Below are 123792 nucleotides of genomic sequence, written 5' to 3' on the forward strand. Positions count from 1 at the left end.
TATTTTGTAGTTTTCCTTGTAAAGGTCTTTCACCTCCTTGATTAGGTATACTTCTAAGTATTTTGTTTATTTATTTATTTTGCAGCCATTGTAAAGAGGGTTGAGTTCTTGATTTGGTCCTCAGCTTGGTATCTGTTGGTGTATAGCAGAGCTACTGATTTGTGTACATTAATCTTGTATCCTGAAACTTTGCTGAATTCATTTATCAGTTCTAGGAGCTTTCTGGAGGAGTCTTTAGGGTTTTCTCGGTATACAATCATATCATCAGCTAACAGTGACAGTTCAACTCTCTCTTTATTACTCTGGATGCCTTTTATTTCTTTCTGTTGTCTGATTGCTCCAGCTAGGACTTTCAGAACTATGTTGAATAGAAGTGGTGAGAGTGGGCTTCCTTGTCTTGTTCCAGTTCTCTCATGGAATACTTTCAACTTTTCCCTGTTCAGTATTATGTTGGCTGTGGATTTGTCATAGATGGCTTTTATTACATTGAGGTATGCCTCTTGTATGCCGATTTTGCTGAGGGTTTTAATCACAAAGATGTGCTGGATTTTGTCAGATGCTTTTTCTGAATCTATTGAGATGATTGTGTGATTTTTGTTTTTAATTCTGTTTATGTAGTGTATCACATTTATTGATTTGCCTATGTTAAAACATCCCCCTGCATCTTTGGAATGAAACACACTTGATCATGGTGGATTATTTTTTTGACATGTTGCTGGATTTGGTTAGCTACTATTTTCTTTCTTTCTTTCTTTCTTTCTTTCTTTCTTTCTTTCCTTCTTTCTTTCTCTTTCTTTCTTTATTTCTCCTTCTTTCCTTCCTTCCTTCCTTCCTTCTTTTTTCTGAGATAGAGTTTCGCTTATGTCATCCAGGTTGGAGTGCAATGGCACAATCTTGGCTCACTGCAACCTCCTCTTCCTGAGTTCACGTGATTCTACTGCTTCAGCCTCCTGAGTAGCAGCTGGGATTACAGCCACCTGCCACCACGCCTGGCTAATTTTTATATTTTCAGTAGAGATAGGGTTTCTCCATGTTGGCCATTCTGGTCTCAAACTCTGACCTCAGGCTATCTGCCTGCCTTGGCCTCCCAAAGTGCTGAAATTATAGGCATGAGACACCGCACGCAGCTGGTTAACTAGTATTTTCTTAAGAAATTTTGCCTGGCGGACAAAGACTCCATCTCAAAAAAAAAAAAAAAAAAAAAAAAGAAATTTTGCATCTATGCTCATCAGAGATAATGGTCTGTAGTTTTCTTTTCTTTTTTTTTTGTTATGTCCTTTCCTGGTTTTGGTATTAGGGTGATACTGGCTTCATGGAGTGATTTAGGGAGGAGTTTCTCTTTATCTTGTGGAACAGTGTCAATAGGATTGGTACCAATTCTTTTTTGAATGTCTGATAGAATTCAGCTGTGAATCTGTCTGTTCCTGGACTTTTTTTGTTGGTAATTTTTAAAATTACCATTTCAATCTCGCTGCTTATTATTGGTCTCTTCAGGGTTTCTGATTCTTCTTGATTTAAGCTTGGAGGGTTGTATATTTCAGGAAATTTGTCCATCTCCTGTAGGTATTCTACTTTGTGCACATAAATGTTTGCATAGTAGTCTTGAATGATCTTTTGTATTTCTGTGGTGTCAGTTGTAATATCTCTCATTTTTGTTTTTAATTGAGCTTATTTGGATCTTCTCTCTTTTCTTGGTTAATCTTGCTAATGGTCAATCAATTTTATTTATCTTTTAAAAATACCAGCTTTTTGTTTCATTTATCTTTTGAATTTTTTTGTTTCAATTTATTTTAGTTCTGCTCTGATCTTCATTATTTCTTTCAGCATCATCCTGATTCCAAAGCCTGGCAGAGATACAACCAAAAAAGAGAATTTTAGACCAATATCCTTGATGAACATTGACGCAAAAATCCTCAATAAAATACTGGCAAACCGAATCCAGCAGCACATCAAAAAGCTTATCCACCATGATCAAGTGGGCTTCATCCCTGGGATGCAAGGCTAGTTCAACATACGAAAATCAATAAATGTAATCTAACATATAAACAGAACCAAAGACAAAAACTACATGATTATCTCAATAGATGCAGAAAAGGCCTTTGAGAAAATTCAACAACACTTCATGCTAAAAACTCTCAATAAATTAGGTATTGATGGGATGTATCTCAAAATAATAAGAGCTATCTATGACAAACCCACAGCCAATATCATACTGAGTGGGCAAAAACTGGAAGCATTCCCTTTGAAAACTGGCACAAGACAGGGATGCCCTCTCTCACCATTCCTATTCAACATAGTGTTGGAAGTTCCAGCCAGGGCAATCAAGCAGGAGAAGGAAATAAAGGATATTCAATTAGGAAAAGAGGAAGTCAAATTGTCCCTGTTTGCAGATGACATGATTGTATATCTAGAAAACCCCATCATCTCCGCCGAAAATCTCCTTAAGCTGATAAGCAACTTCAGCAAAGTCTCAGGATACAAAATCAATGTACAAAAATCACAAGCATTCTTATACACCAATAAAAGACAAACAGAGAGCCAAATCATGAGTGAACTCCCATTCACAATTGCTTCAAAGAGAATAAAATACCTAGGAATCCAACTTACAAGGGATGTGAAGGACCTCTTCAAGGAGAACTACAAACCACAGCTCAATGAAATAAAAGAGGATACAAACAAATGGAAGAACGGTCCACGCTCATGGGTAGGAAGAATCAATATCGTGAAAATGGCCATACTGCCCAAGGTAATTTATAGATTCAATGCCATCCCCATCAAACTACCAATGACTTTCTTCACCGAATTGGAAAAAACTACTTTAAAGTTCATGCGGAACCAAAAAAGAGCCCACATGGCCAAGTCAATCCTAAGCCAAAAGAACAAAGCTGGAGGCATCATGCTACCTGACTTCAAACTATACTACAAGGCTACAGTAACCAAAACAGCATGGTACTGGTACCAAAACAGAGATATAGATCAATGGAACAGAACAGAGCCCTCAGAAATAACGCCACATATCTACAACTATCTGATCTTTGACAAACCTGACAAAAACAAGCAATGGCGAAAGGATTCCCTATTTAATAAATGGTGCTGGGAAAACCCGCTAGCCATATGTAGAAAGCTGAAACTGGATCCCTTCCTTACACCTTATACAAAAATTAATTCAAGATGGATTAAAGAACATGCAGTTTTGTTACTTAGGTATACATGTGCCATGGTGGTTTGCTGCACCCATCAACCCATCATCTACATTAGATATTTCTCCTAATGTTATCCCTCCCTTAGCCCCCCACTCCCCACAGGCCCCAATGTGTGATCATCCCCTCCCTGTGTCCATGTGCTCTAATTGTTCAACTCCCACTTATGAGTGAGAACATGAGGTGTTTGGTTTTCTGATCTGGTGATAATTTGCTGGGAATGATGGTTTCCAACTTCATCCATGTCCCTGCAAAGGACATGAACTCCTTCTTTTTATGGCTGCATAGTATTCCATGGTGTATATGAGCCACATTTTCTTTTTTTTTTTTTTTTAATAAGCAGAAGAAACTTTATTCAAGTGCCTTACTGCAAAAATGGCTGCAGCCAAATGATACCATGTTAGGTTTTCTTGTAGAAATATGAAGACTTTTGTGTTCCTTTCTTCAGAACGGCAGAAATATGCATCAAGGAAACCAAACCATCGTTGCTGAATTCATTCTTCTGGGATTTTTCAACCAGGATGAGCATCAAAACCTCCTCTTTGTGCTTTTCCTGGGTATGTACCTGGTCACTGTGGTTGGGAATGGGCTCATCATTCTGGCTATCAGCTTGCATACATACCTTCACACCCCCATGTATCTCTTCCTTGCCAATCTATCCTTTGCTGATATTTCCTCCATTTCCAACTCAGTCCCCAAAATGCTGGTGAATATTCAAACCAAGAGTCAATCCATCTCTTATGAGAGCTGCATCACACAGATGTACTTTTCTATTGTGTTTGTCGTCATTGAAAATTTGCTCTTGGGGACCATGGCCTACGACCGCTTTGTGGCGATCTGCCACCCTCTGAACTACACAACTCTCATGCGGCCCAGTTTCTGCATTTTGCTCACAGTCATCTCGTGGCTCCTCAGTAATCTTATTGCTCTGACACACACCCTTCTGCTCATTCAATTGCTCTTCTGTGACCATAACACTCTCCCACACTTCTTCTGTGACTTGGCTCCTCTGCTCAAACTGTCCTGTTCAGACACAATGATCAATGAGCTTGTGTTGTTTATTGTGGGTTTATCAGTTATCATTTTCCCCTTCACACTCATCTTCTTCTCCTATGTCTACATCATCAGCGCTGTCCTGAGAATATCATCCACACAGGGAAAGTGGAAAGCCTTCTCCACTTGTGATGAGCCACATTTTCTTAATCAAGACTATCATTGATGGACATTTGGGTTGTTCCAAGTCTTTGCTATTGTGTATTGTGCCACAATAAAGATACGTGTGCATGTGTCTTTATCATAGAATGATTTGTAATCCTTTGGGTATATGTTCAGTAATAGGATTTCTGAGTTAAATGGTATTTCTAGTTCTAGATCCTTGAGGAATTCCCACACTATCTTCCACAATGGTTGAACTAATTTACACCCCCACCAACACTGTAAAAGTGTTCCTATTTTTCCACAACCTCTCCAACGTCCATTGTTTCCTGACTTTTAATGATCGCCATTCTAACTGGCGTGAGATGGTATCTCAATGTAGTTTTGATTTGCATGACCAGTGATGATGAGCATTTTTTCATGTCTGTTGGCTGCATAAATGTCTTCTTTTGAGAAGTGTCTGTTCATATCCTTTGCCCATTTTTTGATGGGGTTGATTTTTTCTTGTAAATTTGTTTAAGTTCTTTGTAGATTCTGGATATTAGCCCTTTGTCAGATGGCTAGATTGGAAAAATTTTCTCCCATTCTGTAGGATGCCTGTTCACTCTGATGATAGTCTCCTTTGCTGTGCAGAAGCTGTTTCATTTCATTAGATCCAATCTGTCAATTTTGGCTTTTGTTGCCATTGCTTTTGGTGTTTTAGACATGAAGTCTTTGCCCTTGCCTATGTCCTGAGTGGTATTGCTCAGGTTTTCTTCTAGGATTTTTATGGTCCTAGGTCTTACGTTTAAGTCTTTAATCCATCTTGGTTAATTTTTGTACAAGGTGTATGGAAAGGGTCAAGTTTCACTTTTCTGCATATGGCTAGCCAGTTTTCCCAACACCATTTATTAAATAGGGAATCTTTTCCCCATTGCTTGTGTGTGTCAGGTTTTTCAAAGATAAGTTAGTGGTAGATGTGTGGTGTTTTTTCTGAAGCCTCTGTTCTGTTCCATTGGTCTATGTATCTGTTTTGGTACAAATACCATGTTGTTTTGGTTACTGTAGCCTTCTAGTAAAGTTTGAAGCCAGGTAGCATGACTCCAGATTTGTTCTTCTTCCCCCAAATTGTCCTGGCTATGTGGGCTCTTTTTTGGTTCCACATGAAGTTTAAAGTAGTTTTTCGCAATTCTGTGAAGAAAGTCAGTGGTAGCTCGATGGAGATAGCATTGAATCTATAAATTACTTTGGGTAGTAATGCAGTTTTCATGATATTGATTCTTCTTATCCATGAGCATGAAATATTTTTCCATTTGTGGCCTATCTTATTTCTTTGAGCAGTGGTTTGTAGTTCTCCTTGAAGAGGTTCTTCACATCCCTTGTAAGTTGGATTCGTAGGTATTTTATTCTCTTTGTAGCAATTGTGAATGGGAGTTCACTCATAATTTGGTTCTCTGTTATTGGTGTATAGAAATGCTTGTGATTTTTGCACATTGATTTTGTATCCTGAGAATTTGCTGAAGTTGCTTATCAGCTTTAGAAGATTTTGGGCTGAGATGATGGGGTTTTCTAAATATACAATCATGTCATCTGCAAACAGAGACAATTTGACTTCCTCTTTTCCTATTTGAATACGTTTATTGCTTTCTCTTGCCTGATTGCCCTGGCCAGGACTTCCAATACTATGTTGAATAGGAGTGGTGAGAGACGGCATCCTTGTCTTGTGCTGGTTTTCAAAGGGAATGCTTCCAGTTTTTGCCCGTTCAGTGTGATATTGGCTGTGGGTTTGTCATAAATAGCTCTTATTATGTTGAGATATGTTCCATCGATACCTAGTTTATTGAGCGCTTGTAGCATGAAAGGCTGTTGAATTTTGTCAAAGTCCTTTTCTGCATCTATTGAAATAATCATGTGGTTTTTGTCGTTGGTTCTGTTTATGTGATGGATTCCATTTATTGATTTGTTTATGTTGAACCAGCCTTAGATCCCAGGGATGAAGCCAACTTGATCGTGTTGGATAAGATTTTCGATGTGCTGCTGGATTCGGTTTGCCAGTATTTTATTGAGGATTTTTGCATCGATGTTCATCAGGGATCTTGTCCTAAAATTCTCTTTTTTTATTGTGTCTCTGCCAGGCATTGGTATCACATGATGATAGCCTCTTAAATGAGTTGGGGGGATTCCCTCTTTTTCTATTGATTGGAATAGCTTCAGAAGGAATGATACCAGCTCCTCTTTGTACCTCTGGTAGAATTCAGCTGTGAATATCTCTGGTCTTGGACCTTTTTTTTTTGGTTGGTAGGCTATTAATTATAGCCTCAATTTCAGAACATGTTATTGATCTATTCAGAGATTTAACTTCTTTCTAGTTTAGTCTTGGGATGGTGTATGTGTCCAGGAACTTATCTATTTCTTCTAGATTTTCTAGTTTATTTGTGCAGAGGTGTTTATAGTATTCTCTGATGGTAGTTTGCATTTCTGTGGGATCAGTGGTGATATCCCCTTTATCATTTTTTATTGCATCTATTTGATTCTTTTGTCTTTTCTTCTTTATTAGTCTTGCTAGCGTTCTATCTATTTTGTTGATCTTTAAAAAAAACAGCTCCTGGATTCATTGATTTTTTGAAGCTTTTTTTATGTGTGTGTGTGTCTCTATCTTCTTCAGTTCTGCTCTGATCTTAGTTATTTCTTGTCTTCTGCTAGCTTTTGAATTTGTTTGCTCTTGCTTCTCTAGTTCTTTTAATTGTGATGTTAGGGTGTCGATTCTAGATATCTCCTGTTTTCTCTTGTGGGCATGTAGTGCTATAAATTCCCCTCTACACACTGCTTCAAATATGTCCCAGAGATTCTGGTATGTCATGTCTTTGTTCTCATTGATTTCAAAGAACATGTTTATTTCTGCCTTCGTTTTGTTATTTGCTCATTAGTCATTCAGGAGCAGGTTGTTCAGTTTCCATGTAGTTGTGCAGTTTTGAGTGAGATTCTTTTTTTTTTTTTTTTTGAGAGGGAGTCTCGCTCTGTCGCCCAGGCTGGAGTGCAGTGACGCAATCTCGGCTCACTGCAAGCTCCGCCTCCTGGGTTCATGCCATTCTCCTGCCTCAGCCTCTCCGAGTAGCTGGGACTACAGGCGCCCACCACCACGCCCAGCTAATTTTTTTGTATTTTTAGTAGAGACAGGGTTTCACTGTGGTCTCGATCTCCTGACCTCGTGATCCGCCCGCCTCGGCCTCCCAAAGTGCTGGGATTACAAGCGTGAGCCACCACGCCCAGCCTTGAGATTCTTAATCCTGAGTTCTAATTTGATTGCACTGTGGTCTGAGAGACAGTTTGTTGTAATTTCTGTTCATTTACATTTACTGAGGAGTGTTTTACTTCCAATTATGTGGTCAATTTTAGAATAAGTGTGATGTGGTGCTGAGAAGAATGTATATTCTGTTGATTTGGGGTGGAGAGTTCTGTAAATGTCTATTTAGTCTGCTTGGTTCAGAGCTGAGTTCAATTCCTGGATATCCTTGTTAACTTTCTGTCTCATTGATCTGTCCAATGTTGACAGTGGGGTGTTAACGTCTCCCATTATTATTGTGTGAGAGTCTAAGTCTCTTTGTAGGTCTCGAAGAACTTGCTTTATAAATCTGGGTGCTCCTGTATTGGGTGCATATATATTTAGGATAGTTAGCTCTTGTTGTTGAATTGATCCCTTTATCATTATGTAAGGGCCTTCTTTATCTCTTTTGATATTTGTGGGTTTAAAGGCTGTTATATCAAAGACCAGGATTGCAACCCCTGCTTCATTTTGCTTTCCATTTGCTTTGTAGATCTTCCTCCATCCCTTTATTTTGAGCCTATGTGTATCTTTGCACATGAGATCAGTCTCCTTAATACAGCACACCAATGGGTCTTGACTCTTTATTCAATTTGCCAGTCTGCGTCTTTTAGTTGTGGTATTTAGCCCATTTATATTTAAGGTTAATATTGTTATGTGTGAATTTGATCCTGTCATTATGGTGCTAGCTGGTTATTTTGCCTGCTAATTGATGCAGTTTCTTCATGGCATTGGTGGTCTTTACAATTTGGCATGTTTTTGCAGTTGCTGGTACTGGTTGTTCCTATCAGTGTTTAATGCTTCCTTCAGGAGCTCTTGTAAGGCAGGCCTGGTGGCAACAAAATCTCTCAGCATTTGCTTGCCTGGAAAGGATTTTATTTGTCCTTCACTTATGAAGGTTTGGCTGGATACAAAATTCTGTGTTGAAAATTCTTTTCTTTAAGAAAGTTGACTATTGGCCCCCACTCTTTTCTGGTTTGTAGTGTTTCTGCAGACAGATCTGCTGTTAATCTGATGGGCTTCCCTTTGTGGGTAACAGGACCTTTCTCTCTGGCTGCCCTTAATATTTTTTCCTTCATTTCAACCTTGGTGGATCTGACAATTATGTGTCTTGGGGTTGCTCTTCTCGAGGAATATCTTTGTGGTATTCTTTGTATTTTCTGAATTTCAGTGTTGGCCTGCCTTGCTACGTTGGAGAAGTTCTCCCAGATAATATCCTGAAGAATGTTTTCTAACTTGGTTCTATTCTCCCTGTCCCTTTCAGGCACACGAATCAGATGTAGATTTGGTCTTTTCACATAGTCCCATATTTCTTGGAGGCTTTGTTTGTTTCTTTTGCCTCATTTTTCTCTAATCTTGTCTTCTCAGTTTATTTCATTAATTTGATCTTCAGTCACTGATATCCTTTCTTCCACTTGATTGAATCGGCTATTGAAGCTTGTGTATGCTTCACGAAGTTCTCATACTGTGGTTTTCAGCTCCATCAGGTCATTTAAGCTCTTCTCTACACTGGTTGTTCTAGTTAGCTGTTCGTCTAACCTTTTTTGAAGGTTTTTAGCTTCCTTGCGATGGGTTAGAACATGCTCCTTTAGCTCATAGAGGTTTGTTAATACCGACCTTCTGAAGCCTACTTCTGTCAATTCATCAAACTCATTCTTCTTCCAGTTTTGTTCCCTTGCTGGTGAGAAGTTGTGTTGCTTTGGAGGAGAAGAGGCATTCTGGTTTTTGTTATTTTCAGCCTTTCTACTCTGGTTTCTCCCTATCTTTGTGGTTTTATTTAGCTTTGGTCTTTGATGCTTTTGACCTATGGATGGGGTTTTGGTGTGGATGTCCTTTTTGTTGATGTTGATGCTATTCCTTTCTGTTTGTTAGTTTTCCTTCTAACAGACAGGCCCCTCAGCTACAGGCCTGTTGGAGTTTGCTGAAGGTCCACTCCAGACCCTGTTTGCCTGGATATCACCAACGGAGGCTGCAGAACAGCAAATATTGCTGCCTGATCCTTCCTCTGGAAGCTTCATCCCAGAGAGGCACTCGCCTGTATGAGCTGTCTGTCAGCCCCTACTGGGAGGTGTCTCCCAGTCAGGCTACATGGGGGTCAGGGACCCACTTAAGGAGGCAGTCTGTCCATTATCAGAGCTCAAATGCCATACTGGGAGAACCAATGCTCTCTTCAGAGCTGTCAGGCAGGGATGTTTAAGTCTGGAGAAGCTGTTGCCTTTTGTTCAGATATGCCCTGCCCCCAGAGAAGGAATCCAGAGAGGTAATAGGCCTTGCTCAGCTGTGGTGGGCTCTGCCCAGTTCGAGCTTCCCTGCCACTTTGTGTACACTGTAAGCATAGAACCACCTACTCAAGCCTCAGCAATGGTGGATGCCCCTCCCCCTGCCAAGCTCCCGTGTCCCAGTGAGCAAGGTTCCGTGGGTGTGGGACCCACTGAACCAGGTAGAGGAGGGCATCTCCTGGTCTGCCGGTTGTGAAGACCATAGGAAAAGTGCAGTACTTGGGCAGGAGTGTACCGCTACTCCAGGTACAGTCACTCATGGCTTCCCTTGGCTAGGAAAGGGAAATCCCAATTCTTTGAACTTCCTGGGTGAGGTGATCCCCTGCCCTGCATTGGCTTGCCCTCTGTGGGCTGAACCCACTGTCCAACCAGTCCCAGTGAGATGAACCAGATACCCACATTGGAAATTCAGAAATTTCCTGTCTTCTGCTTTGATCTTGCTGGGAGCTGTAGACCAGAGCTGTTTCTATTTGGCCATCTTGCAAGTGACTATGTTTTCAATTTATATAAGCAGAAATCTGAAGAACAGGCACAGGAATGGATATTAAGGGTGTGGAAAAATGGTGGAAGGAAAATAAAGATGGATCAGGCTGAATTTATTGAAATATGGATCAAAAGATATCCCATTGTGAGCGTGCTGGAAATGTCTGATCTCCCTTGATTTAATGTAGAGGGATGGATCCAAAGGCTTAGGGAGATTGGAATGCTACAGTGGATTAGTCACTTTAGACCTACTCATCCTGGGTGGGGGTGGGGGGAAGGTCCAAAAGACAAAGCCTTGACCAACACTTTGCAAAATAGATTTGTGAGGGCAGCACCTGCATCCTTCAAAAGCTCTGTGATTGCTCTTCTCTGTATGTCAGACCTTACAGTGGGAACTGTAGTCACTCAACCACAAAATTTAAGTGCAATGGGAGTAATTGTATCCCGGGGAGGCAGAGGTAAAGTGGCAGCACTCAACTGTCAAAGGCTACGTGGGCATAATTACCATAATGGACAGCAGAGGCAAAACAGCAATCAGAATAGTCTGACATGTGTAGAGCTTTGGCACTGGCTAAATAATCACTGTGTTCCTACAATGAAATTAATAGGAAGCCTACTGCATTCTTAATTTGTATAAGCAGAAATCTTCCAGGTCAATTGGACAAAAGACTAATTTGAATTACAAAAATAGAGAATCATGGCCCCTCAGTGAATTTCCAGACTTGAACCAGTTTACAGACCCAGAACTCCTTGAATGAAGAGAAGGTGTCCCCTTGAGGTAGGGTCCCACTGCTCTACTGACAATGTATACTGTTAATCTTTCTTCCATTTTCACCAAGGAGAGCTTCAGCCTTTTACCAGAGTAACTGTGTATTGGGGACAGGAGAAAAATCAGATTTTTCAGGAACTACTGGACACTGGCTCTGAACTGATGTTGATTCCACGGGACCCAAAGTGTCATTTTGGTTCTCCAGTTAAAGTTGAGGCTTATGAAGGTCAGGTAATTAAATGGAATTATAGCTCAGGTTTGATTTACGGTGGGTCCAGTGGGTCTCTGTAATCATCCTGTGGTCATTTCTCCAGTGCCAGAATGGATAAATGTCATAGACATAGACTTAGCAGGTGGCAGAATCCCCACATTGGCTCCCTGACTGGTAGGGTGAGGGCTATTATGGTGGGAAAGGCCAAATGAAAGCTATTAGAGCTGCCTCTACCTAGAAAAATAGTAAGTCACAAACAATATTGCATCCCTGGAGGGGTTGCAGGGCTTAGTGCCACCATCAAGGACTTGGAAGATGCAGGGGTGGTGATTTCCATCACATTCCCATTCAGCTCTCCTGTTCGGCCTGTGCAGAAGACAGCCAGATCTTGGATAATGACAGTGGTATAAACTGAATGTTTGGGTCATCAAGTCTCCATGTGACCTGAACTGCTTATCATTGAACTGGGTGCTTTCTGACCCATCTATCCATACAGTGGGGCATGCACAGCAGCATCCTATCATCAAATGGAAGTGTTATATAGGTGATCGGGCTTAAGCAGGCCCTGAGGGCACAGGTAAGTTACATGAGGAAGTCTCACATATCCGTGGTCTCCCCTCCTGCCATCCTGTCTTCTCTCCGCCCGCCTGCACCAATGGCCTCATGGGGAGTTCCCTATGATTACTTGACAGAGGAAGAGAAGGATAGGGCCTGTCTCACAGATAGTTCTGCATGATTCGCAGGCACCATCTGAAAGTGAACACCTGCAGCACTACAGCCCTTTTCTAGGATATCCCAGGAGAGGTGAAAGGAAGTCTTCCCAGTGAGAAGAATCTCAAACAGTACACCTAGTTGTGCACTTTGCTTGGAAGGAGATGTGGTCAGATGTGCAATTATTTATTGATTCATGGGCTGTAGCCAATGATCTGTCTGGGTGGTCATGGATTTGGAAGAAGCATGATTGGAAAATTAGTGACAAAGAAATTTGGGGAAGAAATGTAGATGGACCTCTCTGAGCGGTCAAAAACTGTGAATATATTTGTATCCCTTGTGAGTGCTCGCCAAAGTTACCTCAGCAGAGGAGGATATCAATAATCAAGTGGATAGAATGACTTGTTCTGTGGACACCACTCAGCCTCTTTCCCCAGCCACTCCTGTCATTGCCCAGTGGTCACGGTGGCAGGGATGGAGGTTACACATGGGCTCAGCAACATGGACTCCCACTCACCAACTCTGACCTGGCTATGGCCACCACTAAATGCCTAATTTTCAAGCAGCAGATACCAACATTGAGCACTCAACATGGCACAATTCCCTGGTGTGATCAGCCACCTACTTGGTGGCAGGTTGATTATATTAGATCTCTTCCATCATGGAAAGAGCAGTGGTCTGTCCTCACTGGAATAGACAATTACTCTGGGTATGGGTTGGCCCATCCTGCACTCAATGCTTCTGCTAAGACTACCATCCATGGACTCACAAAATGCCTTATCCACTGTCATGGTGTTCCACACAGCATTGCCTCTGACCAAGGCACTCACTTTACAGCTAAAGAAGTGCAGAAATGTGCTCATTCTCATGGAATTTACCGGTCTTACCATGTTTCCTATCATCCTTAAACAGCCAGACTGGTAGAATGGTGGAATGACCTTTTCAAATGACAGTTACAATCACAACTAGGTGACAATACTTTGCAGGACTGGGGCAAAATTTTCCAAAAGGCTATGCATGCCCTGAATCAGTATCCAATATATGGTACTGTTTCTCCTATTACCGGGATTCATGGGTCCAGGAATCAAAGGGTGGAATTGGAAGTGGCACTACTCACCATCACCCCCAGTGACCCACTAGCAAAATTTTTGCTTCCTGTTCGCACACTAGGTTCTGCTGACCCAGAGGTCTTAGTCCCAGAGGAGAAATGCTGCCATAAAGAGACACAACAAAGATTCCATTAAGCTGGAGATTAAGATTACCACCTGGCCACTTTGGGCTCTTTCCACCTCTAGGTCAACAGGGTAAGAAAAGAGTTAGTGATGGCTGGGATGATTTGCCTGGACTATCAGATGAAATCAATCTACTACTCCACAATAGAGGTAAGAAAAAATATGCATGGAAGATCCCCTGGGGTGTCTCTTAGTAGTTCCATGCCCTGTGATTAAAGTCAATGGGAAACTACAACAACCCAAGGCAGGCAAGACTACAGATGGCTCAGATCCTTCAGGAATGAAAGTTTTGGTCATTCCACCAGGTAAAAAACCACAATTAACTGAGATGCTTGCTGAAGGCAAGGAAAATACAGAATGGGTAGTAGAAAGTAGTTATCAATACCAGCTATGACCATGTGACCAGTGGCAGAAATGAAGACTGTAATTTTCATGAGTATTTCCTCCTCATTTTGTTAAGAACATGCTTGTGCATGTATACACTTGTACTTAGAAAATATCTTCACTTTATTTCCTTTTTCTTATCATGTGACATAAGACTTATCATGTGACATAAGACTTCATATCAGCACTTAAGTGTTGTTAACTTTATGTAATAGCGTTTAGGTTAAGTGCGCTTCTGGTTGTACAAAGGATAAGTGTATTACGTTAGGTGTATTTTTTATTATTGTCTTTATCTGAAGATTATGTGTGATTTCAGGAGATGAGTATTGGTTGAAGTTGACCGGGGTGGACTTGTGATGGTTAATACTGAGTGTCAGCTTGATCGAATTGAAAGATGCAAAGTATTTTTCCTCTGTGTGTTTGTGAGGGTGTTGCCAAAGAAAATTAACATTTGAGTCAGTGGACTTGGAGAGGCATAACCATCCTGAATCTCGGTGGGCACCAGCTAATCAGCTACCACTGTGGCCAGGATGAAGCAGGCAGAAGAAACTGGAATGGGCAGACTTGCTGAGTATTCGGGCCTTCATCTTTCTCCTGTGCTGGATGCTTCCTGCCCTTGAACATCAGACTCCAAGTTTTTCAGATTTTGGACTCTTGAACTTACAGCAGTGATTTTCCAGGGGCTCTTGGGCCTTTGGCCGCAAACTAAAGTTTGCACTGTCAGCTTCCCTACTTTTAAGGTTTTGGGACTCGGACTGGCTTTCTTGCTCCTCAGCTTGCAGACAGCCTGTGGTGGGACTTTGCCTTGTGATCGTGTGAGTTAATAATCCTTAATAAACTCCCTTTCATGTATACATCTATTCTAGTAGTTCTGTCCCTCTAGATAATGCTCACTAATACTCCCACTTTTTTATTAAGCTAATTTGTTTCTTCCTTGTTAATTTAAGATCCTTATAGATTCTGGATATTAGACTTTTGTCATATAATGTTTGTAAAATATGGAGTAACCTCCAATTCTGTAGGTTATCTGCTTACTCTGCTGATAGTTCCTTTTGTTGTGCAGAAGATCCTTAGCTTACTTCGGTGCCATTTGTCAATTTTTGGTTTTGTTGCAATTGCTTTTAGCATGTTTGTCATGAAATCTTTGCCAGGGTATATGTCCAGAATGCTCTGTTTTATGTTTTGTTCAAGGGCCTTTTTAGTTTTAGGTTTTATATTAAAGTCTTTAATCCATCCTGAGTTATTTTTTCTTTATGGTGTAAGGAAGACATCCAGTTTGATCTGCATATCGCTAACCAGTAATCTCAACACCATTTATTGAATAGGAATTCCTTTTCACCTTACTTGTATTTGTCAACCTGATCAAAGATAAGATAGTCATAAGTGTGTGGCTTTATTTCTCAGATCTCAATTATGTTCCCTTGGTCTTTGTGTTATTTTTGTTCCAGTTCCATGCTCTTTTGATTGCTGTATTCTTATAGTATGATTTAAAGTTGGATTATGTGATGCCCTCAGCCTTGTGGGGTTTTTTGTTTTGTTTTGTTTTGTTTTGTTTTTACTTGGGTCACAATCGCTTTGGCTATTTGGGCTCTTTTTGGTTCCATGTGAATTTGAAAAATTTTCTTTAATTAAAAAATGCAACTGATAGCTTCATGGAAATAACATGAAATCTGTAAATTGTTTTGGGCAATATAGCCATTTTAACAATATTGATTCGGGGCTGGAGCCAAGATGGCCGAATAGGAACAGCTCCTGTCTACAGCTCCCAGCCTGAGCGACACAGAAGATGGGTGATTTCTGCATTTCCATTTGAGGTACCAGGTTCATCTCATGAGGGAGTGCCAAACAGTGGGTGCAGGACAATTGGTGCAGCGCACTGTGCACGAGCCGAAGCAGGGCGAGGCATTGTCTCATTCGGGAAGCACAAGGGGTCAGGAAGTTCCCTTTCCTAGTCAAAGAAAGGGGTAACAGACAGCACCTGGAAAATCGGGTCAGTCCCACCCAAATACTGTGCTTTTCCAATGGGCCTGGAAAATGGCACACCAGGAGATTGTGTCCCACACCTGGCTCGGAGGGCCCTATGCCCACGGAGTCTCGCTGATTACTAGCACAGCAGTCTGAGATCAAACTGCAAGGCAGCAGTGAGGCTCGGGGAGGGGCGTCCGCCATTGCCCAGGCTTGCTTAGGTAAACAAAGCAGCCAGGAAGCTCAAACTGGGTGGAGCCCACCACAGCTCAAGGAGGCCTGCCTGCCTCTGTAGGCTCCACCTCTGGGGGCAGGGCACAGAAAAACAAAAACTCAGCAGGAACCTCTGCAGACTTAAATGTCCCTGTCTGACTGACAGCTTTGGAGAGAGTAGTGGTTCTCCCAGCACACAGCTGGAGATCTGACAACAGACAGACTGCCTCCTAAAGTGAGTCCCTGACCTCCGAGCAGCCTAACTGGGAGGCACTCCCCAGTAGGGACAGACTGACATCTCACTCGGCCAGGTACTCCTCTGAGACAAAACTTCCAGAGGAACTATCAGACAGCTGAATTTGTGGTCTCACAAAAATCCGCTGCTCTGCAGCCACCACTGCTGACACCCAGCCAAACAGGGTCTGGAGTGGACCTCTAGCAAACTCCAACAGACCTGCAGCTGAGTGTCCTGTCTGATAGAAGGAAAACTAACAAACAGAAAGGACATCCACACCAAAAACCCATCACTACATCACCATCATCAAAGACCAAAAGTAGATAAAACCACAAAGATGGGGAAAAAACAGAGCAGAAAAACTGGAAACTCTAAAAATCAGAGCATCTCTCCTCGTTGAAAGCAATGCAGTTCCTCACCAGGAATGGAACAAAGCTGGACAGAGAATGACTTTGATGAGTTGAGAGAAGACGGCTTCAGACGATCAAACTACTCTGAGCTACGAGAGGAAATTCAAAACAATAGCAAAGAAGTGAAAAACTTTGAAAAAAAATTAGATGAATGGATACGTAGAATAACCAATGGAGAGAAGGGGTTAAAGGAGCTGATGGAGCTGAAAGCCAAGTATCAGAACTACACAAAGATTGCAGAAGCCCCGGTAGCTGACGCGATCCACTGGAAGAAAGGGTATCAACGATGGAAGATGAAATGCATGAAGTGAAGTGAGAACGGAACATTAGAGAAAAAAGAATAAAAAGAAACGAACAAAGCCTCAAAGAAATTTGGGACTATGTGAAAACACCAAACCTACGTCTGATTGGTGTACCTGAAAATGATGGGGAGAATGGAACCAAGTTGGAAAACACTCTGCAAGATATTATCCAGGAGAACTTCCCCAATCTAGCAAGGAAGAGCAACATTCAGATTCAGGAAATACAGAGAACGCCACAAAGATACTCCTTGAGAAGAGCAACTCCAAGACACATAATTGTCAGATTCACCAAAGTTGAAATGAAAGAAAAAATGTTAAGGGCGGAGAGAGAGAAAGGTCGGGTTACCCACAAAGGGAAGCCCATCAGACTAACAGCTGATCTCTCAGCAGAAACTCTACAAGCCAGAAGAGAGTGGGGGCCGATATTCAACATTCTTAAAGAAAAGAATTTTCAACCCAGGATTTCATATCCAGCCAAACTAAGCTTCATAAGTGAAGGAGAAATAAAATACTTTACAGACAAGCAAATGCTGAGTGATTTTGTCACCACTAGGCCTGCCCTAAAAGAGCTCCTGAAGAAAGCACTAAACATGGAAAGGAACAACCGGTACGAGCCACTGCAAAAACATGCTAAATTGTAAAGACCATCGAGGCTAGGAAGAAACTGGACCAACTGACGAGCAAAATAACCAACTAACATCATAATGACAGGATCAAATTCACACATAGCAATATTAACGTTAAATGTAAATGGGATAAATGCTCCAATTAAAAGACACAGACTGGCAAACTGGATAAGAAGTCAAGACCCATCGGTGTGCTGTATTCAGGAAACCCATCTCACATGCAGAGACACACATAGGCTCAAAATAAAGGGATGGAGGAAGATCTATCAAGCAAATGGGAAACAAAAAAAGGCAGGGGTTGCAATCCTAGTCTCTGATAAAATAGACTTTAAACCAACAAAGATCAAAAGAGACAAAGAAGGCCATTACATAATGGTAAAGGGATCAATTCAACAAGAAGAGCTAACTATCCTAAATATATATGCACCCAACACAGGAGCACCCAGATTCATAAAGCAAGTCCTGAGTGACCTACAAAGGGACTTAAACTCCCACACAATAATAATGGGAATTTTAACACCCCACTCTAAACATTAGACAGATCAATGAGACAGAAAGTTAACAAGGATATCCAGGAATTGAACTCAGCTCTGCACAAAGTGGACCTAATAGACATCAACAGAACTCTTCAGCCCAAATCAACAGAATATACATTTTTTTCAGCACCATACCACACCTATTCCAAAACTGACCACATAGTTGGAAGTAAAGTTCTCCTCAGCAAATGTAAAAGAACAGAAATTAAAACAAACTGCCTCTCAGACCACAGTGCAATCAAACTAGAACTCAGGATTAAGAAACTCACTCAAAACCGCTCTACTACATGGAAACTGAACAACCTGCTCCTGAATGACTACTGGGTACATAATGAAATGAAGGCAGAAATAAAGATGTTCTTTGAAACCAATGAGAACAAAGACACAACATACCAGAATCTCTGGGACACATTCAAAGCAGCGTGTACAGGAAAATTTATAGCACTAAATGCCCACAAGAGAAAGCAGGAAAGATCTAAAATTGACACCCTAACATCACAATTAAAAGAACTAGAAAAGCAAGAGCAAACACATTCAACAGCTAGCAGAAGGCAAGTAATAACTAAAATCAGAGCAGAACTGAAGGAAATAGAGACACAAAAAACCCTTCAAAAAATTAATGAATCCAGGAGCTGGTTTTTTGAAAAGATCAACAAAATTGATTGACTGCTAGCAAGACTAATAAAGAAGAAAAGAGAGAAGAATCAAATAGATGCAATAAAAAATGAAAAAGGGGATATCACCACCGATCCCACAGAAATACACTCTACCATCAGAGAATACTACAAACACCTCTATGCAAATAAACTAGAAAATCTAGAAGAAATGGATAAATTCCTCGACAAATACACCCTCCCAAGACTAAACCAGGAAGAAGTTGAATCTCTGAATAGACCAATAACAGGCTCTGAAATTGTGGCAATAATCAATAGCTTACCAACCAAAAAGAGTCCAGGACCTGATGGATTCACAGCCGAATTCTACCACAGGTACAAGGAGGAACTGGTACCATTCCTTCTGGAACTATTCCAATCGAAAGAAAAAGAGGGAATCCTCCCTAACACATTTTATGAGGCCAGCATCGTCCTGATACCAAAACCTGGCAGAGACATAACCAAAAAAGAGAATTTCAGACCAATATCCTTGATGAACATTGATGCAAAAATCCTCAATAAAATACTGGCAAACCGAATCTAGCAACACATCAAAAAGCTTAGACGCCATGATCAAGTGGGCTTCATCCCTGGGATGCAAGGCTGGTCCAACATATGCAAATCAATAAATGTAATCCAGCATATAAACAGAACCACAGACAAAAACCACATGATTATCTCAATAGATGCAGAAAAGGCCTTTGACAAAATTCAACAACTTGTCATGCTAAAAACTCTCAATAAATTAGGTATTGATGGGACGTATCTCCAAATACTAAGAGCTATCTATGACAAACCCACAGCCAACATCATACTGAATGGGCAAAAACTGGAAGCATTCCCTTTGAAAACTGGCACAAGACAGGGATGCCCTCTCTCACCACTCGTATTCAACATAGTGCTGGAAGTTCTGGCCAGGGCAATCAGGCAGGAGAAGGAAATAAAGGGTATTCAATTAGGAAAAGAGGAAATCAAATTGTCCCTGTTTGCAGATGACATGATTGTATATCTAGAAAACCCCATTGTCTCAGCCCAAAATCTCCTGAAGCTGATTAGCAACTTTAGTGAAGTCTCAGGATTCAAAATCAATGTACAAAAATCACAAGCATTCTTGTACACCAATCACAGACAAACAGAGAGCCAAATCATGAGTGAACTCCCATTCACAATTGCTTCAAAGAGAATAAAATACCTAGGAATCCAACTTACAAGGGACGTGAAGGACCTCTTCAAGGAGAACTACAAACCACTGCTCAATGAAATAAAAGAGGATACAAACAAATGGAAGAACATTCCATGCTCATGGGTTGGAAGAATCAATATCTTGAAAATGGCCATACTGCCCAAGGTAATTTAGAGATTCAATGCCATCCCCATCAAGCTACCAATGACTTTCTTCACAGAATTGGAAAAAACTACTTTAAAGTTCATATGGAACCAAAAAAGAGCCCGCATCGCCAAGTCAATCCTAAGCCAAAAGAACAAAGCTGGAGGCATCACGCTACCTGACTTCAAACTACACTACAAGGCTACAGTAACCAAAACAACATCGTACTGGTACCACAGCTGAGATATAGATCAATTGAACAGAACAGAGCCCTCAGAAATAATGCCACATATCTACAACTATCTCATCTTTGACAAACCTGACTAAAACAAGCAATGGGGAAAGGATTCCCTATTTAATAAATGGTGCTGGGAAAACTGGCTAGCCATATGTAGAAAGCTGAAACTGGATCCCTTCCTTACACCTTATACAAAAATTAATTCAAGATGGATTAAAGACTTACATGTGAGACCTAAAACCATAGAATGGCCATCATTAAAAAGTCAGGAAACAACAGGTGCTGGAGAGGATGTGGAGAAATAGGAACACTTTTACACTGTTGGTAGGACTGGAAACTAGTTCAACCATTGTGGAAGTCAGTGTGGTGATTCCTCAGGGATCTAGAACTAGAAATACCATTTGACCCAGCCATCCCATTACTGAGTATACACCCAAAGGACTATAAATCATGCTGCTATAAAGACACATGCACACGTATGTTTCTTGCGGCACTATTCACAATAGCAAAGACTTGGAACCAACCCAAATGTCCAACAAGGATAGACTGGATTAAGAAAGTGTGGCACATATACACCATGGAATACTATGCAGCCATAAAAAATGATGAGTTCATGTCCTTTGTAGGGACATGGATGAAACTGGAAACCATCATTCTCAGTAAACTATCGCAAGGACAAAAAACCAAACACTGCATGTTCTCACTCATAGGTGGGAATTGAACAATGAGAACACATGGATGCAGGAAGGGGAACATCACACTCCGGGGACTCTTGTGGGATGCGTGAGGGGGGAGGGATAGCATTAGGAAATATACCTAATGCTAAATGACAAGTTAATGTGTGCAGCACACCAACATGGCACATGGATACATATGTAACAAGCCTGCACATTGTGCACATGTATCCTAAAACTTAATGTATAATAAAAAAATCATAATAAAAGTCCAAGTTAGTTGTTCCTAATTCAAACATATTATTTTTTAACACAATTAAGCAGCTGAAAAGTAGCTGTGTAAAATTGATTCCTTCTGATTTCAGGTTTCTCTTTCTTATTGTTGTTGTTACTTTAAAGATACTTCTGCCCAGGTAAACTGATGGTCTAAAACCTTATGAGTAAGAATCACATTCAACTTGAGGAGTCAAGCAGAGTATTCTATTCCCCCTCTCAAATTAACAATGAAATTTTTACCTAGATTCTAAGGACGGGATCTTCATTTCAGGAGAAAAAAGTCAGAAGACAAAAAAATAAGACTAGAACTGCACTAGACCCTCAACTGCTTCCTCTTCATGGAACAACGACAAACATATTTTAAATACAATAGAAATTTTACCCTAACAGTTATTTGCAGTACTATTCTGACAGTTAAGAATCTCAAAAAGGGACTTTTTTAAAAGAAATGAAAATGGAGGAAGTTCCTCCAACAATGAAAGATGTCCAATTACACAGTCTCTATTATCATCACATAAAAATAGGGAGGACATACTCCCCAAACAGGAAGATTTTTTATTTGTTTGCACGTATTTGCAATGTAAAAATCTCTTTTGTATATAAAAATCTTTTGATATTGTTCCTTTCTACTTTTTCCCATCTGAGTGTTTCCTGTTTATCTGGCTTTGTTCATGAAGAAGAAAAATATGGTTCATTCAATCTAACAATTTCTCAGTGTTTTAAATGCTTCTTTTGGAAATAGCCCTTTAGGGAATCCTGAAATGTTGTCTCATTTATTTTCTTCTGCCCATAAACCAGAGGCTGACAAGAGCTTGTGGTTAGCTGCCTTTCGTAAATCAAAGAAATAAAAGTCTCTTCAAGGACAAAGTAAAGGAGACAATGTATAATGTAAATGTTTTAAATCAGATGAAAAAAATCATTGAACTCAGCTGTACACTGCAAGCCCAGAAGAGCTGAGCTTTAGATTTCGACATTTCAATGGCACTGAGGAAAGTAGCTAGTGTGCATTCCTCACTTTCTGCAGTCAAATAATCCTGCTTCTAATTGTAGTATTTATAACAAAGATCTAGTGTTTCTAAAAGCAAATGAGAAACAAAAAACCAAGTCAGAAATATGAAAACACACCATATTGTAACCTCTTTGTAATGGCCCCTGATTTATTTCTGAAAACATAAAGGAAATATTTTCTAAAGAAATAAGTTTATAAGTGACCCATTTCTAATTTTATTAAACTCAAAATCTTTGTGACTGGAGCATCCCTCTCTTCTCTTTCCCTTCCCCCTTTCCTCCCTCCTTCCCTCTCTCCCTTTTTCCTCATCCTTGTAATCTAGTCTCTTCCCCCACCCACGCATCTCCCACCCCATCCCTCGTCTTTCTCTTCTCTCTTTTACCAGTCCGTCTTAAATATGCACTCACTTATAAGAATGAATCCACCAATTTAAGTGTGAAATGTGCTTCCGACCTTTTATGTTGCTCAGGCTCAGAGAAATTCAAGACAGCAAAGTAGGTAACAGCTGAACTGGAAGTGTAAGCAAAAGGAGAAAACAACTTTAAATGAGAATTTAAAAAATAGTTTTTCTTCTGCTTGCAAAAGAAAATCCTCAGCAGCATTTCCAGCCTCTTCGAATTAGCTCGTATCTATGGCTTTTTATCTCTTCATAATACAAAATTCTAGTATCCAGATGCTTTAAAACAATATTTTTTAAAAAATTGACCAAATAATGAAACACAATCTGAGTTTTCAGAATTTCCCTTTCAGGAAGAACCTTGCCTGCTTTTGTATCTCTGGACTGCTTTCTAATGAGCAGGTTTTACTCGCAGTCATCTCCTAATACAGAGAAAGGACACACAGAGACATGCGCATCACCACCTCAAATGCAGAAGCGTCTGAATTGCAGAAGCAGTGAATTAGAAAGGAAAGAAAAGGGGATTAATGGAATAGTTACCTTGAATATCCAGCCACTGGGATACTTCCAGGTACAATCTTAGTCCCTTTCTGCCTTGCTGCCCTGCTGGCTCAGCTCTGCTTGTGAAGTGCCTTCCTCCGTTCTTCCTCTCCTTTGCTGTGTGCTTTGGTGCTTGATATGAGTTTCCCTTTTTAATACAAGGAAGTATGTAGACCCTCCTCCTCTACTATGACATGCTTGGCTTCCTTCCCTGCCAGCCTTCTACATGCAAATGCAAGCTCTCTATTCTGCAGTTTGAGGAGGAAGCAAAAAGAGAGAGAGAGATGATGGTGGTGGTAATGTTAATAAAAGAGTAGAATATTGGCATAAGAGAGAATTTTTGCTGATCCATTTTATTGGTTCCAAAAAAACAAACATTTAGCAGATTCAAATTATCTTCATGTACTTTTTTTTTTTACTAAATTGGTAGTTGAATTCTAAACTTAGATACATTAGGGATGTTTACTTTTGTAAATAAAAAATAAAAACTTAGGACCGCAATTCACTGTGCTGAAGATAAAAAATTAAACTGAAAGATCAGTCATGCAAAAAACTGTCTTTCCCAACATAAAGAGTGGGAGAACATTTTTGCAATCTACCCATCTGACAAAGGTCTAATATCCAGAATTTACAAGGAACTTAAACACATTTACAAGAAAAAAACAGCCCCATCAAAAAGTGGGCAAAGGATATGAACAGACATTTCTCCAAAGAAGACATTTATGTGGCCAACAAACATACGAAGAAAAGCTCAGCATCACTCATCATCAGAGAAAAGCAAATCAAAACCACAGTGAGATACCATCTCATGCCAGTTAGAATGGCAATCATTAAAAAGTCAAGAAACAATAGATGCTGGCAAGGCAGTGGAAAAATATGAATGCTTTTACTCTGTTGGTAGGAATGTAAACTAGTTTAATCATTGTGAAAGACAGTATGGTGGTTCCTCAGGGACCTAGAACCAGAAATACCATTTGACCCAGCAATCCCATTACTGGGTATATACCCAAAGGAATATAAATCATTCTACTACAAAGACACATGCACGCATATGTTTATTGCAGCACTATTCACAATAGCAAAGACATGAAACCAACCCAAATGCACATGAATGATAGACTGGATAAACAAAGTATGGTACATATACACCATGGAATACTATGCAGTCATAAAAAGGAATGAGATCATGTCTTTTACAGGGACATGGATAAAGCTGGAAGCCATTGTCTTCAGCAAACTAACACAGGAATAGAAAACCAAATACCACATGTTCTCACTCATAAGTGGGAATTCAGCAATGAGAACACATGGACACAGAGAGAGAACAACAAACATCAGGGCCTGTTGGAGGGTGGGGGTGAGGGGAAGGAACTTAGAGGACAGGTCAATAGGTGCAGCAAACCACCATGGCACACATAAACCTATGTAACAAACCTGCATGTTCTATACAAGTATCCCCCCTTTTTTAAGAAGAAAATAAAAACCTGCTTTTCCTTTTGTTTGTAAGCAGATAGATACAGATAAAAGTTTTAAAAATCTCTGATGGTCGCAGGAGGCAGATAGGGTCAGGTCCTCAGTGAAACCCCACCTTCAAGCCAAAAACTGCCTGAAGGCTGAAAGACCAGACTGCTGGTTCTGGATGAAATCCTTGACCTGGAGTGAGAATTCCTGTTCGTATTTGCATGCCCTTTCCCAATTGGTTTATTCTGAATAATGCTTTTTAACCAATTGAATGTTGCCTTTCCCAATAATACCTACAGCCTGCCCTTCCCTCATCCCATGCCTATACAAACCCCAGACTCAGCCAAACTGGGTGATATGACCTGACTTTGGGTGAGAGACCACCTTTCCATCCCTTCTCCACTGAGAGCTGTTTTGTCGCTCAATAAAATTCTTTGCCCTCATCACCCTTCAGTTGTCAGCATGACCTCATTCTTCTTAGACACAGGATAAGAATTTGGGACCCATTGAATGTGGGTACTCAGAAGGCTATAACACTGTGGTACTCTGCCCTCTGCTAGTGGATGGCAGCTGTCCCACACTACAGGAAGCAATGGCGGGGCCAAGCCATCCCTGGAGTCATGAGCCAGAGAGGGGCAAAGGGGTGACTGAGCTGTTAACATGCTGCCATCCATCAAGCTGTGGACAGCTGTGTTGGGGAAAAGCTGAGTGTTGGAAAAAAAAGCTGAGGCAGGGCTTGCATGTCTGACATAACGTAAAAGAGTCTTGGAACATGTCTGGGGTCCAGGGTCTAAAACCCCTCATGGACTTTGGAACACCAAGCTCTGTGCCAAAGGGTGGAAGGCTGCCCTGCCACACCACAATCTATGCCCAGGGCATAAAACCCCTCATGGCTTGCATAGAATCCAGGGCTCAGGGCATAAAACCCCTCATAGCCTCTGGAATGTGTCTAGACTTGCTGGATCCTTGCTTCTAGCACTCCTAGGCTCATAGATCGATTGTATCTTAAACTAGAAGAACATGTTTCCCATTATCTCAAGTAGCAGAACATGCTCCATATGCTTCAAAGAAAATGCTAAACCACAGCTGTAGATCATGCGCTTCATACACCGCTTTCTTTCAAGCCCCACTTCCTCACCACCTGCTTCTCTGTTTGATCAACAATAAATAGTGCGGGCTTCCAGAGCTTGGGGCCTTCGCAGCCTCCATACTAGCATCGGCCCCCGGTCCCACTTTATGCACTCTTTTCTTGTCTTATTCCTTTGACTCTGCTGGACTTCGTAGCCCCCACGGCCTGGTGTTGGGTCTGATCACCCAACACAGCTGAACTAAAAGAGCTAATTAGCATGTTGTAACAACCCTTCTGGGGCTTCATGGTTGTGAGCACCCCTACCTGTGCACCACTGCATTTCCCTCAGGGTGACATGCCTGGTCCAGCCACAAACCCTGCACAGAGCCCATCCCTGTGCTGGCATTTTGAATGGCCGGCTTGATGCCATACTCACTTACTCATACACCCTCTCCTGTCAGGATCTGAGCATGCCATCATGGCAGCCACAGGGCAAAGTGCAAGCCAGACACAGCCTGACAGGCTGAGTAGATGAGGCACTTCCTGCTGCAAGCCTGGCAAAGGGGCCTAGAAAAATCCTGTGTAGTCTCCACAGATAGTTACTCCATGTTCACCTTATCTTATAATGTTGATTCACTGAACACTACATGAATACATAATTCACTATTCCCCTACCTGCTCCTTTTATCTTGCAACATGTGGATTCAGTAATGTGATTATTTCCTTATTTGTTCCCCTTTAGCCTGCTTTTCCCCTTCAAATATTGAAACCTTCAGAGTTGTCTTTGGAGAAAGGCACAAACCATGGACTGCTTCTGTAATTCTCTGTTTTTCCTTCTGGGTATTGTTCTTAACCTCAGCAAAATAAACTTCCAAATTGATTGAGACCTGTCTCAGATACGTTTTGGTTTATGACTTAACTTTATTGTGATAATTACTCAAGTCATCTCCATAGTTCAAATAAATCATTTACTAAGCACTTTCTATATGACAGATAATATGCTAAATGCTAAAAATGAGGAAATTAATTAGACACACTTTCCCTTCTTAAGAGTCTTATAGTGTAGTTCAGGAGAAATATCCATGAACAAAAAATTTTAATGTAAGGTGTGTAGTGTTGTCGAAGAGGTAAGCACACAGTACTGTAAAAGCATAAATGAAAGACTCCTAGGCTATCTAGGGATACCTGATGACTTCCCGAAAAATAGGAGTAAGTCTTATCAGATATGAGTAAGAATTAGCCAGAAGAAGAAAGGTAGAAAAAGCATTCCAAGCATAAGGAACAGTTTTAGCAAAGACATAGAGGTGTGAAAAACTATGTCATGTGCTAGAAACTATAATCATTTTTTTAACTGTTGGAGTCAGGAGAGGAAGGATATTTTAATCCTAAAATCTAAATCAATTTTATTTAAAGTTTCTATGCAATCTAAGTAATGCATGGACCAATTATCCAATATGGATATCTCTAATATAATGATTTTATTTCACATATATTTCTCTCTTTAACCTCAAGTTAAATCATGGAATTAAAAGGTGGACTTTTTCAAAAAAGAAGTGTGAATGTTGTCATGGCCATGTCTCTCTGAACTTTAAACCTCTTCTCTCTCAGTCAAGTTGCCAAATAGAATTCTGAGGTGTGGTGTTAGAAATGATGTGGTTTGGGGTGAGAGTATTCTTGCCTGTAAGGAATGAAAAGCCAGATTCAACAATAAAGATATTTTTATTTTCTCACATAAAAAATCTTTAGGCAGTTCAATTATACCATTGGTTATTTCAGTAAATAAATTACTTCACTAAAGACTCCTTTTATTATCACGTTCAAACTGTCTTTGCCATTCAAGCAACTCCCTTCATGGTCACCAAATGGCTTTAGCAACATCAAGCAAGGAAGTGAGCTAAAAGATTGTTCCCTACAAAACAGTGTGAAATCTCTCTCTCTCATAAGTCACACGCTTTAAGAGTATTTAAATAATGCAAAAGAATGTGGGCAATATTGTTACATAATACTTAGAACATAAATTATTTTGGACTCTCTGATTACAAGATCTCCTCACCTATAGTTAGTCAAACATTTCTTTTTATAGTAGGAAAATCCTTCCCAGTAGCACTACCTGTCCCTACACCAATCACATTTGCTCTGATTACGTCATATGCACATCCTATACCAATTATTGGCAAGAGGAATGTAATAACCATCATTAAATAAAATAGTTGAAATGATGGGGAGAATGGAACCAAGTTGGAAAACACTCTGCAAGATATTATCCAGGAGAACTTCCCCAATCTAGCAAGGCAGGCCAGCATTCAGATTCAGGAAATACAGAGAACGCCACAAAGATACTCCTCGAGAAGGGCAACTCCAAGACACATTATTGTCAGATTCACCAAAGTTGAAATGAAAGAAAAAATGTTAAGGGCAGCCAGAGAGAAAGGTCGGGTTACCCACAAAGGGAAGCCCATCAGACTAACAGCTGATCTCTCAGCAGAAACTCTACAAGCCAGAAGAGAGTGGGGGCCGATATTCAACATTCTTAAAGAAAAGAATTTTCAACCCAGAATCTCCTATCCCGCCAAACTAAGCTTCATAAGTGAAGGAGAAATAAAACACTTTACAGACAAGCAAACGCTGAGTGATTTTGTCACCACCAGGCCTGCCCTAAAAGAGCTCCTGAAGGAAGCACTAAACATGGAAAGGAACAACCGGTACCAGCCACTGCAAAAACATGCCAAATTGTAAAGACCATCGAGACTAGGAAGAAACTATAGCAACTAACGAGCAAAATAACCAACTAACATCATAATGACAGGATCAGATTCACACATAACAATATTAACGTTAAATGTAAATGGGCTAAATGCTCCAATCAAAAGACACAGACTGGCAAACTGGATAAGGAGTCAGGACCCATCAGTGTGCTGTATTCAGGAAACCCATCTCATGTGCAGAGACACACATAGACTCAAAATAAAGGGATGGAGGAAGATCTATCAAGCAAATGGAAAACAAAAAAAGGCAGGGGTTGCAATCCTAGTCTCTGATAAAATAGACTTTAAACCAACAAAGATCAAAAGAGACAAAGAAGGCCATTACATAATGGTAAAGGGATCAATTCATCAAGAAGAGCTAACTATCCTAAATATATATGCACCCAACACAGGAGCACCCAGATTCATAAAGCAAGTCCTGAGTGACCTACAAAGGGACTTAAACTCCCACACAATAATAATGGGAGATTTTAACACCCCACTGTCAGCATTAGACAGATCAACGAGACAGAAAGTTAACAAGGATATCCAGGAATTGAACTCAGCTCTACATAAAGTGGACCTAATAGACATCTACAGAACTCACCACCCCAAGTCAACAGAATATACATTTTTTTCAGCACCACACCACACCTATTCCAAAATTGACCACATAGTTGGAAGTAAAGCTCTCCTCAGCAAATGTAAAAGAACAGAAATTATAACAAACTGTCTCTCAGACCACAGTGCAATCAAACTAGAACTCAGGATTAAGAAACTCACTCAAAACCGCTCTACTACATGGAAACTGAACAACCTGCTCCTGAATGACTATTGGGTACATAATGAAATGAAGGCAGAAATAAAGATGTTCTTTGAAACCAACGAGAACAAAGACACAACATACCAGAATCTCTGGGACACATTCAAAGCAGTGTGTAGAGGGAAATTTATAGCACTAAATGCCCACAAGAGAAAGCAGGAAAGATCCAAAATTGACTCCCTAACATCACAATTAAAAGAACTAGAAAAGCAAGAGCAAACACATTCAAAAGCTAGCAGAAGGCTAGAAATAACTAAAATCAGAGCAGAACTGAAGGAAATAGAGACACAAAAAACCCTTCAAAAAATTAATGAATCCAGGAGCTGGTTTTTTGAAAAGATCAACAAAATTGATGGACCGCTAGCAAGACTAATAAAGAAGAAAAGAGAGAAGAATCAAATAGATGCAATAAAAAACGAAAAAGGGGATATCACCACCGATCCCACAGAAATACAATCTACCATCAGAGAATACTACAAACACCTCTACGCAAATAAACTAGAAAATCTAGAAGAAATGGATAAATTCCTCGACAAATACACCCTCCCAAGACTAAACCAGGAAGAAGTTGAATCTCTGAATAGACCAATAACAGGTTCTGAAATTGTGGCAATAATCAATAGCTTACCAACCAAAAAGAGTCCAGGACCTGATGGATTCACAGCCGAATTCTACCAGAGGTACAAGGAGGAACTGGTACCATTCCTTCTGAAACTATTCCAATCGATAGAAAAAGAGGGAATCCTCCCTAACACATTTTATGAAGCCAGCATCGTCCTGATACCAAAACCTGGCAGAGACGTAACCAAAAAAGAGAATTTCAGACCAATATCCTTGATGAACATTGATGCAAAAATCCTCAATAAAATACTGGCACACCGAATCCAGCAGCACATCAAAAAGCTTATCCACCATGATCAAGTGGGCTTCATCCCTGGGATGCAAGGCTGGTTCAACATACGCAAATCAATAAATGTAATCCAACATATAAACAGAACCAAAGACAAAAACCACATGATTATCTCAATAGATGCAGAAAAGGCCTTTGACAAAATTCAACAACCCTTCATGCTAAAAACTCTCAATAAATTAGGTATTGATGGGACGTATCTCAAAATAATAAGAGCTATCTACGACAAACCCACAGCCAATATCATACTGAATGGGCAAAAACTGGAAGCATTCCCTCTGAAAACTGGCACAAGACAGGGATGCCCTCTCTCACCGCTCCTGTTCAACATAGTGCTGGAAGTTCTGGCCAGAGCAATCAGGCAGGAGAAGGAAATAAAAGGTATTCAATTAGGAAAAGAGGAAGTCAAATTGTCCCTGTTTGCAGATGACATGATTGTATATCTAGAAAACCCCATTGTCTCAGCCCAAAATCTCCTTAAGCTGATTAGCAACTTCAGCGAAGTCTCAGGATACAAAATCAATGTACAAAAATCACAAGCATTCTTGTACACCAATAACAGACAAACAGAGAGCCAAATCATGAGTGAACTCCCATTCACAATTGCTTCAAAGAGAATAAAATACCTAGGAATCCAACTTACAAGGAATGTGAAGGACCTCTTCAAGGAGAACTACAAACCACTGCTCAATGAAATAAAAGAGGATACAAACAAATGGAAGAACATTCCATGCTCATGGGTTGGAAGAATCAATATCTTGAAAATGGCCATACTGCCCAAGGTAATTTATAGATTCAATGCCATTCCCATCAAGCTACCAATGACTTTCTTCACAGAATTGGAAAAAACTACTTTAAAGTTCATATGGAACCAAAAAAGAGCCCGCATAGCCAAGTCAATTCTAAGCCAAAAGAACAAAGCTGGAGGCATCACGCTACCTGACTTTAAACTATACTACAAGGCTACAGTAACCAAAACAGCATGGTACTGGTACCACAACAGAGACATAGATCAATGGAACAGAACAGAGCCCTCAGAAATGATGCCGCATAGCTACAACTATCTGATCTTTGACAAACCTGACAAAAACAAGAAATGGGGAAAGGATTCCCTATTTAATAAATGGTGCTGGGAAAACTGGCTAGCCATATGTAAAAAGCTGCAACTGGATCCCTTCCTTACACCTTATACAAAAATTAATTCAAGATGGATTAAAGACTTATATGTTAGACCTAAAACCATTAAAATCCTACAAGAAAACCTAGGCAATACCATTCAGGACATAGGCGTGGGCAAGGACTTCATGTCTAAAACACCAAAAGCAATGGCAACAAAAGCCAAAATCGACAAATGGGATCTCATTAAACTAAAGAGCTTCTGCACAGCAAAAGAAACTATCATCAGAATGAACAGGCAACCTACAGAATGGGAGAACATTTTTGCAACCTACTCATCTGACAAAGGGCTAATATCCAGAATCTACAATGAACTCAAACAAATTTACAAGAAAAAAACAAACAACCCCATCAAAAAGTGGGCAGAGGACATGAACAGACACTTCTCAAAAGAAGACATTTATGCAGCCAGAAAACACATGAAGAAATGCTCATCATCACTGGCCATCAGAGAAATGCAAATCAAAACCACAGTGAGATACCATCTCACACCAGTTAGAATGGCCATCATTAAAAAATCAGGAAACAACAGGTGCTGGAGAGGATGTGGAGAAATAGGAACACTTTTACACTGTTGGTGGGACTGTAAACTAGTTCAACCATTGTGGAAGTCAGTGTGGCGATTCCTCAGGGATCTCGAACTAGAAATACCATTTGACCCAGCCATCCCATTACTGGGTATATACCCAAAGGACTATAAATCATGCTGCTATAAAGACACATGCACACGTATGTTTATTGCGGCACTATTCACAATAGCAAAGAGTTGGAACCAACCCAAATGTCCAACAACGATAGACTGGATTAAGAAAATGTGGCACATATACACCATGGAATACTATGCAGCCATAAAAAATGATGAGTTCGTGTCCTTTGTAGGGACATGGATGAAACTGGAAAACATCATTCTCAGTAAACTATCGCAAGGACAAAAATCCAAACACCACATGTTCTCACTCATAGGTGGGAATTGAACAATGAGAACTCATGGACACAGGAAGGGGAACATCACACTCCGGGGACTGTTGTGGGGTGGGGGGAGGGGGGAGGGACAGCATTAGGAGATACACCTAATGCTAAATGACGAGTTAATGGGTGCAGGAAATCAACATGGCACATGGATACATATGTAACAAACCTGCACATTGTGCACATGTACCCTAAAACCCTAAAGTATAATAAAAAAAAAAAAATAAATAACTTTCAAAAACCAAAAAAAAAAAAAAAAAAAAAAAAAAAAAAAAAAAGTTCTCTAGGAATGTGGGGATATTTAAAAGTTGTATCAGTCAGTGTATACTATAAGTTTGCCTCTTAAGAAATTAAGGTACAGAAAATCAGTTTCTTATTCATACTGTCCAGAGCCCACTTGTTCATACTGTCCAAAGTTTTTACTGTCTAAAGTTCATACTGTCCAAAGTTCTTACTGTCTTATTCATACAGTAGCCCACTTGAGGAATTAAAGGCTGTTTCTGTAGCTGAGTGGATAATACAAAAATACTCTGAACTGAAATTATTTCCTTAAACAACTGAATAACTCATTCGTGAAATGTTTGTAAACTGATATTTACAATAATATATTTCAGATTGAATATAAGAAACCTAAAAAAAAAAAATAAAATAAAATAGTTGAAATCTATTTTATTGCAGTTCTTGGGCTGGAGAAAAATAAAGTTTCCTTTAAAGCACATTCCTGCTACAAAATCTGAAAAAAAAATCCTGAGATTCTGTTAGCAAGGATGAAGCTGAACAGTGGCTTCTGGATTGGCAAACAGTAGTATCCACCACAAGCCTTTCTGAGTTGATGTTAGGCAAATGACCCGAAATTCTGACATGGCACAAATAACATTTCTCCCCATCTTAGAATGTGAGTTTTTAGATTGGGAAAAGTAAAAATAAAATTTCCTATCAGTCCTCCAAGGCTGGCGCATATATATATATAATTTCTTTCTATCTATCTATCTATCTATCTATCTATCTATCTATCTATCTATCTATCATCTATATATAGACTTTATAGCAGGAATATGCTTTAAAGGAAACTGCACTTTTTCCAGCCCAAGAAATACAACACACACACACACACACGTATATACATATATATGCCATTTTAACTATTTTTAGTATGCTATTCAGTGGAATTAATTACCTGTGTAACAAACCTGCACATCCTGCACATGTACCCTGGAACTTAAAAGTTAAAGGAAAAAAAAAAAACCCAGCTTTAGGCAGGTCTTTCAGGAGGTGTTCCAGAAGACGGTATTGTTTATCATAGGAGATGTCAGCTCCATGCCTGTTATTGCCCCTGAAGACCTTCCATTGATACAAGATGTGGAGGTGGAAGACAGTGAATTGATGATCCTAACCATGTATAGACCTATGCTAATGTGTGTGATTCTGTTTTTGTTTGGAATAAAAACTTTTAAAAAGTAACACAAAATTAAAAATGTAAAAATGCTTATAGAATAAGGATATAAAAAAAATTTCTGTAGAGCAGCATAACCGGTTTGTGTTTTAAGCTAAGTGTTATTACAAAAGAGTAAAAAAATGTTTAAAAACAAAAATTTTACAAAGTAAAAAGTTTACAGTAATCTAAGGTTAATTTACTATTGAATAAAGGATAGTATCCTTATAAATTTAATGTAGCCTTAAATCTTTTATAAATTTAATGTACAGTGTTTGTAAAGTCTACAATAGTGTTCAGCAATGTCTTAGGCCTTAACATTCATTCACCACTCATTGATTCACCCGGAGCAACTTCTACTCCTACAAGCTTCATTCATGGTAAGTGCCCTGTATGGGTATGTACCATTTCTTATCTTTTATACTATAAATGTATTGTATTCTTCTTATATTTAGATATGTTTGGATACACAAATGCTTATCACTGTGTTACAGTTGCCTGCAATATTCAGTACAGTAACGTGCTGTAAAGGTTTGTAGCCTAGCAGAAATAAGCTACACCATATAACTAAGGTATCTAGTAGCCAATACCAACTAGGTTATTGTAAGTGAACTATATGATGTTCTCATGATGATAAAATAACCTAACAACATGTTCATCAGAGCATATCCCCAACCGTAAGTGATGCATGACTGTATTTGTTACAATCAGCAAATCTACAATGACCCATGATTATCACTTACGATGCATAGTTTACCTTAGGGTTTGCTCTTGGTGTCATGCATCTTGTGGGTTTAGACAGATTTATAATGACATATACCCATTATTACAGGGACAAACAAAACATCTTTACTGCCCTAGAAAACATGTGTTATGTCTATTTATATTTTTCTCTCTCCTAACCCCTGGCAACCATTAATCTTTTTACTTTCAGCATAATTTTGCCTTTTCCAGAAAGTCATAGAATCATCCAATATGTGCCCTTTTCAGATGGACTTTTTTCACTTAATATGCACGTAAGTTTCCTTCGTGTCTTTTCTTTTTCTTTCTTTCTTTTCTTTGTCTTTTTTTTTTTTTTTTTTTTTTTTTTTTTTTGAGACGGAGTCTCACCCAGTCGCCCAGGCTAGAGTGCAATGGGAGTGCAATGGCGTGATCTCGGCTCACTGCAACCTCCGCCTCAGGGATTCAAGTGGAGTAGCTGGGTTTATAGGTGCGTGCCACCATACCTGGCTAATTTTTTGTATCTTTAGTAGAGACGGGGTTTCACCATGTTGGCCAGGCTGCTCTCAAACTCTTGACCTCTTGATCTGCCTGCCTTGGCCTCCCAAAGTGCTGGGATTACAGGCATGAGCCACCACGCCAGGCCCTTGTCTTTTCTTATAGCTTGATCGCTCATTGCTTTTTAAACAATAAATAACAATTTATTGTTGGAATGTACAACTGTTCATTCCTTCAACTACTGATGGACATCTTAGTTGCGCTCACGTTTTTGACAATTGTGAATAAAGCTGCTATAAACATCCATTTGCAGACTTGTGTGTGAACATATATTTTCAACTTTTTTGGGTAAATATCAAGAAGCACAATTGCTGGATTCTATTATAAGACTGTGCTTTGTTCTGTAAGACGCTGAAAAGCTATCATTTAAAGTTTCTGTGGCTCCATAAATTTCACCAGCATTGGCTGTTGTTCAATTTTCTGATTTGGGCCATTCTAGTAGGTAGGTAGTGTTACCTCACTGTTGTTTTAATTTGCATTTTCCTGATAACATATGATTGAAAATATCTTTTTCTGTGTTATTTGCCATCTATATATCTTCATTGGTGAGGTGTCCACCGAGGTCTTTGGCCACTTTTTAAAACAAGGTCATTTGTTTTTTAAATTATTGACTTTCTTATTAATACATTAGATTTCTACATACTTATGGGGTACAAGTGATGTATTATTGTCACATAGTAATTATCAAGTTAGGTTATGTAGGTTATTCATCACTTTGTGCGTTTATTTTTTCTCTATTAGTTAGTAGCATTTTAAGTCTTTTAGCTAAATTGAAGTGTAGGATACATTGTTAACTATAGTCACACTATTCTGCTATCAAATATTGGATCTTATTCTTTCTACATAACTGTACTTTTGTACCCATTAACCAACCTCTCTCATCTATCCTTGAGAAACACACACCCTTCCTCACCTCTGGTAACTATCATTCTACTCTCTACCTCTCTTAAATAATTTTAGCACCCATGTATGAGTAAGAATATGTGATGTTTATTTTTCTGTACCTGGCTTATTTCATTTAACATAATTTTCTTCAGCTCCAATCATGTTGCTGCAAATGACAGAATTTCATGATTTTTTATGACTGAATAGTATTCTATTGCATTTTCTTCATCCATTCATCCATTGCTGAACACTTAGGTTGATTCCATACCTTTGTTATTGTGAATAATAGTGCAATAATCATGGGGGAGCAGGTATCCCTTTGATATACTGATTTTCATTCCTTTGAATAAATACTCAGTAATAGGATTGCTGGATTATATGGTAGTTTTATTTTTAGTTTTTAAATAAATATCATATTGTTTTCCATAATGGTTGTGCTAATTTACATTCCCAGAAACAATGTATAAGATTGTCCTTTTCTCCACATTATTGCCAATGTTTGTTTTCTTGATGATAATCATCCTAACTTGGTTAAGATGATATCTCCTGTAGGTTTGCATTTCCTTGACAATTAGTAATGTTGAGTATCATTTCATATACTCGTTGACCATTTGTAAGTCTTGGTTGAAAAAATGTTTATTCAAGTTTTTTAACTCCTGATATTGTTTGGCTCTATGTCTCCAAATCTCATGTTAAATTTTAATTCCCAATATTGGGGGAGGGACCTGTTGGGGGGTGATTGAATCATGGGGGTAGATTTTCCCCACGCTGTTCTTGTGACAGTGAGTTCTCATGAGATCTGATGATTTAAAAGCTCGTGGCACTTCTCCCCTACCGTCTCCTGCTACCATGAGAAAAAGGTGCTTTCTACCCCTTTATGCTTCTGCCATAATTGTAAATGTCCTGAGGCCTCCCAGCCATGCTTCCTGTTAAGCCTGTGGAACCGTGAGTCAATTAAACCTATTTTCTCCATAAATTACCCAGTAACAGGTAGTTCTTTATAACAGTATGAGAATGAACTAATACAGAAAATTGGTACCAAGAGTGGGGTATTGCTGTAAAGATACCTGAAAATGTGGAAGCAACTTTGGACCTGGGTAATGGGCAGAGGTTGGAACAGTTTGGAGGGTTCAGAAGAAAACAGAAAGATGTAGGAAAATTTGGAAATTCCTAGAGACTTGTTGAATGATTGTTGCTGAAATGCTGACAGTGATATGGACAATGAAGTCCAGGCTGAGGTGGTCTCAGATGGAGACTAGGAAGTCATTGGGAAATGGAGCAAAGGTCAATTTTGCTATGCTTTAGCAAAAAGACTGGCAGCATTTTGCCCTTGCTGTAGATATCTGTGGAACTTTGGACTTGATAGAGATGATTTAAGGTATCTGGTGGAAGAAATTTGTAAGCAGTAAAACATTCAAGATGTAACCTGGCTGTTTCTGAAAGTGTACACTCATATGTGTGAACAAAGAGATTATTAGAAACTAGATACTATATATAATAGCAAAGCAGACCATCAAAGTTTGAAAACTTTGCAGCCCAGTCATGTGGTAGAAAAGAAAAACTCACTTTCTGGAAAAAAATTCAAGCCTGATGCATAAAATTTTCAGAAGTAAAGAGAAGCTGTACATTAATAGCCAAGACAATGGGAAAAATGTCTCCAAGGCACGTCAGAGACCTTTATGTGAGCCCCTCCCATCACAGGCCTAGAGGCCCAGGATAGAAAAAAATGGTTTATTTGGCCAGGACTAGGGCTCAGCTGCTCTGTGCAGCCTTGAGACATGGTACCCTGCTAACCAGACACTCCAGCTTCAGCTGTGGCTAAAAGGGGCCAAGGTACAGCTCAGGCTATGGCCTTAGAGGGTGTAAAGCCCAAGCTTTGGCAGCTTCCACGTGCTGTTGGGCCTGCAGGTGCACAGAAGGCAAGAGTTGAGGTTTGGGAACCGTATTAGTCAGGATTCTGTAGAAAAAAAGAATTAATAGATGCTTATAGGAAAAGAAATTTATTAAAGAGTATTGACTCACACAATCACAAGGTGAAGTCCCACAACAGGATGTCTGCAAGCCGAGGAGCAAGAAAGCCAGTTGAGTCCCAAAACCTCAAAAGTAGGGAAGCTGACAGCAAACTTCAGTCTGTGGCTGAAGGCCAAAGAGCTCCTGGCAAACCACTGGTGTAAGCCCAAGTCCAAAAGCTGAAAAACATGGATTCCATTGTTTGAGGGCAGATAGCATGCAGCAAGCGAGAAAGAATAAGGCCAGAAGACTCATCAAGTCCAGTACTTACAAATTCTGCTTGCTTCATTCTAGCTGTGCTGGTAGCTGATTAGAAGGTACCAACCCAGATTCAGAATGGGTCTGCCTTTCCTAGTCCACTGACTCAAACATTAATCTCCCTCAGCAACACTCTCACAGGCACACCCAGGAACAATATTTTGCATCCTTCAATTCAAATATGTTAACCCTGAATATTAATGATCACAGGAACCTCCACCTAGATTTCAGAGGATGATGGAAATGCCTGGATGTCCAGGCAGAATTCTGCTGCAAGGATGGAGCCCTCATGGAGAACCTCTACTGGGGCAGCACAGAAGGGAAGTGTGGGGTTGGAGCCCCCACACAGAGTCCCCACTGGGGCACTGCTTAGTGGAGCTGTGAGAAGAGGGCCACCATCCTCCAGACCCCAGAATGGTAGGTTCACTGACAGATTGCCCCATGCACCTGAAAAAGCTTCAGGCTCTCAATGCCAGCTCATGAAAACAGCAACAGAAGATGTACCCTCACAGCCACAGGGGCAGAGGAGCCGCCCAGGGTGACAAAAGACCATTCCTTGCATCAGTGTGGCCTGGATGTAAGACATGGGGTAAAAGATTATTTTGGAGATTTAAGATTTAATAACTGCCCTGTTGGATACTGGACTTCCATGGGGCCTGTAGCCCCTTTGTTTTGGCCAATTTCCCCCTTTTCAAATGGTAATATTTATCTAATGCCTGTACCCACACTCTATCTTGGAAGTAACGAACTTGTCTTTGATTTTACAGGCTCCTAGGAAGAAAAGACTTGCCTTGCCTCAGATGAGACTTTGGACTTGGACTTTTGAGTTAATGCCAGAATAAGTTAAGACTTTGGGGACTATTGGGAAGGCATAACCGCTTTTGAAATGTGAGAAGAACATAAGGTTTTGGAGGGGCCAGGAGCAGAATTGTATGGTTTCAAATCTCATGTCAAATATTCTCAATGTTGGGGGAGGAATCTGGTGGGAGGTGATTGAATAAAGGGGATGGATTTCCCCCATGGTCTTCTTGTGAGAGTAGTGAGTTCTTACAAGATTTGATAGTTTAAAAGTGTGTGGCACTTTCCATCTCACTATCTCTCCTGCTGCCACGAGAAGAAGGTGCTTTCTACCACTCTCCCCTTCTGCTATAAATGGAAACATCCTGAGTGCTATAAATGGAAACATCCTGAGGCCTCCCAGCCATGCTTTCTGTGAAGCCTGTGGAACCATGAGTTAATTAAATATATGTTCTTCATAAATCACACAGTCTCACGTAGTTCTTTATAGCAGTGTGAGAACAAACTAATACAACTCCTCTTTAATTGAATTATTGCTGTTATTTGAGTTTCTTGAATATTCTGTATATTAGTCCCTTGTTAAATGAATCGTTTCTGAGTGTATTCTTCTTTTCAAAAGTTTGTCTCTTCACTTGGTTGTGTCCTTTCCTATGCATAAGGTTTTTAGTTTAATATACTTCAGTTCATCTATTTTTGTTTTCATTGCCTGCACGTTTGAGGTCTCAGCCATAAAATCTTTGCCTAAATCAATGTCTGGAGTGATTCCTTTATGTATTCCTGTAATAGTTTTATAGTTTTGAATCTTATACTTAAGCAGATTCAGGAGCATGGGTTTTCTATCCATTTGCTTATGTTCTGTTCAATTTCTTTCTTCAGTGATTTATAAGTTTCCAAATGGATGTCTTTTACTTTCTTACTTTTACATGTATTCTTATATCTTTTTGTAGGTATTGTAAACAAGGTTTCCCTCTTGATTTCTCTTTAAACTAGATCGTTGTTTTATAGAAACACTACTGATTTGTCTATCTTAATATTCCGCAACATCACTGAATTTGTTTATCAGTTCTGAAACGTTATTGGTACAGTATTCTTTATTTTTTGTGGGGTATTTAGGTTTTTCTAAATGTAAGATTATGCTGTCTGCAAAGAGAAATAGTTTGACTTTCTCGTTTCAAATTCGGATGCCTATTATTTCTCTCTTGACTAATTGCTCTGGATAAACATTAAGTGCAATGTTCAATAGCAGTGGTGTAAGTGGGCATACATATCTTGCTCCAGTTGTGAGAAAAAAAGACCTTCAGAATTAGGCTAGGAGGCACAATGGCTGACTATATGCAGCAAGCAGGAATATATGCCACTGAGGTACCAGGACATTGGAAAGGCTGGCACACTCCAAGCAGAGCTTTGGAGGGAAGACATGGAGAGTGGACAAAGGGAAGACAAAAATACTGGCTGAGTTGGAGGAAGATGGAAATTCAGCATGGGGTACCACACACTGGGACTCATTTCTGGCCACCAGTGACTTCTGGGGAAGGGGTAAGTTGAGCAGTTAAGAAGCAACCCACTCTCACCGCAAACCTTTGGAATCCTGGCAGCAGGAAACCCCATGACCCTCACAGACACTTGAGTTGTGTGGGAGAGCTGCTTAGAGAGGTGGTAGAAGGAGAACTCCAGCCAGTCTGAAGCCCAGAAGGTTTGGTGTGTCAGTATCTGTAGTGGAGCACAACCAGAGATTCTCATCCTACAAGGCTTTAATTAGCGCCCACACCAAACTGTGCCACATCACAATGGCTGCCACTGTGAAATCTTGAATATAGGAGCAACACTAAGGTTGCTTCCAAAATTTGGCTATTGTGAAGTGTTGTAAAACACATGCAGACATCTTTTCAATTACTGATTTCCTTTCTATTGGGTATGTACCCAAGAGTGTGATTGCTGGATTATATGGTAGCTCTGTATTTAGTTTTGTGAGAAACTCTAAACTGTTCTTCATAATTGTGCTAGCTTAAAAAAGTGTACAAGGATTCCCTTTTCTCCCCATGCTCACCAGCATTAATGACTGTCTTTTGGATTTAAATCATTTTAAATAGGGTAAGATGATATCATATTGTAGTTTTGATTTGCATCTCTCTGATGATCAATGATGTTGAGCACCTTTTCATATGCCTGTTTGCCACTTGTGTGTCTTCTTTAGAGAAATGTCTATTTAGATCTTTTGCTCATTTTAAAATCTGATTATTAATTGTTTTGTAGAATTGCTTGAGCTTTTTATATAGTCTGGTTATTAATCCTTTGTTAAAGGAGTAGTTCGCAAATATTTTCTTCTATTCTGTGGGTTGTCTCTTCACTTTGTTGTTTCCTTTGCTCTACAGAAGCTTTTTCACTTGATGTGATCCCATTTGACCATTTTTTGGCTTTGTCTGTACTTGTGAGATATTACTCAAGAAGTTCTTGCTGAGACCAATGTCCTGAAGATTTACCCCAATGTTTACTTGTAGTAGTTTCATAGCTTGAGGTCCTTGATTTAAGTCTTTAATCTGCTTTTATTTGACTGTAGTATATGGCAAGAGATAGGGGTTTAGTTTTATTTCTTTGTGTATGGATATCCAGTTTTCCCACCACCATATTTTGAAGAGAGTGTCTATTCCTTAGTGTATGTTTGTGGTACTTTTGTCAAAAATGAGTTCAATGTATGTATGTGGATTTATGTCTGGGATCTCAATTTTGTTTTATTAATCTATGTTTTTGTATTTATGCCAGTAACATCTTGTTTTGATTACTATCGCTATGTAGTTTAATCTGAATCAGGTAATGTAATTATTCCAGGTTTGTTCTTTTTGCTTTGGATAGCTTTGCTTATTCTGAGTCTTCCGTGGTTCCATTTAAATTTTAAGATTTCTATTTCTGTTAATAATATTTTTGGGATTTTGCTTATACTTTATACTGTAGCTAAATGTGTATTAAAATGTTGTAATAAGGTGGCAACTAAAGCAAACAATATAATGATAGTTCAACATCATGATGTCATGCCCAGGACTCATATTTCAAGCTCCATGCTAGGGGCTTTCTCTTCTTATATCCCAGTCCCCAGTCTTCCAAATTCTACAATAAGTAACCAAAGCGATATGCGTTCCTGTATTCCTCAGTATTGAGAAATGACAAAAGACAGAGGGGACTGAGATAGAATAGAGACCCCTCTTAGGGGCCTGCCAGCCCACACCCCAACCATGAAAATAAAAGAGAATTTTGAATTCCTTCAAGGGAAATTCCAGACACCTGATAGCCTTGAGAACCAAATGAACAACCTGATAAGCAAAAAGGTAATAATAGATTAAAGCAATAGCCAAGGAAATTAGAGCCACAAGATTGTTGGTTTCCTATAGAAACTAAAAATAACACCTCAACATATGTCCGTGAGTTGGTTTTCAGAAACTCAGACTCTCGCCAACTGAAAAATGCCATCTGCTGGCAGGTAGACCTCAGAAAAGAACTAATTCTGACTTCATTCTTTGTTCTAAATTTCTTCCTGAGGGTCTTGGAGACAGCCACACCCACAGGCCAGATATTAACATTTCTTTCTGCTGACCCTAAGATTTTAGATGATGCTTCGCTTCCTTAACCAATCACAAGTCAAAGAATCTGTGAATTCACCTATAACCTGTAAGCCTCTGCTTCAAGATATCTTACGCTTCTCAGCCAGGACAGTGCATAATCTCCATGTGTTGATTTACAATTTTGCCTGTTTCTTGTTTGTTTGTTTTTGATGGAGTTTTGTCTTGTTGCCCAGGCTGGAGTGCAATGGCATGATCTCGGCTCACTGCAACCTCTGCCTCCCAGGTTCAAGCAGTTCTCCTACCTCAGCCCCCCAAATAGCTGGGATTACAGGCATGTGCCACCCTGCCTGGCTAATTTTTGTATTTTTAGTACAGATGGGATAGCACCATGTTGGCCAGGCTGGTCTCAAACTCCTGACCAGATGTGATCTGCCCGCCTCAGCCTCCCAAAGTTCTGGGATTACAGGGCTGAGCCACTGCACCTGGCCTAAAAACTCTAATTTGTAAATCATCATGGAGGTCAGGTCTCAATGTGAGTTTCCCAATTATACTTGATTGATGCCTTGCAAATAAACACCCTCTTTTCTCTGACTGTAAAACCTCAGCGTATGATAGGGTTTGCCTGTGTCCCCATGCAAATCTCAACTTGAATTGTATCTCCCAGAATTCTCACATGTTGGGGGAGGGACCCAGGGGGAAGTAATTGAATCATGGGAGCCAGTCTTTCTGGTGCTATTTTCCTGATAGTGAATAAGTCTCATGAGATCTAATGGGTTTATCAGGGGTTTCTGCTTTTGCTGCTTTCTCATTTTCTCTTGCCGCTGCCATGTAAGAAGTGCCTTTCACCTCCCAACATAATTCTGAGGCCTCCTTAGCCATGTGGAACTTTAAGTCCAATTACACCTCTTTTTCTTCCCAGTCTTGGGTATGTCTTTATCAGCAGCGTGAAAACAGACGATACAGTAAATTGGTACGAGTAGAGTGGGGCATTGCTGAAAAGATACCAGAAAATGTGGACGTGACTTGGGAACTGGGTAACAGGCAGAGGTTGGAACAGTTTGGAGGGCTCAGAGGAAGACAGGAAAATGTGGGAAAGTCTGGAACTTCCTAGAGACTTGTTGAATGGCTTTGCCCAAAATGCTGATAGTGATATGGACAATAAGGTCCAGGCTGAGGTGGTCTCAGATGGAGATGAACAACTTGTTGGGAACTGGAGTAAAGGTGACTCGTTATGTTTTAGCAAAGAGACTAGCAGCATTTTGCCCCTGCTCTAGAGATTTGTGGAACTTTCAACTTGAGAAAGATGATTTAGGGCATCTGGTGGAAGAAATTTCCAAGCAGCAAAGCATTCAAGAGGTGGCTTAGGTACTGTTAAAGGCATTCGGTTTTATAAGGGAAGTGGAGCATAAAAGTTTGAAAAATTTGCAGCCTGACTATGCGATAGAAAAGAAAAACCCATTTTCTGGGGAGAAATTCAAGCTGGCTACAGAAATTTGCGTAAGTAGCAAGGAGCTTAATGTTAATCCCCAAGACTATGGGGAAAATGTCTCCATTCAATGTCACAGACCTTCACGGCAGCCCCTCTCATCACGGGCACAGAGTCCCAGGAGGAAAAAGTGGTTTTGTGGGCTGGGCCCAAGGCTCCATTGCTGTGTGCAGCCTAGGGACTTGGTGTCCTGTGTCCCAGCTGCTCCAGCCATGGCTGAAAGGGGCCAATTTTACAGCTCAGGCTGTGGCTTCAGAGGGTGGAAGCCCCAAGCCTTGGCAGCTTCATGTGGTATTGAGCCTGCGGGTGCACAGAAGAATTGAGGTTTGGGAACCTCCAACTAGATTTCAGAAGATGTATGAAAACATCTGGATGCCTAGGCAGAAGATTGCTGCAGGAGTGGGGACCTCTTGGAGAACCTCTGCTACAGCAGTGTAGAAGGGAAATGTGGGGTCAGAGCCCCTACACTGAGTCCATACTGAGGCACTGCCTAGTGGAGCTGTGAGAAGAGAGTCACCAACCTCCCGACTCCAGAATGGTAGATCCACTGACAGCTTGCACTGTGCACCTGGAAAAGCCAGACACTCAACGCCAGCCTGTGAAAGCAGCTGGGAAGGAGGCTGTACCCTGAAAAGCCACAGGGGTGGAGCTTTCTAGGACCATGGGAACCAACTTCTTGCATCGCCTGAACTGGATGTGAGACCTAGGGTCAAAGGAGATCATTTTGGAGCTTTACAATTTGACTGCCTCACCGGATTTTGGACTTGCATGGGCCCTGTAACCGCTTTGTTTTGGCCAATTTCTCCCATTTGGAATTCCAATACCTGTACCCCCATTGTATCTAGGAAGTAACTAGCTTGCTTTTGATTTTACAGGCTCATAGGTGAAAGGGACTTGCCTTGTCTCAGAGGAAACTGTGGACTGTGGACTTTTGGGTTAATGCTGAAATGGGTTAACACTTTGAGGGGCTGTTGGGAAGGCATGATTGGTTTTGTAATGTGAGGACAAGAGATTTGGAGGAGCCAGGCTTGGAAAAATATGGTTTAGCTCTGTCTCCACCCAAATCTCAACTTGAATTTTATCTCCCAGAATTCTCACTTGTAGTGGGAGGGACCCGGGGGAGGTAATTCAATCATGAGGGATGGTCTTTCCTGTGCTTTTCTCATGATAGTGAATAAGTCTCACAAGATCTGATTTTTCAGAGGTTTCCACTTTTGTTTCTTCCTCATTTTCTCTTGCTGCCACCATGTAAGAAATGTCTTTCACCTCCTGCCATAATTCTGAGGCCTCCCCAGCCATTTGGAACTGTAAATCCAATTAAATCTCTTTTTCTTCCCAGTCCCGGGTATGTCTTTATCAGCAGTGTGAAAACACACAGATACAGTGTAGAAGTTTGACTTTACTGTGCCAGGAAAGTAAACCAAAGCTTGGTTGAGTAACAAAATCAGAGTCCTGTGTACAGAATGGTTCAGCTGGGGTCCTCTGTTAAAAGTCTCAGAATGCTGAAATCAGAGTGTTGTCAGAAAAGCTGTGCCATTCCTAGAGGCTCTGGAGATGAAACTGCTTCCAAGTTCATTTTGGCTGTTGGCTAAATTCAGTTCCTTGCAGTTGTAGGATGGAGGTCCCAATTTCCTCGCTTTTAATTGCTCTCAGATGCTAGAGGCTGCTCCGATTTCTTCTCAGGCTTTTCATGTGGTATGCTTTCCTGGAAAAACTGAGTCCCTTTCACGCTTTGAATCTCTAATTTCTCTTCTGCCATCTCTCCTATGTCTTCCACTATATCTCTCCTACTTAGAGATTGAGCAAGTTCTCTGTTTTTATGGGCTCACATGGTAGATGAGACTCAGGGGATAATCTAGAATAATCTCCTTGTTTCAAGGTCTGAAACCTTAACTTTATCTGAAAAGTCTCTTCTGCCATTTGTAAACCTAAAATAATAAAAATAATTAGAATCTAATTTAAACAGAGTTCATTCAAGTGTAAAGTGTGAGGGTGAATGTTCAGGGGGCAAAGCTATATCAAAGAATGGTGATCAGTGCTCCCGGTATGGGAAAAAATAAGAACCATTTATACAGACAAAATGGAGGTGTCAAACAGAATTACAACATTTTCCATACAAAGGCTAAAACAGAGATATAAGATTTGATTCGCTACTATTGATTACATTCTAATGTAGTTGCTTAACATTGTATTGTAAAGAGGTAAATGTCACAAGGGTCTCTATCTTCATGTCATGTATAGGTTTGAATGAAAAATAGGGAGTCTGGGCCGGGCGCGGTGGCTCACACTTGTAATCCCAGCACTTTGGGAGGCCGAGGCAGGCGGATCACGAGGTCAGGAGATCGAGACCACGGTGAAACCCCGTCTCTACTAAAAATACAAAAAAATTAGCCGGGTGTGGTGGCGGGCGCCTGTAGTCCCAGCTACTCGGAGAGGCTGAGGCAGGAGAATGGCGTGAACCCGGGAGGCGGAGCTTGCAGTGAGCCGAGATCACGCCACTGCACTCCAGCCTGGGCGACAGAGCGAGACTCCATCTCAAAAAAAAAAAAAAAAAAAAGAAAAATAGGGAGTCTGGTTAATGCAGGAAATTGCAACACAAAGGTCATGCGCTAGATAAGAAAAATAGTTGTGCAATGTGAGTCAGCTTTCAGGGCTAACCTTTTCCTTTTAGCATAATACATTTGAAAGTTCCTGAAATTTTATCTTCTTCTTACACATTTAAGGTAACAGTCACAGATTCTTGGGATTCATGTGTAGACATGATTTGGGACCATTATTCACCTGCCACAATAAATAGTGGAATTTATTCCATTTTCTATTTAAAAATATAAAAGATTGACATCTCTGTATTTTGTAGACTTCCTGATTATGCTAACTTTGCTTGATTGGATATATATTGACACTCAAGGAGATTGAGGTGCTACACATTCAGAGGATACTAAATCACAATATGATCCTTTGATATCTGATCCAAGTACCACAAAATTCTAAATTCAATTTCTAATAATTATTTCTATCTCTATTTATACACACACACACACACGATATAATCATTCATATTAATGTGAGAAGCCTCTACCCATAACTGCTTTGATATTATTTACTAGCTAAATAAATTTGAGCAGGTTGTCTAATGTCTTTGTGTCTTGATTTTCTAACATATTTTACATAGGAAATAGTGGTAAATCTGCCTAATAGTGTTGTTAAGATTAATGGATTAATAATATATGTAAAGCACTTATAAAAGTACCTGGAGTATGACACTAAAATATACTAAATATATTTTAAATATACTTAAATATATAAAATATATAATAAATATATACTAAAATATATAAAATAAAACTATGAATATTATTGTTTTATGTGAATCCAGTTTTGACAGACCTTAAAAATATTTAATTGCTCTAACATTAACGGTAATATGTACAAAAATTCAAATACATAAATTAATAAAGACCCCCCAATAATCTTCTGTTGAAGATATATGTGAATTTTAAAGTGATTTTACAGTTTTAGTGGGCCATTTTGGCATAGCTGCACAAAAATATTCTACATTGATCCAATGTAAAGTTATATGGCATGATTTGTAAATAAGGTCTGAGATATGCAGTTCTTTCCATTGCATCTCCCTATCAATATACACAAGCACTTTTGATGTAATGGTAAAGTGGAGGTGGGTGGGGACTACATTCTATAGTCCTATATTTAGATCTCAGTCTTTTAGTGAGCCTGTATCTTTAGTTTGTGACCCTGATATGTACTTCTTAGTCATTTTTTTCTCTCCTCTTTGGCGAGACAAAAAGATTATTAGGGGCTGTAATTGGGTGTCCCCTTTTTTCCAAGTTGGTTAGACTCTGGTAAATAGTTTCTCTTGAGGACAGTCCTTATTAAGTAGAACTGAATACTCTGAGCATATTTCTTTTTATAATTGGAAAATGTTTATTTTTTTCCAATTTTATTTTACATTCAGTGGGTACATATGCAAGGGGGAAGGGGAAAATAGGCATTTGAAATATGTTATTGTGAATGATGCTGCAATAAACAAAAGGGTGTGTGTGTCTTTTTGGTAGAACACTTCATTTTTCTTTTGGTAGGTAAACCAAAAAGTATCTGAGAAAGGCGTCAATCAATTTAGAGGTTTACTTTGCCAAGGTTAAAAATTATAACCCACAGGAGGGCCTGAGAATATGTGCCCACAATGGTTGTGGGTAATAGCATGATGCTGAGGTTGAATGTATGAAGAATCCACCAACCAGGTAGTGAGTATAGTATCCAATAGTTAGTCTTCTTACAACCCTTAACCCCTGCCATGTCCCCTTGGATTCCCCAGAGTGTATTGTTTCTATTTTTAAAACCATGTATACCGAGTGTTTAGTTCCCACTTATAAGTGAGAACACGTGGTACTTGGTTTTCTGTTTCTTCATTAATTCGCTTAGAAGAATAGTTTCCAGCTGCATCCATGTTGCTGCAAAGGACATAATTTTGAGCAGTTTAAAGATTTCTCAAAAAATGGGACGCAGATTAGCATTAGACCCAGCAATCCCCCTACTGGGTATATACGTGCTGAACCAAAAATTAAAATTCTAAGTCCCCCAACTGACCGAATGGACCTTCTTCTCAGCCAAGGGGACACAAAGAAACATAAAAAACTAGTTTAGAGCATGATAAGAAGTGGGAGTTAGACATATCTCATTATACTCTCATTTCTTTGGAGTTCAGGCACAACTAACTAGCGTTAACATTAAAATAGAGATCCTAAGACTAACAGAAAAAAAACTCTTTGAAGGAATTAAATACCAACTCCAGCCTGACTCTGTTATAACATCACAAGACAGATAACAGGCCTTAAAAGGAAATAAAAGTATTTTAATTAGGTGGCTGGCAAGATAGCTCAATAGGAACAGCTCCAGTCTGCAGCTCCCAGCGAGATCAATGCAGAAGGCAGGTGATTTCTGCATTTCAAACTGAGGTACCTGGGTCATCTCACTGGGACTGGTTAGTCAGTGGGTGCAGTCCACAGAGGGTGAGTCAAAGCAGGGTGGGACGTTGCCTCACCCGGGAAGCACAAGGGGTTGGGGAACTCCCTCCCCTAGCCAACAGAAGCCATAAGAGACTGTGCCTTGAGGGACAGTGCATTCTGGCCCACATACTACGCTTTTTCCACAGCCTTCACAACCCCCAGACCAGGAGATTCCCTCAGATGCCTAGGCCACTAGGGCCCTGGGTTTCAAGCAAAAAACTGGGCGGCCATTTGGGCAGAAACCGACCTAGATGCAGGAGTTTTTTTTCATACCTCAGTGGCACCTGGAATGCTAGCAAGACAGAACCATTCACTCCCCTGGAAAAAGGACTGAAGCCAAGGAGCCAAATGATCAGCTCAGAGGATCCCACCCCCACAGAGCCCAGCAAGAGAGGATCCACTGGCTTGAAATTCTTGCTGCCAGCACAGCAGTCTGAAGTTGACCTGGGATGCTCCAGCTTGGTGGGCGGAGGGGCGTCTGCCAATAGTGAGGCTTGAGTAGGCAGTTTTCCCCTCACAGTATAAACAAAGCTGCCAGGAAGTTCGAACTGGGCAAAGCCCACCACAGTTCTGCAAAGCTGCTGTAGCCAGACTGCCTCTCTACATTCCTCCTTTCTGGGCAGGGCATCACTGAAAGAAAGGCAGCAGCCACAGTCAGGGGCTTATAGATAAAACTCCCATCTCCCTGTGACAGAGCACCTTGGGGAAGGGGCAGCTGTGGACGCGGCTTCAGCAGAGTTAAACGTTCCTGCCTGCTGGCTCTGAAAAGAGCAGCAGATCTCCCAGCATAGTGCTCGACCTCTGCTAAGGAACAGACAGCCTCCTCAAGTGTGTCCCTGACCCCTGTACCTTCTGTCTGGGAGACACTTCCCAGCAGGGGTCGACAGACACCTCATATAGGAGAGCTCTGGCTGGCATCTGGCGGGTGTCCCTCTGGGAAGAAGCTTCCAGAGGAAGAAACAGGCAGCAATCTTTGCTGGTCTGCAGCCTCTGCTGGTGATACCCAGGCAAACAGGGTCTGGAGTGGACGTCCAGCAAACTCCAGCAGACCTGCAGCAGAGGGGCCTGTCAGAAGGAAAACCAACAAACAGAAAGGAATAACATCAACATAAACCAAAAGAACGTCCACACAGAAACCCCATCCAAAGGTCACCAACATCAAAGACCAAAGGTAGATAAATCCACAAAGATGAAGAAAAACCAGTGCAGAAAGGCTGACAATTCCAAAAACCAGTACTCCTTTTCTCCAAAGATCACAACTCCTTGCCAGGAATGGAACAAAACTAGATGGAGAATGAGTTTGATAAATTGAAAGAAGTAGGCTTCAGAAGGTGGGTAATAACAAACTCCTACAACCTAAAGAAGCAGGTTCTAACCCAATGCAAAAAAACTAAGAACCTTGAAAAAAGGTTAGAGGAATTGCTAACTGGAATAACCAGTTTAGAGAAGAACATAAACGAACTGATGGAGCTGAAAACCACAGTATGAGAACTTCGTGAAGCATACACAAGTATCAATAGCTGAATCGATCAAGCAAAAGAAAGGATATCAGAGATTAAAGATAAAATTACTGAAATAAAGTGCAAAGACAAGATTAGAGAAAAAAAATGAAAAGGGACAAAGCCTCCAAGAAATATGGGACTTTGTGAAAAACCAAATCTACGTTTGATTGGTGTACATGAAAGTGACAGGGAGAATGGAAACAAGCTGGGAAACACTCTTCAGGATATTGTCCAGGAGAACTTCTGCAATCTAGCAAGACATGCCAAAATTCAAATTCAGGAAATACAAAGTACATCACAAACATACTCCTTGAGAAGAGGAACCCAAAGGCAAATATTCATCAGATTCACCAAGGTTGAAATGAAAGAAAAAATGTTAAGGGCAGCCAGAGAGAAAGGTTGGGTTACCCACAAAGGGAAGCCCATTGGACTAAGTGGATCTCTCTGCAGAAACCCTACAAGCCAGAAGAGAGTGAGGGCCACTATTCAACATTCTTGAAGAAAATAATTTTCCACCCAGAATTTCATATCCAGCCAAACTAAGCTTCATAAGAAAAGAAGAAAAAAAATACTTTACAGACAAGCAAATGCTGAGTGATTTTGTCACCACCAGGCCTGCCTTACAAGAGCTCTAGAAGGAAGCACTAAATATGGAAATGAAAAACTAGTACCAGCCACTGCAAAAACATACCAAATTTTAAAGACCATTGACACCATGAAGAAACTGCATCAACTAATGGGCAAAATAACCAGCTAGCATCATAATGACAGGATCAAATTCACACATAACAATGGTACCCTTAAATGTAAACAGGCTAAATGCCCCAACTAAGAGACACAGACTGGCAAATTGGATACAGAGTCAAGACCCATCAGTGTGCTGTATTCAGGAGACCTATCTCATGTGCAAAGAAACTCATAGGCTCAAAAAAAAAGGAATGGAGAAATATTTACCAAGCAAATGGAAAACAAAAAACAAGCAGAGGTTGTGATCCTAGTCTCTGATAAAACAGACTTTAAATCAACAAAGACCAACAAAGACAAAGAAGGGCATTACATAATGGTGAAAAATCAATGCAACAAAAAGAGCTAACATATATATGTGTGTGTGTATGTATATATATATATATATATACATACACATACACACACATATGTATACATACATATGTACACACACATACACCCAATACAGGAGCACCCAGATTTATAAAGGAAGTTCTTACAGACCTACAAAGAGACTTAGACTCCCACACAATAATAGTGAGGGACTTTAACACCCCACTGTCAATATCAGACAGATCAACAAGACAGAAAATTAACAATGATATTCAGGACTTGAATTCAGCTCTGGACCAAGCAGACCAAATAGACGTTTACAGAACTCTCCACCCCAAATCAACAGAATAAACATTCTTCTCGGCACCACATCACACATATTCTAAAATTGACCACATAATTGGAAGTAAAATACTCATCAGCAAATGCAAAAAAAAATGGAAATCATAAAAAGTCTCTCAAACCACAGTGCAACCAAATTAGAACTCAGGATTAAGAAAGTCACTCAAAATCCCACAACTACATAAAAACCGAACAACCCGTTCCTGAATAATTACTGGGTAAACAACAAAGTTAAGGAAGAAATAAATAATTTCTTAGAAAACAATGACAACAAAGACACAATGTACCACACTCTCTGGGACACAGCTAAAGCGGTGTTTAGAGGGAAATTTATAGCACTAAATTCCTACAGGAGAAAGCAGAAAAGATCTAAAATTGACATCCTAGCATCATGATTAAAAGAATTAGAGAAGAGCAAACAAATTCAAAACCTAGCAGAAGACAAGAAATAACTAAGATGAGAGCAGAACTGAAGGAGATAGAGACATGAAAAACCCTTAAAAATCAATGAATCCAGGAGGTGGTTTTCTGAAAAGATTAACAAAATAGATGGACCACTAGCCAGACTAATAAAAAAGAAAAGAGAGAAGAATCAAATAGACACAATAAAAATGAAAAAGGGGATATCACCACTGATACCACAGAAATACAAACTACCATCAGAGAATACACTACACATCAGGAAGAAATCGAATCTCTGAGTTGACCAATAACAAGTTCTGAAATTGAGGCAGTAATAGCCTACCAACCAAAATGAGCCCAGGACAAGATGCATTCACAGCCAAATTCGACCAGAGGTACAAAGAGGAGCTGGTACCATTCCTTCTGAAACCACTCCAAACAACAGATAAAGAGGGACTCTTCCCTGACTTATTTTATGAGGCCAACATCATTCTGACACCAAAACCTGGGAGAGACACAACAAAAACAGAAATTTTCAGGCCAATATCCCTGATGAACATCGAGGCGAAAATCCTTAATAAAATAATGGCAAACTGAATCCAGCAGCACATCAAAAAGCTTATGTACCACGATCAATTTGGCTTCATCCCTGGGATGCAAGGCTGGTTCAACATATGCAAATCAATAAACATAATCCATCATAAAAATAGAAACAATGACAAAAACCACATGATTATCTCAATAGATGCAGAAAAGGCCTTTGACGAAATTCAACAACCCTTCATGCTAAAAACTCTCAATAAATTTGGTATTGATGGGACGTATCTCAAAATAATAAGAGCTATCTATGACAAACCCACAGCCAATATCATACTGAATGGGCAAAAACTGGAAGCATTCCCTTTGAAAACTGGCACAAGACAGGGATGCCCTCTCTCACCACTCCTATTCAACAGTGTTCGAAGTTCTGGCCAGGGCAATTAGGCACGAGAAGGAAATAAAGGGTATTCAATTAGGAAAAAAGGAAGTCAAATTGTCCCTGTTTGCAGATGACATGATTGTATATCTAGAAAACCCCATTGTCTCAGCCCAAAATCTCCTTAAGCTGATAAGCAACTTCAGCAAAGTCTCAGGATACAAAATCAATGTACAAAAATCACAAGCATACTTATACACCAATAACAGACAAACAGAGAGCCAAATCAGGAGTGAAATCCCATTCACAATTGCTTCAAAGAGAATAAAATACCTAGGAATCCAACTTACAAGGGACGTGAAGGACCTCTTCAAGGAGAACTACAAACCACTGCTCAATGAAATAAAAGAGGATACAAACAAATGGAAGAACATTCCATGCTCATGGGTTGGAAGAATCAATATCTTGAAAATGGCCATACTGCCCAAGATAATTTATAGATTCAATGCCATCCCCATCAAGCTACCAATGACTTCCTTCACAGAATTGGAAAAAAGTACTTTAAAGTTCATATGGAACCCAAAAAGGGCCCGTATTGCCAGGTCAATCCTAAGCCAAAAGTGTTATTTTGGCTTAGGATTGGCTGGAGGCATCATGCTACCTGACTTCAAACTGTACTACAAGGCTACAGTAACCAAAACAGCATGGTACTGGTACCAAAACAGAGATATAGATTAATGGAACAGAACAGAGCCCTCAGAAATAATGCCACATATCTACAACTATCTGATCTTTGACAAACCTGATAAAAACCAGCAATGGGGAAAGGATTCCCTATTTAATAAATGGTGCTGGGAAAACTGGCTAGCCATATGTAGAAAGCTGAAACTGGATCCCTTCCTTACACCTTATACAAAAATTAATTCAAGATGGATTAAAGACTTACATGTTAGACCTAAAACTATAAACACCCTAGAAGAAAACCTAGGCATTACCATTCAGGGCATAGGCATGGGCAAGGACTTCATGTCTGAAACACCAAAAGCAATGGCAACAAAAACCAAAATTGACAAATGGGATCTAATTAAACTAAAGAGCTTCTGCAAAGCAAAAGAAATTACCATCAGAGCGAACAGGCAACCTACAAAATGGGAGAAAATTTTTGCAACCTACTCATCTGACAAAAGGCTAATATCCGGAATCTACAATGAACTCAAACAAATTTACAAGAAAAAATCAAACCACCCCATCAAAAAGTGGGCAAAGGACATGAACAGACACTTCTCAAAAGAAGATATTTATGCAGCCAAAACACACATGAAAAAATGCTCATCATCACTGGCCATCAGAGAAATGCAAATCAAAACCACAATGAGATACCATCTCATGCCAGTCAGAATGGCCATCATTCAAAAGTCAGGAAACAACAGGTGCTGGAGAGGATGTGGAGAAATAGGAACACTTTTACACTGTTGGTGGGACTGGAAACTAGATCAACCATTGTGGAAGTCAGTGTGGCAATTCCTCAGGGATCTAGAACTAGAAATACCATTTGACCCAGCCATCCCATTACTGAGTATATACCCAAAGGACTATAAATCATGCTGCTATAAAGACACATGCACATGTATGTTTATTGCGGCACTATTCACAATAGCAAAGACTTGGAACCAACCCAGATGTCCAACAACGATAGACTGGATTAAGAAAATGTGGCACATATACACCATGGAATACTATGCAGCCATAAAAAATGTCCTTTGTAGGGACATGGATGAAACTGGAAACCATCATTCTCAGTAAACTATTGCAAGGACAAAAAAACCAAACACCGCATGTTCTCACTCATAGGTGGGAACTGAACAACGAGAACACATGGACACAGGAAGGGGAACATCACACTCCGGGGACTGTTGTGGGGTGGGGGGAGGGGGGAGGGATAGCATTAGGAGATATACCTAATGCTAAATGAGGAGTTAATGGGTGCAGCACACCAACATGGCACATGGATACATATGTAACAAACCTGCACATTGTGCACATGTACCCTAAAACTTAAAGCATAGTAATAATAAAATAAAATTAAATTAAATTAAAAAAAAGACACATAAAGAAAAAAAAAGAGCTATTTATGACAAACCCACCGCCAATATCATACTGAATAGGCAAAAGCTGGAAGCATTCCCCTTGAAAACCAGCACAAGATAAGGATGCTGTCTCTCACCACTCCTACTAAATCTAGTATAGGAAGTTCTGGACAGGGCAATCAGGCAAGAAAAAGAAATAAAGGGTATTCAAACAAGAAGAGAGAAGTCAAATTGTCTCTGTTTGCAGATGACATGACTGTATATTTAGAAAACCCTATCATTTCAGCCCAAAATCTCCTTAAGCTGAGAAACAACTTCACCAAAGTCTCAGGATACAAAATAGATGTGCAAAAATCACAAGCATTCCTATACACCAATAACTGGCAGAGAGCCAAATCATGAGTGAACTCCCATTCACAATTGCTACTAAGAGGGTAAAATACCTAGGAATACAACTTACAAGGGATGTGAAGGACCTCTTGAAGTAGAACTACAAACCACTGCTCAAGGAATTAAGAGAGGACACAAACAAATGGAAAAGCATTCCATGCTCATGGATAAGAAGAATCAGTATCGTGAAAATGGCCATAATCCCCAAAGTAATTTATAGGTTCAATGCTATCGCCATCAAGCTACTATTGACTTTCTTCACAGAATTAGAAAAAAAATTACTTTAAATTTCATATGGAACCAAAAAAGAACCCATATAGCCAAGACAACCCTAAGCAGAAAGAACAAAGCTGGAGGCATCACACTACCTGACTTCAAACAATACTACAACACTGCGATAACCAAAAGAGCATGGTACTGGTACCAAATCAGATATATAGACTGATGGAACAGAATAGAGGCCTCATAAATAACGCCACACATCTACAACCAACTGATCTTTGACAAAACTGACAAAAACAAGCAATGGAGAAATGATTCTGTATTTAATAAATGGTGTTGGGAAAACTGGCTAGCCATATGCAGAAAACTGAAACTGGACCCTTTCCTTACAGCTTATACAAAAATTAAGTCAAGATGTATTAAAGACTTAAACCTAAGTCCTAAAACCATAAAAACCCTAGAATAAAACCTAGGCAATACCATTCAGGACATAGGCATAAGCAATCACTTCATGGCTAAAACACCAAAAGCAATTTCAACCAAAGCCAAAATTGACAAATGGGATCTAATTAAACTAAAGAGCTCCTGCAGAGCAAAACAAATTATCATTAGAATGAACAGGCAACCTACAGAATGGGAGAAAAGTTTTGCAATCTATCCATCTGACAAAGGGCTAATATCCAGAATCTACAAAGAACTTACACAAATTTACAAGATAAACAGCCCCATCCAAAAAGTGAGTGAAGAATATGAACAGACACTTCTCAAAAGAAGACATTTATGTGGCCAACAAACATATGAAAAAAAGCTCATCATCACTGTTCATTAGAGAAATGAACATCAAATCCTCAAGGAGATACCATCTCACGCCAGTCAGAATGGTGATCATTAAAAAGTCAGGAAACAACAGATGCTGGAGAGGATGTAGAGAAATAGGAATGCTTTTACACTGTTGGTGGGAGTGTCAATTAGTCCAACCATTGTGGAAGACAGTGTGGCGATTCCTCAAGGATCTAGAACCAGAAATACCATTTGACCCAGCAATCCCATTACTGGGTATATACCCAAAGGATTATAAGTCATTCTACTATAAAGACACATGCACACGTATGTTTATTGCAGCAATGTTCATAATAATGAAGACCTAAATGCCCATCAATGATAGATTGGATAAAGAAAATGTGGCACATATACAACATGGAATACTATGCAGCCATAAAAATGGATGAGTTCATATCCTTTGCAGGAACATGGATTAAACCATAATTCTCAGCAAACTAACACAGGAACAGAGAACCAAACACCGCATGTTCTCACTCATAAGTGGGAGGTGAACAATGAGAACACATGGACACAGGGAGGGGAACATCACACACTGGGGCCTGTCAGGGGGTGGGGTCCTAGGGGAGGGATAGCATTAGGAGAAATACCTAATATAGATGATGGGTTGATGGGTGCAGCAAACCACCATGGCATGTGTATACCTATGTAACAAACCTGCATGTTCTGCACATGCATACCAGAACTTAAAGTATAATAAAAAAAAATTGAAAAATGGGATCTAATTAAACTAAGGATCTTCTTTATAGCAAAAAAAAACCTATCAACAGAGTAATCAGACCACTTACAGAATCAGAGAAAATGTTTGAAAACTATGCACCTGAGAAAGGTTTAATACCCAGAATCTATAAGGAAATCAAACCAATCAACAAGCAATAATCAAAAACCCCCATTAAAAATGGGCAAAGGACATGAAGAGACCCTTTTCAAAGAAAGACATACATGCAGCCAACATGCATATGAAACAAATGCACAACATCACTAACAATTAGACAAAATGCAACTGAAAACCACAATGAGATATCATCTCACACCATTCAGAATGGCTACTTTTAAAAAATCAAAAAATAACACATGCTACCAAGGTTGTAGAGAAACGTGAAGGCTTATGCACTGCTGGTGCGAATACGTATCAATCTATCCATTGTGGAAAGCAGTTTGGTGTTTTCTCAACAAACATAAAAACAACTACCATTCTACCCAGCAATCCCATTATTGAATATATATCCAGAAGAATATAAATTGTTCTACCATAAAGATAAAGGCACACATATGTTCATTTGCAGCACTATTCACAATAGCGAAGACATGGAATTTACCTAAGTTCTCATTAATGGTAGACTAGATAAAGAAAATGTGGTACATATGCATCGTGGAATACTACACAGCCATAAAAAAGAGAATGAGACCATGTCCTTTCCAACAACATTTATGGAGCTGGAGGCCATTATCCTAAGCAAACTAATGTTGCAACGGAAAAACCAAATACTTCATATTCCCATTTATAAATGGGAGCTGAACATTGAGTATACATGGATACACAGAAGCCAACAAAAGACACCAGGGCCTATTTGAGGGTAGAAGGTGGGAGGAGGGTAATGATCCAAAAGCTACTTATCATATACTATGCTTATTACCTGGGTAACAAAATAGTTTGTACATCAAACCCCTGTGACATGCAATTTACCTGTATAACAAACCTGCACTTCTACCCCTGTACGTAAAATAATAGTTAAAAAGACAAAAGAAAAGAAAAAGTTAGAGATAACAAAAATCTCAAGACTTGAGGAATAAAGTCATTTAAACTTTAAAAGTTTAAAAGTCATTAAAATGTCATTCAGAGTAGCAGAACATGGTATCCTCCCCTTGGGTCTCAAATATTTAAGTGGGTTTTATTGCCTGCGAGGCTCCTGCATAGATTAATACTGGATTTCGGGGAAAAAGGGAGAAGGATACTGAACACTGACCTTCGTGAATTCTGAGTTCTCCATACCAGCTATATACTGATCAACCTTAATGTATGAATGTAAGCAATTGATAAAAATCCTAGTACACACAGGAGGATAATTAAGAACAAAGCAAAAAAACTTTAATTGCACAAATTCCAAATGAAATATAGCAAATCAAATATAGGAGTATACTTCAAGAATAAGACCCCATGATGAAGTTTAGGCCAAGAGCAAAAGGATAAGTCAACATACGAATAAAGTAATTTAACACATTAATATGTCAAAAAGGAATTTATATGTTTATTCTGATAGATGACAAAAAAACATTTAATAAAATTGAGTATCTCCCTGACTTGAAAAAAATGGTAACTGTGGAATTCCAAAAAGTAAATTTTCTTTATTTTATAAATAGCATTTATGTGAACTCAAGTACAAATATATTATATTTAAAGTTAAAACACAAAATTCATTTCTAATAAAAGCAAGAGCAAGAGAAACATGTTTCCTTTTCACTCTATTAGCCGACATTATTCTGAAAGCTGTAAGTAATACAATACAAAAAGGAAAATCAAGAGAGATAAATTCAATCAATGAACATCAACATTTCTATATACTAGCAATAACCAAGTAGGAAATGTAATAAGGAGAAAAGTTGCCATTATCAACAACAGCTATAAAATATCTAGAAATAATCCTGAGAAACCCTAACATAAAGGTACAAAAAACATATAAAGAACACTACAAAACTTAACTGAAGGATATAAAATAAAGACAAATGTAGAAACTTATCATATCCCTTAATGAGAAAATGCAATTCTGCCAGAATCTTAATTTTTCTTATATAATTCTACGTATTTAATACAACTTCTCTCAGAATCCAGTGTTGAGAAAGAAATAGGAATTCTACATTTTTTTTTGGCAGGGTCTAAATGAGTACAGCCATTATGAAGGGTGATTTGGTATTATCTATTTTTTAAATCTGCAAACATTTTTATCCAGAATTCCATTTCTAGAAATTTATCTAACAAAAATAACTAAAGAAATGACTTACGTTGAATGTAGAATTATAATAACTGGAGTCATCTTTATCAGCAAATATATAGAATAGCCTAAAGTTCATTAATAGAGATTAATAAGTGATGGTATATTCATGCATTGAAATATTTCTCACATTTTAGTATTACGTAACTACTGGAAAGAATGACGCAAATCTCTATTTAGTGACTTGGAAAAAATTATACATATATGTTAACTAGCGTTAACATGTTCCCCCCACTCTCCCTTTGCTCTAGGAACTGAAATCTAGAAATCGAATGTGGATGAGGAAAGAGCTTGGAGACACTGTGAGGGAAAGACACTTGGAAAAGCTGCAGACATTTTCCCAGATCCAGAATTGAGAGCAGGATACCACTTTTAACACCAGTGCATACAAACTCAGCCATTCCTTGGTGACGCAGCAGCGTGTCTGCACAGGCATTTCAGTCTCGGGCCAGAGACCAGAGTACCTGCTCTGGAGCAGGATAGGGGCCTCCACAGCCAGTACTGTGGAAAGTGCCTTAGCAGTAGGCACTGGAAATGTGCTTTCCCCGTTACTAGTCTGGATGGGAGGAGAATTATTACAGCTGTAGTTTCTCCTGGACAGTGAGATGCAGCCAGGGCCTGCTTGACAACTTGAAACTGATCTGTGTGTGCCATTTCTGGGTCCACCACCCTGTTCCCCTGAGATCGTGGTGCAGTGAGGCCTCTCTGCTCCACAACCAGGCAGAATTGCAGGCATATGGAACACCTGTGTACCTGGTTCAGCGGCCTGAACCACCCCACCCTTCCTGGACATAGATCTTGGTGCAGTGTGGCTCTGCTCCATGATCATGCAGACCTCCAGGCACTCAGGGCAATTGTTTACCTGGCCCAGCAGCCTGAACTGCCCCACCCTTCCTGAACATAGACATGGTTTAGCAGGGCTCTCTCTGCTCCACACCCAGGCAGATCTCTAGGCATCTGAAGTAGCCATTTGCCTGGTTCGGCAGGCTGAGCCACCCCACCCTTCATGGACATAGATCTTGATGCAGTAGGGCTCTGTCTGCTCCACGCCCAGGCAGATCTCCAGACATCTAGAGCACTCACTCTCCTGGAATAGGAGCTTAGGCTACCTCTTATCTTATCCCCATGCAGAGAATATTTGGAGCCAAAGAGGTTTCCCAGCTCCATGCCCAAGCAAACCTCTGGAGGCCTGCTGGCCACCCACTGGACTTTCCCCTGGCACTGGTGTTTGTGTCTGCCATCAGGGGACCAACAGGTGGAACTGCCCAGTCTGGCCCCACTATTCATGGCTCCCACCCCACCAGGGCTAAGCAGGGATCTCAGATCTCTGTGCAGTCTACAAATCAGCCCAATGCCTGAGGCAACAGAGAGCTTCTGCTAGTAAACAAGGACTAAGTATATACCTAGCCTCCGTGGCTACAGTTAACTGTTATCTATAAGTGCCATCTACAGGCTTATAGGACAAACTGCACAGCCCAATATAAAGCCTGCTGAAAGAATTGCACAGGGCTATAGAAGCAAAGCCAAAAGACCTTACCCAGCATTCTCTACAGTAAGGGAAAGAAAAAAAAATTTCTTTAAAAAATAAAAAAAAAAATATAGTGAAAGAAAAAAATCTTACCCCCAAATTAGAAGTGCTAGCATCTCCAAATGAAGAGAAACCAGCATAAGAATCCTGGCACTATGAAAAATCTGAATGTAGCGAAACCACCAAAAGATTGCGCTAGCCTTTCAGCAATGGTCCTTAACCAAAATGGAAACTCAGAAGTGACAGATGAAGAATTCAAAACATGGATGGCAAGAAAGCTCAGTGAGATGCAAGACGAGGTTGAAAATCAATAAAAATAAACTTCTAAAGCAATTCAGGAAAGGAAGAGACAAACATCTTAAAAAGAAATAAATCAGAGTTTCTCCAACTGAAAAACTCACTTAAGGAATTTCAAAATACAACTGAAAGCTTTATTAATAAACTGGACCAGCAGAAGAAATAATTTTGGAGCTTGAAGATGAGACTTTTGAGCTAACCCAGTCTGATAAAAATGAAAAAGTAATTTTTTAGAATGAGCAAAGCCTTCAAGAGCTATGGAATTATGCAACATGACCAAATCTACAAATTATTGTAATTCCTGAGAAGAGAAAAAGCAAACAACTTGGAAAATATATTTGAGGGAATAATTCAAGAAAACTTCCATTATCTTGCTAGAGAGGTAGACATCCAGGTACAAGAAATACAGAGAACACCTGTGAGATAGTGAACACCACAAAGGCATAAAGTAACCAGAATGTTCAAGGTATTTATTGTATAATAAAGAAAAAACATTGAAAGCAGTTAGAGAAGGGCAGATCACATAAAAAGGGAATCCCATCAGGCTAACAGTGGACTTATCAGAAGAAACCTTACATGCCAGAAGATATGGGAGGCCCATTTTCAGCATTTTAAAAAAAAAGAAAGTCCAACAAAGAATTTCATATTCCAGCAAACTAAGCTTCGTAACCTAAGGAGAAATAAAATATTTTCCAGACAAGCAAGCACTAGGAAAATTTGTTACTACTGGACCATACTTACAAGAGATCCTTAAGAGAGTTCTAATCATGGAAAGAAAAGTATGATACCCACTACCACAAAAACATACTTAACATACTTAAACATAAAGTACATAGCCCGCAGGCCCTACAAAACCCAATATAAACTAAAAAGTAACCAGCTGACAATCTCACGATAGGATCAAACCTCACATATCAACATTAGCCTTGAATGTAAATGGTCTAAATACCCCACTTAAGAGGCATGGAGTGACAAGCTGGATAAAACACAAAAGGCAACCATCTGCTGTCTCGAAGAGACCCATCTCACATGTAATGATACCCAAAGGCTCAAAGTAAAGAGGTGAAAAAGTACAACATAAATGGAAAAAAAATAGAGCAGACATCACTATTATTGTATCATGTAACGTAGACTTTAAGAACAGGAAAAAGGACAAAGAAGGACATTATGTAATGATAAAGTGTTCAATTCAACAAGAAGACTTAACTATCCTAAATATATACGCACTTAACATCAGAAAATCCCAATTCATAAAAGAAGGACTTCTAAGACCTACATGTAGACTTACAAAGCCACACAATAATAGTGGTGAACTTCAACACTCCACAAACAGCATTAGACAGATCATTGAGACAGAAAACTAACAGAGAGACTCTGAACTTAAATCAGTCGCTTGACCAATTGGACCTAATAGATATCTACAAAATATTCCACCCATCAACCATAGAATATGCATTCTCATCTGCACACAGAACATAGTCCACGATTATTACACAGAACATGCTCAGCCATAAATCAAACATCATTAAATTCAAAAAAATCAAAATTATATCAACCATACTCTTGTACCACAATGGAATAAAGACAGAAATTAATACCAAGAAGCTCTTTCAAAACCATTCAATTACATAAAAATTAAACAATTTGCTCCTGAATGACTTTTGGGTAAACAATAAAATCAAGGCAAAAAATCAGAAAATCAGTTGAAATAAATGAAAACAGAGACAGAACATACGAAAATCTCTAGATGCAGCAAAAGCAGTGTTAAGAGGAAAGTTTATAGCATTAAATGCCTACCTCAAAAGTTGGAAAGATCTCAAATTAACAATCTAACATCACACCTAGAAGAACTAGAAAAACAAGGAAAAAATGAAGCCCAAAGCTAGCAGAAGAAAAGAACTAAAACCACAGTGGAGTTGAATGAAATTGAAACAAAAAATTCATACAAAGAATCAACAAAACCAAAAGTTGGTTCTTTGAAAGGACAGGCTGCTTGCTAGATTAACAAGGAAAACAAGAGAATATCCAAAGAAGCACAATCAGAAACAACAAAGTGACATTATAACTGATCCCACAGAAATACAAAAAATCCTCAGAGACTATTAAAAACCCCTCTGGCCAGGCGCGGTGGCTCATGCCTGTAATCCCAGCACTTTGGGAGGCCGAGGTAGGCGGATCACGAGGTCAGGAGTTCGAGACCAGCCTGGCCAACATGGTGAAACCCCATCTCTACTAAGAATGCAAAAATTAGCTGGGCGTGGTGGTGGGTGCCTGTAATCCCAGTTACTTGGGAGGCTGAGACAGCAGAATCGCTTGAACCCCAGAGGCAGAGGTTGTACTGAGCCGAGATCATGCCACTACAATCCAGTCTGGGCGACAGGGCAAGACTCTGTCTCCAAAAACAAAAAACAAAAACAAAAAAACAACCCTCTACACATACAAGCTACAAGCTAGAAAATGTAGGAAAAAAAGGTTAATTACTGGAAACACAATCTCCCAAGATTGAATTAGGAAGAAATTGAAACACTGAACAGACCAATATCAAGTTCCAAAATGTAATCAGTAATACAAAACCTACAAACATAATAAAGCACTGGATGAGAAGGATTCATATCTGAATTCAAAAGACACACAAAGAAGAGCTGGAAACAATTCCATTAAACTATTTCCAAAAACCAAAGAAGAGAAACTCCTCCCCAACTTATTCCACAAAGCCAGCATCGCCCTGGTACCAAACCTAGCAAAGACACAACAAAAACAATACTACAGGCCAATATCCCTGATGAATGTAGACCAAAAAGATCCTCAGCAAAATATCAGCAAACAGCCCATCAAAAAGTTAATTCGCCATGAACAAGTAGGCTACATTCCTGGGATGCAAGTTTGGTTCAACATATACAAATCAATAAACATGATCCACAACATAAACAGAATCAAAAACAAAAACCATATGATCATCTCAATAGACAGGGAAAAAGCTTTTGATAAAATCTAATATCCCTTCATGCTAAAAAACAAACAAACAAAAACAAACAAAAAAACAACCTCTCCAAGAAACTAGGCATTATAGAAACATACCTGAAAATAATGACAGCCATCCATGACAAACCCACAGTTAACATCATACTAAATAGACAAAAACTGGAAGCATTCTCCTTGAGAACTGGAACAAGATTAGGATGCCTACTCTCACCACTACTATGCAACATAGTACTGGAAGTCCTAGCCAAGCAATCAGGCAAGAGAAAGAAATAAAAGGCATCCAAATAGAAAAAGAAGAAACAAAACTATCTCTCTTCACAGGCAATATGACTCTCTATCAGGAAAACCCTAAAGACTCTGCCAAAAGGCTCCCAGAACTGGTAACTTCTGAAAAGTTTCAGGATACAAAATCAATACACAGAAACAAGCAGCATGTCCATACACCAATAAAGTTCAAGCCGACAGCCAAATCAAAAATGTAATCCCATTTATAATAAACACAACAAAAAGAAAATATCTAAGAATACATCTAACCAAGGAGATGAAGAATCTCTATAGGAGAGCTATACAACCACTAAGTCATAGATGAAACAAACAAACGAAAAAACATTCCATGATTATGGATTGGGAGAACCAATATTAAAATGACCATTGTGTCCAAAGCAATCTACAGAGTCAATCCTTTCCTATCAAACTACCAATATTATTTTTCTTTCATAAAATTGAACAAAACCATTCTAAAATTCCTATGGAACCCAAAAAGAGCCTGAATAGCCAAAGCAATCTTAGGCAAAAAGAACAAGGCCATAGGCATCATGTTAACCCTCTTCAAACTATAAGGTTACAGTAACCAAAGCAGCATGAAACTGATACAAAAACATAGACATACACCAACTGAATAGGTTAGAAAGCCCAGAAATAATGCCTCACACCCAGAGCTATCTAATCTTTGGCAGACAAACTCAACAAATATAATCAATGGAGAATGGATTCCCTATGCAATAAATGATGCTGAAATAGCTGGCTAACCATAAGCAGAAGGATGAGACTGGACCACACTACCTTTCATCATATAAAAATAATTCATGTGGATTAAAGATTTAAATGTAAGACCTCAACCTATAAGAGTCCCAGAAGAAAGCCTGGGAAACATGATTCTGGACATGGGCCTTGGGAAAGAATTCACGTCTACATTTTCAAAAGCAATTCCAACAAAACAAAAATTGGCAAGTGGGGCCTAATTAAACTAAAGAGCTTCTGCATAGTAAAATAAACTATCAACAGAGTAAACAGACAATCTACAGAATGGGAGAAAATATTTGCAAACTATGCATCCAACAAAGGTCTCATAGCCAGAATCTATAAGGAACTTACACAATCGAACGACCAAAAAATAAAATAAAACAAACCCATTAAAAAGGGGTAAATGACATAAACAGACACTTCTCAAAAGAAGATATACAAATGGCTAACGGAGACATGAAAAAATGCTCATCATCATGTCAGATAAATGCAAACCAAAACCACAATGAGATGCCGTCTGACACCAGTCAGATTGGCTATTAATACAAAGTCAAAAAACGACAGATGCTAGTGAGGCTGCAGAGAAAAGGGAATGTTTATACACTGTTGTTGGGAATGTAAATTAGTTTAGCCAGTGTGGAAAGCTGTTGGGAGATTTATCAAAGAACTTAAAGCTGAACTACCATTCTACCCAGCAATCCCATTACTGGGTATATATCCAAAAGAAAACCAATTGTTCTACCAAAAAGATGCATGCACTCACATGTTCATTGCAGCACTATTCACAATACCACAGACATGGAATCAACCTAGATGCCCATCCTCACTGGATTGGAAAAAGAAAATGTGGTACATATGCAAAATGAATTGTACACAGCAAGAAAAAAGAATGAAATCATGTCCTTTGCTGCAACACAGATGTGGCTGGAGGCCATTATTTTAAGTGAATCAGGAACAGAAAATCAAATACTATGTGTTCTCACCTGTAAGTGGGAGCTAAACATCAGGTACTCATGGACATAAAGATGGCAACAATAGACATTGGGGTCCATTAGTGTGGAAGGGAGGCAGAAAAAGGTTGGAAAACTAACTGTTGAGTACTATTCTTAGTACTTGGTGGATGGGATCATTCATACCCCAAACCTCAGCATCACACACTATATTCAGATAACAAACTTGCACATGTACCAACTGAATCTAAAATAAAAGTTGAAAAAATATATACAAACGAAATAGTAGTTATCTCTGGCCTGGCACAGTGGCTCATGCCAGCACTTTGGAAGGCCAAGCACTTTGGAAGGCCAAGGTGGGCACATCACTTGAGGCCAGGAGTTCAAGACGAGCCTAGCCAACATGGTGAAATCCTCTCTCTACTAAAAATAGAAAACTTAACCGGGATTAGCTGGGCATGGTGGTGTGAGCCTGTAATGTCAGCTACTCGGAGAATCTGAGGCAGGAGAATCGCTTGAACCCAGGAGGCGGAGGCTGCAGTGAGCTGAGATCGCGCCACTGCACTCCAGCCTGGGCGACAGAGACTTCCGTCTGGAAAAAAAAAAAATAGTGGTTATTTCTGATTATGAGTGTTTTTTCTTATTTTCATTATATTTCACATTTAAAATTTATTTTATAATGAGTATATATTCCATGTTTTAAAGTCTAAAAAGTAAGCATAAATTTCAAAAATGCCAGACCAAATTAAAGGGGTTTCATGCATGTGAATATTTATGGCAGATTTACTCATAATCCCCAAAACTGTATGCAACCAAGATGTCCTTCAATGGGTGAATAAATAAACATACTGTGGTATGCCAATGAAGTGGAATGTTATTCACATTAAAAGAAATGAGATATTAAGCCACAAAAGGACTTCAATGAATCTTAACTGCAAATTGCTAAGTGAAAGAAGCCACTCTGAAAAGGCTGCATACTGTATTATTCTAATTATATGACTTCCTGAAAAACATAAAACTACAGTGATGATAAAAAGTTCAGTGGTTGCCAGGGGTTCAGAGAGTTGAATAGTTGAACCACCAGGGACTACGTAGGACAGTGAAACTATTCTCTATGATAGTGGTAGATATAGGATACTACACGTTTGTTAAAAACCATAGAATTTTACAGTACAAAGAGTGGATCTTAATATATACACAATTTTAAAAATTTTAAGAGGTTGAGGGATCCCAGGGATGAAATGTACAATGTGACAAAACAATTTAACTGTAATAAAATATATGAAACAACCTCACTGAAGGGTGTGGGAAGAAAGATCTTGACGTAAGTCACTATAGAAATGAGTAGAGTCTGTAAGACTAAAGGCAAAAGAAACTCTACATAAGCTCTCGATTTTATTTAACAAAGTTATTTCCCATGAGGTACAGGTTAACAGTTCTGATATTGCTGTACATGTATACCGAAACTGAACAATAAGTAAATGGATGGCAGATAACTGAAGCCAGGTTTCTCACTGTTGCAGTTGAGAGGTTACAGATAAGTAGAGAAAGGAAGTTTGAACGATCCATATGGATTATTAATGATCCTTTGGCAATGGATTAGAATTGGAGACATCAGAAAGATCTCATGTTTAGCTTAATATAGATCCAGATCATTACACATAAAAGAAACATTTATAGAAATGTGTATATACAAAGGTCTTGATGCACATATATTTCCTTGCTCAGTCAGCTAACAGGGCCTAGAATCAATAACACCCCAATAGCAACAAGAACACCTAGCACCCAGATTTTGGGCTCCAGTGCAATTCTCCAATAAATGAAACCAGGGGTCCTAGAAGAAGTGGGCCAAGAAATATACAAGATAATCCTGGAGAAACTTGCAGTGCCAGAAAGTAAGGAAGTGCTAAAAACAGGGAAAAAAAGACAGTGTACCAAAAGGCCTTGTGAGTCAGCCAGAAAAACACTCCATGGCCAAAGATGGAGCAATTTGAGCAACAAAATAAAACAGTATTGGATTATAACCTGAAGTATAAAATATCCACGAGTTTATACTGATATAAATATGCTTTTAAATAAATGGCAGCAGAGAGAGAAACTTCCCATGCAGAAGATTTCCAAATAAATTATGTAGATACTCCATCCTCAAAAAGGTGGAGCATAACTCTCCAATTAAGTGTGGGGTGCACACGGTTAACTTCCTTACAAAGAGTACAGTATTGAAAGGTGAAGGAAATAACTTCATAGTGGATGAAACTGACACATACTACCTCAAATGAGGTGATTAAGTTTAATCAACATCAACAGTAATGAGTCATGTTGATAGTATGTATGCTTCGTATGTAATAAAAATGTCACTTCACCTCTGTGGTGTTCCTCAAATTTGTTAAGGTAATCAGGAACAAAGAATGACTGAGAAGCTGTCACAGTCAAGAGAGCCTAAGAAGATGTGATGACTAAATACAATGTGGTATCTTGGATGGGGTGCTAGAACAGGAAAAGGACATTAGGCAAAAACTAAGGAAATCTGGCCAGGCGCAGTGCCTGTAATCCCTGCACTTTGGGAGGCCAAGGCGGACAAATTGCTTGAGTCCAGGAGTTCAAGACCAGCCTGGGCAACATGGCGAGATCTCATCTCTTCAAAAAGATACAAAAATTAGCCACTGTGGTGGCATGCATCTATAGTCCCAGCTACTTGGGAGGCTGAGGTGGGATAATCGCTTGAGCCTGGGAGGTGGAGGTTGCAGTGAGCCGAGATCGCACCATTGCAATCCAGCCTGGGCCACAGGGCGAGACCCTGTCTCTATAAATAATAATAATGATAATAAAAAAAGGAAATCTGAATAAAGTATGGACTTAATAACAAGGTATCAACATTGCTTCATTCATTGTAACAAACACACTATATTAATGTAAAGATCTGAATAATAGGGAAAAATTTGGTGGGGGTATATGGGAACTCTATACTGTCTGAATATTTTTTCTATAAATCTGGAATCATTTTAGGATGAAAAGTTTATTTTAAAATAAGCCAAGCAAGGCTGGGCATAGTGGTTCACTCATAATCCCAGAACTTTGGGAGACCAAGGCAAGATATCACTTGAGACCTGGAGTTCAAAACCAGCCTGAGCAACATAGCAAGAACCCATCTCTAAAAGAAAAACTTTAAAAAATATTAGCTGGGCATGTTGACACATGCATGTAGTTCCAACTACTCAGGAGGCTGACACAGGATAGCTTGAGCCCAGGAGTTCAAGGCTGCAGTGAGCTGTGATTTTGCCTCTGGTCACATGATTTGTGGTTCAACCACGTCAAGGCCTATACAGAAGGCAAATATCTAATGTAGAATAGTATGAAGGTGGTTCATCATTATGAGTATGTGGAGAGAACCCTGATTTAGCTGGCAAAGCAAAAATTACAAACACACAGAAACGTATACGTGCACTGTCTCCTACACATATTTGACGTTCAATTCATATCCACAAATAAGGAATTTGATGTGTGTTGTGTTTCAGCCTGTCACTAACACCAGGATGTTCTTCTCCAGGCTCTTTGGAATTCTAGTACAACTTATAAAGAATATAAACTATAGTGACTCAGAATCTTAAGGTAATTTATTTAATATAAGGATACCCACTTGGGTGTCACATAAGGGAAAACACAAACACTTTTTTCCTGCTCCAAAAGGATCACTGTGATTAAAGAAGTATACATGGAATTAAAAAAATATCCTCTGCCATCCCATTTCACATTCCACTCTCAGTTTCAGCTTACTCCCACCACTTTAACCACCACTGTGAATGACAAGCGGTAGGGGAATATTATCAAGAGAAACAGGAGGTCAGAGTATTCCTGTAGCCTTCACCCTCCAACCGGAGTCCTTTGACCTCAGACATCCCTTCCTATTTTCTCCTCCCAAGCTCTGAGTACTTTGTGACATTCATTTTAACATTATATGATTTGGGTCCTTTTACCATATGTAGCATTAAAAATTAAAATGATGAATTTACCTAGATCTTATATGTAAAAAAATGTATTCGGTCTACTGATGAGTGTTTACTAAACTAGGAAATGCAGGATAGAAGTCTGTAACATGACTTCATTCTAGAGCAACTTTGATCCCAGAATTTGCATCTTCAGTAAGAAGCTGTAAAGTCCACTGGGAGAACATTAGCTTTGCAAAGAACGTTGTTGGTCTTCTAATCCAAAGTTCTACCTGATACATAAAACCATTCTTAAACATTTCTGCCAAGTGGGCTTCTGCTGAAGCAGCTCCAGAAAGGAAAGTATCTACAATTAAATGATAGAAAGCTAATAACAGTAGGCAAAAACTTTGACTTATTTGAACATTTGAATTGATCTACCCTCTGGAGGTACTCAGGTAAATGCTATCTCTCTTCTGTGTGACAAGACTTCAATTATTTGAAGAAAATATCCACAAACTTGTCTTTAAAGCATTCCTGATTATTTCAAAAACTGTCTTGTCTGCTTATAAACCAGTCACCTTCTTGGTTACTTTCCAGGTTGTCTGTGTCCATCTTGATTGTGCCACTCTGATATGACCCAAATCTCCCAACATAAACTATCAAGTACAGAATAAACATGATTTTTAAGGCCTTCCTTGTTCTGGAAACCATGACTCTATTAATGGAGCTTAATATTTCATTATATGTGGTACACTGTAACCTCACAGGCTGGCTCATGTTGAACTTAGAGTAAATTAAAACTAGAGTCTTCTTGGCCAGGAGCGGTGGCTCACGCCTGTAATCCCAACACTTTGGGAGGCCGAGGTGGGTGGATCATGAGGTCAGGAGTTCAAGACCAGCCTGGCCAAGATGGTAAAACCCTGTCTCTACTAAAAATACAAAAATTAGCCAGGCGTGATGGCGGGTGCCTGTAATCCCAGCTACTTGGGAGGCTGAGGCAGGGAATTGCTTGAACCTGGGAGGCGGAGGTGGCAGTGAGCCGAGATCACGCACTGCACTCCAGCCTGTGTGACAGAGCAAGACTGCCGTCTCAAAGAAAAAGAAAAAAGAAAAAAAACTAGTCTTCTTCATATATGCAATTGTTAGGCCACATAACCACCTCCCCTTGGTAACTGAATTTTTGATATAAGTACAGGACTTCATATTTCATCCTATTCAATTTAATCCTGCTAGATTTGGCTATTTTTTTTCTCAGCCCCTAAGGACTGTCTAGATCATGCTAGTGATATCAAGTACATTTATTCTGCCATCTAATTCTATATTATTTGCAATGGGATGGGCACGCTTTTTTATATTTTCTTGCTAGTCATTATAAAACAACTTCGATGGGACAGGGCTGAGGTTGGAAACCTTTGTTCACTTTGATATCCATATTGTTGAACACTGTCAATTCAAATTATTAACCCGTCTACTGTCCTGTCATTATCATTTTGTTACTCCATTTTAATCTCAAGGACATTATGAGAAACTGCCAAACGGCTTGGTGAGGTACACAATGTTTGCCTTTTGAGATCTCTGGAAGGCAGTTCAGCAAAAAGGTGGGCACCCTCCAGAGCACCTGAAGTACAAGTGGCCCATGTGATTGGTTTTTTGGAGACATACTGTTATGTATTAGGCCACTATAAACAGATGTATTTAAGGGCAGTTTCAAATATTAGCCACATCTTGAAGGTAAGAAAGGCAAAGCTCTAAGTTGCAGTTACTGATTTATGAGAGAGCTGACTCTCACATGTGCATTTTTTGTGTAAACTGCTCCAACGTGAACAGTAGCAGAGATGTATTTATTTAACAAGAGCCAATGTTCTCCTGAACAACACCCAGGAGGCCAGCTAGTATACAACTTATTGTAAAATCTCTGATTAACAGACCAGTATAGTTTAATAGACTTAAGGGGAGGCAGTATAATGTACTGCTTAAGAGCATAGTCTAGAATCTCAGAACTGGGTTCAAACCTTGACTTTGTCACTTAATAGTAAGTAGTATGACCTTGCTCAAGTTACTTAGTCTCATTCAGCTTATTTCCTTATCTGTAAGCTGGGGAAGCTTGTAATAGTGCTATCTTACAGGGCTACTACGAGATTGAACATAGCAATGAATATGTTAGCTATTATTGTTATTCTAACCTAACAAAATTTAGTTTGACAATCTTGTGAAATACATGCTAGGGCCAAGTAATCATCTTTCTTCTTTCTTTCAAGCTCATCAACCATGCTTTTAATAATGAATTATAAAATCTTTCTTGAAATTATCTTAAGTTTGCTAATCTACACAGTTCTAAATATGGATTCCAAAAGTGCTGTTTTAGGGAGCTCAAATCTGTGCTCAGATACCTCAATACAGCTGGAGCTATATGCCTCAATTCATAACCGCTGGACAAATAAATGTTGCCCTTGTATGCTGGGACAAACAACTCCTTTTTAAAATGACATTACCCAAACTTTTGAACTTGTTGGTTTATGGCAGCTTTTGCCAAGGGTTTTTACCCATGGTCAAAGTGTGTAAAGCCTATGCAAGCATGTGCACCACCTGATGAAGCCTGCTCTTTGAGGTGGCTTCAGTCTGATACCTGCTGAATCATGCTTCTCCTTTCTATTTATAGAAAACTGCTTTCCCCCTAAGTCTTCTAACAGAATTCTGGGAAAATGGTGGCATGAGAATAGGTCCTTAATTCTATGAAGCATTGTCTCGTTCTGTCACCCAGGCTGGAGTGCAATGGTGTGATCTCAGCTCACTGCAATCTCCACCTCATGGGTGCAAGTGATTCTCCTGCCTCAGCCTCCCGAGTAGCTGGGACTACAGGCGCCTGCCACCATGCTTGGCTAATTTTTGTATTTTTAGTAGAGATGGGGGTTTCACCACATTGGCCAGGCTGGTCTCAACTCCTGATCTCAAGTGATCTGCCCACCTTGGCCTCCAAAATACTGAGATTACAGGCGTGAGCGAGCCCCTGCGCCTGGCCTCAGTATATTTTTTAAATAAAATAATACTAAATTAGGAATATCAAAATTGCCAAATAATTTAATTTTTTTACATATACTAAATTAAGCTGTATGACAAACATTTTCCATCAGATCAGTCTGGCTTTGTGGCTAGAGTTATCAGTTCATTTAGGATAATGTCAAAAGTCTGAATTTGAATCCCTTTTTGAATTATGAGACACAGGCCAAATGGCTTTCGTGACATCTCAACCCTGATCACTAGGCTAGGCCCTAACAAGAATTAGTCCATTTGGTCCTATTTTGACACTGCAGATTAACATAATTTGGAGCAGGCTGTCCTCTCTCAGAGGGCAAGCTTGTCCACACCCAAATACAGGTGTCTGTTGATCATAGTTTCTCAACTAGCACGGTGATCTCAACTTGATGCAAGAGTCCCCTTTAATGAACCAACAGGTTTTGTTTCCAAGTTGCGTATATGCCCCCTCCTGCCCCTCCCCTCCTACACAAGTAGTGAAAGTATATATGATATCACGTACCTGAAACAGAGGACAAAAGCAAATGAGGAAAGCTGTCTTGAGGGTGAAGTCATCCTGTTGGGTTTGCCCCTGGCATTAGCTCCCTCCCTACTACCACATCTTGCTGGATCGCAGAGCCATTGGGAGGGGGTGACAACCCAGTAAACAGGGAATGGATACAAAAAAACTGTTCCACTCTTGTTGAATGGGGTGACAACCCAGTAAACAGTGAATGGATACAAAAAAATTGTTCCACTCTTGTTAGAGGGGGAGGGATAGCAGGTCAGGATATACCCTTCTTGATTCAATGATGAATAAATGGATAAATCTTGGATCAACAGTAGATGAAGAAAACCCAAAACAAAAACAGAGCCTTTAAAAGGAACCTGCAACATAATAGGAGGAAATTACATCATGTAAGAGATGGAGGAAGAACAGTTAAAAGTAATTTTTAAAAGGCCAAAATAAATGGAGTTATAAGCAAAAATTAATAAACTAGGAAGCAAAATAGTAGTAGACTTAATAAATTAAATACATGGATCTTTTCCAAGAGAAAACAAAATACGCTTAAAAATAAACATTTGGCAAAGCTAATAAAATAATTCTCTGTTCCTTGAGTGTTTGAAACTGATCTGCTAAACTGTCTGAGCCAGGCCTCAGCCAATATCCAGTTTCTACTATGCTATTGATTTCTTGTTATTTTCTATGCCTACAATTTTAGTATTTATTTCCATATAAAATCATCTGTCATTAAAATTACTGAATTTATTATGACAGACTTTGTGATTATGTCAAATACCTGGCATGATATAGTAATGAAATAATAAATCACCATTTCCTAAGTTGGTGTTCTGAGGAACACTGACAGGCCAAATGTTATTAGGTGTGTTTAAAAGAAAAAAAAAGGTGGTTCTGTGCTCAAGTAAGTTCGGAAAATGCTGAGCTACACAAAGTTAAATAGTTTTCTTTTTTTAATTGAAGAAGCTACCCATTAAAAAAAAATACTAGCCAACATTTATTGCACAATGAGTCTCCAAGAGAAATTAAAGTATACAGCATTTTGCAAACGTATTTCCTTGTCTCCCAGAAGAATTCTTTTTTTCACAAAACACAATTTGGAATTGCTGTAGCAAACACATTCTGGCTAAAATGAGAAACAAGACAAAAATGCCACTGCCACCTTTATTATTTAGCACTGTTATGAAAATGTTTAACCCATGCAGTCAGAAATTATGTCATAAATTTTGAAAAGGAAAACATATAATTATAACATAATTGATAGGACTTCTCACCTGGAAAAACTCAAAAGGATCAAATGAATATCTCTAAAATTAATAGATTTCAATAAATTGCCAATTTAAAATAATCGATGCAAATAAATTCTTCTCCTATATAGCAAAAATGACCACATAGGTAACATATTAAAAGCTCCAATAAGCAGTATCAACGTGTTCCCTGTATGTCTGTATTACCTAGGAACATATTTATTACAAATTATATAGGATTTAAATAAAACTCTCTTGAAGGATATATAAAGATGTTTAGAAACAAGACAACATGTTTCTGGAAAGCAATGCAACTCTGTAGTCCTCATAGTCATATCAATTTAAGAGAATCCCAACCAAATTCTCAATATATTTTTGAGGGAAGAATCTCTAAACCGTAAAATTCATCTCGTAAAATAAACATGTCAGAATCGTCAGAAAATTGTAAAAAATAAAAAAGATCAAGAGGAGGTCTCACATTAAAAGATACAAAGTCCCATTTCTAACTCATCTACAGGCTGGTGTACTGGTGCCACAATGTTCAAAGGAACTAAAGGGAATCCAAATACAGAATAAAGTATATACATGTATGACATTTCATATGTTGGGGGAAAAGATAAGTATGTTAACAACTGGCTAACCCTTTGGGGCAAAAAAGTTAGAATACCTAAATCCATACATCAAGATAATTTCAGACAGGACAAAACATTTTCTTAATAAAACCATATAAGTTAGAGAAATATAGGATAAGATTTATATAATCTTGGGGTGGGATAACCCTCCTAAACACGAACCTAGGGCCAAAAGGCAAAAAGGAAAAGATTTATCCATTTTTTAATTTTTTATTTTTTTTTAGCCATTTTTAATGCATTTTTCTCTGTGCACAAGAGAAATAACTGATGAAGTCAAAAGACACACTTTCCTTTATACATAGCAGTTAAAAGTAATGCAAACATCACATGACACTTTCAGTGAAAGTTACATTTCCAATTACAAATCAAAATGCATATTAGGGTCTCTTTATGGGAGAAGTTGAGAAGGAAGTCTTAGGTAAAAAGCACTTTCCTGGCATTACTACACTGATCCTTCAGGCTGCACAAAGATTAAGGTCATATACAGTCAATCTGCAAATGCTGACACAATGTTACACTGTAAATTTTCTGTACAATTAAATGTATACTTAGAGATACCAGGATAAACATTTCTACTATATTTTAACTGAACTTGCCTAGCCAACATTTTCACTGAGAAGTTTATCAAAGATGCTGTAAGATTCTACAAAATTGTGAGACATACCTAGCTCCAGAAACATTTCTTGTATTCTTTCTCATTTTGGTTACACATATTACACTCAGATTCTACTGTAATATTTTTAGATGTACAGCGCCAATTGTGCTTACTGTACTGTATACAAATATAGCAAAAAAGATCAATGGTATAAATCTTACAGCATTTTGCTAGCAAAAATACATGCCAAAGTCACAATAAGCAATATCGTACCACAAATTAGAGAGCTTCAAATAATTTGCTTCTGTTTTTAATATCTTCATTCTACATTAAATTACTATCATAGGCTAATGTTTAAAAATGCAAATAAATTGGACATCTGTAGGACAACACTTGTTCACCCAACTGTGAAGGTTGATACCTGTATCCAAAAATCACAATAAATGCAGAATAAAGAGAAGTGTTTGCATGCAACACTTTTGAGTGAAACAGCATTGATTCCTACCATTCAAAACGGCTAAGGAAGGAAACTAAAGGAAATAAGGAAGTAAGGAAACAAAGAGGGAGGGAGGGGGGAGACAAGAGGAAGGGAAGGTAGGAAAAATAAGCAAAGGAGAAAGGGAGGGAAGTAGGAGGGAGGGACTCCATCTTAAAATGCATCATATTAGACTTATAACTAGACAGATTTAAAAGAATCAAAATGAAAGTAAAGAACGATTTTGTGTGTGTGTTTAAAGATTTAAGAGCCATTATCAAAAATAAGATACATTTTTTTTCCAGGTACAGAAATGTGATTACGATGGCTGGGAGCCCAGCAGCCTTTCAATGGCTGCATTGATGTCGCCTCCTGTTGCTATTAGGGCCTGCAAGTTTGCTTCACGGTTTAAGAACCCCATTGCGTTGAGCTGTTCCAGTTGTTGCTGAAATCTGACTTCTGGATTCGGCAGCTGTGGAGCATTTGCTCCAGCCAGGGCCTGCACCATTTGCTGAATGAACTGCTGGTTGGGTCCAGATTCTGATGTAGGACTCGTGTTTTCACTAGGTGCAGCGCTGGACACAGTAGGCCCAGTGGGGCCACCAGAGCCGGTGGAGCCAGGGGGGCCTGCAGGGCCAGTGGGTCCTATGGGCCCAATGGGGCCTATGGGGGTAAAAGGGACTATAGGGCCTATGGGGCCTATGGGGGTGACTGGGCCTACAGGGCCTATAGCGGTTCCCAGCACCCCCACCCCCACACCTGGAGTGAAGCTTGGAATCAGGCCAGGTGCTTCAGTGGCTAATGTCTGTAGCCCCTGCTGGATCTGCATTAAAGCCTGCATTGCTCTTGGGTTTGACATGGCTGATAGTGTGTCTGGATTCTGCATCTGCTGCAGGAAGGCTGGGAGCTGTGGCCGCATCTGCTCCTGCAGCTGAGGATTTGCAGTAAACAGCGGGCTATTCAGCATCATCTGTGCAGCCAAATCTGGATTCTGGCTCAGCGACTGCATCATGCTTCTCATGTAGGGCGCCGACAGCATATTCTGAATCAGCTGGGGGTTTTCAGTTATCTGTTGCAGCAGGCTCTGCATGCCTGGGGTACTAAAGATGCTGGCGACATAATTAGCGGCAGCAACGGTGTTCCCAGTAGCATTGCTGGAACTGTTGCCAGACCCACTACCAGTGCTCGTGGTCGTGCTGGTAGTTGCAGAACTCTGGGTAGCTGGCGGTGGTGCCCATGGATTGGGTAGTGGATCGCGATTTTCTGTGCGGGAAGGCTGCGTACCTTCCCCAGAGGAGGAACTACTCCCCACGGAGGCAAATGGATTACCCCCAAACTGCTCTTGTGCGGCATTCAGCATCGGCTCTTGAATGTCAGTGTACATGCGCCGTAAAGCATTATAGCCACCTGGGATGCTTTCTAGATTGCTCAGAGCCAGGTCTTGATTTCTCATCATCTCTTGCATCATGGCTGGATTCCTGGCAATTTCGAGTGTCTGCCTCATTATATCTGGGTTGTTGAGCAGGTGACTGATTTCTGGGTTTCTCTGAATCAATTGCTGCATCTGTGGATTAGCCATAATGAGCTGCCTCATCAGATCGGGATTCGAAAGCATGCTCTGAACAAAGGGATTTTCCATTATTTGTATCATCATCTCAGGGCTGGCCATAAGCTGCTGCTGCATCTGGCTCTGGAGCTCAGAGAAGTTGGTCGAGCTCAAGCCCAGGCTGCTAAGGCCTGCAAGTCCTCCCAGGCTCCCCAACCCAAACGGGTTGCTATTTGTGGAAATAGGTGTGGAGTTACTCCTGGGAGTCGACGCCGAGGTAGTGTTAGTTCCCGCGGCATTGCTAGGCTGCGTGGACTGGCCCTGAGGTCGGTTCTGGCTTTTGATGACAAGGTGAACAGTCAGCCCATCATGGATGCCATGCTGGATCAAGGTATCTTGATCTTTTAAGATTTTTCCGGCAAAAATCAGCACTAGCTGATCGGTTTGGGATTTGAAGCGTTTCGAAATCGCTTCCTTAAACTGCTGAACCGAGCTGTTTTCAGGCACCGCGAACTCCTCTTTCTCTTTGGGAGTCTTCACAGTGACTTTGATGATTTTAGGCTCAGCTGGGGCAGCAGCCGAGCCTTGGGCCGCAGCAGGGCCGCGGGAGGGGCGCGGGGGGCCGCTGCTCTCGCCATTCTCAGCCATGGCGGCCGCGGTGACGCAGGCGGGCAGGGAAGGCGCGGGCGGGCGAAAGAGAGAGCGCGAGGGAAGGAGGAAGGAAGGAGGCGCCGCCGCAGAGGGCTGGGCCGGGTCGGGCGGGGAGCGCGGAGCACGGTACCTCTGTGATGAAGACTGCGGTTCCCTGGTCCTCCGGTGGAGAAAGGCCTGGGCGTAGGCCGCTGGCTGAGGTCTCCGCGCTCCGGTCTCTGGGCCTCCTCCGCCGCCGCCTTGTGATCCGACCGCGCGCACTCCCAGCAACTCTGGCAGCCGCTCCGCCTGCTGTTCCCCGCCCCTTCCCCTCCCCCAGTTCCGCGCTCGCCTCCCCGCCCCCTCTGCTGACGCGGCGCCAGGCCTAGATTGATAGATTTGGCTCGGTCAAAATTAAAAACTTCTGCACTTAAAAGAAAAAAAGGGAGAGAGAGAAACAAAGGGAGAGAGAGAAGAGAACAGAACAGTACAGAGCAGGCGAGGCAGAGAGGGTGGGACGGAGAGAAGGAGGCGGTAGAGAGTCAGCTTCTGTAAACGACGTTAAAAGACCAATGGAGAATGTATATTAGCAATCTGTAAGGCAGTAAAAGGGTGAAAGCCTGAATCAAACCGATCCCACGTATAAGACGAAAAATGAATAATAAAGAACTCTGACAAAGCAAAAAGAAAAGAGTAACACCCCCAGTGGGGGAAGGGAAGAAGACAGAGCAGGAGCATGCATTTTACAAAAGGAGTGCAAATGGCCAATAGACATTAAAAAAGGATGATTAATTTCACCACTAATAAAAATAAATCAAGTTAAAACAATAAAATTCTACTTTTGGCTTATCATATTGGCAAGGAAAAAAAATAATGGTAAACCTTCTTGTTGACAGGGACCCTAAAAAATGCCCTCTCAGGCTAGTTGAAGTGTGAATTGTGACAACCATAGGGCAATTTGAAAATATATATCAGCATTTTGAATGTTTCCACCTTTATTTAGAAATGCCTAACCTAGACATTTCGCCTAATAATCGGATGAGGATGCAAAAATATTTATGTATAAAATGTATATACATGGTAGCATTTTAAAATGTTATTTAAATATATTAAATATCTGTTTACATGAGATTAGTTGAGCACATTATCATATTACCATACAAGAAAATATAGAGTGTCTTCAAAGGTATACATGAAATAAACTGTAGTTATAGGGAAATCACAGAGTATTTTCAATTTTGCCTTTGTGTATTTCTGTACAGTTACAAACTATATAAGAATATATGTTCCAATATCAAAAATACAATAAATATATTTTTATTTTAAAAGCAATTTTTGAACAGTTTGTTGTATATGTAAACCGTATGTGTAAAAAAATCTGGAAGGCTATACACAAATAAGTTAATGGCTGTTAGTACTGTTTGCTGAAATTATGAATAATTCTTATTTTCTATTTTCATAAGATTTTGAATTTTCTGATGATTTTTGTAAGTATGCATCACAGAAAGGTATTTTGGGGAAGAGTATGGGTAGAAATTGACAGGCACATAATAGTAGTGGCAAACATTGACATATTTACCTAATTTAATTACAGATTAAATAAGAGCAATAAAGATGTAGCAATGCTGAGAAAGAGAACTTGAAAAATAGAAGACATAATTTCAAATTTATCTATATATTTCTAACTCTAGGTTAAACCACACAGAAAACTCTTCCCCAACCCCCACCCTCTACCAAGCATCCACCAAAGCACCACTGCTTTGAACATTTAACAGCATTTCAAAGTCATTAGGTCACAAATACTTTAATAAATCTGAAGATAAGAAAAATATATATATACAGGTATGTTATATCCATCGATGGAGAAATGGAATAATATAGTATGTTTAATATAATTAATAAAATAGAGGTAAAAAGATGACTAGCTTTAAATATGTTAATATGTATAGATCTAAAAAGCCAAATTAATTAGTATTAGGTTGGTGCAAAAGTAATTGCAGTTTTTGCCATTGAAAGTAACAAATTGTTACTATTATACAATGGTTTTTGCCATTGAAAGTAATGGCAAAAACCGCAATTACTTTTGCACCAACCTAATACATGCCAAACAGCACTCTAATACATTCTTATGTATATTTGAAATATTCTTTTAGAACTATACCAAACTTGCACCCATGAGGAAGAGGAAATGGAATAGGATACAGGATAGTGATTAAAGGGAACTTAAATTAAATATGTAAAAATGCTTTTTATCTTTAAAATGAAAGCAAATGTAAAATATCAGCAATAGTTAATTATGAGTGGTGAGAATAAGAAAATATTATAGGTAATCTTTAATTTCAATAGAATAAAGCTAGATATTAATAATCAAAATATGAACAAAAAACCAACCATTTGATTATTAGAACAAAACTGAATACTTTGGGGGCAAAGTGCAATGTTCTTATTAGAATAAATTTACAAAAATAATGATAATGAGAGCATATACAGCAATAATAATGCTAGGATTTTTCTACGTGTGATCTGAGAACATTGTTAAGAATGCATGTTTCTAGGCCCCACGCCAAACCTACTGAAATAAGTGGTGCACTGGAAGCTGCATTTGTATCAAGCTCCAGTTTAATATTATTTCATTTATTAAGTACTATGTGGATGAACTCAGAGTCAAATTTATACATTCAAAGACTTAAAATCTCAAACAAGAGATTGAAAATAAGGGAAGTAGGCATTCAAATAAAGAAGACAACGGAAAATAAAAGGAGGGAAATGAGGTGACAGCTATAGAATGATAAAAGCAAATATTAATGAATTAACAAACAGAAAAAATAAAATTTGTTAAGTAAATCTAAGAAGATATTTGAAGAATCAAGTCAAATACACAAATCTTTATTAATTGGTGATTGTCTTGGCTGACAGTTCCCTCACAAAAATACACATCAGAGGGGCAAAACCATACTCACCCTCTTGAGGAAACCTTCCAGAAACACACTTCTTTGCATTATCTTTCTTTAACTTAAAAATTATGTGATTTTTTGACATTTTACTTCAAAATATATTACTTTTAATGTTTTAAGTTACAATGAAATAAAATTAACATTTTAGTAGTAGAACATACATATCCTCATTAGGGAAAAGGACAGCATTAATTAGCTGAAACAAAGAAAGCACCAAGAAAAATATACAAGCTAGTATTGTGTGAATACATTTAGTCACAGATGAAGGAGTTTTTTTTTTTTAATAAAAAAGAAATACGTTGTAAAAATATTGGCTAATGACAAAAAAAAGCCCTGATGACTACATTTCTAGGAAGATAGATATGGCCAAAATATATTCCAGAAGTAGAAGATCTTAACAAACCATGGAAGAGAAATGTAAGAAAATGAACAAGGCCAGGTGCAGTGGTTCATGCCTGTAATCCCAACACTTTGGGAGGCCAAGTCAAGCGTATTCCTTGAGCCCAGGTTCAAGAACAGCCTGGGTAACATGGCGGGACCCCATCTCTACAATTTTTTTTTTTTTTAATTAGCTGAGCTTGATGGCTAGTGCCTGTAATCCAAGCTACATGGGAGGATGAGGTGGGAGGATCGCTTGGGCCTGGGAGGTGAAAGTTGCAGTAAGCCTTGATCATGCCACCACAATCCAGCCTGGGTTACAAGAAAGTAAATAACTAGTTATTCTAAAAATCACCTTTCTTGTTCATAGTGGCTGCTTAGCTTACGTTTTTTACTCCTTCTCTTTACCAAATCCCACTGCAGTAACAGAAATGAGAAAAATAACAACCCCTTAACAGTTTTGAAAAGGTAGAAAGAGTGCCATCAATGAACTTTTAAGTTAAATATCAAAATAAATTCTAGATTAAAAAATGAAATCATAAAATTTGCAGAAATATATTAGGGCAAATATTTACACAAGCTAGGCATGATGGTAACCTGATGAAAATGACAAAGAAAAATCATGGATGGAAAAAAATTAATAGATTTCATTAAATAAGAATTTTAAACTATAGATCAACAATGTAATAAAAATTAAGCAGTTAAAGACAAACAAAAAAATTGCAACATATATAACACATGAGATCTATCCATGACATACAGACACTTCTTACAAATTTTTAAAAAATGAACACTCCAAGGGAAAAATAGGCAAAGGATGTTAACCAGTATCTTACAAAAGAAAAAAAAAGTCAGAATGAAAAGAAAAAGCAAAGAAGGAAGAAAGGGAGAAAAGGAAGGAAAAAAATATGTTATCCCCTTTAAATAAAAAAATACAAATTAAAGTAACTGTGAAATACTTTTTGTCTATAAAATTTAAAAGACCAGTATAATATCCAATCTAGACATAGTCAATAAAGACTGCCTAAGTTCAAATCCTGGTTCTATTACCTCTGATTGTAAACTGCATGACTTTGGCAAATAACTTTTCTGTACTTCAGTATTCTTCATTTATAAAATGATGGACTATTTTGATAATCAAATAAATTAACATATTTTAAGCACCTACAAGTTTCCTGCTCATAGTATCCACTATATAAGTATTATTATCATTCGTAGTAGTAGTACAGGAAAGAGGTAACTCATAATCTGCTGAGAATTAAGTTACTTAGTAGGTACAGCTTATTTAAAGGGCAATTTGCTAATAAACACTAAAAGTTTAAGAAAATGTGCAGACAAGTTTACTGAGTAATTCCACTTTTGGGAATTCATCTGGAGGCAGTAATTCTTGCTCTTGGTGTCTTGATTATACTAAATGTGTTTTCTTCCTGCAGTGTAACTACAGAACCTAAGAGATATCCCATGATTATTCCCTACTCCTGTTGATGCATTTGGGGGCAAATAATAAAGTCAGAACTAGAGAAACAGTATTGTGGTATTGTAGCAAGAGATTCAACTGGAGCCAAAGAGACCAGTATTTCAACTCCAACTTGGTTACTTACGGTTTTGTGACTGAGTAGTTCATTCATTTCTTTGAACCTCAGTTTCTTCATCAGCAAAAATGGGATTAATACACATACCCTTCAGGGTTGTAGTCACAGGCAGTAAGTACATGAGCCAGACAATAATTGCTCTGACACACACCCCTCTCTGAAAAGAAAGCAAATGAAATAAGTTTACCATTGGTAGGTTAAATTATGAAATGAGAAAATGAACAACAAAACAACACAAAAAAACTAGAAAGGATCAGAGCAGAGATACAGTCTAGCTGGCAGATATGTACTCTGTTCTGGAGATACACGTTCAAATTACTTATCATTTTTGTTCTGACCCTATGCTCCCTATAATCTTCTAATAATTTTGCTTTTTCATTTAGTTTGCCTATTAAGCAAGAATGTACAAATCAGGCTATCTTGAATGCCCAGAAATTCTAGTGTTAGATATCCACTTTAACTTCCAGGACACAAATTACAAACTGGCAATTCCTGGGCTGGCTTTGGCCTGCCGACACCTAAAACTTGGAAATTTTCCCCTACAAATCCAGATTTCAAACTTCTCTTTCAAAATTAAATGATCTGGCTACATTGGGCTCATACACTTGAGGGCTATAATTTGACTAGAGGTGAATATTGGCTGCCTTCTTCAGGTAAGGGTTGTATTCTGATTTGCCAGTGTCCTCCAGGTCCACTTCATGTATTTCCTTATTTAGTTGCCCCATAAGCATTGGAAATTTTTATCTTTTAAGAAGGAGCTCAGGCCGGGCGCGGTGGCTCACGCTTGTAATCCCAGCACTTTGGGAGGCTGAGGCGGGCGGATCACGAGGTCAGGAGATCGAGACCACGGTGAAACCCCGTCTCTACTAAAAATACAAAAAAAAAAAAATTAGCCGGGCGTGGTGGCGGGCGCCTGTAGTCCCAGCTACTCGGAGAGGCTGAGGCAGGAGAATGGCGTGAACCCGGGAGGCGCAGCTTGCAGTGAGCCGAGATTGCGCCACTGCACTACAGCCTGGGCGACAAAGCAAGACTCCGTCTCAAAAAAAAAAAAAAAAAAAAAAAGAAGGAGCTCAATAAGCTTTCTCTTCCTTCACTATGTCTCCTGAAGAGTAGAAACACTGAAGCACTGAGGTGAATTGGAAAAGATCAAGAACATAATTGGGTCACTTTCTTAAAGAGTGGAATATTAGGCAGGGCATAGTGGCTCGCTCATTCCTGTAATACCAGCACTTTGGGAGGCAGAGGCAGGAAGATGGCTTGAGGCCAGAGTTCAAGACCAGCCTGGCCAATGTAGCGAGATTCTGTCTCTATAAATAAATAAATAAATAAATAAATAAATAAATAAATAATTTTAAACTTCAATAAGCAGAAGGTGGTCAGAAAAAAAAAGAGTGGAATATTCATGCCAGGGGGCTATAAATATGTTTATATTGTGGAAAACACTTTCTTCAAATGAAGATGATGATGATGATGATAGCAGCTAATACTTTTTCTTCAGTTTAATCTTTCCATGACTCTTACCACCAGAATTATATGACTGAGTGATTTCCAGTTGAAAACTGGGAACTGAGAAAATATGAGATGGCAGTGAGAGTCTGCCTCACTGTGCTGTGTAGAATCGGATTTTATATTATAAACTGTGGCATAAGTTGCATTTCATGAGTGCCTTTCAAAAGAATGTAGAAGTACTAAATTCCTTTGAGATTTAAAAAATCAATAGAGGGAGAATTGAAATGAAAATAAGAGGTAAGAGAAAAAATGCTCAGGGATAATTAAAAATGAGTACTATAGAGGACCAGGCATAGAAAAAGCAGAATAGATGTTTTATCAGAAGGTAGAAATGAGTAGAATGTCTGCTACTGTCAATCAACCTCATTCAGACCAATAAGGTAGAAATCATAGGCAAAGTGGAAGTGTCAGAAGGTGACTATGAAGTCATTAAGGCCTAATCCCTCTAATAATAGAATAGTAGCCATAGGTGATTTTGTGGCCATGAAAAATGCTCTGGGACTAACACAATTATATAAATATACAAATAATTACCCAAAGCAGAAGTTAAGTTTTCAAGACAGTCCTATGAAGCCTAGTTAACTTAAAGCATGATTAAGAGTTGACATTAGCTACATTATAATCAAATGGTAATGTGTTACCATTGAAAACATTTTATGTGAAAATGCATCCCAAGATGCAAATCAGAATACTGACAGAAATAAACCTTGCAGCAGTGGGAGGAGATGCTTTCTCCACATGCATTGTATGTGAATTCCCAAGACTCTAGAGTCAGTGGAGAAAGTCACAAAAAGGGAAGAAGGTACTTGGGAATCCCCAGTGGCAATAGAGAAATAGAGTTGAACTGTAGTTGAATTGTAAAACAAATTTCTTTAAGGTGACTGTTTTCAGAAGGCAAATTTATGTATGAGATAAATAGCGTGGCTGGCATTTACTTTTACATAGCCCGATGTCTTCAGGTTGGCGTCTGCAGATGGCACCTATTGTTGAATTATGTTACAGTCCAGACTCATCAGACATAGAAAATACTCAGGTACAACTGGAAGGAGAATGCAGTGTTTATGGGGAAAGCCTTGTGGTCTATAGATGGTGGAGGGTAAAACAAAGACGCTGTGCTAGACTTAGTTACAATAGATACGGAAGTGGTAGCAGTCTTATCTAAGGCAGTGGTCTTTAAACTTGACTTTGTCTACACAAAGTTCTTTCAAACAGTAGGAGGATAAAGATAGCTTAAAATGAATTAATTTCTAGAGCCTCGATGCCCATATATCTTCTTTCCTAAAACTGATCTGCTAGAAAATGCCCCCGAGGTCAAAGCATCCCCTTTTGCAATTGACCTTTCTCCACTTTACAAAATAAATGCATACTTCTTTCGCATACCCAGGATTTTACAATAGTACATTGCCTATTGCCCCTGGGTATAAAAACCTTGGGGCAACAAACAAAGGGACACTTTGGAATATATATTGATTTCTATGTTCAGAAATTGAATAATTCTAATGACTAGGTAATAAATCCATTTGCAAGTCTGTGATTTCCAATTCTTTGCCTTAGACAAAAATGAAGAAGAACCTAATTGAGTTGTCAACTGATAGGTCATTAAAGTAATTTATGAAGATGAATCATTATGTGATTTTGGAATATTATATGTAAGAAAATCAGAGATGGAAGGAATTATTATGACAAAGTCTTTACATTCCCATCTATCTGTTTATTTATTAAATGATTCCAGTGCTTATATTTATAAAAACAATAAAAGGGAAAATACTTGCTAGCAATGAGTAACACTGATATTTAGGTATATAAACTAATAGAGAAAAAAACTCCCAAATGAATTTTAAATTAAATCTTACTTATATGTCTTGTTTTATCAAAACCAATAATATATGTATGCTTTTGATAAATTTTGTACTAACAATAATTATAATGATAATACAAAACAATTTTTTTCAACAAGTTGTTTTATTTCTTTGGGGTTTTAAAATAAGTTTATTATTTTAGTTGACATAATTTTATATATTATGAGGAACAGTGTAATGTTTTGATACATGTATATCATGTATAATGATCAAATCAGGGTAATTAGCATATCCATCCCCTCAAACAGGTATCAGTTCTTTGTGTTGAAAACATTCAAAATCTTCTCTTCAAGCTGTATGAAAATACACAATAAATTATTGTTAGCTATGATCACCCTACAGTACTATGGAATACTGAATCTTATTCCTCCTGTCTTCCTGTAATTTTGTATCCCTTAACCAACTTCTCCTTATCTTCCCCTCTTTTCTACCCTTCTTAGCCTCTAATAACCACTATTCCACTCTCTACTTTCATTAGATCAACGGTTTTAGCTTCCACGTATGAGTGAGAACACACAGTATTTATCTTTAATACAGAACAGTTTTATCCTTTAAAATTAATTTTAGTTTGTATAATTTTTGTGGTAGAGAAGCATGAATAGGGTGATCAATGAAAGGCTTTTTAACATAAAATATATAAAATTAGGACAAAAACTCTGTGGAGAAAACAAATAGAGATATTAAAGAAACATATTAAATATCTTCTATTTATAAAAATAAATAGAAATATTAAAGAAAAATGTAAAATATAAATTTTTCAACTGTTAAAGAAGAATCTGTTATTATATTTTAAAGATGCATGAGGCAGATCTCAAGTTGCTATAGTATTTATGGTCTGCTGGATACATTTAAGAGGCTGATGTGTTAAAAGAAAACTTTGGACAAATTAAACAGAGTTTAATTAAGCAAGAAAAAAAATTCACGAATTGGGCAGCCTCCAGAATCACAGCAGATTCAAACAGATTCCTGGGATGCCTTGTGGTCAGAATAAATTTATAGACGAAACAAGGAAAGTGATGTACAGAAATCAGAAGTGAGGTACAGAAACAGCTGGATTGGTTACAGGTTGGTGTTTGCCTTATTTGAACACAGTTTGAACACTCAGCAGTGTATGAGTGGTTGAACTATGGCTGCTGGAATTGGCCAAGACTCAGCTATTGTTACAGGCACACACTCCTAAGTTAGGTTTTCAATCTTGTCTACCTATTAAGTTAGGTTAGAAATGGTCTACAAAGACTCAAATATAGAAGTACAGAGCCCTTTTCAGGCCATATTTAGTTCACTTTAACAGACATAACAGTTTATTTCAAAATGTCAATATTCATAATATCCCAGAAATTGTATTCTTGCAATTATTTAAATATATGATGACAAACTTTAGATGTCAACTTTAGTATGCCTCAACAGTTATTTAAGTGTTGCCTTGCTGGCTTTTGTTATGTTTTGCAGGTCCAAAGGTCTCACTTTTACCAGCTGCCAGAATAGATTGGGTCACAGGCCCTGAGTTACTGACTCACACAAGTGAAACAGCGGATGAGACTGAGACAGATGGGAGAATGCCAATTTATTATTTTCTACTGAGAAACAGGACTGTGATGCCTACCTAAACTATTTATGTCTATGCATTCCTCACATTTCCCCTCTCAAAGCTTAAATAGGAAGCCAGATAAAAATCAGAACTAGAAAATTAGAGCTATTTGATTGCCCTTTGAATGCAAATTATAAGCCTACGTCATTAATCAGAGCAGACACAAGCAAAATCATCTGAAAGACGTATGATGGGATATAGCAGGATGGTTGTTGGGTAAACCATGATTCATAAGATGATAAACTAACAGTTTAATGACATAAATCAAAGCTAGTGCTGTGCATTCATCTCCCAACAGAGATGATATTGATTATAGGATTGAAAATACTGGAAGTCAAGTGGCTAAGGCACCTTTATCCATTGGTTGCTGCCAATCCTTACTTCAGGGACCAACTTTTCGCTATGCCTTTGCGGTTCATTCTTTCTTAAGATGCTAATACAGTCAGCCAGGTCCGAGTATACTTATGCTTTAAGGGCCCAAAATTCATTTTGTCTCCTCAGATAATTTTACATCTGTATTCCTTGATTAGTGATGTGCTGATCCTACAACGTAATTCTCAAAATACACTCAAATAGCTCTCATTTTCTAGTTCTTGAGGTGGGGTGCAGTTGAAAGGTAACTTATAGTCCCTTACTGACAATGTTGCTCAGAAAGAGCAATATCAGTCAAATAAGCAAGTACAGTTTATTTTCAGTTAGAATGAATAACTTAGTAATACATTTTTATGGGAGAAGTTTATAGGGTCATGATATCAGATGGAATACATAGTCACACGTTCACAACATATAGGTGAAAATTTAGTGTGTGGTGTAATAATCACTCAAAATATACAGAAATAATCAAAGAGAGAATAGCTGGTAACACATAACTTGGAAAGAAAATGACAGGAAATATATCTGACTGGATGGAGAAAAACTAGAAATAACCGAAAAGGGAAGATAGGAAAAATAAGCTTCTGTGAAGAAATGCAGCCAGAGGACATTAGCCAAGGAAAGAATTATACTGCATGATGATGACATAGGCAGAAAAGGATAGACAGTGAATAACAAGAATCATGAAATAGAAGATGAGACAAAGAATATTTGAATGGTAGTACAATTTTAAATGGGTTTCTAAATGAAATCCAAATCCTCTTCAGAAGAAAAATAGTGCAGAGCATGGGGCATAATCTGAAGAGAATAAGAATTCTAGACTGAGAGGATTTAGGATAGCTTTAGGATTCCGAGAAAAGAGGCAATGGGAACTTTCCTGATATAGAAAAACCAGGTTAAATACAAATAGATTACAAAATTTTGTAGCAAGTTTTGGATTGGGGGAACTTCCTATCAGTCATTAGGCAAAAATAACAACTCAATTTTTGTTTGTTGTTGGATTATGAAAATTTTCTATTGATTTTGCTCAACAGATAAGAAATTAGAATGGAAAGCATAGAAATGAGTGATTTTGATGTGTATAATTTTCTGATGTGTATAAATTTTCGAATAATGTGTAGATTTTCTGAACAATATGCCTCATAAAATGAAGCAGCCATGGAAGCAGAAAAGCTAAGTCAGACATGTGAATACAGGGAATTAGTTAATTCATCTGAACACAGAGAAAGCCAAGTTACTTTTGAATAGAAACTTTAATTATGTCTCAGAATAAAAGAATAAGTGCAATAAATGAGAGAAGGCCCTTGGCAAAGTGGACAAGCATATTGGTAGTAGGTCAAAGAGAGTACTTTAGGTACTTCAGGTCAAGAAGAGAAATTCTCCCTAGAGCCTGAACTTTGTGGGTATGAATATGTTCTGTGGAAGAATCACCTTTTACAATTTTCTCTGGAAATTAGGTAAGTAACAATTGCGCAGATGACATTGAGTGGATTCAAAATCTTAGGATTTTCCAGTAGCTATGCTTCCAGGATTTTAAAAACATTGTGCATTACTTCTTAGAAGACATGTATAATTGTCCATGCAGGGACGTGAAGAATTGTCTGGTCAAGGCAATTGTTCAATGGAAACAGCAAAGTGATGAGAATAATTATGGGAATAATTATGATGCTTTGGTGATCTTTAGCTAAGGGGTAGCAATTAAATCATTGCGTTCTTACAAGGAGATACTAATTATTCTTATTTGATAAATGAGAAAAATGAGGTGCAGAGCTGTTAAGTCATTGCTCAAGGTCACATATCTAGTATGTGGCAAAGCTAAGATTCAAACCTAGTCAGTTTGAATGAAATGAGTAAGGATACATATGTTTGCGACTATTGATTAGAATTGCAGTAGTCCAATAATAGGAGCACTGGCTTGAAGAATATGTGAATTCATATCCAGCCATGTAGTTAAATTGAAATGAGTAATTTTAAAGTACATTTATTGAAGCATAGCATATAGACAGAAAACACACAAATCATGTGTGTTGAGCTCTATGAGCACATTTGTGTGACCAGCAGCCAGATCAAGAAACAGAATATTCCTTGCATCCTTCATACTCCTTACCAGTCAAAACCCTCTACTAAGATTATCACCATTCTAGTTTCTAGCACAAAAAAATTAGTTGTACCTGTTTTTGGACTTTATGGACATGGAATCAATTAGTATATATTGATTCTGGCATTTTTTGCTTAACTTTATATTTGTAAGATTCATCTCTGTTGTTCTGTGTAGCAGTACTTCACGCATTCTCATTGATGAAAAAGAAATATTTTAAAGTTTCTTCTTAAAAAAATCACACAGTTAACCTCTTTCTTCTGAACTATACATGTTCTCCAAAATTGTAGGACAATTTAAGTATATCAGAAAATTAGACGAAGAACATTGATATGATTTTGATCTGTGTCCCACCAAGTCTCATGTTGAATTGTAATTCTCAATATTGGAGGTAAGGCCTGGTGGGAGGTGATTGGGTCACAGGGGCAGAGTTCTCATGAATGGTTCAGCACTATCCCCCTTGGTACTGTCCTTGCAATAGTGAGTGATTTCTTGTGAGATCTAGTCCTTTAAAAGTGTGTAGCATGCCCCCCTTTCTTGCTCCTGGCTCTTGCCATGTAAGTCAACTGCTCCCTCTTTGCCTTCCACCATGATTGGAAGCTTCCTGAGGCCTTCCTAAAACCAGAAGCCATTATGCTTCCTGTACAGCTAGCAGAAGCATGAGCCAATTAAACCTCTTTTCTTTATAAATTACCCAGTCTCAGGCATTTCTTTATAGCAATGTGAAGCATAGCACTAAAAAGCCAATTTTGAAATCAGTTAAATCCTAGTCAACCTGGAATTTAAACATAGCTTCTTCATAAACTGACTCTATAGTCTGCAACTATCAGTTTAATGCCTCTGTGCTTCAGTTTCTTCAAATGAAAAAATGGTGATGGTATTATCTATATCTCAGGATTGTGTGAAGGTAGGATGAGATGCTGTATGTAAAGCACCTGGTACAGAGCCTAGACCATTGTAGGTTATCACTAAATTGGTAGTAGTAGTTGTTGTAATTATTATAGATAAGGCCCAAATGCTGAAGCCATTATCGAGGCTGACCAGTTTGATAGTAAAAACAATCTATTTTCAAAAATATATGTTGAGCTATTAATATGTTATGTATAGATTGTGGAGTTTCTGCACTTTGTATGTTCTATATGGCCAGAATTCTCTCATTTCTCTAAGGTGCTCAGAACTCCATGGGGGTCCATGAACATAAAAGAAAGTTCTCTATGATAATTTCATCTTTGTGTCTTTTCATTGTGATAGTAATAGAATATAAACTAATTTTTTAAAAATCAAATTTTGGATCATCTGATTGACCTATTCACTCTGTAAATGAAAAGAAAGAGAAAGAGAGTAAAGTGGAGGAAAGAGAAAGAGAGTAAAGTGGAGGAAAGAGAAGAGAAAGCCCAGGATTGAGTTCTGGGACACTATAAAAGGTCTGAAAGAGGAGGAGCATATAGCAGAGACTGAGTAGTGAAGGTGGCAGAAGAAAATCAGGAAAGTATGGCAACACAGAATGCAAGAGAGGAGACAGCTGAAGAAGGAGGGAGTGGACCACTGTAACAAATGCTTTTAAGGGTTTAAGATGAAGGAAGAAAGTCATCAGTATGTTTGGCAACACGAAGGTCATCAAAGACCTTGCCAAGAGTGGTCAGAGTGAACTGGTTGGGAAGGAGGCCACACTGGAGTGGACTGAAGAGAGAAAAAGTGGTAATGAAGTGGATCATGTAGTAGAAACAACTGTCTAAAATTAAATAAAGAGTAGCAGGTAGAATAGAAAAGTCCTGGACTTATTTTGGTTGGTAGGCTATTAATTATTGCCTGAATTTCAGAGACAGTTATTGGTCTATTCAGAGATTCAGCTTCTTCCTGGTTTAGTCTTGGGAGGGTGTATGTGTCCAGGAATTTATCCATTTCTTCTAGATTTTCTAGTTTCTTTGCATAGAGATGTTTATAGTATTCTCTGATGGTAGTTTGTATTTCTGTGGGATCAGTGGTGATATCCCCTTTATCATTTTTTATTGCATCTATTTGATTCTTCTCTCTTTTCTTCTTTATTACTCTTGCCAGCAGTCTATGAATTTTGTTAATCTTTTCAAAAAACCAGCTCCTGGTTTCATTGATTTCTTGAAGGGTTTTTTGTGTCTCTATCTCTTTCAGTTCTGTTCTGATCTTAGTTATTTCTTGCCTTCTGCTAGCTTTTGAATGTGTTTGCTCTTGCTTCTCTAGTTCTTTTAATTGCGATGTTAGGGTGTCGATTTTAGATCTTTCCTGCTTTCTCTTGTGGACATTTAGTGCTACAAATTTCCCTCTACACACTGCTTTACATGTGTCCCTGAGATTCTGGTATGTTGTGTCTTTGTTCTCATTGATTTCAAAGAACATCTTTATTTCTGCCTTCATTTCGTTATTTACTCAGTAGTCATTCAGGAGCAGGTTGTTCAGTTTCCATGTAGTTGAGTGGTTTTGAGTGAGTTTCTTAATCCTGAGTTCTAATTTGATTGCACTGTGGTTGGAGACACAGTTTGTTGTGATTTCTGTTCTTTTACATTTGCTGAGGAGTGCTTTAGTTCCAGTTATGTGGTCAGTTTTAGAATAAGTGCGATGTGGTGCTGAGAACATGTATGTCCTGTTGATTTGGGGTGGAGAGTTCTGTAGATGTCTATTAGGTCCGCTTGGTTCAGAGCTGAGTTCAAGTCCTGGATATCCTTGTTAACCTTCTCTCTCATTGACCTGTCTAATATTGACAGTGGGGTGTTAAAGTCTTTCATTATTATTGTGTAGGAGTTTAAGTTTCTTTGTATGTCTCTAAGGACTTGCTTTATGAGTCTGGGTGCTTCTGTATTGGGTGCATGTATATTTAGGATAGTTAGCTCTTCTTGTTGAATCGATCCCTTTACTGTTATGTAATGGCCCTCTTTGTCTCTTTTGATCATTGTTGGTTTAAAGTCTGTTTTATCAGAGACTAGGATTGCAACCCCTGCCTTTTTGTTTTGTTTTGTTTTCCATTTGCTTGGTACATCTTCCTCCATCCCTTTATTTTGAGCCTGTGTGTATCTGTGCACATGATATGGGTCTCCTGAATACAGCACACTGATGGGTCTTGACTGTTTATCCAATTTGCCAGTCTGTGTCTTTTAATTGGGGCATTTAGCCCATTTACATTTAAGGTGAATATTGTTGTGTGTGAATTTGCTCCTGTCATTATGATGTTCCCTGCTTATTTTGCCCATTAATTGATGCAGTTTCTTCATAGCATCAATGGTCTTTACAATTTGGCATGTTTTTGCAGTGGCTAGTATGGGTTGTTCCTTTCCATGTTTAGTGCTTCCTTCAGGAGCTCTTGTAAGGCAGGCCTGGTAATAACAAAATCTCTCAGCATTTGCTTGTCTGTAAAGGATTTTATTTCTCCTTCACTTATGGGAGTTAGTTTGTCTGGATATGAAATTCTGGGTTGAAAAATCTTTTCTTTAGGAATGTTGAGTATTGGCCCACACTCTCTTCTGGCTTGTAGGGTTTCTGCTGAAAGATCCGCTGTTATTCTGATGGGCTTCCCTTTATGGGTAGCTCAACCTTTCTCTCTGGCTACCCTTAACATTTTTTTCCTTCATTTCAACCTTGGTGAATATGACAATTATATGTCTTGGGATTGCTCTTCTCGAGGAGTATCTTTTTGGTGTTCTCTGTATTTCCTGAATTTGAATGTTGGCCTGCCTTGCTAGGTTGGGGAAGTTCTCCTGGTCCTGAAGAGTGTTTTCCAACTTGATTCCATTCTCCCCATCCCTTTCAGGTACACCAATCAAACATAGATTTGGTCTTTTCACATAGTCCCATATTTCTTGGAGGATTAGTTCATTTCATTTTACTCTTTTTTTCTCTAACCTTGTCTTCTCGATTTATTCCATTAATTTGATCTTCAATCACTGATACCCTGTCTTCCACTTGATGGAATTGGCTGTTGAAGCTTGTACATGTGTCACGAAGTTCTCGTGCCATTGTTTTCAGCTCCATCAGGTCACTTATGGTCTTCTCTACACTGTTTACTCTAGTTCAGCATTTATTTAACATTTTTTCAATGTTTTTAGCTTCCTCGCGATGGGTTCGAACATGCTCCTTTGGCTTATAGAAGTTTGTTATTACTGACCTTTTAAGCCTACTTCTGTCAACTTGTCAAAGTCATTCTCCATCCAGTTTTGTTCCATTGCTGGTGAGGAGCTGCAATCCTTTGGAGGAGAAGAGGTGCTCTGATTTTTAGAATTTTCATCTTTTCTGCTCTGGTTTCTCCCCATTTTGTGGTTATATATCTACCTTTGTTTTTTGATGTTGGTGACCTACAGATGGTGTTTTTGTGTAGATGTCCTTTTTGTTGATGCTGATGCTATTCCTTTCTGTGTGTTAGTTTTCCTTCTAATAAGTCCCTCATTTGCAGGTCTTTTGGAGTTTGCTGGAGTTCCACTCCAGACCCTGTTTTCCTGGGTATCACTAGCAGAGGCTGCAGAAGAGCAAATATTGCAGAACAGCAAATATTGCTGCCTGATCCTTCCTCTGGAAGCTTCTTCCCAGAGGGGCACCTGCGTATATGAGATGTCTGTCAGCCCCTACTGGGAGGTGTCTCTCAGTTAGGCTACATGGGGGTCAGGGACCTAGTTGAGGAGGCAGTCTGTCCATTCTCAGATCTCAAATGCCATGCTGGGAGAACCATTGCTCTCTTCAGAGCTGTCAGACAGGGTCGTTTAAGTCTGCAGAAGTTGTCTGCTGCCTTTTGTTCAGCTATGCCCTGCCCACAGAGGTGGAGTCTAGAGGCAGAAGGCCTTGCTGAGCTGTGATGGGCTCTGCCCAGTTCAAGCTTCCCAGCCACTTTGTTTAGCTACACAAGCCTCAGCAATGGTGGATGCTCCTTCCCCAGCCAGGCTTCTGCCTCACAGTTCAATCTCAGACTGCTGTGCTAGCAATGAGCAAGTCTCCATGGGCATGGGACCCACCAAGCCAGGCACACAAGAAAATCTCCTTCTCTGCTAGTTGCTAAGACCTTGAGAAAAGTGCAGTATTTGGGCGGGAGTGTCCCGTTTTTCCAGGTACAGTCTGTTATGGCTTCCCTTGGCTAGGAAAAGGAAATCCCCCAATCCCTTGCACTTCCTGGGTGAGGTGATGGCCTGCCCTGCTTCAGCTCACCCTCCATAGGCTGCATCCACTGTCCAACCAGTCCCAGTGAGATGAATCAGGTACCTCAGTTGGAAATGCAGAAATCACCCGTCTTCAGCATTGATCACACTGGGATCTGCAAACTGGAGCTGTTCCTATTCAGCCATCTTCAGTACTCCACTGTTTATATGTACCACCTCTTCTTTATCCATTTATCTGTTAATGGAAACTTAGGTTGCTTCCAAATATTAACTATTGTTAACAGTGCTGCAACAAACATGGGAGTGCAGCTATCTCTTTGATATACTGATTTCCTTTCTTTGGGGCATATACCTGCCAGTGGGATTGCTTGATCATATGGTAGCTCAATTTTTTTTTGAGGAATCTCCAAACTGTTCTCCATAGTGGTTCTACTAATTTACATTCCCACCAACAGTGTACAAGGGTTCCTGAAATGGTTTAGCGGTGCCCCAGTCAAATCTCATCTTCTACTGTAGTTCCCATAATCCCCATGTGCCATGGGCATGATCCAGTGGGAGGTAATTGAATCATGGGGCCAGTTACCTCCATGCTGTTCTCATGATAGTGAGTGAGTTCTCACAATATCTGATAGTTTTATAAGGGGCTTTTGCCACTTTTGCTCATTCTTCTCCTTTCTGCCACTATGTCAAGAAGGTCATGTTTGCTTCCACTTCCTCCATGATTGTAAGTTTCCTGAGGCCTCCTCAGCCATGCTGAACTGTGAGTCAGTTAAAGTTCTTTTTTTAATAAATTACCCAGTCTCAGGAATGTCTTTATTAGCAGTGCGAGAACAGACTAATAGAGTAAATTGATACCACAGAGAGTGGGGTGCTGCTGTAAAGATACCTGAAAATATGGAAGTGACTATGGAACTGGGTAACAGGCAAAGGTTTGAACAGTTTGGAAGGCTCAGAAAAAGACAGGAAGATGTGGGAAAGCTTGGGACTTCCAAGTTGAATGGCTTTGACCAAAATGCTGACAGTAATATTGACAAGGAAATCGAGGCTGACGTGGTTGCAGATGGAGATGAGAAACTTGTTGGAAACTGGAATAAAAGTGACTCTTGCTATGTTTTAGCAAAGAGGTTGGCAGTATTTAGCTCCTGTCCCAGGGATCTATGGAACTTTGGACTTAAGGGAGATGATTTAGGGTATCTGGCAGAAGTAATTTCCAAGCAGCAAACCATTCAAGATGTGACTTGGGTGTTGTTAAAAGCATTCAGTTTTATGTATTCACAAAGATATGGTTTGGAATTGGAACTTATGTTTAAAAGGGAAGCAGAGCATTAAAGTTCAAAAATTTACAGCCTATTGATGTGTTAGAAAAGAAAACTCATTTTCTGAGGAGAAATTCAAGCTAGCTGCAGAAATTTGCATAAGTAACAAACAGCCAAATGTTAATCACCAAGAAAATGGGGAAAATGCCTCCAGGGCATGTCAGAGACCTTTGCAGCAGCTCCCCCAACATTACAGGCCCAGAAGCCCAGGAGGCAAAAATAGTTTTGTGGGCTGGGTCCAGGACACCCTGTTGTGTGCAGCCTCCTTGGAAGGTGGTGACTTGCATCCCAGCCACTCCAGTGGTGGCTAAAATGGACAAGGTACAGCTTGGACCATGGCTTCAGAGAATGCAAGCCCCAAGCCTTGCTAGCTTACATGTGGTGTTGGGCCTGCAGGTATGCAGATGACAAGAAATGAGTTTTGGAAACCTCCACATAGATTTCAGAGGACGTATGGAAATGTCTAGATGTTCAGGCAGAGGTATGCTGCAGGGTGGAGCCCTCATGGAGAACCTGTGTTAGGGCAGTGCAGAAGGAAAATGTGGGGTCGGAGCCCCCACATACAGTCCCCACTGGGGCACTGCTTAGTGCAGCTGTAAGAAGAGGGCCACCTTCCTCTAGTCCCCAGGATGGTAGATCCTATGACAACTTGCCCCGTGCACCTGGAAGAGCCACAGACAGGCAATGCCAGACCATGAAGGAAGCCAAGAAGAGCTATATCCTGCATAGCCACAGATGTGGAGCTGCCCAAGGCCATGGGAGCACAACTCTTGCATCAGTGTGACCTGGAGGTGAGACATGGAGTCAAAGGATATCATTTTGGAGCTTTAGGATTTGACTGCCCCACTGGATTTTGGACTTGCATGAGGCCTGTAGCCCCTTCATTTTGGCCAATTTCTCCCATTTGGAATGGGTATATTTACCAAATGCTTGTACCCTCATTGTGTCTAGGAGGTAGCTAACTTGCTTTTGATTTTACAGGCTCAAAGGTGGAAGGGACTTGCCTTGTCTCAAATGAGATGTTGCAATGAGTTAAGACTGAGGGACTGTTGGAAAGGCACAAGACTTTAGAGGGGCTGGGCTTAAATAATATGGTTTTGCTGTTTCTCCATCCAAATATCATCTTCTATTGTAGTTCTTATAACTCTCACATGTCATGGGAGGGACTAAACGGGAGGTAATTGAATCATGGGGACGTTTACCTCCATGCTATTCTCATGACAATGAGTTAGTTCTCATAAGATCTGATGGTTTTATGAGGGAATTTTCCCCCTTTTGCTCATTTTTCTCCTTCTTTCTGCCATGTGAAGAAGGACATGTTTACTTCACCTTCCACCATGATTGTAAGTTTCCCTGAGGCTTCCTCAGCCATAATGAATTGTGAATCAATTAAGCCTCTTTTCTTTATAAATTACACAATCTCAGTTATGTCTTTAGTGTCATTGTGAGAACGGGCTACAGTTTCATTTTCTCCACTTTCCAACCACCATTTGTTGTTGCCTGTCTTTTGGATATAAGCCATTTTAACTGAGGTGAAATGATATCTCACAACAGTTTTGATTTGCAATTTTCTAATTGCCAATGATGTTGAGCACATTTTCATATGCTTTTTTGCCATTGTATGTCTTTTTTGAGAAACGTTTATTCAAATATTTTGCCGTTTTTGGATTAGATTATTATTTTTTTCCTATAGAGTTGCTTAAGCTCCTTATATATTCTGCTTATTAATCCTTTGTACAATGGGTCATGTGCAAATATTTTCTCTCATTCTGGGGTTGTCTATTCACTTTGTTGACTTTCTCTTTTGCCACACAGAAGCTTTTTAACTTGATGCAATCCCAACGGTCCATTTTCGCTTTTGTTACCTATGCTTATGGGGTATCAGTCAAGAAATATTTCCCCAAACCAAGATGGCCGAATAGGAACAGCCCCGGTCTACAGCTCCCAGCATGAGAAACACAGAAGACGGGTGATTTCTGCATTTCCGTTTGAGGTACCGGGTTCATCTCACTAGGGAGTGCCAAACAGTGGGTGCAGGGCAGTCGGTGCAGTGCACTGTGCACAAGCCAAAGCAGGGTGAGGCATTGCCTCACCTGGGAAGTGCAAGGGGTCAGGGAGTTCCCTTTCCTAGTCAAAGAAAGGGGTAACAGACAGCACCTGGAAAATCAGGTCAGTCCCACCCTAATACTGCGCTTTTCCAACGGGCTTGGAAAACAGCGCACCAGGAGATTGTGTCCCGCACCTGACTCTCAGGGTCCTATGCCCACGGAGTCTCACTGATTGCTAGCATAGCAGCCTGAGATCAAACTGCAAGGCAGCAGTGAGGCTTGGGGAGGGGCGCCCGCCATTGCCCAGGCTTGCTTAGGTAAACAAAGCAGCCAGGAAGCTCGAACTGAGTGGAGCCCACCACAGCTCAAGGAGGCCTGCCTGCCTCTGTAGGCTCCACCTCTGGAGGCAGGGCACAGACAAACAAAAAGTCAGCAGGAATCTATGCAGACTTAAATGTCCCTGTCTGACAGCTTTGAAGAGAGTAGTGGTTCTCCCAGCACACAGCTGGAGATCTGAGAATGGACAGACTGCCTCCTCAAGTGGGTCCCTGACCCCCAAGCAGCCTAACTGGGAGGCACCCCCCCCAGCAGGGACAGACTGACACCTCACTCGGCCAGGTACTCCTGTGAGACAAAACTTCCAGAGGAGCTATCAGACAGCTGAATTTGTGGTCTCACGAAAATCCGCTGTTCTGCAGCCACCGCTGCTGACACCCAGCCAAACAGGGTCTGGACTGGACCTCTAGCAAATGCCAACAGACCTGCAGCTGAGGGTCCTGTCTGGTAGAAGGAAAACTAACAAACAGAAAGGACATCCACACCAAAAACCCATCTGTATATCACCATCATCAAAGACCAAAAGTAGATAAAACCACAAAGATGGGGAAAAAACAGAGCAGAAAATGTGGAAACTCTAAAAAGCAGAGCACCTCTCCTCCTCCAAAGGAATGCAGTTCCTCACCAGCAATGGAACAAAGCTGGACGGAGAATGACTTTGACGAGTTGAGAGAAGAAGCCTTCAGACAATCAAACTACTCCGAGCTAGGGGAGGAAATTCAAAACAATAGCAAAGAAGTTAAAAACTTTGAAAAAAAAAACTAGACAAATGGATAACTAGAATAACCAATGCAGGGAAGTCCATAAAGGACCTGATGGAGCTGAAAGCCAAGTTTCAAGAACTACGCGAAGATTGCAGAAGCCTCGGTAGCCGATGTGATCAATTGGAAGAAAGAGTATCAGTGATGGAAGATGAAATGAATGAAATGAAGTGAGAAGGGAAGTTTAGAGAGAAAAGAATAAAAAGAAACGAACAAAGCCTCCAAGAAATATGGGACTATGTGAAAAGACCAAACCTACGTCTGATTGGTGTACCTGAAAATGACGGGGAGAATGGAATCAAGTTGGAAAACACTCTGCAAGATATTATCCAGGAGAACTTCCCCAATCTAGCAAGGCAGGCCAAGATTCAGATTCAGGAAATACAGAGAACGCCACAAAGATACTCCTCAAGAAGAGCAACTCCAAGACACATAATTGTCAGGTTCACCAAAGTTGAAATGAAGGAAAAAATGTTAAGGGCGGCCAGAGAGAAAGGTCGGGTTACCCACAAATGGAAGCCCATCAGACTAACAGCTGATCTCTCGGCAGAAACTCTACAAGCCAGAAGAGAGTGGGGGCTGATATTCAACATTCTTAAAGAAAAGAATTTTCAACCCAGGATTTCATATCCAGCCAAACTAAGCTTCATAAGTGAAGGAGAAATAAAATACTTACAGACAAGCAAATGCTGAGTGATTTTGTCACCACCAGGTCTGCCCTAAAAGAGCTCCTGAAGGAAGCACTAAACATGGAAAGGAACAACCGGTACAAGCCACTGCAAAAACATGCTAAATTGTAAAGACCATCGAGGCTAGGAAGAAACTGCATCAACTAACGAGCAAAATAACCAACTAACATCATAATGACAGGATCAAATTCACACATAACAATAATAACTTTAAATGTAAATGGGCTAAATGCTCCAATTAAAAGACACAGACTGGCAAATTGGATAAAGAGTCAAGACCCATCAGTGTGCTATATTCAGGAAACCCATCTCACCTGCAGAGACACACATAGACTCAAAATAAAGGGATGGAGGAAGATCTATCAAGCAAATGGAAAACAAAAAAAGGCAGGGGTTGCAATCCTAGTCTCTGACAAAATAGACTTTAAACCAACAAAGATCAAAAGAGACAAAGAAGGCCATTACATAATGGTAAAGGGATCAATTCAACAAGAAGAGCTAACTCTCCTAAATATATATGCACCCAACACAGGAGCACCCAGATTCATAAAGCAAGTCCTCAGTGACATACAAAGGGACTTAAACTCCCACACAATAATAATGGGAGATTTTAACACCCCACTGTCAACATTAGACAGATCAACGAGACAAAACGTTAACAAGGATATCCAGGAATTGAACTCAGCTCTGCACAAAGTGGACCTAATAGACATCTACAGAACTCTCCACCCCAAATCAACAGAATATACTTTTTTTTCAGCACCACACCACACCTATTCCAAAATTGACCACATAGTTGGAAGTAAAGCTCTCCTCAGCAAATGTAAAAGAACAGAAATTATAACAAACTGTCTCTCAGACCACAGTGCAATCAAACTAGAACTCAAGATTAAGAAACTCACTCAAAACCGCTCAACTACATGGAAACTGAACAACCTGCTCCTGAATGACTATTGGGTACATAATGAAATGAAGGCAGAAATAAAGATGTTCTTTGAAACCAAGGAGAACAAATACACAACATACCAGAATCTCTGGGACACATTCAAAGCAGTGTGTAGAGGGAAATTTATAGCACTAAATGCCCAAAAGAGAAAGCAGGAAAGATCCAAAATTGACACCCTAACATCACAATTAAAAGAACTAGAAATGCAAGAGCAAACACATTCAAAAGCTAGCAGAAGGCTAGAAATAACTAAAATCAGAGCAGAACTGAAGGAAATAGAGACACAAAAAACCCTTCAAAAAATTAATGAATCCAGGAGCTGGTTTTTTTGAAACGATCAACAAAATTGATAGACTGCTAGCAAGACTAATAAGAAATTATTAGTGCCTAATAAGTGACTAATAGTGACTAATAAGTGACTAATAAGTAACTAATAGTGACTAATAAGAAATTGCAGTGCCGCCTGCAGCATTACCACGTCTCCATATACTTCTCTTGTCTGATTGGTCTAACTAGGTCTTCCAGTACTATGTAGAATAACAGTGGTGACAGTGGACATCCTTATTGTTTTCCAGATATTAGAGGAGTGGCTTTTTAGTTTTTTAAAGATGTAGCTGTGGGTCTGTCATATACAGCTTTTGTTATGTTAAGGTGTGTTTCTTCTATTCCCAAAAAGTTTTTTGAGGGTATTTTTTATCATGAAGGGATGTTTAATTTTATCAAATGCTTTTTCAGCATCTATTGAAATGATTACATATGGTTTTTATCCTTTATTCTGTTGTTATATCACGTTGATTGATTTGTGTATTTTCAACTGTTTTGCATCTCAGAGATAAATCACACTTTATCATAATGAATTCTTTTTTGAATGTATTTTTGAATTCCATTTGCTAGTGTTTTGTTGAGAATTTTTGCATCAATATTCATCAGATATATTGGCCTGTATTTTTCTTTTTTGTGTGTTTGTCTTGGTCTGGTTTTGCTATCAGGATAACGCTGGCCTTGTAAAATAAGTTTGGATGTATTCATTTCTTTATTTTCAAGAAGAGTTTGAGTAAAATTGGCATTACTTCTTTAAGTGTTTGGTAGAATTCAGCAGTGAAGCCATCAGACCCCAGGCTTTTCTTTACTGTAAGTCTTTTTGCTATTGTTTCAATCTTATTACTTGCTATCACTTTACTCAGGTTTTGGAGTTCTTTCTTGTTCAATCTCAGTAGGCTGCATATATCTAGGAATTTGTCCATTTCTTCTAGATTTTCCAATTTATTGGCATGTAGTTGCTCATAGCAGGCACTAATGATCCTTTGAATTTCTGCAGAATGAGGTGTAACATATCCTTTTTTATTGCAGGTTTTATTTATTTGTTACTTCTCTATTTTATCTGAGCCTGGCTAAAGGTTTGTCAATTTTATTTAACTTTTTTTAATGTTTAATTTTTTTAAAATTATTATACTTTAGGTTTTAGGGTACATGTGCACAATGTGCAGGTTTGTTACATATGTATCCATGTGCCATGTTGTTTTGCTAAACCCATTAACTCGTTATGTAGCATTAGGTATATCTCCTAATGCTGTCCCTTCACCCTCCCCCAACCCCACAACAGTCCCCGGAGTGTGATGCTCCCTTTCCTGTGTCCATGAGTTCTCATTGTTCAGTTCCCACCTATGAGTGAGAACATGCGGTGTTTGGTTTTTTGTCCTTGCAATAGTTTACTGAGAATAATGGTTTCCAGCTTCATCCATGTCCCTACAAAGGACATGAACTCATCATTTTTTATGGCTGCATAGTATTCCATGGTGTATATGTGCCACATTTTCTTAATCCAGTCTATCGTTGTTGGACATTTGGGTTGGTTCCAACTCTTTGCTATTGTGAATAGTGCCGCAATAAACATACGTGTGCATGTGTCTTTATAGCAGCATGATTTATAGTCCTTTGGGTATATACCCAGTAATGGGATGGCTGGGTCAAATGGTATTTCTAGTTCGAGATCCCTGAGGAATTGCCACACTGACTTCCACAATGGTTGAACTAGTTTACAGTCCCACCAACAGTGTAAAAGTGTTCCTATTTCTCCACATCCTCTCCAGCACCTGTTGTTTCCTGATTTTTTAATGATGGCCATTCTAACTGGTGTGAGATGGTATCTCACTGTGGTTTTGATTTGCATTTCTCTGATGGCCAGTAATGATGAGCATTTCTTCATGTGTTTTCTGGCTGCATAAATGTCTTCTTTTGAGAAGTGTCTGTTCATGTCCTCTGCCCACTTTTTGATGGGGTTGTTTGTTTTTTTCTTGTAAATTTGTTTGAGTTCATTGTAGATTCTGGATATTAGCCCTTTGTCAGATGAGTAGGTTGCAAAAATGTTCTCCCATTCTGTAGGTTGCCTGTTCATTCTGATGATAGTTTCTTTTGCTGTGCAGAAGCTCTTTAGTTTAATGAGATCCCATTTGTCGATTTTGGCTTTTGTTGCCATTGCTTTTGGTGTTTTAGACATGAAGTCCTTGCCCACGCCTATGTCCTGAATGGTATTGCCTAGGTTTTCTTGTAGGATTTTAATGGTTTTAGGTCTAACATATAAGTCTTTAATCCATCTTGAATTAATTTTTGTATAAGGTGTAAGGAAGGGATCCAGTTGCAGCTTTTTACATATGGCTAGCCAGTTTTCCCAGCACCATTTATTAAATAGGGAATCCTTTCCCCATTTCTTGTTTTTGTCAGGTTTGTCAAAGATCAGATAGTTGTAGCTATGCGGCATCATTTCTTTTTTTTTTTTTTTTTTTTTTTTTGAGACGGAGTCTTGCTCTTTCACCCAGGCTGGAGTGCAGTGGCGCGATCTCGGCTCACTGCAAGCTCCACCTCCCGGGTTCACGCCATTCTCCTGCCTCAGCCTCTCCAAGGCGGCATCATTTCTGAGGGCTCTGTTCTGTTCCATTGATCTATGTCTCTGTTGTGGTACCAGTACCATGCTGTTTTGGTTACTGTAGCCTTGTAGTATAGTTTAAAGTCAGGTAGCGTGATGCCTCCAGCTTTGTTCTTTTGGCTTAGGATTGACTTGGCGATGCGGGCTCTTTTTTGGTTCCATATGAACTTTAAAGTAGTTTTTTCCAATTCTGTGAAGAAAGTCATTGGTAGCTTGATGGGGATGGCATTGAATCTATAAATTACCTTGGGCAGTATGGCCATTTTCACCATATTGATTCTTCCAACCCATGAGCATGGAATGTTCTTCCATTTGTTTGTATCCTCTTTTATTTCATTGAGCAGTGGTTTGTAGTTCTCCTTGAAGAGGTCCTTCACATCCCTTGTAAGTTGGATTCCTAGGTATTTTATTCTCTTTGAAGCAATTGTGAATGGGAGTTCACTCATGATGTGTGATGTTTTGATACAGGCACACAATGTGTAATGATCACATCAGGATTGCTTTTGGTATCCTTCGCAAGTACTTATTCTTTCTTGGAGTTAGATATATTCAAATTTTACTATTGTAGGTATTTAAAAATATACAATAAATTATTGTTAATGATAGTCATCCTATTGTGATACTGAATACTGGATCTTATTCATTCTATCTAACTGAATTTTGGACACATTAATCATCCCCACTTTATTTTTCCCTCCCTGCTACCTTTCCTTAACTCTGGTGACCATCATTCTACTCTCTATCTCCATGAGTTCAATTGTTTTAGCTCTCACATATTAGTGAGAACATGCAATATTTGTCTTTCTGTGCCTGGCTTATTTCACTTAGCATAATGTCCTCCAGCTACATCCATGCTGTTACAGATGACAGGATTTCATTACTTTTTATGGCTGAATAACGTTACAGTGTGTATACATATCACATTAATCTTTGTTCATCTTTGTAGACACTTAGGTTGATTCTATATGTTGGCTGTCGAGAATAGTGGCTGTGATAAACATGGGTGTTCAGATATCTTTTCATTATACTGCTTTTCTTTCTTTTGGATATATACCCAGGAGTGGGATTGCTGGATCATATGGTAGTTGTATTTTTAGTTTTGCAAGGAACCTCCATACCATTGTCCCTAGTGGCTCTTATACATTCCCACAGTGTATAAGAGCTCTCCTTTCTCTGTATCCTTGTCAACATTTGTTATTATCATTTTAACCGAAATGCGATATTGTAGTTTTTATTTGCATTTCTCAAATGTTTAGTGATGTTAACATTTTTTCATATACATGTTGGCCATTTGTATGTCTTGTTTTGAAAAATGTCTATTCAGATCTTTTGCCCATCTTTTAGTCAAATTAATTTTTCCCTGTTGAATTTTTTTGAGCTTTTTGTTTATTCTGATTATTAATCTCTTGTCAGATGGGTAGTTTGCAAATACTTTCTTTTATTCTGTGGTTTGTCTCTTCACTTTGATGATTGTTTTGTTTGCTGTGCAGAAGTTTTTTAACTTGGTATGATTCCATTTGTCTGGTTTTGCTTTGGTTGCCTGTGTTTTTGAAGTCTCGCTTAAAAAATATTTTCCCAGACCAATGTCTTGGAATGTTTCTCCAATGTTTTCTTTTAGTAGTTTCATAATTTCAGGTATTGGAGTTAAATCTTTAATCCACTTTGTTTTGAATTTTGTATATGGCAAGAGACAGAGGTCTAATTTTATTCTTCTGCGTATAGATATCCAGTTTTACCATAAATATTTATTGAAGAGTGTGTGATTCCCCCAGTGTATGTTCTTGAAACATTTGTTGGAAATTAGCTGACTGTAAATACATAAATTTATTTCTCTATTTTGTTCCATTTGTCTGTTTCTGTTTTTATGCCGGCATCATGCTTTTTTGGTTACTATAGTTTTTAGTATAATTTGAACTCAAGTGATGTGATGCCTCTAGCTTCTTTGTTTTTCTCAGGATGGCTTTGGCTATTTTGGGCCTTTTATGTTTCCAAATAAATTTTAGGATTGTTTTCTATTTAAGAATGTGGTAAGTATTTTTATAGAGATTGTACTGCATCTGTAGATTGCTTTGAGTAGTACAGACATTTTAACAATATTTATTCTTCCAATCCGTGAACATGGAGTATCTTTCCACTTTTTTTGTTTCCTCTTCAATTTCTCTCATCAGTGTTTTATAGTTTTCATTATAGAGACCTTTCACTTCTTTGGTTAAGTTTATTCCCAGGTATTTTATTTTATTGGTAGTTGCTGTCGGTGTTGTTGCACACAAGATACCTCTTCTTTTTTTTTTCTGATTGTTTGCTGTTGGCATATAGAAATGCTACTGATTTTGGTATGCTACTCTTGTATTTAATTCTTTAATAAATTTGTTGTTAGTTCTAACAGTATTTTGGTGGAGTTGCTCTTAACTCTAATATTTGCTTCATATGTCTGGGCACTCCAGTGTTGGGTCCATATACATTTACAATTCTTATATTCTGTTTCTCAATTGACCCCTTAATTGTTACATAATTACCTTCTTTGTCTCTTTTTATAGTTTTTTTCTCAAAATCTATTTTATTTGATACAAGTATAGCTACTCTTGCTCTTTTTTGGTTTTCATTTGAATGAAATATCTTTTTACACTTTTTAAATTTTCAGTCTATATGTGTCTTTATAGATGAAGTGAGTTTTTTTTTTTTAAGAAAACATAAAGTTGGGTCTTATCTTTTAATCTATTTAGCCATGCTAAGTCTTTTGATTGGAAAGTTTACTCCCTTTCCATTTAATGTTATTATTGATAGATACAAACTTACTGTTGCCATTTTGTTATTATTTTTTCTGGTTGCTTTGTTGGTTCTCTCTTTTTTCCTTTTCGTTTTTCTTCCTTTGAAATTTTCTCTGGTAGTAAGTTTTTAATTTCTTTCTTTTTATGTTTTTTAACATTTTTTAATTTTAATTTTTGTGGGTAAATAGGTGTATACAGTTGTGGATTACATGAGATATTTTGATAAAGGCATGCAATGCATATCAATTACATCAAGGCAAATGGGGAATGCATCACCTAAAGCCTTTATCCTATGTATTACAAACAATCCAATTATACTCTTTTAATTATTTTAAAGTGTACAATTAAATTATTTATGACTATCGTCACCCTGTTGTGCTAGCAAATAACAGCTCTCAGTTTTCCTTTCTACTATTTTTTGGTAATACTTAACCATCCCCAAATTTCCCCCATACCTCACGACCCTTCTTAGCCTCTTGTAACCATCCTTCTACAATCTATCTCCAGGAGTTTAATTGTCTTAATTTTTAGCTCCCACAAATAAGTGAGAACGTGCAAAGTGTCTTTCTGTGACTGGCTTATCTCACTTAACATAATGAACTCCAGTTCTATCCATGTTGTTGCACACAACAAGATCTCATTCTTTTTATGGCTGAATAATACTCGATTGTGGATATGTACCATATTTTCGTTATCCATTCATCTGGTGATAAACATTTAGAATGCTTCCAAATATTGGCTATTGTGAATATATATATTTGCAGCCTCACAATCTATTTTATTATATAGGTTATTGAGGAACAGGTGATGTTTGGTTACATGAGTAAGTCCTTTAGTGGTAATTTGTGAGATTTTGGTGCACCCATCACCTGAGCAGTATACACTGCACCATATTTATAGTCTTTTATCCCTTACACCCTTCCCACCCTTTCATCCCGAGTCCCCAATGTTCATTGTATCTTTTTTTATATTTTAAAATATTTTAATTAAAATACTTTTTTATTATACTTTAAGTTCTGGGGTACATGTGCAAAAAGTGCAGTTTTGTTACATAGGTATACATGTGCCATGGTGGTTTGCTGCACCCATCAATCCGTCACCTACATTAGATATTTCTGCTAATGCTATCCCTCCCCTAGCCACCCAACCCCCGACAGGCCGGGGTGTGTGATGTTCCCCACCTTGTGTCCATGTGTTCTCATTGTTCAACTCCCACTTATGAGCGAGAACATGTGGTGTTTGATTGTCTGTTCTTGTGATAGTTTGCTGAGAATGACGATTTCCAGCTTCATCCATGACCCTGCAATGGACAGAAACACATCCTTTTTTATGGCTGCATAGTATTCCATGGTGTATATGTACCATATTTTCTTAATCCAGTCTATCATTGATGGACATTTGGGTTGGTTCCAAGTCTTTGCTATTGTGAATAGTGCCGCAATAAACATATGTTCGCATGTGTCTTTATAGTAGAATGATTTATAATACTTTGGGTATATACCAAATAATGGGATTGCTGAGACAAATTGTATTTCTAGTTCTAGGTGCTTGAGGAATCACCACACTATCTACCACAATGGATGAAATAATTTACACTCCCACCAACAGTGTAAAAATGTTCCTGTTTTTCCACACCCTCTCCAGCATGTGTTGTTTCCTGATATTTTAATGATCGTCATTCTTACTGGTGTGAGATGGTATCTCATTGTGGTTTTGATTTGCATTTCTCTAATGACCAGTGATGATAAGCATTTTTTATGTTTGTTGGCTAAATAAATGTCTTCTTTTGAGAAGTGTCTGTTCATGTCTTTTGCCCACCTTTTGATGGGGTTCTTTGTTTTTATCTTATAAATTGGTTTAAGTTCTTTGTAGATTCTGGATATTAGCCCTTAGTCAGATGGATAGATTGCAAAAATTTTCTCCCATTCTGTAGGTTTCTGTTCACTCTGATGATAGTTTGTTTTGTTGTGCAGAAGCTCTTTAGTTTAATTAGATCCCATTTGTCAATTTTGGCTTTTGTTGCCATTGCTTTTGGTATTTTAGACATGAAGTCCTTGCTCATGCCTATGTCCTGAATGGTGTTGCTTAGGTTTTCTTCTAGGATTTTTATGGTTTTAGGTTTTACGTTTAAGTCTTGAATCCATCTTGAATTAATTTTTGTACAAGGTGTAAGGAAGTGGTCTAATTTCAGTTTTCTGCATATGGCTAGCCAGTTTTCTCAACACCATGTATTAAACAGGGAATCCTTTCCCCATTTCTTGTTTTTGTCAGGTTTGTCAAAGATCAGATGGTTGTAGATGTGTGGTGTTATTTCTGTGGCCTCTGTTCTGTTCCATTTATCTATATATCTGTTTTGGTACCTGTACCATGCTATTTTGGTTACTGTAGACTTGTAGTATAGTTTGAAGTCAGGTGGTGTGATGCCTCCAGCTTTGTTTTTTTGTTTAGGATTGTCTTAGCTATGCGGGGTCTTTTTTAGTTCCACATGAAGTTTAAAGTAGTTTTTTCCAATTCTGTGAAGAAAGTCAATGGTAGCTTGATGGGGATAGCATTGAATCTATAAAATACCTTGGGGAGTATGGCCATTTTCATGATATTGATTCTTCCTACCCATGCACATGGAATGTTTTTCCATTTGTTTGTGTCAACTCTTATTTCCTTGAGTAGTTGTTTGTAGTTCTCCTTGAAGAGGTCCTTCACATCCCATGTAAGTTGTATTCCTAGGTATTTTATTCTTTTAGTAGCAATTGTGAATGGGAGTTCACTCATGATTTGGTTCTCTGTTTGTCTGTTATTGGCGTATAGGAATGCTTGTGATTTTTGCACATTGATTTTGTATCCGGGGACTTTGCTGAAGTTGCTTATCAGCTTAGTGAGATTTTGGGCTGAGATGATGGGGTTTTCTAAATATACAATCATGTCATCTGCAAACAGAGACAAATTGACGTCCTCTCCTCCTATTTGAATACCCTTTATTTCTTTCTCTTGTCTGATTGCACTGGCCAGAACTTCCAATATGGTGTTGAGTAGGAGTGGTGAGAGATGGCATCCTTGTCTTGTGCCGGTTTTTAAAGGGAATGCTTTCAGTTTTTGCCCATTCGGTATGATATTGGCTGTGGGTTTCTCATAAATAGCTCTTGTTATTTTGAGATACATTCCTAGTTTATTGAAAGTTTTTAGCATGAAGTGGTGTTGAATTTTGTCTAAGGCCTTTTCTACATCTATTGAGATAATCACGTGGATTTTTAATTGGTTCTGTTTATGTGATGGATTACATTTATTGATTTGTGTATGTTGAACCAACCTTGCATCCCAGGTATGAAGTCAACTTTATCGTGGTGGATAAGCTTTTTGATGTGCTGCTGGATTTGTTTTGCCAGTATTTTATTGAGGACTTTTGCATCGATGTTCATCAGAAATACTGGCCTGAAATTTTCTCTTTTTTTGTTGGGTTTCTGCCAGGTTTTGGTGTCAGGATGACGATGGCCTCATAAAATGAATTATGGAGGTTTCCCTCTTTTTCTATTGTTTGGAATAGTTTCAGAGGGAATGGCACCAACTCCTTTTGTACCTCTGATAGAATTCGGATGTGAATCCATCTGGTCCTGGTCTTTTTTTTTTTTTGGTTGGTAGGCTATTAATTACTGCCTCAGTTTCAGAACTTGTTATTTTTCTATTCAGGGATTCAACTTCTTCCTGGTTTAGTCTTGGGCGGGTGTATGTGTCCAGGAATTTATCTATCCTTTCTAGATTTTCTAGTTTATTTGCGTAGAGGTGTTTATAGTATTTTCTGATGGTAGTTTGTATTTCTGTTTGATCAGTGGTGATATCCCCTATATCATGTTTTATTGCATCTATTTGTTTCTTCTCTCTTTTCTTCTTTATTAGCTGAGCTAGCAGTCTATTTTGTTGGTCTTTTCCAAAAAACAAGCTCCTGGATTTATTGATTTTTTGTGTCTCTATCTCCTTTAGTTCAGCTCTGATCTTAGTTATTTCCTGTCTTCTGCTGGCTTTTGAATTTGTTTGCTGTTGCTTCTCTAGTTCTTTAAATTTTGAGGTTAAGGTATCAATTCTAGATCTTTCCTCCTTTCTCCTGTGGGCATTTAGTGCTATACATTTCCCTCTACACAGTGCTTTAAATGTGTCCCAGAGATTCTGGTACGTTGTGTCTTCATTCTCATTGGTTTCAGAGAACATTTTTATTTGTGACTTCGTTTCATTATTTATGCAGTAGTCATTCAGGAGCAGGTTGTTCAGTTTCCATGTATTTGTGTGGTTTTGAGTGGGTTTCTTAATCCTGAGTTCTAATTTGATTGCACTGTGGTCTGAGAGACTGCTATGATTTCCGTTTTTTGCATTTGCTGAAGAGTGTTTTACTTCCAATTATGTGGCCAATTTTAGAATAAGTGAGATGAGGTGCTGAGAAGAATGTACATCCTGTTCATTTGGGGTGAAGAGTTCTGTAGATGTCTATTAGATATGCTTGGTCCAGAGCTGAGGTAAAGTCCTGAATATCTTTGTTAAGCTTCTATCTCGTTGATCTGTCTAATATCACCGGTGGGGTGTTAAAGTCTCCCATTATTGTTGTGTGGGAGTCTAAGGCTCTTTGCAGTCTCTAAGGCCTTGCTTTATGAATCTGGGTGCTCCTGTATTGGGTGCATATATATTTAGGATAGTGCTTCTTATTGCATTGATCCCTTTACCATTATGTATTGCCATTTGTTGTCTCTTTTGATATTTGTTGCTTTAAAGACTTTTTTATCAGAGATTAGGATTGCAACTCCTGATTTTTTTTTGCTTTCCATTTGCTTGGTAAATATTCCTCCATTTCTTTTTTTGAGCCTATGTGTGTCTTTGCATGTGAGATGGGTCTCATGAATATAGCACACTGATAGGTCTTGACTCTTTATCCAATTTGTCAGTGTGTGTCTTTTAACTGGGACATTTTACCTGTTCACACTTAAGGTTATTATTGTTATGTGTGAATTTGATCCTGTCATTATGATGCTAGCTGGTTATTTTGCCCATTAGTTGATGCAGTTTCTTCATATTGTTGATGGTCTTTACTATTTGGTATATTTTTGCAGTTGCTGGTACCGGTTTTTCCTTTCCATGTTTAGTGCTTCCTTCAGGTGCTCTTGTAAGGCAGGCCTGGTGGTGACAAAATCTCTCAGCATTTGCTTGTCTGTAAAGGATTTTATTTGTCCTTCACTTATGAAGGTTAGTTTGGCTGGATATGAAATTCTGGGTGGAAAATTCTTTTCTTGAAGAATGTTGAATATTGGCCTTCACTCTTTTCTGGCTTGTAGGGTTTCTGCCGAGAGATCTGCTGTTAGTATGATTGGCTTACCTTTGTGGATAACCCGACCTTTCTCTCTGGCTGCCATTAACATTTTTCCCTTCATTTCATCCTTGATGAATCTGTTGATTATGTGTCTTTGGGTTGCTCTTCCGGTGTTCTCTGTATTTCCTTAATTTGAATGTTGGCCTGCTTTGCTAGGTTGGGGAAGTTCTCTTGGATAATATCCTGGAGAGTGTTTTCCAACTGAGTTCCATTGTCCCCATCACTTTCAGGCACACCAATCAAACATAGATTTGGTCTTTTCACATAGTCCCATATTCCTTGGAGGCTTTGTTTGTTCCTTTTAATTTTTTTCTCTCTAATCTTGTCTTCTCACTTTATTTCATTAAGTTGATCTTTCATCTCTGATATCCTTCTTTTGCTTGATCGATTAGGCTATTGATACTTGTGTATGCTTCATGAAGTTCTCGTGCTGTGTTTTTCAGCTTCATCGGGTCATTTATGTTCTTCTCTGGACTGGTTATTCTAGTTAGCATTCATCTAACCTTTTTTCAAGGTTCTTAGCTTCCTTGCATTGGGTTAGAACACGCTCCTTTAGCTTAGAGGAGTTTGTTATTACCCACCTTCTGAAACCTACTTCTGTCAATTCGTCAAACTCATTCCCTGTCCAGTTTTGTTCCCTTTCTGGCGAGGAGTTGTGATCCTTTGGAGGAGAAGAGGCATTCTGGTTTTGGGAATTTTCAGGCTTTTTGCACTGGTTTCTCCCCATCTTTGTGGATTTATCTACCTTTGCTCTTTGATGTCGGTGACCTTCAGATACGGTCTTTGAGTGGACGTGCTATTCCTTTCTGTTTGTTAGTTTTCCATCTAACAGTCAGGTCCCTCTGCTGTTGGTCTGCTGCAGTTTGCTGGAGGTCCACTCCAGACCTTGTTTGCCTGGGTATCATTAGAGGAGGCTGCAGAACAGCAAAGATTGCTGTCTGTCTTTTCCTCTGGAAGTTTCGTCCCAGCAGGGCACCTGCCAGATGTCAGCTGGAACTCTCCTATATGAGGTGTCTGTCAGCCCCTACTGGGAGGCATCTCACAGTCAGGATATATGGGGGTCAAGGACCGACTTGAGGAGGCAGTCTGACCCTTAGCACAGCTCCACTGCTGTGCTGGGAGGTCCGCTGCTCTCTTCAGAGCCGTCAGGCAGGGACTTTTAAGTCTGCTGAAGCTGTGCCCACAGCCGCCCCTTCCCCCAAGTGCTCTATCCCAGGGAGATGGTGGTTTTACCTATAAGTCCCTGACTGGGGCTGCTGCCTTTTTTTCAGAGATACCTTGCCCAGAGAAGAGACTACAGCAGCCTTGCTGAGCTGCAGTGAGCTCCGCCCAGTTCGAACTTCCAGGTGGCTTTGTTTACACTGTAAGGGTAAAAGTGCCTACTCAAGCCTCAGCAATGGCGGACGCTCCTCCCACAACCAAGCTTGAGCATCCCAGGTCCATCTCAGGCTGCTGCTGTGTTGGCAGCGAGAATTTCATGCCAGTGGATCTTAGTTTGCTGGGCTCCGTGGGGGTGGGACCTGCTGAGACAGACCACCTCAACTTTTCCTCATTCAGTATTTTGTTGGCTGTGGGTTTGTCATAGATGGCTTTTATTACATCGAGGTACATCTCTAGTATGTCAATATTGCTGAGAGTTTTAATCATAGACAGATGCTGAGTTTTGTCAAATGCTTTTTCTGCTTCTATTGAGATAATTATGTGATTTTTGCTTTTAATTCTGTTTATGGGGTGTATCACATTTATTGACTTGCATATCTTAAAACATCCCTGCATCCCTGGTATGAAAACCACTTAATCATGGTGGATTACTTTTTGATGTGTTGTTGCATTCAGTTAGCTAGTATTTTGCTAAAGATTTTAGCATGTATGTTCGTCAGGGATATTGGTCTGTCGTTTCTTCTTTTGGTTATGTCCTTTCCTGGTTTTGGGATTAGGGTGATGCTGACTTCATGTAATGAATTAGAGTGGGTTCCTTTTTTTCTCTACCTTGTGGAATAATGTGAAAAGTATTGGTACCAACTTTTCTTTGAATGAACTGGTAAAATTCTTCTGTAAATTTGTCTGGTCTTGGACATTTTTTGTTGGTAATTTTTAAATTATCATTTCAATCTCTCTGACTTTTTTTTTTTATCTGTTCAGGGTATCTAATTCTTTCTGATTTAATCTAGGAGGGCTGTATTTTTCTAGGAATTTATTCATCTCCTCTAGGTTTTCTAGTTTATGTGCCTAAAGATGTTCACAGTAGCCTTGAATGATCTTTTGTATTTCAGTTATATCAGTTGTAACTTCTCCTGTTTCATTTCTTATTAAAGTTATTTGTGTTTACTTTCTTCTTTTTTTGGTTAATATCAGTAATGGTGTATCAATTTATTTATCTTTTCAAATAATCATTTTTTGTTTTATTTATTTTTTGTATTTGTGTGTGTGTGTGTGTGTGATTCTTTTATTTGGATGTCTTGGCCTCTAGCAAGGCCTGGGAAGTTTTCCTCAATTATTCCCCCATATATGTTTTCCAGACTTGTAGATTTCTTTTCTTCCTCAGGAACACCAATTCTTCCTAGATTTGATCATTTAACATAATGCCAGACTCCTTGGAGGCTTTGTTCATATTTCCTTATTCTTTTCTTCTTTGTCTTTTTTGGATTGGGTTAATTTGAAGACCTTGTCTTCATGCTCTGAATTTCTTTCTTCTACTTGTTAAATTCTATTGCTGAGACTTTCCAGAGCATTTCCCATTTCTGTATGTGTGTCCATTGGTTCCTGAATTTTAAATTTTTTTTGAACTATATTTTTTAATATTTCTCCCTTTACTTCTTGTATCATTTTTTGGATTTCCTTGCATTGGGCTTCCCCTTTCTCTGGTGCCTCCCTGATTAGCTTAATAACTAACTTCCTGAATTCTTTTTCAGGTAAATCAGGGATTTTTCTTCTTGGTTTGGATTAATTGCTGGTGAACTTGTGTGATTTTGGGGGTTTGTTTATTCATATTATTAGAGTTGGTTTTCTGGTTTCTTCTCATTTGGGTAGGCTCTGTCAGATGGAAAGTCTAGGGCTGATGGCTGTTGTTCAGAATCTTTTGTCCCGTGGGGTGTTCCCTTGTTGTAGTACTCTTCATCTTTTCCTATGGATGTTGTTTCTTGTGAGCCAAACTGCAGTGATTGTTGTCTCTCTTCTGGGTCTAACCACCTAGTATGTCTACACGGCTCTGGACTAGTACTGAGAATTGTCTGCACAGGGTCCTGTGATGTGAACCGTCTACGGGTCTTTCAGCCAAGAATACCAGCACCTGTTCTGGTGGAGGTGTCAGGGGGGTGAAATGGACTCCAAAGGTTTCTTAGCTTTAGTGGTTTAATGCTCTATTTTTGTGCTGGTTGGCCTCCTGCTGGGAGGTGGTGCTTTCCAGAGAGCATCAGCTGTGGTAGTATGGAGAGGAATTGGTGGTGGGTGGGGCCCTAGAACTCCCAAAATTATATGCCTGTTGTATTCAGCTACCAGGGTGGGTAAAGAAGGACCATCAGGTGAGGATATGGCTAGGTGTGTCTGAGCTCCGACTCTTCTTGGGCGAGTCTTGCTGTGGCTGTTGTGGGGGATGAGTGTGAGGTTTCCAGGTCAATGGAGTTGTGTACCTAGGAGGATTATGGCTTTCTCTGCTGAGTCATGCAGGTTGTCAGGAAAGTGGGGGAAAGTTGGCAGTCACAGGCCTCACCCAGCTCCCATGCAAACCAAAGGGTCTGTCTCACGCCCACTGTGCTCCCCCAACAGCCCCAAGTCTGTTTCCAGGCAGTGGGAGAGCCGGGCTTGAGAACCTGCCCCAGGCTACCCACCACCCAGCTGCGAAATTAAAGGGCTTGGTTCTTCCCCTGCCTGTGGAGTCTGTGCACCGGATTCATGCCCTCCCCTAAGTTCTGGCCAGTAGGCTTCTTGGCCCGCTTAAATTGTTACAAAGTTCAGCTGAAGATTTTCTTCTTTCTGTGCTGTTTTCCCCCCACTCCTCTGGCTGCCCTCCCAATGGATCCCTGTAGTGCCAGGCAGGAATGACCTGCTTGGGGACCCAGCAAGCTCCCAGGGCCTTTCTGCTGCTTCCTCTACCCCTGTATTTCACTTGTCTCTCTAAATTGACTCAGCTTCAGGTAAGGTTGGAAACTTCTCCCACAAACAGACCTTCAGTTCCTCCAGTGGGGGTGTGTGCTCAGGAGAGAAGGATCATCCTTTCCCACTTCTGCCACTTCTGCTGTTGGGGCACTCCCAGTATTTGAGGTGTCTCCTGGGTCCTACAAGAGCATTCTGCTTTCCTCAGAGGGTCTTTGGGTTCTCTTGGGATTGCTTATTTGTTTTTGCAGTCAATCTGGAGCTAAAATTCACAATGTGAGGCTCTGCATGCTGCTCTGTCTGTCCAAGTCAGAGCTGCAATCCTGCCTCCTGTCCACCATGATGATCAGGTTTTCCTTTATAGGTTAACTGGTGCTTTTGTCTCACAGATCTTAAGATTCTTTCATTCATCTTAACTTTAGATAACCTGGTAACAGTTTTGATTGTTTTTTATTTATGCTATTTCCTTGAATATTTCTCCCTTCACTTCTTGTGTCATTTTTTTTTTTTTTGGATTTTCTTACATTGGGCTTCCTCCTTCTCTGATGCCTCCCTGATTAGCTTAATAACTAACCTACTGAATTATTTTTCAAGTAAATCAGAGATTTCTTCTTGGTTCGGCTCCCTTGCTGGTGAGCTAGTGTGATTTTTTTGGGGGTGTTAAAGAACCTCATTTGGTCGTATTACCAGAGTTGGTTTTCTGGTTCCTTCTCATTTGGGTAGCCACTGTCAAAGGGAAGGTCTAGGGCTGAAGGCTGTTGTTCAGAATCTTTTGTCCCACAGGGTGTTCCCTTGTCGTTGTACTCTACCCCTTTTTGCATGGATGTGGCTTCCTGAGAGCTGAGCTGCAGTGATTGCTGCCTCACATCTGGATCTAGCCACCCAGCAAGTCTACCATGCTGGGGGCTGGTGCTGGGGGTTGTCTGCACAGAGTCCTGTGATGTGAACCATCTGTGGGTCTCAGCCGTGGATACCAGGACCTGTTCTGGTGGAGGTGGCAGGGGGGTGAAATAAACTCTGTGAGGGTTCTTAGCTTAGGTGGTTTAATGCACTATTTTTATGATGGTTGTCCTCCTGCCAGGAGGTGTTGCTTTCCAGAGAGCATCAGCTATGGTAGTATGGTGTGGAACAGGCAGTAGGCAGGGCCCTAGAACTCCCAACAGTATATCCTTTTTGTCTGCAGTTACCAGGGTGGGTAGGGAAGAACCATTAGGTGGGGGCTGGGCTAGGTGTGTCTGAGCTCAGACTCTCCTTTGGTGGGTCTTGCTACAGCTGCTGTGGGAGATGGGGTTGAGGTTCCCAGGTAAATGGAGTTACGTTCCTAGGAGGATTACGATTGTCTCTACCGTGTCATGCAGGTTTTCAGGGAAGTGGGGGAAAGCCAGCAGTCACAGGACTTACCCAGCTCCCATGCATTCCAAAGGGCTGCTCTCACTCCCTTCGTGCCCCACCCAACAGCACTGAGTCTATTTCCAGGCAGTGGGTGAGCAGGGCTGAGAACTCACCCCAGGCTATCTGCCTCCCAGATGTAAAAGCAAATATGGCTCTCCTTCTTCCCCTGCCTGTGGAGTCTGCACACCAGATTCACACCCTTCCTTGAGTTCTGGCCAGGAGGATTCTTAATCAGTTCAAATTGTTACAAAGTTCAGCTGAAGATTTCTTTCTCCCTGTGGCCTTTTACCAGTGCTTCTGGCCACCCTCCTGAAGGACCCATGCGAGGCCAGGCAAAAACGGCTTGCTAGGGGACCCAGCAAGGTCCCAGAACTTTTCCCACTGCTTCCTCTACCCTTGTTTTTTGCTTGGCTCTCTAAATTAATTCAGCTCTAAGTAAAGTCAAAATCTTCTCTGATAATCTAGGCCTTCAGTTTCTCCAGTAAAGGTGTGTGTTCAAAGGTGGACAGTCCCTTTTCTGCTTCCACAGTTTGGGCACTCACAGTATTTGGGCGTCTCCCAGGTCCTGCAGGAGCAATATGCTTCCTTCAAGGTGTTTATGGGTCTTCTCAGATGTCCTGATTTATTCCTGCAGTCATTCTGGAGCAAAAATTTCTAATGCGAGCCTCCACATACTGCTCTGTCTGTTGAAGTCAGAGCTGCAATCTAGTTTTGCCTCCCATCCTCCGTGATCCCCCCAGACTCCAGGCAGCTATATTTTTACTTTTTGTGGAGCCTCTAAACTGTTCTCCATAGTAGTTGTACTAATTAACATTTCCACCAAGACTGTACAAGAGTGAAAAGGGTTCCCTTTTCTCCATCTCCTAGCCAGCATTTGGTATTGCCTGACGTTTGCATAAAAGACATTTTAAATGGGCTGAGCTGATATCTCACTGTAGATTTGATTTGCATTTCTCTGATAATCAGTGATGTGGAGCACTTTTCATAGGCTTGTTTGCCATTTGTATGTCTTTTGATATATGTCTATTCAGATATTTTGCCCATTTTTAAATTGGAGTATTAGATTTTTTTCTATAAAGTTGTTTGAGCTCCTTATATATTCTGGTTGTTAATGTCTTGTAATATGAGTAGTTTGCATATATTTTCTCCCATTCCGAGTTGTCTCTTCACTTTGTCAATTGTTTCTTGTGTCAATTGCTGTGAAGAGGCTTTTTAACTTGATATGATTCCATTTCTTTTATTTTTGCTTTGGTTTCCTGTGCTTCTGGGGGTATTACTTAAGAAATCTTTGCCCACTTCAATGTTGTGGAGAGTTTCCTCAATGTTTTCTGTTAGTAATTTTATAGTTTGTGGTGTTAGATTTAAGTCTTTAATCCATTTTGGTTTGATTTTTGTATATGTGAAAGATAGGGGTCTTATTTCATTCTTCTGCATGTGGACATTTAGTTTTCCCACCACTATTTAGTGAAGAAATTGTCCTTTCCTCAATATATGTTCTTGGCACCTTTGTAAAAAATGAAGTCACTTTAGATGCATGGATTTATCTTTGGGTTCTTCATTCTGTTTCACTGATCTATGTGTCTGTTTTTATGCCAGTTCCATGCCATTTTGGTTACTATAGCTGCATAGTACAATTTCAAGTCAGATAATGTGACTCCTCCAGTTTTCTTTTCTTGTTGTTATTATTTAGGATCGTCTTAGCTATTCTAGGTCTGTTGTGGTTCCATATAAATTTAAAGATTTTTTTCTATTTTTGTGAAGAATGTCATTAATAAAATATGATAGTTATTACATTAAATTTGTAGATTGCTTCGGGTAGTATGGACTTTTTAACAATATTGATACTTCCAATCCATGAACATAGAATATCTTTACATTTTTGGGGTCTTTTGAAATTTCTTGCATAAATGTTTTACAGTGTTTATTGTAGAGATCTTCCACTTCTTTGATTAATTTACTTTCTAGGTATTTTATCTTATTTGTAGCAATTGTAAATGGGATTACTTTCTTTTTTAATTTTTATTTTAAGTTCAGGAGTACAAGTGCAGATTTATTACATAGGTAAACTTGTAATATGGGGATTCGTTGTAAAAACTATTTTATCACTCAAGTATTAAGCCAAGTACCCATTAGTTATTTTTCTTGATTTCTTTTTCAAATTGTTCACTGTTGACATATAGACATGCTTCTGATTTATGTGTGTTAATTTTGTGTGCTGAAACTTTACTGTGTTTCTTTCTCTCTTCTAATAGTTTTTTTGCTGGAGTCTTTAGATTTTCCAAAATATAAGATTATATTATCTAAAAACAAGGATAACTTGACTTCTTCCTTTCCAACTTGAATGCTCTTTATTTCTTTCTCTTGTCTGATAGCTCCAACTAGTACTTCCAATACCGTGTGGAATAACAGTGGTGAAAGTAGACATCCTTGTTGTGTTCCAGATCTTTGACGGAAAGCTTTCAGTGTTTCCCATTCATGTAATTTTAGCTGTGAATTTGTCATATATGGGTTATGTTGAGATATGATTCCTTCTACATCCAGTTTTTAAAGCATTTTTAGCGTGAAGAATTGTTGAATTTCATCAAATGCTTTTTCAGCATCTATTGAAATGATCATATGGTTTTTGTCCTTAATTTTGTTGATATGATGTGTTACATTAATTTATTTGCATATATTGCACCATTTTTGCATCCCTTGGGATAAATCGCACTTGGTCACAATGAATGATCTTTTAAATATGATGGTTTGCTAGCCTTTTGCGAGAATTTTTGTATTAATACTTGTCAGTAATACTGGCTTATAGTTTTGTTGTTGTATCTTTGTCTGGATTTGGTATTAGGATAATATTGGCCTCATATAATAAGTTTGGAAGTATTCTTTCCTCCTCTATGTTTGAAACAGTTTGAGTAGGATTTGTATTTTTCTTTAAATGTTTGATAGAATTCAGCCTTTTTTACCTGCTCCAGTGCCACTTTCAGTGATATGAATTTAAAACTAGATACTGTGAGTTCTCACCAGATTTTTGGTACTTATGAAGGTGCTATTTTTGTGTAAATAGTTGTAAAATTTGGTGTTCCTGTGGGGGAGGGGATGATTGGTGTAGACTTCTATTTGGCTATCTTACTCTGTTCCCACTTTTTTTTTGATTTGTTATAGGTTTTTGTTTGTAGTTTCCATGAGGTTTGCAAAAATGTATTATAGTAAATCATTTTACACTGATGAAAACTTAACTCTGATGATTATAAAAAAATAAAAACAAGCAAAAACTAGAAAATCTATGCTTTAACTTCATTGTCCCCACTTTTTGACTTTTTGTTGTATCCATCTCTGTTTACATCTTTTCATACTGTCTGCCTGTTAGAAAGTTTCTGTAGTTATTATTTTTGATAGATTTGTCTTTTAGTCTTCTTACTAAACATATAAGTGGTTACACACCTCAATTACAATGTTACACACCTCAATTACAAACATATAAAAAGTATCTTGAAAAAAACCTAGATACCATTGATTTTGTCAGCCTAGCACCAACTGCACTTCTCACAGGATCTAGAGACAAATATAAAACTTTTCTTCCTTATCTACATTAAAGATGCACACGTTAGTGCATCTCTGTGTTTTCTGGTTTACATAAGAGTCTAGTATGGAAACACACACACATCAGGGTGTTGAGAGCTTTTCAAGTGCCAAACATTGTTCTAAATTACTTAAATTAATAAGTTATATTATTGGCTTGATCTCTCAGTTCAGGACATTGAGGCTTAGATACATTTAATAATATTTCAATGACACATAAGAAATAAAAAGTTGGAGCCAGAATGTGAATCTAAATAATCTAACTTCAGAGCCCATACTCTCAGACACTAAGAAATCTAATTATAAAGTTTTTTACACTTACATTTTATTATGGCCACTCCTCTATCATTGGTCCAAATGGAAACCACTGGAATTCTAACTAAATGCTATTATACTCTTTTAGACCTGTTAATCCCTGTCCTATTCACAGTGTCCCATCCATAATGGTTAAGAGGATGCACTCAAGAAACAAATTGCCTGAGTTCTAATTATGGCTGTGCTATACCGGCTGTGGAAACCTTGGTTACATCACTTAGCTTGTGTGTGCCTTAGTTTCTTCCTTTGCAAAATGAAGATTAATAGTTATATATACATTTTATGGTTGTTGTAAGAATTGTATGACTTAAAGCACATGAAAAACTGAGAATCGTGCCTTGTAGATAGGAAGCTGTCAGTGGGTACGAGTTGTTATTAATATTGTTCCAAATCATGTTTTAATAGTTTAACTCTTAATCAAGAACACTGAATTTCTTCTCAGCTAATATGAGGCCTGAATTTAAGAGTGACTTTTTTCCAGAGTTGTAGAAAAATCACAATGCAGGGAAGAGTTGTTTGCTCTAAAGTGTCTAATCATATATTTTTTATCTTACCAAGCACTTGGGTTCTTTCTAGATATAGACTCATGGTAAATACTCTCGCAAACATATCTGAATTGGGTGACATATGGTTCAGGTGCAGCAAGCTCAGCACTTACCTCCATAGATACAACAGCCATACCAGATTTCATTGTAAAGTTAAAAATATAGCC

General features: G+C 39.1%; 2 protein-coding genes across 2 annotated transcripts; one reads left to right on the forward strand and one right to left on the reverse strand.

Annotated features, from left to right (window-relative positions):
• Positions 1 to 3636: 3636 nt before the first annotated feature.
• Positions 3637 to 73092, forward strand: LOC100598290 (olfactory receptor 1S1-like). The gene is made up of 2 exons (XM_030807520.1): positions 3637 to 4381; positions 72983 to 73092. The coding sequence occupies exons 1-2, from the start codon at positions 3661 to 3663 to the stop codon at positions 73090 to 73092; spliced, it is 831 nt and encodes a 276-aa protein (XP_030663380.1). The 5' UTR covers positions 3637 to 3660.
• A 2049-nt stretch (positions 73093 to 75141) lies between these two features.
• Positions 75142 to 79573, reverse strand: UBQLN2 (ubiquilin 2). The gene has a single exon (XM_030807225.1). It carries the CDS (start codon positions 79132 to 79134, stop codon positions 77260 to 77262), a length of 1875 nt encoding a protein of 624 aa, XP_030663085.1. The 5' UTR covers positions 79135 to 79573; the 3' UTR covers positions 75142 to 77259.
• Between the last annotated feature and the right edge of the window lie 44219 nt (positions 79574 to 123792).

Source organism: Nomascus leucogenys, chromosome X (assembly GCF_006542625.1).
Source record: "Nomascus leucogenys isolate Asia chromosome X, Asia_NLE_v1, whole genome shotgun sequence".
Lineage (NCBI taxonomy): Eukaryota > Metazoa > Chordata > Mammalia > Primates > Hylobatidae > Nomascus > Nomascus leucogenys.

What these genes read in the sequence shown, in the direction of transcription:
- UBQLN2 (XM_030807225.1), bottom strand. Translation starts at nt 79,134, where the DNA reads ATGGCTGAGAATGGCGAGAGCAGCGGCCCCCCGCGCCCCTCCCGCGGC.
- LOC100598290 (XM_030807520.1), top strand. Translation starts at nt 3,661, where the DNA reads ATGCATCAAGGAAACCAAACCATCGTTGCTGAATTCATTCTTCTGGGA. An exon ending in GTGGAAAGCCTTCTCCACTT is followed by an intron (nt 4,382 to 72,982) that starts GTGATGAGCCAC and finishes GGTTTATGGCAG; the next exon opens with CTTTTGCCAAGGGTTTTTAC.